General features: G+C 33.9%; 17 protein-coding genes across 21 annotated transcripts in view; 8 read left to right on the top strand and 9 right to left on the bottom strand.

The window, feature by feature from the left end:
- The window catches only part of LOC11411580 (GDSL esterase/lipase At5g33370), a 2498-nt gene extending 1698 nt beyond the window's left edge, over positions 1–800 (bottom strand). Inside the window, exons 1-2 of the mRNA XM_039829016.1 lie at positions 476–800; positions 193–320 (exon numbers count right to left, since the gene is read on the bottom strand). Of these exons, the coding sequence (XP_039684950.1) occupies positions 193–320; positions 476–725 (378 nt within the window). The 5' untranslated portion in view covers positions 726–800. The remainder of the gene's footprint in view (positions 1–192; positions 321–475) is intronic.
- A 7375-nt stretch (positions 801–8175) lies between these two features.
- Positions 8176–8892, bottom strand: LOC11435109 (dehydration-responsive element-binding protein 2D). The gene has a single exon (XM_039828155.1). The coding sequence runs from the start codon at positions 8788–8790 to the stop codon at positions 8296–8298; it is 495 nt and encodes a 164-aa protein (XP_039684089.1). The 5' UTR covers positions 8791–8892; the 3' UTR covers positions 8176–8295.
- A 25779-nt stretch (positions 8893–34671) lies between these two features.
- LOC11420825 (uncharacterized) lies at positions 34672–39184 on the top strand. The gene is made up of 7 exons (XM_003590872.4): positions 34672–35461; positions 35642–35728; positions 35915–36217; positions 37232–37402; positions 37641–37694; positions 38179–38325; positions 38580–39184. Exons 1-7 carry the CDS (start codon positions 35246–35248, stop codon positions 38955–38957), a joined length of 1356 nt encoding a protein of 451 aa, XP_003590920.1. The 5' UTR covers positions 34672–35245; the 3' UTR covers positions 38958–39184.
- Positions 39185–43604: 4420 nt separating this feature from the next.
- LOC11431735 (ammonium transporter 1 member 2) lies at positions 43605–45614 on the bottom strand. The gene has a single exon (XM_003590875.4). The coding sequence runs from the start codon at positions 45545–45547 to the stop codon at positions 43988–43990; it is 1560 nt and encodes a 519-aa protein (XP_003590923.2). The 5' UTR covers positions 45548–45614; the 3' UTR covers positions 43605–43987.
- Positions 45615–49403: 3789 nt separating this feature from the next.
- Positions 49404–52905, bottom strand: LOC25484619 (uncharacterized). Its single transcript, XM_013613483.3, has 9 exons — positions 52581–52905; positions 52439–52498; positions 52260–52307; positions 51492–51624; positions 51330–51406; positions 50212–50310; positions 50047–50117; positions 49870–49960; positions 49404–49775 (listed from the first exon to the last, which is right to left on the bottom strand). The coding sequence occupies exons 1-9, from the start codon at positions 52824–52826 to the stop codon at positions 49665–49667; spliced, it is 936 nt and encodes a 311-aa protein (XP_013468937.1). The 5' UTR covers positions 52827–52905; the 3' UTR covers positions 49404–49664.
- Positions 52906–54044: 1139 nt separating this feature from the next.
- Positions 54045–57297, bottom strand: LOC25484620 (exosome complex component CSL4). The gene is made up of 5 exons (XM_024781771.2): positions 57029–57297; positions 56765–56928; positions 56032–56116; positions 55837–55918; positions 54045–54434 (listed from the first exon to the last, which is right to left on the bottom strand). Exons 1-5 carry the CDS (start codon positions 57191–57193, stop codon positions 54343–54345), a joined length of 588 nt encoding a protein of 195 aa, XP_024637539.1. The 5' UTR covers positions 57194–57297; the 3' UTR covers positions 54045–54342.
- Positions 57298–60337: 3040 nt separating this feature from the next.
- LOC11431736 (vacuolar protein sorting-associated protein 52 A) lies at positions 60338–70942 on the top strand. Its single transcript, XM_003590877.4, has 20 exons — positions 60338–60599; positions 60708–60775; positions 60884–60941; positions 61677–61772; positions 61963–62064; positions 62502–62585; positions 62915–62995; positions 63788–63931; positions 64068–64159; positions 64707–64788; positions 65457–65642; positions 66301–66416; positions 66521–66579; positions 67293–67393; positions 68273–68323; positions 69281–69460; positions 69538–69672; positions 69855–69929; positions 70178–70235; positions 70354–70942. Exons 1-20 carry the CDS (start codon positions 60573–60575, stop codon positions 70656–70658), a joined length of 2100 nt encoding a protein of 699 aa, XP_003590925.1. The 5' UTR covers positions 60338–60572; the 3' UTR covers positions 70659–70942.
- A 1099-nt stretch (positions 70943–72041) lies between these two features.
- On the top strand, positions 72042–77560 carry LOC11431737 (AT-hook motif nuclear-localized protein 14). The gene is made up of 6 exons (XM_003590878.4): positions 72042–72504; positions 72633–72685; positions 74132–74266; positions 75375–75527; positions 76768–77056; positions 77240–77560. The coding sequence occupies exons 1-6, from the start codon at positions 72198–72200 to the stop codon at positions 77290–77292; spliced, it is 990 nt and encodes a 329-aa protein (XP_003590926.1). The 5' UTR covers positions 72042–72197; the 3' UTR covers positions 77293–77560.
- Positions 77561–78708: 1148 nt separating this feature from the next.
- LOC11431291 (protein EIN4) lies at positions 78709–83055 on the top strand. Its single transcript, XM_003590880.4, has 2 exons — positions 78709–80891; positions 82158–83055. The coding sequence occupies exons 1-2, from the start codon at positions 79134–79136 to the stop codon at positions 82686–82688; spliced, it is 2289 nt and encodes a 762-aa protein (XP_003590928.2). The 5' UTR covers positions 78709–79133; the 3' UTR covers positions 82689–83055.
- A 2465-nt stretch (positions 83056–85520) lies between these two features.
- Positions 85521–89281, top strand: LOC11420826 (tRNA N(3)-methylcytidine methyltransferase METTL6). 2 transcript variants are annotated; one of them, XM_003590881.4, is made up of 7 exons: positions 85523–85781; positions 85851–85972; positions 86285–86502; positions 86602–86693; positions 87914–88016; positions 88145–88287; positions 88865–89281. In XM_003590881.4, exons 1-7 carry the CDS (start codon positions 85581–85583, stop codon positions 88967–88969), a joined length of 984 nt encoding a protein of 327 aa, XP_003590929.2. In that variant the 5' UTR covers positions 85523–85580; the 3' UTR covers positions 88970–89281. The 2 variants fall into 2 exon arrangements, with proteins under 2 accessions (XP_013468942.1, XP_003590929.2); XM_013613488.3 differs by having other exon boundaries at positions 85521–85972.
- Positions 89282–93494: 4213 nt separating this feature from the next.
- Positions 93495–95180, bottom strand: LOC11425082 (AT-hook motif nuclear-localized protein 19). Its single transcript, XM_003590882.4, has one exon. It carries the CDS (start codon positions 94778–94780, stop codon positions 93863–93865), a length of 918 nt encoding a protein of 305 aa, XP_003590930.1. The 5' UTR covers positions 94781–95180; the 3' UTR covers positions 93495–93862.
- Positions 95181–99746: 4566 nt separating this feature from the next.
- LOC11425083 (uncharacterized) lies at positions 99747–102473 on the top strand. 2 transcript variants are annotated; one of them, XM_003590886.4, is made up of 5 exons: positions 99747–100022; positions 100234–100517; positions 100617–100706; positions 101600–101952; positions 102046–102473. In XM_003590886.4, exons 1-5 carry the CDS (start codon positions 99836–99838, stop codon positions 102308–102310), a joined length of 1179 nt encoding a protein of 392 aa, XP_003590934.1. In that variant the 5' UTR covers positions 99747–99835; the 3' UTR covers positions 102311–102473. The 2 variants fall into 2 exon arrangements, with proteins under 2 accessions (XP_003590934.1, XP_003590932.2); XM_003590884.4 differs by having other exon boundaries at positions 99748–100022; positions 100228–100517.
- A 2544-nt stretch (positions 102474–105017) lies between these two features.
- Positions 105018–106474, bottom strand: LOC11435112 (F-box protein PP2-B11). Its single transcript, XM_003590888.4, has 3 exons — positions 106084–106474; positions 105898–106016; positions 105018–105721 (listed from the first exon to the last, which is right to left on the bottom strand). Exons 1-3 carry the CDS (start codon positions 106354–106356, stop codon positions 105259–105261), a joined length of 855 nt encoding a protein of 284 aa, XP_003590936.1. The 5' UTR covers positions 106357–106474; the 3' UTR covers positions 105018–105258.
- A 3566-nt stretch (positions 106475–110040) lies between these two features.
- Positions 110041–111785, bottom strand: LOC11435114 (rubisco accumulation factor 1.1, chloroplastic). Its single transcript, XM_003590890.4, has one exon. It carries the CDS (start codon positions 111637–111639, stop codon positions 110290–110292), a length of 1350 nt encoding a protein of 449 aa, XP_003590938.1. The 5' UTR covers positions 111640–111785; the 3' UTR covers positions 110041–110289.
- Positions 111786–114667: 2882 nt separating this feature from the next.
- Positions 114668–119819, top strand: LOC11420828 (ER membrane protein complex subunit 3). Of its 2 annotated transcripts, none has more exons than XM_003590892.3 (9): positions 114668–114886; positions 115026–115188; positions 115287–115380; positions 115759–115878; positions 116000–116048; positions 118444–118543; positions 118622–118683; positions 118855–118916; positions 119395–119819. In XM_003590892.3, exons 2-9 carry the CDS (start codon positions 115037–115039, stop codon positions 119497–119499), a joined length of 744 nt encoding a protein of 247 aa, XP_003590940.1. In that variant the 5' UTR covers positions 114668–114886; positions 115026–115036; the 3' UTR covers positions 119500–119819. The 2 variants fall into 2 exon arrangements, with proteins under 2 accessions (XP_003590940.1, XP_024637565.1); XM_024781797.2 differs by having other exon boundaries at positions 114730–114886; positions 115018–115188.
- Positions 119820–133302: 13483 nt separating this feature from the next.
- On the bottom strand, positions 133303–137300 carry LOC25484621 (uncharacterized). The gene is made up of 8 exons (XM_024781806.2): positions 136958–137300; positions 136722–136865; positions 136567–136634; positions 135929–135979; positions 135763–135822; positions 134613–135677; positions 134323–134439; positions 133303–133648 (listed from the first exon to the last, which is right to left on the bottom strand). Exons 1-8 carry the CDS (start codon positions 137100–137102, stop codon positions 133613–133615), a joined length of 1686 nt encoding a protein of 561 aa, XP_024637574.2. The 5' UTR covers positions 137103–137300; the 3' UTR covers positions 133303–133612.
- Positions 137301–140541: 3241 nt separating this feature from the next.
- LOC11431740 (serine/threonine-protein phosphatase PP1) overlaps positions 140542–142471 on the top strand; it is a 7667-nt gene continuing 5737 nt past the window's right edge. For both annotated transcript variants that reach the window (XM_024781812.1, XM_013613497.2), the window contains exons 1-2: positions 140542–140777; positions 140911–141087. In XM_024781812.1, the coding sequence (XP_024637580.1) occupies positions 140913–141087 (175 nt within the window). In that variant the 5' untranslated portion in view covers positions 140542–140777; positions 140911–140912. The remainder of the gene's footprint in view (positions 140778–140910; positions 141088–142471) is intronic.

Raw genomic sequence — 142471 nt, forward strand, 5'->3', positions numbered from 1 at the left:
AGTTTAAAGGACTCAAAATACATTATAAAAATGTCCCCGAATTTGTAGGCGTATGAACATCGAGGGAGCATTAAAAAGGGTGTTTGGAGTCTTATTGATATCGCACAAACTAACCACTAACATTTAATAACATCAACAACTAATTAACTTACAAACTCCTTCAATAAATAAAAAAAAAACTAATTAACTTACAAATTGAAATCCAGTATCATTGAGAATTCCAATACCCGCGGATGCAAAATTGGCACCAACTAAAAGTTTTTCGCCAATTAGCAAGGGACTCAAATAAGGAAGAGTTGGTTCTAAACCAAGTCTCTCACCTGCAATTTAACAATTTCACAATATCAAAACCCTACTTTATGCAATGCATGCAAATGAGAACTAGAACCAAACGATTCAACATTGTTAAGCAAGTAAATTACATATACTATTTTCACTAGCTAGTAATTAAGCTAATAACAAATTAAACTCATACTGATTATATCAGGAATGTTTAGGCCATTAGAGAAACGTCCAGTAGGTTTGTGCGTAGGGAAATCAATGCCATATGGGGGAGTATCAGCACGAGCAGTGGTTAATAGGAAATGATTGTTGCCATTATCTGCTATTGAATCACCAAAAACGAAAAAAGCTCTTGTTGGTTGAGCATGAGCAAAATCAAAGGCCACAAACAAATTTGTTATCAACATTAAACAACTAAAACTAAACACTAAAGAACTTGTCATAGCTAAGTATGAATAAGTGAAGTGAAACTTGTGTGCTATATGTTATGGTGAGTAAGTGATAGTTTGGAAAATGTAATGTCTATATATATACATATATATAAATTGAAAGACCACTCACTACAAGTCTACAACATTTTACCGCATTCATAAATGTCATATTGATTCTTCTACCATCTTCCAAGTTTAAATCAATCGCCAAATCAAGTAACAAAGTAATTGCTCAAGTTCCTTGTTTCAGCAAATGTGTCACATTTTCCTTAGATTCCAAGATGATATAATCCTTCGTATTAAAGGAGCAGAACATTGGGGGTCTGTGCGCCAACCTCCATTGTAATATATATATATATATATATATGTGATAATCTTGAAATGAGGTAAAACAATTAATTTAAAGCTGAGTGGAACTTGAGTATACAACAACAGCAAGATACAACTGGTAAGTTGGTACAAGGTAAAAATTGTAATACTAATTACTAGCACTAGGCCTATATGTATAATACGGCAAATTTGTCAAAGAAAATATATAACATGGTAAAAACAAGGGTTTGGATCCTCTCATGCTGTCTATCCTACCTTAACCTAATCATTTACTAACTCTCTCTCTCTCTATCTCTCTCTCTCATGTTTCAATCAACAGTTGGATTGAAAAAGGAGAGATGGCCGAACTAAAAAGGCTAGAGAGGATCCACATCCGTAAAAACAATGATATGAGTTTTTTATTTTTTGGTCAAATAGTCGAGTGGCTAGAAATTCACGCTTATAAGATGAATAGGTGGAGAATCCGATGTTCAAATCTCGGTCCTTATATACTACAATGTCCCAACTAAACTATGTTCACAGGGACGAATAAAATACTAATGGAAATACACACGTTTTTTAACCCCAAAAATACTCACGTTTTTTAACCCGAAAATTTATGGATATAAAAGTTGGAGGTAAAACAAGCTAGAGGAGGCCCCTGATTGTTTGGGAGAATCAACTGTTTCGAGATCAACAGAACTAGTTAAAAAAAAGTTTTAAATTTGTTAATTATTGAAGAAAAATATATATCTAATTAATGATCAAGTGCCCACTCTTTTGAACTAGTAAATACTACTCCTCCGTCCCAAATTGTATGACGTTTTGGCCATTTCACACGTATTAAGAAATGTAATTAATATTGTGTGGGGAAGAGAAATTATGAGTTGTTTTACAAAATTATCCCTAATAAATGGTATGGAAAAGATAAATGAAATAATTGAAAGAAGAGAGAGTAATTAATAATTAAGGATATAATAGGAAAAGTAACATTAATATTTCATTGGTATTGTAAAGCGACATATAATTTGGGACAATTTTTTTTCTTCAAAGCGACATACAATTTGGGACGGAGGGAGTAGCTATCTACCCGACTACTACGCAATATGCATGATGGAGGGACCAATAGGGAAATGCATGGATGTGCATGTGATCAACATAAAGAAGGTGAAGGGTTGGTCAGAGGAGCCCCCCTCCATTTTTACTGAATTAATCTTTCACCTTCTGCTCTTTCTTTCTTTTAGTTAAAGTATGTTGTCACTTAAAAAGCAGAATCTTTCCAAAAAAGACCATGCAAAACCACCATCAACTAAAATGTTGATAGAATCTTAGCAAAATCAATTATCTGAAAAACCTTTCTTATTCTATTTTTTATTTTTTTCACCTAAATGTTCATATCTAACAGTTGGATGTTGGGGGATCATCAAATGGGCCACTGAACCCTGCTTGTAAGTACTCTAACATTTAAAAGTCTATGATTAATAGTTAATACAAAGCCTTATCATTAATATATATTATTGAAATTCGTAGCTCATGATTGAACTATTTATATCCATCTGTCTTGGCCGTAAGAAATCAGAGAAGTCCAGTGAAGATATATGCAGCATTTTGTGTCTACATTAATTATTACAATGCATAATCATTTTGTGGTCACTGTTTCATATAAACTGACAATTTAATACAATAATTAAACGTTGGGTTGATTCAAAATTTAGAGTATCCACCCCTTTGCAGGTTAATCTGTATCGTAATAAGTGTGACATTTCAAAAGAAAAGAGTGGTCACACCATCGTGTAAGTAAAGTCAAAGAGAATACTGAGTTGAGTTACATTTAGGCGCGCGGTTAACACAATGTGTCCAAATAAGTGTTATTTCTTTTTAACGATAAATTTATGAACAAACTCACAATACTCAGGTTAACAGCATATAACAATAAAATGCTTACAAGTATGACAAAACCTACTAATATAACAAAATTAAAGTGTTCGAAATACTTATGTTTCTGCATCTAAATTGTTGACGACGTCAAACTCAACGATTGAATTTACATTAGATCGAATGTGGTTTGTAGATTTGAACAAAACAATATCGCACTAAAACGACGACGAAATAACAAGAGAGAACTTAATATACATGAAAAACATTTATTTAAATAAAAAGGAAAAATAATAATTTAGAGATGCGATTTCATGTAAAAAAAAATAACCTAACAACAACCCCTCCTTAGTGTGGATGAAAAAGGAAAGAAATATTTTTATTATGAGTGTTGCTATTGATCGCGATAGATTTTATCAAGAATTTATCACAAACAGATTTTAGCCAATTAAAATTCTTTCGGCCGAAAATCAAGGAAGGTAATGGATATAATTTAGAAAAGGTATTTAGCAATTATACGGTCGGAAAATTTCCACGATACTATCTTTCACGAAAACTATCATTTCCCTAGCTTTTATTATAATATTAGCTTTTTGTTGAAAGATAAACGAAATGATAATAACCATTAAAAAATGAAACTCAACACACAAATGGATGAGTTGGATTCGAATCTCAATTATAGAATGAAAAATTTGAGTGGTTATAGTGGTAGCTAGGAAAGACTCTTTCTCTCTTCACTTTTTTTTGAGTCTCTCAACTTGAGTAGCTTCACTTGATAAATTGAATTAAATAAAGCTTAAATAAGTAAAAGGTACCTGTAAGTTGGCGCGTTTTTGGTTTTAGTCCATGCAAGTTTTTTCCTTGCGAAACAGCCCTCGTAATTACAAAACGTTTTGGAACTCGTCCTTGCCATCAAGTTCCGTGAAAAAAATGCAATGCTGGATAACGGACACCTACATGACATTTGCTGATATGGCAACTGGTTTAATTAGAGAGACTAAAAGCAAAAACGTATTTTTACATAGGGATGTAATTAAAAAATGTAATCATCAATTTTTGAATTTTAAAAACCACACTCTTTCCTTCTTCTTCCTCTCTGATCTTTCTTTCTTCTTCTTCAATCCTTCCATGCCCATCCTCAAATCTCTTTAACTCTCTCAAAACCGCTGCTATCTTCTCTAACAAGAGCACACCACCTCAAAAACCCCAAAATCAAATCACAACAAATCCAAATCCTCTTCCTCGAACATACAAATTTTCTCCAAAAGCTATGGTGGTTATTCAATAAACCTCAAGTTTGGAACACCACCACAAACCTTATCATTTGTCCTAGACACATGTAGCAGCCTTGTTTGGTCCCCAAGTTCCTCCCGCAACCTGTGCCCTAGACACAGGATTTGAAGAAGAAAGAAAGAGCAAAATGAGTCAAGGGAAAGACTAAAATCAATGAGTACAACTCACTCTTCAACTAGGAAGATGGAGGAGGAGATGAAGGTGGTGCAGTTGAAACCATGGAAGTGCCACCGTGGTTCCATAATGGGTGATGAGTGTATTGATGTGGATGTTCAAGACATCATCCAACATAATAATAGGAATCAAAATGAGGATTGTTACCATGAAGATTGTAATAGCAGAGGGGTCGAAGATCTTTCTTTCCATTTCGTTATTATAGGGTATAAAAAACTGCATTACTTCCTCTTGAGAATAGTGTTTAATAATACTATAATGTAAACTTGTAATATGAAGTGTTGTGGTAATTTGATTTTCATTCTTTTTTCTTTATGTTGCGTTCAAAATTTCCATTCCAGTTATGTCAGTAAGGAGTGACAGAAACGATATGAGGAAAATAAGAGGTATTGCTTTCATAGAGCTGATATGTGATACTGTCAAAAAATAAGAGGCGTTGCTTTTTGTCTATCAATTGATCATTACTTAAAATCACAAATGAAAGCAAATGATTACTTGCACACATGCAACTTTCATTCATGTTCAATTCATGGTCCCTCTGTTCTTACTTTGAGTGTCACTTGGGCCAAGGGATTTTGAAGGGGCAAGGAGTGAAGAAAGCAAAGCACAGAGGGACAAAGAGAATGAGAAGCCACTAGGAAATTATATGACAACAATAAGTGTGGTTTTACTTTCTTTTTTTCTTTTTTAAGCCAATTTGGTATGGTTTATGTTTTAACTCTGAGAGAGGAAGAAGAAAGAAAGATCATAGAGGAAAAAGAAGGAAATAGTGGTTTTTAAAAATTGATGTTTACGTTTTTTTTAATTACATCCCTATGTAAAAATATGTATTTGGTTTTAGTCCCTCTACTTAACCCAGTTGGCAACTGTTACCATATCAGCATGTGTCACGTAGGCGTCCGTTAGCCAGCAATGTATTTTTTTTTTTCACGGAACCTGACGGCATGGACGAGTTCCAAAACGTCTGGAAATTACAAGGTTGTTTCGCAAGAAAAAAACTTACAGGGACTAAAACCAAAAACGCGCCAACTTATCGGGACCTTTTACTTATTTAAGCCTTAAATAAATGATATTTGTTGAAATGTAACAATATAACGTTGTTGATAGACAACCAATTATTTTGGCTTAAATGTTTAATGAACTCCATTAATTACTAATTGCTCAAAAGAATCTTAGTTTGATTTTTGGATGGAACAATTTTTTATCAGACTTTACTTACCTTTTGGTCGAACTCTTGATTAAAATATATGAAAAATTACTAAAGTCAAAAAGTAATGTTATTTAAAAGTGAATTTTATACTCTAAATTATAAAATTAATAACAAAATAATATATAAATTTAATTATCCTTGACATTTAAATCATAAAGAAATGAATATTTTTTTTTAAATGGTGGTTCAAAAATAGTATATATCATAAAAATATTTATTTATGTTAAAATTGGTTAAAGTGTGGTGTATATTTAATTATTAAGGAAGAAGTTGTAATTCAAACATTTCATAGGGAAAGGGGAGTGTAAGTTTTACTTTTCAAAGAAGGAAAATGTATATTTTAAGATAAGAGGAGATATGAGTGTAATTCAAGCTTCTTTTAAAGGACGAGAGTGAAATTTACTCTATTAAATAAGCTTTGTTATATGGTGCGAAGAAAGTAATCATGACTGGTCATGGGGACTGTGTCGTCCTTAGATTTTTTGTGCCCTAGGAGAAACAATCAAATTGTGTCATTTTAATTATTCTAATATATTTCTACTTACATTTTTGTTGCAAAAGTTTCATTTATAATCAAAGTTCTCTAAAAATAGTTAGAGTTAGAGTTTCATGAATATAATTCGTTATTGCTAAGGATTACCAATTTGATCGACCATGCTCCTGATTTGGTCTTGCATCATATATTTCGAGAAGTTAATCTCAGTGCTGATTGGTTGGCAAAATACATAAATTCTTTCTGTTATGGATGTCACTACATGATCCTATCTGCCTTATGAGCTTTTAGATCAACTGTCTAGGGATGCCCTGACACTAAGTGTGTCTTTTCTGTTCTTTTTCTTTTGATTTATTTTAATTCACCAAAAAAAAAAAGTTCTCTAAAAATATATTTGCAATATAATTAATCAAAGATAATTAAAAAAATATATATATTATATAGTATTGCCTACTAAATAAAAAGGGTTAATGGTGCTTTACCCCCCTGTAATATAGGTCATTTTTTATTTTCCCCCCTGTAAAATATTTTTTTTGATTTACCCCCTGTAAAAAAAAAAAAATTTAATACCCCCTAATAGGTCATAAAAAAACGAATTTATTTTTTTTTTGCAGAATTTTTCGTTTTTTTATGACCTATTAGGGGGTATTCCAAAAATAAAAAATTTACAGGGGGTAAATCAAAAAAAATATTTTACAGGGAGGAAAACCAAAAATGACCTATATTACAGGGGGTAAAGCACCATTAACCCAAATAAAAATAGTAATTTTGATGCCACTAAAAAAATGGTGTCCTCAACTGCCACTTCTCTCCCGTCCACCTTTAGGGTCACCCCTGCATGGGGATATCGGTATTGCATTTTTTTAAAATAAATAAAAGTCAAACTAAATTACAATTTGAAGCACATCTTAATCTTAACAAGATTAATTCATCAATTTTCATCGTTCAATATGTCGTACTAACACGTTTTTCCCTTTTTTTTTAGGGGAACATGCTTTTACCTTATTGAATACTAATATTAAAAAATTATAAAAGAATAATCTGTATATACTGAACATATTTAAGCATCTAAAATGAGAAGTCCGTCAATAGATAATCCTTATGTCTCTTCATTGATCTCTCTATGATCATAATTTTATTGCTATAATTTTGAAATAGAGATAATCCTTATGTCTCTTCATTGATCTCTCTGACCATAATAGTGAGTGGCAGATCTGTTTGGAAGTCCATAAATGCCATGGCCTCCGCTTAAAAAAATTAAATAATATATATATAAGAAATTTACCAAAAAAAAAAAAACTTAAACTTTAGGTAGTTTATTTCTATGACATGAACCAAATATATAATAATGTAAGTGATAGATAGTTGCTCATAAACAATACACTTTATAGATCGTGTATAATGTCAAATGAACAACGGTTCTTCCATCTACGTAGATATATGCGGTTTAAGAAATCAGTTCATGAGAATATGAGATTCATTTCAAACATAAAATATATGCGCTTTCACTAAAAAAAATCCTATGGATTTATTAAAAAAAATCCTATGGAATTAGTGGAAATTAAGTGATTTATTTGTACATGACTTTTTTTTTCCAAGATTTGTATATGATTTTTACGAGTTTCAATTATAATATGTTAGTATTATCGCCTCTTCAAAAAAAAAAAAAAAGTTATTATTATCGCTCTCCAAATATTTTGGGTAAGATTTGCCACCGAAAATTAATGGTGTGATATTAATTACTAATTAGGCCAAAATATTCGTTCTGTAACCAAAAAAAAAAAAAAAATCGTTCCACACTCCATAACATTTTCAAAATATAGCTATATATATATAGAACAAGACATTTAGAGGATCCTTCATCCTCGCAAGATCTTTAATGGACGAAGGAAAGAAAAAAGTACGAATGGTTAAAAAATTAAGAGTGAGATTTATCTCATTTGAGACCTATTATCCCTAACAACATTATAACAACACATACTCAACATTATATTTTTGAAATGGCCATATTAATTAATGGTTAGTTGTTAGTGAACATTCCTGAGACAAATCAGCACAAACAAAATGAGACTTCATGAACTAAAAGCTTGACTATATAATATAAAATATAAAATATAGTAAATAATAATAAGTAACACATGCATTTATATAATACATCAAAGGTGTGAGTAGCAGCCAATTTTCAAAACTCTAATTTAAACATTGAAATTATTGTGCGAAAGGATGGATTAAATCTCTAGTAACGATGATGGATCCCAATCCTTAAGCCCTTGAGCCAGTAATGTATCATTAAGTTCCATAAAATCATCCATGACAAAGTCACTAGTATTCCATGGAAGACTTTGTAACTCAAGGTCCAAATTAGTCTCCACTAACACACCCTTATTATTATTATTATTATTAGAATTTTCTTCAATGCATTTAGGAGCTGTAGATTGTGTAGGATCAATCCCTATACTTGTTGTTGTAGAGGATTGTGATGGTGCCAAATTGAGCCTAGCAGATTCGCCATATAACCTTTTTGAAGCATTGTCATAGGCAAGTGCTGCTTCAATAGAGGTGTTGAATGTTCCTAGCCAAAGCCTAGTGCCACGTTTGGGTTCTCTTATTTCAGCAACCCATTTTCCCCAAGTCCTTTGCCTAACTCCTTTGTAATTGCATAATGCATTCTCTGGTCCTCCTTTTCTTCTTGATCGTAGCTTTTTTGATTCCTTTTTCATCATTGCTCACTCACTACTGAAGTTGTAGCTACCTTTGCTACTAGTAAATATAAATACTATATACTGTTTTCTTTTTTAATGATAATACTATAAGTATGTATTATTTGTGAGGTACCAACAAATATATATTGAGTGAATGAATGTATATAAGGTGTGAGTAAGTGAGCAAGAGACACTTGGAATGTTGGAGAATGGATACTGACTTAAGAGTACCAAGGAATGACTCGTGGCAATGAAGAAGGAACACTTGTCTCTACTAGTATAGACTCCTTCGATCATAAGAATTTTATTTTCCTATTTTTGGCAGAAATGTTTCTGCTAATGATAAATTAAAAAAAAAAAAAAAAAAGTTAAAAAATGTTTGGAGTCGATGTTGATCAGCATTTTCTTCGAGCTATCCCTATTGATAGATTAAGTTAACATATGTTATTACTGAAGTACCATACTATTCTTAGATATCGACTTATAATTTCACTATTTTTTATTGATGAGGCATGTCCTGTTTGTCGTAAGGTGTGCTTGGATATTTGTTAGGAGCATGCAGTTCGTTGTAAGGAGCTTCCTAACTTTAAGTACATAGATGACTTAGCTAGGGATGTCCTTTTTATATATTCAAGTGGGCTGAGTATCATCAGTGAAGAAGGAGACCCCTGTGAACTTCCTCACAGACTCACTAAATAGAAGATCTACAGTTAAGCATGCAGATGTTATGATGTACAGATGTGTAAGAGGTAAACATGCATGTGTGAACTTGATCTGGGTTTCGTCACTCGTGATATTAAAGGTGCGTTTGATTTGCTAAAAAATGAAGGACATGACAGAACAACTCTAGTTGTCCAGTGTTTGATTTGTAAAACTGTTTCAGGTACAGGACAAACTGGAGGTAAGGGACAGGACAAAAACTCATATTTTTGTCCCTCACCAAACCACAGCACAACTTTTTGTTCCACGTACAAGTTGTCTAAAATACCAAAATAGCATTTTATCCCTCAAAAATCGTATAAAACAAAAAATTACTCAATGCCATAAAAAATTTGTCATGTGCTGTTCTACCTTGTGTTGTACTGTTCTATCTTGTATTATTATGTCCAGTACTTGCTGTTTTGCAAACCAAACAGACCCTAAGGGTCGAGACTTGTACGGTTGAGCTGGCAACGCAAAAATTTGCATCAAGCAAAGTGGCCAAACATGAAAAAGTGTGTTCTGACGATCAACAAGCTTTTATACTTTCTTTTTTTACACTTTTGGCTTTTTAGCACTACATGTTGATCTTCTACATAGAGTTCAAAGGGACATGCATATCAATGTCATGTCTCCTAAGTTGATGTGTTTACAATGATTGGTTTTGTCATTCAAAAAAGTTTAACGGCGTAGCTTGTTGTCCACTTGTCTTCTATTCATGTGTAATTAGTCATTGATATATTAAATAAAATTATTACTTCACTTGATTTCTTATGCTGAATTTTGACAATCAATATTTTAAGCTAAATATATAATTGTACATATATAACGTAACTTTCCATGTTGAGTTTGAAGGATTAGTGTCACCACAAGTGCATAAGCCAAAAGGTGTGATAGCCACTTGGTACTCGTATGAACCTTCAACTAAATGGTGTACCTTTTTTTATTATTATTTCTTCTTAGTCAAGAGGCCGGAAGGCCAAAACGGCTGGGTACATTTTTATTTGAAACCATAAAAAATCACTTAAGGTTGACTTTATGAAACATACATTTTACAATTTTTGAATGCAATAAACATAACCATCTCCTCTAGATTTCATTTTTTATGGAAGAGTCATTTATCCCTCTTATATTTTATTTTCTATTTAAAACGAGATGGTTATGATTATTCCATTGAAATAAATATATTCATAAACATGAATTTAATTAAAGGTAGAAGATATAAATCCGACTATATATCCAACTTTAGATTCCATTACTCACTTTTATGGTATGGAACTTAATTAATGCATCCCAATCTAATTGTCAAAAAGCTAATAAGATTGTAACAAAAAAAAAAAGTTAATAAGATTAAACACTATATAGTTTTTTTGGTAGAATAACAAAGGAAAAAAAAAAACTACAAATAGGATTTAGTCTGGGGCATCAAGCCTCAACACTGACTTCAACTATGAATGAGAAGTCTGTCAAAATGTCACACTTAACCTTGAAAACGGCCGAGCTTGACCAAAAAATTTGTGCAACAACTTCCCTCTCTAAACACATGTTGGAAAGAAATGTTAGGAATATACACTTTTAAACTAAAGATCTTTACCAACAAAGAAGTGTATGCATGCATATGCGTGTGGTCCGGATGTTGAAGAAGGTGGAGGACTTCAAGAGAATCTATCTCACAAATAACATGTTGAATAGAGTTTCTTATTACCAACATCAAACCATGATAAACACCAAAAAGCTCAGCAAAAGTGCATCCCCTGTCCCTCATTAGAAGAGAAACCAGTTATCCAATCACCCTTGTTGTCACGAAGTAAACCGTCAGAACCAATGTCACCAGAGGCACCACAACTTCCATCAATATTCAACTTAACACACCCATCTTGAGGTAGGGTCTACTTAACATTGTTATGATTAATGTGGTGCACAGAAGAGAGAATATTAACAGAAGTTAGGTCAATACGCATGATGTCTATAAAATGAATGATATTTCAAGTTTTCCATTGTTAGTCACCAAGAGTATGGTTATTTCTGAAGCGACGTATCAACCAAATAGCTATTGAAAACATGTTACCAAAAGGTCCTTCACACATAGTTTGTAACCATGTTTTCAGGTTTGTGAAGCTAAAGAAATATGTATGATTAGCACAATAAATTTGCTACCAAACTTCCTTCAATGGAGCACAATCTCTAAGGCAATGAAACACATCTTCATCGTGGGTTCCACATCTTTGGTAAACATGAGAAGTTGCCAAGTGGCAGTGATGTCAAAGATTGTTAGTTGAGATTGCATTGTGCATGCAAAGCCAAAGGAAATGTTGCACCATAGCTGGTATCAACAATTTCCAAATCCAATCCCAATTTTCATTATCATTTCACTCTCTACAACGAGATAAAAGACAACTATATGTTGTAGAGTATGAATACCTTCCGGTTTTAGCAGCTCCCCAAACCCATCTATCTTGAATATTATCATCAAAGGTCAAAGGAGGGGGGATCGATCAACTATCATTTTAAGATCATTTGGAACCATTGTCATCAACTTATTCCAATCCCATGATCCAATAAAACTAACATCCTTAAGTTGTAACTGAGTATCCGAAATATGGACAAAATCAACCAAGTGACAAAGTGCTCCTAGCCCCGTCCAGTTATCATACCAGAATGAGGAGGATACGTCACTGATGCAAAATTGAAAGCCTTGTCTCAAAGCTTCCAATGCTTTTAAAATACTTCTCCAAATTAGATAAATGTTTCCTTTAACTTTGATGTTCCAAATATCGCCGCCTTTAATGTACTTGTGAGATAAAACCTTCACTCATAATTTATGAGGTTCATAAAGAAGGTTTCAAATTAACTTACATAGAAGAACAGATTAAACACTACATAGTGTTTGTACATCAAAGTTATCTCTTAATTGTTAAATTTTAATTTATAGATTTAAAATTAAAATACAATGCAAGAAGCTACTAGTAGTAAACCCTTTAGACTTTAAGCTATTCATATATTTGTTGACGAAACAAAAAAATTCAAATAAATATGAATCTATAGCAAAATATATATATATATATATATATATATATATATATTCTTATCATTGGTTTATTTAACAAAAAAAAAATACAATTATGTCGAGTTTTAAATTATATATGTTAAATGAAGTTAAAAAGTCAAGCTCTAACGGATGAAAGGGCATCCCTTGAACTATAACAATATATAGAGGGGTTATGTCAAAAAAGACAATTTAAAGGGGTTACACCCTTTTGTGATGGATTTTTCTTTTATTTTTACCTTTCGTTTAATCTATATTATCATTTTATAATATTATTTAAGTTATCAATTAAAAAATTAGTTAAGTTTCATTAAAATAAGAACAATCTACAAAAAATACATTGAACATTAAAAATAAATAAAAAATTAACTTTAAATAAAGAAAATACTTCCTTCAAAAAAAAAATAAAGAAAATACTGTATTTTGGTGTAAGATTTTTCTTTTATTTTTTTCTCTTCACTAATTGTTTCTTATCATTTTATTGTTCATTTAATTAGTCCCATGATGCTAGTTATCTAAAAAAAATAATCAATGGGGGGAGAAGAAACATCCAGATGGTTGTTTGATTTTCTTTAATCAAATTTTTTAAATTATTTTACTATTTGTCAAAATCGGGGGTGACAATATCAAGTGCGTGGTATAAAAAATATCACCTATTTTTAATCTTTCTTAAATAGGCCCTAAAACATGAGTCTTCAGCTAGAGCTTTGACGAGGAATTTTACTTCGTACACCTTCCAGTTTCGTATCTACTAAAAACTTATTTTCGAAATCTGACACTTGTTTTGAAAAACTTATTTTCAAAACAATCCATATGGATATTCATACTGAATCCTTTGAAATACAAAACATCTGAGAATTTTCACAAAGTTACTTTGCTTTTCTAAGATTTTTAGTCATTTGGGGAGTACCCGATTTTTGAAAGAAAAAAAATTACTGCTTCAATTTGTTAAAATGAAGTGCAGTTTAGATATAAAATGGGAGCATGGACTTCTTTCTTTAAAATTCATTCAAAAACATATGTCGCGCAACAAAAACTAAAACATCAAAACCGCATGCATGAAAATGTAGTAAGGATAAAAAAAAGTTCAATTTTTATTATATCGATGAAAAATAAAATTTATAATTTTGTAAGGACGGAAAAACTTATTTAACCTTTAGATACATTTCAATCTTGATTTTAGATCATATGGCCAAACTCATAAATCCATGACAAAGTGTATTTATGCTGCAATGTATTGTTGTACTAGGAGCAAACTGCTGGAATTATGCTTTTTACCTAAATGGTTTCGTTCATTCCCAAAGTAAATGTCCAAAATACTCATACGCATGTTAACTCACGTTACGTATGTTAACTCACGCTAATGCAAATGTCAACGTAAATTAACATACACTGCATGAGTTAACTCATGTCAAAAAAAATGTCAGCGTGAGTTAACTTGATCCGGTTTCTTTCACCCATATTCCACTTTTTAAGCATCATTTACCTGTGGTGATTTCTTCTTCTTTATCCATTTACACCAGTTGCTTCTTCTATCAGACAAATTCTGCTTCACTGTTTCTTTATATACGCCAGTTTCAAAATAATTGTGTGGTGATACTCTTTCATTATTACTTTTTCAATAACGCGTGTGGCTTCTTGTAGACAAAAAAACATACAGAAGTATAGACAGCACAATACATTTGTTTGTTCCACTTTTTATACATATCCACTTTTTATACATATCCATACTATGGACAACACATATCCTTATTATAAATCACCACACGTAAATGATGATTGAAAAGTGGATATGGGTGAAAGAAACCAGCGTAAGTTTTACGCTGGGATTTCAGTGTTGTATGAGTTAATTCACGTAGCGTATGTTAATTTACGTTGACATTTGTATTAGTGTGAGTTAACATGCGTAGAAGTATTTTGAACATTTACTTTGGGAATGAGCAAAACAATTTGGGTAAAGAGCAGAGTTCAAACTGCTCAATGGAGCTAGGCCTCATTAAGGTATGAGCCTAAACAAAAATTATAGCCCAATAATACTACCAAGTACTACCCCACTAAAAAAAGAAATAGAACATTTGGATGTACGGTAGTGATTTTCACCTTTGGATATACCGCATATATACGGCACCTTGTATTTATCCTTAAAAAATTTAAATAAAACATTATTCTTTTAAAAAAAAATATTTTTATTTTATTATGGACATTTTTTCACTTACAGAGTCGAGTCTCCGGATTCATAAGTGCTGACAGGGAGATTGTTAATTAGAGTAAATATTCAATTTCCCCCCTGAAATTGTAGGTTTTGTCAATTACCCCCCTGAAATTAACAAAACTTCAATTACCTCCCTGAAATTGCATAACGTTAATCAATTTACCCCCTCCGTCAAATTTTTCTGTTAACTGTTTACGATTATGATCAAATACCCCCCCCCCCCCCTTGAAATTTTGCACTTATGTGCAAAATGCCCCTAAACTTGAAAATTTATATATTTTTTTTATCCTTGACTCAAAAGATATTAAAGGCAAACAATTAACAATTATTGATCATATAAATCTTTATGGAATGTATGTTACTCTCATGTGTTTTAAATATATACATATATAGAAGATTTTTTTTTTTTTATACAAGTTGGTAATTATGTTTGAGTATGCAGTCATAAAGTACACAAGACTTTGTAAAAAATTTATCTTGCTCCTTGTTGATAAATATGAAATATGAATGAAAAGGCTGCACATGACAAAACCATGATTTCTTTGGCATATATTCATTCATTTTCTTGTGAATAGAATTTTTATGACAATAGGTACAATATACTACTTGAAGAACTAAATGTATGATTTTTTTGTAAGAAAAAAAATCTAAATTTTTAAATTTAGGGGGCATTTTGCACATAAGTGCAAAATTTCAAGGGGGTATTTGATCATAACCGTAAACAGATAACAGATAAATTTGACGGAGGGATAAATTGACTAACGTTATGCAATTTTAGGGGGTAATTGAAGTTTTGTTAATTTCAGAGGGGTAATTGACGAAACTTACAATTTCAGGGGGGAAATTGACTATTTAATTTGTTAATTATAATCCAAAACAGCATTGACAAGCTTCTTATCGAAGGCATGAGGCCAAGTTGGTAGCTGCCAATGCCTCACGGTTAACTTCGCTTCTCCGTTAATGTATATATATGTGTGGTGGTTGGTATGTTTAGATATATATATTGAACTTTCACAAATTGATGAGCATATCATTCTGAATTAAACACGTATAGTTAGGTGCTGTTGCAATTCACACATACTATTTTTGTACGAATGGCAAACAGAAACTCACATAATTAACCTACCAGTATTATTTCTACAACCACGTACCTTGCCTTTAAAGCGATCTCACTTAACACAAGAATTGTTCTCACCCAATATAAAAAAGCACCGAACATTAAATCTGATCTAAATCTAATCGATCGTTAACATTTTACTACTACTAAAAACGTTTTGACACCCCATTCCCATAATTACATATCACAAAGATTAATTAATTTTTGAACTTAATTCTGCTTCCTTTACTTTTATATACGTGTTAGATTAATGATTGATTGAATGCAATTTTTAGGATGATGTACAGATCTTGGACAATCATTTGGGAATTTTCCATGCAGATTGGGAATTTTAATAAGCATTCTTTCAAATATACACACTCGTACTCTTTTTTTTTTTTTTTTGTCTATTCTATCAGACTATCACTCTTGATTTTTGTCTAAATGTTCTTATTTGAAAGAAAGAAAGAAAAATCAAAATATCTCACTTTAGCAAATATAGTGTAATGAGTCAAAGAGATGAAATAATGGACAATACAGAAAATAGAAATGATTGGTAGTGATAATCAAATAGTTTCTTTGGTGCGACTAAAAATGATTGGCTCTGCCTTTTTATTAAAGTTCAAAACAAATTTAAACAATTTATCTCAAGCCAATAACTCGAATTTATTTAATTTCTGGTAAAATTTTCATGTTTAAATTAATAATCAATTAATACAGTATATGTTATACAACTTATAGTAATAAGTTCTAAATTCGTGTCACTATTGCACTATTCTCACAGCTCTCAAGTCTCAAGTAACTCCTACAATCCGGTGACAACTATAGTTGAGGAAGCCTCTCCACTCCGTTGAATTTGATTTCGTCATTTCGATATTAAAGATCAAGACCATACTCATGGATATTCAAACCTATCAATATATAGCAAGTTCCATTTGCATAGGTATATAGCGTGATGATGTGTCTTATCATGAATATTTTCTACCCTTTTTTGCCTTTAAGGTGAGAAAGAATGGTCAAATGTTATATTTGATAGAGATATAGACATATAGTAAGCAAAGATATATTTTGTACCCTTTTTATATTAATTACTTTAAGGAAATCTCCTTTTTTTTTTTTATACAAAAGATATATTAATTACTTTTTATCCAACAACCAACAACAATCGAAGGTGCATCTGTTACCTGTAAAACCATGTTTGATCAACACGCCATCGTAACAAGCCAACTCAAGGGCGAAAACCCATAATTGAACCACATACCTTACAGTTTTAGCAACAAACGTGGAACACTCGAGAAAAAATGACAAAACCACGAAAACCAAATTCTACCAGAGAAGACCCACATGGCCCGAATCAACCTAAATTGTGTCGATTTATATTTGGACCTTTTGAACCCACATAAAATTCAAAAATCATCTGCCGTGGAAGAAGCTGAAGTAAAAATAATAGTCACAAATAAAAATATATATCAAAATGAATTTGATACTTGAAGAAATTGGATGACAATGCTTGCATTTGAACTATCAAATAAAGGAGTTAAGGGGTAAAGAAGATGACACAATAAAGTTATCTTGGTTCACTTTACCCGTGCTAGTCCAATCCCCACAATACTACAAGATTATCCAATAATAGTGCATGAGATACCCTCTCAGATGGGAGGCACTTCAGTGACATTGAAGAAATAATGGTAGGTGACATTCACCAATCAGAGACTGCCACGTGGAACCTTGTTATTAAAAAATAAAAAAACAACAAAAGCCAATTTAAATGAAACAGAGCCAAACATAACTCACAAACACATTTCTCCTCCTTCTTTCTCCCTTGCCTCGTCTACCCAACAGAAAAATTAAAACGAGGCAAGGGAGAAAGAAGGAGGAGAACTGTGTTTGTGAGTTATGTTTGGCTCTGTTTCATTTAAATTGGCTTTTGTTGTTTTTTATTTTTTAATAACAAGGTGCCACATGGCAGTCTCTGATTGGTGAATGTCATCTACCATTATTTCTTCAATGTCACTGAAGTACCTCCCCTCTCGGATGGTGCACACTTTCTCTTCATTTTTGGTCTACTTGACCTTACGGCTTTGTTTGGATGCAAAAAGGAAAGAAAGTAAAAGGAAAGAATGTTTAAGGAATGAGAGAGGAAAGTAAGATGATTTTTTAGTTGTTTGGTATGAGTGATAGTGAAAAGAAAGTGAAAGAAAAGAATTATGTGTTTTTTATTGAATGTCATAAATACCCTTATATATATATATATATATATATATATATATATATATATATATATATATATATATATATATATATATATATATATATATATGAATGATGTAAGCAAGAACAAATTAGGAGGAGCCAAAAAAATTGGAGTTGTCGTCCCCCTTATATATAATATATAGGAAAGAATGAATTCTTTTTATTAGAAAAAAATAGAACAAAAAAAATGAGAAAAATAAACATTTTTTTATTCATTTTACACAAGTTGTTAAAAGGTGCATACATTTGGTAAAACAAAAGGAAATATGCCTCAAAAGTAAGGGTTGTATTGTCATTTCATGGAATTTGGTATTCCTCCCCCGTCTTTCTGTGCATTGAAGGTGGGAAAGTTTTTAGATGTGAGTCCCATCATAAAACTTTCTTTCCTTACCTTATTGCTGGCAAATCAAACAATGGAAAACAAAATATTCTTCAATCTTTCTCTCCTTCCTCTTTCTTTCCTTATAGTTTCTATGAAACCAAACATAGCCCACAAGTTTTGGACAAGTTCTTCAAACTTTAGCTACCACACAATCCACCTTTATAATCTAAAAATGATTAGTGAAACTTCTTACAATGACTTCTCTCTCTTTCTCTATAAGTTCAATTTGATCACACTACAATGAATATGAACTTTTCAAATACACTTTAAAGCATGTGGCATGGATATAGTGGAGGGTTGAGTGTCTTTGTGATTGTTATCCATAGTTTGATAATGAATCTCAAATTTTAAGATCATTATGATCTTTTACAAGCAATGTGATTTTTTGCTTCTGATCTTTTTGGGATTTGATTATGATGCAAAATGATTGTTGTTTGGTATGAGAGATATTGATATCTTCTTCATTTGAATGATGGTTCCCTTTATAAAAAATTTTCTTGGCGTACAAGTCAAAAGCTAGCCGTTTTACTTTGGTGCCCAAGTTACTCTTGAAACTAGCCGTTATTCCATAAGATTTGTTTTCCATCTTATGATCTTTGATTCTAATCTTATTGTGCACATTTGACTATGTTTCTTTCATCATTCCATTTCAATCTCTGCTTCTGAATTTCTGTTTCTGATGTCATTCTGATCTTGAGAATTTCAATCTTTTGTATCATTTGACTTGCAATCCTTATCTACCTGATATGCAACCTCAGGTGAAATTGATTTTCATTCCTTTCTACAAAAATGCTTAATTTTGACTTCTAAGATAACAATCATGAAGGTGAGAAAAAACACAAGAAAGGGGGTTGAATTGTGTTGGCTTTTTCTTCTTTTTCTCCTAAGCCGAAAACACTGATCAGAAGCAGATAGAGTTCTACTTCTGAAGTGATGTTCAGGACTAGATGCAGCGGATAAAACAGAGAGAGAGAGAGAGAGAGAGAGAGAGAGAGAGAGAGAGAGAGAGAAGAAACACACAAAGCAATTATACAGGTTCCTTCCACAAACCGAAAGTCAGTCATGTCCCCCTTGCACTTCCAAGGAGAGTTCACTATGTAATATCTGATTACAATTGCTCACTGCTAAAACTAGCAAGAGACTTCAAATGCTCAAGCACAACTGCAAGAGACTTCCTATGCTCCTGAACACAATCAAGAGACTTCTAATGCTCAAGCACAACTGCAAGAGACTTCTTAATTCAAACAGAATTACAAAGAAAAATGTTTGAGGTTGAACACTTGATATACAATCAGTGGTGTTCACAATACAAATCAGATACAGACTCTTAAGACTTTAGAATTTCTAAGATATGAAAGTTGATAAGAAATTCTAAGTGAACTTTTGAGTGCAGAACAATTTCAGCAGAGTTTTGGCACTTTTTAAATTGTTGTTGAGTCCTTGCCAATCTCTAAGTCTTCACTCCTTTATATAGAGGTGTGAAAGAGACGTTGTGAATTGCCAGCATATCAAAATAGAGTCGTTTGAAGCTTTGATCAATCACCAATGATCTTTTGCCTGATATGGTTATTGTCCTATGAAGGATCAATTTCAAATATATTCCCATTGTGAAGGAACATCGTTGTAGGCAGAGCTGTTTTTCTTGTCTTGTAGCAGAGACAAAAAACATAGTAGTGGAGGTAGTGGTTGTACACTTTGTACAATTGTACTTTGTCAACGCTCTTTGAAGAACAAGCATCCAATGCCTTCAAATCCTTTCAAAATAGTCGTTGCTTCACTTTTCCAGTCTTCTGTATTGTTTAAACGAGATTAAATCCATTGAACAGTCTTTGAAGCTTTAAGTCTTGCATCTTCTGATGAGACAGCTTCTGGTGATCTTCAGCTTCTGATGAGATGCTTCTGATGAACTTGCTTCTGATGAGGTCATCACTTCAGGAGCACTTGTGTCTTCAGGAGCGCTTCTCTTCATATGCTTCAAGCTTCCTTTTTGTTTTCTTTTTGTTGATTCCATTGCTCTCTTTTGTTCTTCCATAACCTTTTTAAGATGACAAATTTTTGTCTATGGTTTTGTACACTTGAACAAATATTAGCATATCCAATTAACAATTTTTAATACCTTGTTATCATCAAATCTCTCAAAGAGTAATGTTAAACACATTTTGTTCCAACAAATCAATGTTGAACACCAATTGCCAACTTATTGGTTTAGTCGTTCTGAAGTTCTTTTTATATGCAATCTAATCTCTAATTTGAAGTTCCTTTGTATAGAAGAATTCTATTCAGGAGATTGACATGAATATTTGCATCTCATATTTCCTTATTCAATCTTGTTCTTCAATTTTGTAGTACCTTTGAGACGATTCTAATCTCGTTTTGAAGTACTTCTGGTCATTATAAAGTCCTTCTTAGCACTTGATGTTGTTAAGATTTTCATATTTCTTTGAATATTTGTGCATTTGTAATATCATGTATTCATGTTTCAAAGAACACTTAAAGAAACTTGTTAAAAAAATATTACGTATCAGAATCAATTTGATCACTATGTTAAAGAAAAACCCTTTATATAATTACAAGGTAATTCTTGTGTTCACAGGTTATGGGGTTAGGCTCTATAATGGAACTTTTATGCGCGTATATTTGCTAAAAACAAACTAAAAAAAATGCAATTCCTTAATATTTTCCATTGTTTAAAATTTTTAATTTTGACAAATTTTCCGTTGTTTAATTGTGATTCTGGTAATTGAACGGAAAAAGAAATACAGAGGTAAATATTAGGAGAGGACTTGTTCATGGCTCGTGAGAGATAAGTCTAGTGGAATTAGCCTCACATTAAGAGGGTAGCATAGTGCATAGATCACCTATTTGCAAAATTTGGATATATATAAATTCTAGGTGATGAAACTCGTTAAGATCTCATATTCGATTCTCTGTGATGCCAATTTAAGGGAGTTAGTTTAGCTTCTTCAAAAAAAAAATTAGGTGATAAATAAAATTGAAAAGCAGGTCAGCCCCACATGGAAAACTCCACCAAATGAGTATCATTTAATTCGTCAGATTTTAAGAAAAAGGTTAAGCAAAAGGATGGAGAGACTGTGAAGGAAAGCAAGCTAGAGAGAGCAAGAGAAGATGTGCTGTTTCAAGGAAATATTAAAGAAAATTATATTTTTCATACCCATTTTGCATGTACTCATTTTTTATATTTTTATTGGAGGGAGGTAGAAATGGAAACAAAAGAGAAGTATAGGAAAAGGTTTAATTGTATTTTTATATTTTTCACACCCATTTTGCCTCTCTATGTTTTTCTTATTTGTAATTAAAATTTTCATTTAAAATTAAAAACAAACTTGTAAAAAATGTAAACGTGAGAGCGGATGAAGTCCATAATTTTTATTTTTATTTTGCTTTTTTGGTGATTCTAATGTTTAAAAAAAGTCACGCCAATTATTATAGTTATGCCACATCGATAAATGATAAAACATATAAGGGATCAAAACATACAAAAAAAATAATATGGAGGTTAAAATTAAACAATTGTTATACTTAAAAGGTAAAAAGTGTAATCATGCCAAAAAATAAAACGACTGATTTACAATACAACTCGTTAATTATAACATTCTTTGAAGAAGAAAGAACAAAGTCTAAATCACCTATCTTAAAATAACTTTTTTATTTTAAAATAAAAAAGGAGAAGTCATACCGCATACAAGTTAGGATACACATCTATACTCAAAAATAATTTTAGAAACTTTTTAAAAAGTAATTTAAAAACATCTATTCACAAGATAGACGACACATCAGGGGTGGCCCTTGTTGGAACAAAATGTGTTTCACAATGAACCTTATTAAGTTTTGATGATAACAAGGTATTAAAAATTGTCAATTGGTTATTACTAATAATTGTTCAAGTGTACAGGACCAAAGGCTACTCAAGTTATTTCAATAGGTCTTGGAAGAACAATGGAAAGAAAAAGAAATTCTGAGCATCTGAAGAAAACTGCTCCTGAAGCTAAACTGCTCCTGAAGCTAAACTGCTCCTGAAGAGATGACGTCATCAGAAGCAGAAAGTCATCAGAAGCAATATTTTCATCAGAAGCAAAAGTTTTCATCAGAAGCAATATTTTCACCAGAAGCTACATTTGATCCTTTAATCAAACTGAAGATTCAAAGTTGCTGATTCTCAATTCAGTCTTATCAAAGAAGAACGAAGAACTGAAAGGGAGGTATCAACGGATATATGGATAACACTGAGCACTTGTCTCTCATTAATAGAGTTGACAAAGTACAAGTGTACAACCACTACCTCCACTACTCTGTTTTCTGTCTACGCTACAAGACAAAACAACAGCCATGCCTGCAGAATTTGTACAACTCAAGATGGGAATGAATTTGAAGTTTATTCTTCAAAGGACTACACCCAAATCAGGCAAAGGATCACTGGTGGATAATCAAAGGATTTCAAACGACTCTTTAGACGTGCTGATTATCTCAACGTCTCTTTCACGCCTCTATATAAAGGAGTGAAGACTTGAAGATAAAACAGAGATATACATAAGTTCAAAAGCGCCAAAACTCTGTCAATTTGATACTAAAAAGCACACTGAATTTCTGCACTGATTTGATACATCTTAGAAATTCATAGTCTAGAGTCTTTTCTGTACTGTATTGTGAACACCACTGATTGTATATCAAGTGTTCAATTCAAACTCAATTCTCTGTATTTTTGTTTGATTAGAAGTCTCTTGCCTGCGTGCTTGAGCATTAGAAGTCTCTTGCTTAGTGCTTGAGCATTGGAAGACTCTTGCGTGTGTGCTTGAGCATAGTTTTGTGAAGTCTCATACTTAGAAAGTATTGAGCAGTTGTAATCTTTGTGATTATAGTGAAATCTCCTTGGAAGTGCAAGGGGGACTGGACTACTTCCGTGTTGTGGAAGGAACCAGGATAACTGCTTGTGTCTTTGTCTTTCTTTTCTCTGCTCTGTTCTTTCCGCTGCATATCTGACTCTGATCATTTCATCAGAAGCAATCAAACTGCTTCTGAAGTTTTATCAGAAGAAGTATTAATTAAGAGAAAAAGAAAACACAATTCAACCCCCCCCCCCCCTTCTTGTGTTTTTCACCTTCAATTGGTATCAGAGCCTGCTCTGTTATCACAGCACTTAACCGTGTTACAGTTCAAGATCTATTAGAAAAACATGTCTGGAGATGAGGAATCAGTTACTCCAAAATACACAAGCGTCAAGCATGACTATGATACTGCTGACAAGAAAACAGACTCTGGAAAAGCTCCAAGGTTTAATGGAGATCCAGAAGAGTTTTCTTGGTGGAAAACTAATATGTACAGCTTTATCATGGGATTAGATGAAGAGTTATGGGACATACTGGAAGATGGAGTTGATGACCTGGATTTAGATGAAGAAGGAGCTGCTATAGATAGAAAAATACATACTCCTGCTCAGAAGAAGCTTTATAAGAAACACCACAAGATAAGAGGAATCATTGTGGCTTCTATACCTCGCACCGAATACATGAAAATGAGTGACAAATCTACTGCGAAAGCTATGTTTGCTTCTCTTTGTGCAAACTTTGAAGGCAGCAAGAAAGTAAAAGAGGCTAAAGCTTTGATGCTAGTTCATCAGTATGAACTTTTCAGAATGAAGGATGATGAGAGTATAGAAGAAATGTACTCAAGATTTCAAACTTTAGTTTCTGGATTGCAAATACTGAAGAAAAGCTATGTTTCTTCTGATCATGTTAGTAAGATTTTGAGAAGCCTTCCTTCAAGATGGAGACCCAAAGTAACTGCTATTGAGGAAGCTAAGGATCTAAATACTTTAAGTGTTGAAGATCTTGTTAGCTCACTCAAAGTGCATGAAATGAGTCTAAATGAGCATGAAACCTCTAAGAAGAGTAAATCCATTGCTTTACCATCTAAAGGAAAGACCTCAAAGTCTTCCAAAGCCTACAAAGCCAGTGAATCTGAAGAAGAATCACCTGATGGAGATTCTGATGAAGATCAATCTGTAAAGATGGCTATGCTGTCCAACAAGCTTGAGTATCTGGCAAGGAAGCAGAAGAAATTTTTGAGCAAGAAAGGTAGCTACAAGAACTTCAAGAAAGAAGATCAGAAGGGATGCTTCAATTGTAAGAAGCCTGGTCATTTCATTGCTGATTGCCCTGATCTTCAGAAGGAGAAGTTTAAAGGCAAATCCAAGAAATCAAGCTTCAACTCCAGTAAATTCAGAAAGCAAATCAAAAAGAGTTTGATGGCAACCTGGGAAGATTTGGATAGTGAATCTGGTTCTGATAAAGAAGAAGCTGATGATGATGCTAAGGCAGCCGTTGGGTTGGTAGCAACAGTATCATCAGAAGCAGTATCAGAAGCTGAATCAGATTCAGAAGATGAAAATGAGGTATATTCTAAAATCCCTAGACAAGAACTTGTTGATTCTCTAAAAGAACTTTTATCACTGTTTGAACACAGAACCAATGAGTTGACAGATTTAAAAGAAAAATATGTTGATTTGATGAAACAACAAAAGTCAACTCTATTGGAACTAAAAGCTTCTGAAGAAGAACTCAAAGGGTTTAACCTCATATCAGCAACATATGAAGATAGACTCAAGAGTCTTTGTCAGAAGCTACAAGAAAAATGTGATAAAGGTTCAGGCAATAAACATGAGATTGCCTTGGATGATTTTATTATGGCTGGAATAGACAGAAGCAAAGTTGCTTCTATGATCTACAGCACATACAAGAACAAAGGCAAAGGGATTGGATATTCTGAGGAGAAATCCAAAGAATACAGTCTCAAGAGCTACTGTGATTGTATCAAGGATGGATTGAAATCCACCTTTGTGCCTGAAGGTACAAATGCTATAACTGCTGTTCAGTCAAAACCTGAAGCTTCAGGTTCACAGGCTAAGATCACATCAAAGCCAGAGAATCTTAAGATCAAGGTAATGACAAAATCTGATCCTAAAAGTCAAAAGATTAAAATTCTGAAAAGATCAGAACCTGTTCATCAGAATCTGATTAAACCAGAATCTAAAATTCCAAAACAAAAGGATCAGAAGAACAAAGCAGCTACTGCTTCTGAGAAAACAATACCAAAAGGTGTCAAACCTAAAGTATTGAATGATCAGAAGCCACTCAGCATTCACCCTAAGGTACAAGGGAGGAAAAGTAAAACCTCCAAAACTAACCCAAAAGGACCCATAAAGATATGGGTACCTAAATCTGAATTGGCCAAAAATGCAGGTGTGCTTAAGGGCAAGAGAGAAACAAAGGTCATGGTACCTAGACAGCGGATGTTCAAGGCACATGACTGGAGAGAAAGCTTTGTTCCTTACCCTTACAATGAAAGATGGAGGAGAAGTGAAGTTTGGTGGCAACCAAACTGGAAAGATCATTGGTACAGGTACTATTGGTAATTCCTCCATCTCAATTAATAATGTGTGGCTAGTAGATGGTCTGAAGCATAACCTATTGAGCATTAGTCAATTTTGTGACAATGGGTATGATGTAACGTTCAGTAAGACCAACTGCACACTAGTCAACAAGGATGACAAATCCATTACATTCAAGGGAAAGAGAGTTGAGAATGTCTATAAAATAAATTTCTCTGATCTGGCTGATCAGAAGGTAGTTTGCCTTCTGTCAATGAATGATAAAAAATGGGTGTGGCATAAAAGGTTGGGACATGCTAATTGGAGATTAATTTCTAAAATTAGCAAGTTACAACTGGTCAAAGGATTGCCTAACATTGATTATCATTCAGATGCACTTTGTGGTGCATGTCAGAAAGGGAAAATTGTGAAAAGTTCTTTCAAATCTAAAGACATTGTATCAACCTCCAGACCCTTAGAATTACTCCATATTGATCTTTTTGGTCCAGTTAACACTGCATCTTTATATGGAAGTAAATATGGATTAGTCATTGTTGATGATTACAGCAGATGGACTTGGGTAAAATTCATTAAAAGTAAAGACTATGCATGTGAAGTGTTTAGCAGCTTCTGCACTCAAATACAATCTGAAAAAGAATTGAAAATTTTGAAAGTCAGAAGTGATCATGGTGGAGAATTTGAAAATGAGCCATTTGAACTTTTTTGTGAAAAACATGGGATTCTCCATGAGTTTTCTTCTCCTAGAACTCCACAACAAAATGGGGTTGTAGAGAGAAAGAACAGAACCTTACAAGAAATGGCCAGAACCATGATCCATGAAAACAACTTAGCTAAACATTTTTGGGCAGAAGCAGTCAATACTTCATGTTATATTCAAAATAGGATCTATATCAGACCTATGTTGGAGAAAACAGCATATGAACTCTTTAAAGGAAGAAGACCCAATATCTCTTACTTTCATCAGTTTGGATGTACTTGTTACATCTTAAACACTAAAGACTATCTGAAGAAATTTGATGCCAAGGCTCAAAGAGGAATCTTTTTAGGTTACTCTGAAAGGTCAAAGGCATACAGAGTGTATAATTCAGAAACACAATGTGTTGAAGAATCTATGCATGTAAAATTTGATGATAGAGAGCCTGGAAGTAAAACTTCAGAGCAAAGTGAAAGTAATGCAGGTACAACTGATTCTGAAGATGCATCAGAATCTGATCAACCTTCTGATTCTGAAAAGTATACAGAAGTTGAATCTAGTCCAGAAACTGAAATCACTCCAGAAGCTGAGTCTAATTCAGAAGCAGAACCTAGCCCAAAAGCACAGAATAAAATTGCTTCTGAGGACTTTCAAGATAACACTCAGCAGGTTATTCAACCTAAATTCAAGCACAAATCTTCACATCCTGAGGAGTTAATCATTGGAAGCAAAGATAGTCCTAGAAGAACAAGATCACATTTTAGACAAGAAGAGTCTTTAATAGGACTGCTTTCAATAATTGAGCCCAAAACTGTTGAAGAAGCTCTCTCAGATGATGGATGGATATTAGCTATGCAAGAAGAGCTAAATCAATTCCAAAGGAATGATGTGTGGGATCTGGTACCCAAACCTTTTCAGAAGAACATTATTGGAACAAAATGGGTATTCAGAAACAAGCTGAATGAACAAGGAGAAGTAACCAGAAACAAAGCCAGACTTGTTGCTCAAGGCTACAGTCAACAAGAAGGCATTGATTACACTGAAACATTTGCTCCAGTTGCAAGATTGGAAGCAATCAGGTTACTTCTATCCTACGCAATTAATCATGGCATAATATTATATCAAATGGATGTCAAAAGTGCTTTTCTTAATGGTGTCATTGAAGAAGAAGTGTATGTTAAACAACCTCCTGGGTTTGAGGATCTTAAGCATCCTGACCATGTTTATAAACTTAAGAAATCACTATATGGCTTGAAACAAGCTCCCAGAGCTTGGTATGATAGACTAAGTAATTTCTTAATTAAAAATGATTTTGAAAGAGGACAAGTTGACACAACACTCTTCAGAAGGACTCTTAAGAAAGATATTTTGATTGTGCAAATATATGTTGATGATATAATATTTGGTTCTACTAATGCATCTCTTTGCAAAGAATTTTCTAAGTTAATGCAGGATGAATTTGAAATGAGTATGATGGGAGAATTGAAATTCTTTCTGGGAATTCAAATCAACCAAAGTAAAGAAGGAGTATATGTTCATCAAACAAAATATACAAAGGAGCTTCTGAAGAAGTTCAAGCTAGAAGACTGTAAAATGATGAACACTCCAATGCATCCAACCTGCACCTTAAGCAAAGAAGATACTGGAACAGTAGTAGACCAGAAGCTATACAGAGGTATGATTGGTTCTCTGTTATACCTCACTGCATCTAGACCTGATATTTTATTCAGTGTATGCTTGTGTGCAAGATTTCAATCAGATCCTAGAGAATCTCATTTAACTGCAGTTAAGAGAATCTTCAGGTATCTGAAAGGAACAACTAATCTTGGACTCCTGTATAGGAAATCCCTAGATTATAAGTTGATTGGATTCTGTGATGCTGATTATGCTGGTGATAGGATTGAAAGAAAATCAACCAGTGGAAATTGTCAATTCCTGGGAGAGAATCTGATATCCTGGGCAAGCAAAAGACAAGCAACTATTGCTATGTCTACAGCAGAAGCAGAGTACATTTCAGCTGCAAGTTGTTGCACACAACTACTTTGGATGAAACATCAGTTGGAAGACTATCAGATCAATGCTAACAGTATTCCCATTTATTGTGATAATACTGCTGCTATTTGTTTGTCAAAGAATCCAATTCTACATTCAAGAGCCAAGCATATTGAAATCAAACACCATTTTATCAGAGACTATGTTCAAAAAGGAATTTTAGATATACAATTCATTGATACTGAACATCAATGGGCTGACATATTTACAAAACCTTTGTCTGTTGAAAGATTTGATTTTATTAAGAAAAATTTGAACATGCATTTTGTGTCTGATTGAAAAATTGCTTGCCTCTGAATAAGAAGTTTGGTTCTGAAGTTTATTCAGAAGCATTTTGGTTCATCAGAAGCTCTTAATTGAGGTTCTGAGGAAAATGTGCTTCTGAAGATGACGTCAGCACTAAAACTTCAGAAGTGTTATTCTTTGCTTCTGAATAGCTTGGTTAGTGGGAACGGTGGAAGTTACTTTATGTAACAGCTGTCTCATTACCCAAAAGGTAGTTTTCTGAAGAGTCTCTGACGTGGTTTATTTGTATTGGAGTATAACAAAAAGGGCAATGATGTTTTTATTCGCTTTTTGACGTACTTACACGCGCCCCCAATTTGTCATTAATGCTGTGTTTGTTTGTCCCCTCTGAATTACAAACGTTTTAATAAAAAAAAAAAAAAAAAAAAAACACTAAGTCATTTCACACACTTCTCACTTCACAACAAACACTTTCTATTTTTCTTCTCAACCCTCTGTGTAAGTAAGCACATTCTCTCATCCTCTCAAAAACTCTTTAGAACCCTAAAACCACTTCATATCAATGGCATCTTCAAGTTCTGCCGGTGGTTCTTCATCGAATATGGATATAGATACTCCTGCTTATGAAATCAAAGGAAGAACTATGTCGATTGAGGAATGGGATCTAATCATTCAAGCGGAAAATCTAGTGGATTTCACTTCTCTAACTCATCATGGATGCGACTTGGTAAGATTCTACAAAAAGCAGAAGCTGATGAGTTACTTCAGTCTTCTCAACGGTCCTACTTATGAAGTGCTTGTCAGACAATTCTGGGTAAGAGCTTCAGTGTTTGACAAAGTTGCTGCTAAACAGGAAGAAGCTCAGATGATTCTGGTTGATCCTACTTTGGAGGGAAAAACCAGAGAAGAAATGGGTCTACTCGCCTTCACTGGGACTGAGATTAGATCAAACGTCATGGGGATTCCTGTAACAATCAATGAGCATGTGATTGCTCAAGCCATGAGAAGGGATGCTTCTGGGACATACGATGGAGAAGAGATTCCTAACCCCAGAACAAGCCCATGGAAGGAGATAGTAAACAACACTATCTACGGATCAAAGGATGCTAAGCCTTACAGCACCTTAAGCATGGAAAAGAAAATGCTGCTGAAGATCCAAAATGAAAACATTTTTCCCAAAGGTGGAGGAAATGATCAACCTTCACTTGGTCACAAAGTCTTTCTGCATCACACCATCTCTCAGGAAACAACAATGAACGTTCCCAAGTATATGTTTAAATACATGATCAAGGAACTCAAGAAGAGCCAGATGGAGAACAGGAAGTTTGTTCCCTATGGAAGGCTGCTCTCCATAATCTTTCAAGAAGGAGGACTCCTAAGTGCCCTGAAAGACGTGGGTATTTATGATAATCAGAAGCTGGGAGCAGTCACAGGAAAAATAATCAATGGGGCAACTCTAGTCAAGATGAGGCTGATTTCAACTTGCAAGAAACTAGATACAGATATGCATGAATCTGATGTCATATCTGATCTAGTCACTCATCACATCCCTATCTGCAAGAAAGATCCCCTGGATGTGCAGAGGGCCTACATCTTGGACTACTACAAGAGCTACAACAAGAAAATCAGCCTGAAAGATATCCCAGAAGAAATGTATGGTGGTGATCTGCCTGTGGCCAAAAGCAGAAAATCTAAAAAGAAGCAGATCACCAAGGAAGAATACCTTGCTGAAGATGCTACTGAGGTGGGTGCTCAGAAGCATAAGAAAGCTAAGAAGGAAAAATCTGCTATGTCCACCATTCTTGAGGAAGTGGAGGATTTGGATGATGTCCCTCTTATCAGAAAAAGGACAAGGAGTACTCAAGAAACAGCAGAACAGCCTGCTTCTGAACAAACTGGTTCTGAACAAGCTGCTTCTGATCAAGCTGCTTCTGAAAAGCCTCCAAGTCCCAAAAATAAAAGAGAAGCTGCTCTTCAGACCATCAAAAGGAAGAGGTCTAATTTAACAAGAAATCTGAAGACAGGTGAAGGAAGAAGGGCACAAATGTTGGAAGAACTGGAAGAGAACTGGGATGAAGACTCAAGCCCTAAGAAAGCAAAAAGGACTGCAACTTCTGAGCCCATAGTCATGCCCAGCTTCGAAATGACTGCAGAAATGGAGCAGTATACTAGGGAGGTTGCTGCATCCAAGATAGCAGAGAAGAAAAGGATGAAGATTTTGTATGAAGAAGAAAGGGATGAACGTCTCAAGGCTGCAGGGTATGTGCCTACTCCTGACATTGCTGCTTTAGCATCGAAGTTAGAAACTGTTAAGTATGGAGCAACTCTGCTTTCTCAAGCCTTGAAGAATAAGCAAGCTTCAGGAGCAACTTCATCAGAACCAGCTTCAGAAGCTCCAGAAGCAGTTCATCCAGAAGCTCAGTCTTCAGGTAATCCATCTAATGCTCCAACTAATACTCAGATTCCATCTCTACCCTCTTCACCCTCTTCATCATCAACAGAATCAGATGACAAACCCCTTAGCCAACACATAGACAAGCTTCTTAAAACCAAACCTACCAAACTAACAGATTTAGGAACACTTGACTGGGAGCAAACTCAAATAGAATTTTCTAAGAATAGAATTAAACTTTGTGAGAAATTCAATTTGCCTCCTACTCATCCACTCTATCCAGATAATCCTGAACCTGTTAGTGTACAACAACCTCAACCCAACCCAGAACCTACAACAAACTCACCACATAACTCAACCACACAAAAAGCCTCTGAAGTAGCTTCAGATGCAACTACTTCAGAAACTCCCCAACACCAAGAATCCTCAACCCTTCACAACTTAGAAAAACATCTAGGTGGTGAAATGCAACCAACACCCACTAAGGCCTCTAAGACAGTTCCTGAAAAGACTGTTTTGGAAACCCAAACAGAAACCCAAACCATCCCTGAGCAAACTGTTCAGGAGCAAACTGCCTCTGAACAAGTTGCTTCTGACCAAACAGCTCCTGACCATCAAACAATACCCTCTGACCATCAAACAACAGAACAACAACAACCAGACTCACCCACTATAATAGACTTAACCTCTGACCAACCAACCACATCAAATACAACTCAAACTGAACCTTCACCCATCCCTGACCATATCCTAGAGTCTGAGTATATAGAGGAACAGCTGATCAGACTTAGTGATGAGATTCAGGCACTGATTCTTCGCAGAACAGTTCCTGCACCTCCTATTCACTATTATGATCAGTGGATGGATCTTCAGAAGAGCTTTGATGAGTTGCTGGATCAACTCAGAACCAAATGTGTGTCATCTCACTCTGCAATGCTGAAGAAGCTTTTGGATGATATGCATGAAGCAGCTAAGGACAAAGAGCTGAATTATGTACCTCTTCTGGACATCACTCCTTTCTATCCTGAAGAAGAGTATATCACAAGAGCTGCAAGAATTCATGCTGGGCATGTAAGAAGAATGAGGGAAAAGGATGAGCTACTTAAGAAGAAAGATGAACAGATCAAGTATCTCTTAGAACAGCTGTATAAGCAAGCCCAACCTTAGTTGCACACCCAACTCTAGCTTGTTTTTACTTTTGTTCTGTGTAGTCTTATCTTTGTACCTTAACCTTCATTTATAAATATTATCATTGTTTCTGAAATATTATGTTCTATTTTTTTTAACTCTAATGATATTTATTGATTTTAATGTCATATGCTCTGATACTTCTTGCTCTGATACTTATTATGTTTTTATTTGGTTATATGCTCTGCTACTCTGTCTTTTGTTCTTATTCTTTTTGTTGATGACAAAAGTGGGAGTAAATGTATAGTATTTTTAAGGCACTGAGCCCCACTACAACCACTTCTAAATTTCTTTTAAATACTTCTGATTTGATTTTATGAGTATTTTATTGAAATTTAATTAATAAGAATAGAACTTAGGGGGAGCTTACAAACCTCACCTTAAGGATCTATTAGACTCAGGGGGAGCTTACAAACCTCTATCCCAGTGGTCAACTTATTAATTAGATCAACAACAATTGAACATTTTAAATACTATTGTTTGTCATCATCAAAAAGGGGGAGATTGTTGGAACAAAATGTGTTTCACAATGAACCTTATTAAGTTTTGATGATAACAAGGTATTAAAAATTGTCAATTGGTTATTACTAATAATTGTTCAAGTGTACAGGACCAAAGGCTACTCAAGTTATTTCAATAGGTCTTGGAAGAACAATGGAAAGAAAAAGAAATTCTGAGCATCTGAAGAAAACTGCTCCTGAAGCTAAACTGCTCCTGAAGCTAAACTGCTCCTGAAGAGATGACGTCATCAGAAGCAGAAAGTCATCAGAAGCAATATTTTCATCAGAAGCAAAAGTTTTCATCAGAAGCAATATTTTCACCAGAAGCTACATTTGATCCTTTAATCAAACTGAAGATTCAAAGTTGCTGATTCTCAATTCAGTCTTATCAAAGAAGAACGAAGAACTGAAAGGGAGGTATCAACGGATATATGGATAACACTGAGCACTTGTCTCTCATTAATAGAGTTGACAAAGTACAAGTGTACAACCACTACCTCCACTACTCTGTTTTCTGTCTACGCTACAAGACAAAACAACAGCCATGCCTGCAGAATTTGTACAACTCAAGATGGGAATGAATTTGAAGTTTATTCTTCAAAGGACTACACCCAAATCAGGCAAAGGATCACTGGTGGATAATCAAAGGATTTCAAACGACTCTTTAGACGTACTGATTATCTCAACGTCTCTTTCACGCCTCTATATAAAGGAGTGAAGACTTGAAGATAAAACAGAGATATACATAAGTTCAAAAGCGCCAAAACTCTGTCAATTTGATACTAAAAAGCACACTGAATTTCTGCACTGATTTGATACATCTTAGAAATTCATAGTCTAGAGTCTTTTCTGTACTGTATTGTGAACACCACTGATTGTATATCAAGTGTTCAATTCAAACTCAATTCTCTGTATTTTTGTTTGATTAGAAGTCTCTTGCCTGCGTGCTTGAGCATTAGAAGTCTCTTGCTTAGTGCTTGAGCATTGGAAGACTCTTGCGTGTGTGCTTGAGCATAGTTTTGTGAAGTCTCATACTTAGAAAGTATTGAGCAGTTGTAATCTTTGTGATTATAGTGAAATCTCCTTGGAAGTGCAAGGGGGACTGGACTACTTCCGTGTTGTGGAAGGAACCAGGATAACTGCTTGTGTCTTTGTCTTTCTTTTCTCTGCTCTGTTCTTTCCGCTGCATATCTGACTCTGATCATTTCATCAGAAGCAATCAAACTGCTTCTGAAGTTTTATCAGAAGAAGTATTAATTAAGAGAAAAAGAAAACACAATTCAACCCCCCCCTTCTTGTGTTTTTCACCTTCAGCCCTGAGGCGGGTTTGAGGGGCGGCAGCCCAGGGCACCATTTTTTAGGGGCACCAAAATTATTATTTTTACTTAGTAATATATATATATATATATATATATATATATATTTCTTTTTAATTCGCTTTGATTAATTATATTTAAAAAATATTTTTAGATAACTTTGATTAGAAATGAATATTTTGCAACAAAAAATGCAAGAAGAAAAATATTTGAATAATTAAAAGGGCGCAAATTATTGTTTCGCTCAGTGCAACAAAAATCTTAGGGCCGGTCCTGCGACACATACACATATATTAATATAGACACATTTACCTGTTTTTTTAATATATGTGAAATTTGCAAATGGTTTTATAAAAGGGAGGTAGTGTGCATGTGTGTATATTATATTATACTATAAGTATATAGTATAGGATGAAAAACAAAGAGAAAATAAATGGGACAAGTAAGTCTAAAAATTAGATTTATGAAGTATTAATGACGAAGTGTATGGTGGCAGATGCAACATTGAAGAAGTGCAATAAAAGGAGCATTGTTTCAGTTGGGTAGGTCTACCTTTTCATAATGGAATCCTTTCAATAAGTTTCAACTTACTCATTTGAACCCACCCTTCTTCTCTCTTATTATTCCTCACACAAATTTTCCCTTTGTTCAATCCCAAACAAAGCCAAAAATTAAATCGTTCAAACTGCATGCAGCAGCACTTCATCAATAATATCATGCACCATCATCAATACATGAATCAAATGCATATTCAGACAATGATGATTTGATGCTGAAAGTTCAAAAGAGTCTCTGAGCAACACCTTAATTAATTCATCTCACCAACCTTTCCCTTCTTTATCATTAATACTATTACCACAGAAGCCTTGGAACAAGTCATTTTCCATCTTTTTCTTTCATTTTCTTCTTTTGTGTTGGTGTTTTAGCATGGTAATGCACATGAAAATCACATTTTTCTAGTTTATTCTTGTCTTTCTTTCCTTGCATTGAAAGATATGGATATTGTTGGGAGAAAGAGAAGGTGTTTCTGTTCCACTCTACATCTTCTTCTTCTGACTTTCTTCATTGCCATACTTCTACAAAGAGGTACTGTGGCTGAATCATCCAGCATCCAAAACTACACAAGGTATAGACAAATTAGTAGCTTGAGGCTTGAAAGGATTAATAAGCACTTGGAAAAGATTAACAAGCCTCCTGTTCTCACCATTGAGGTAATGTTATTTATTGCCATTAATTAATGTTTCAAATAATGTGTGTTTGTTTGTGTATGTGATAGTGGTTGAGATTTTAATGATCATGCACACAAAATAAAATGTTCTACTTTTCCTTCATTTTTTTTGTTAATAAGGTTTTTTTAATTATCTTTTCTTGGTTGGTATTATTAATTTCAGAGCCCAGATGGAGATCTTATAGATTGTGTCCACAAAAGAAAACAACTAGCTTTGGATCACCCACTTTTAAAGAATCACAAGATCCAGGTACAACTATTGGAAAGTTGACTATTGAATATGATTTGATAATTAATGTAATATTACTAGTTTTTTTTTTTGTGTTTAACATGTCTTTATAAAATGGACTTGTTAAATAAAGAAGGTCAATGTTTATAAACTTTTTAAACTTTATATCTTCTAAATGTATGACTTGATTTTTTTTTTTCAACACAGAAAGTACCAAGTGAAATGCCAAGAGGTATGAAAATGGAGAGAGATGAGAATGTTGATAGTGATAATATTACTAAGACTAATGTGGAAGTGGGAAAAGGAAAAGAGGGGGTAAGAAACAACGCATGGCAAATGTGGCATCGAAATGGGACAAGGTGTCCAAAGGGAACGGTTCCTATGCGGAGGAGTACAGTACATGATGTGTTGAGAGCAAAATCTTTGTATGATTATGGTAAGAAACGAACACAAATTCCACTCTCTCGGAGCAGTGATGCACCTGATGTATTCTCTGGCAATGGTCATGAGGTATGTATATATGTGGTTACCTACAATGATCTTACTATTATTACATGGCTATATACTTTGATGATTTCAATCTAGATACGTGGTTTGGATAATGACTTCAATAGAATGAAAATAATGATATGTGGATTGAATAGTGACTTCTATAGGTTGATGTATAATTAGGAATCCAACTATATAGTCTTGGAAATATAACCATTAGTGTGATATTAGGTGTTTCTAAATTAGTCCTAAACTTTATTTAGAAATGAAGAGAAGAAATGTGGTTTGGAAGGGAAAACCTATGAAAGTTGGTCGGTTAGTTTATAAGGAATACTCCCAATAATATCATTACCAAATAAATGTCAAATAATTGAGTATTGATTCTTACATTTTTTTTCAAAAGAAATAAAGGATTAAATTACTATAAATTTTAGGTCATAACTAATATTTAGTTAATGTCATCAATTTAAAAAAAGTGTGTGATTACTTTACCATGACACTAAAAAAAATGTTTTTGGAGAAACAGAAGATTCAACCTCAACTGTTTGATACACTCATTATATTATTTTACCATATGACATTAAAGATTTAGATATAATGATAACTAAATCATGAATGCAAGGGTTAAAATAGTATAAAATTTGATGCAAAATGTAACTTTCACAGATAGATCTAGCTTGCAAATGATTCTGGTTGATCCTCAATTAAACTTCAAGTTGTTATCTTCCCATTATATTAAAATGTCAACAAGATCAATTTTTCTTTTCATCACTCTATAAAGTTGCAATTCAACTTGACACCGAATCGTTTTAATAAATTTTTAATTTGAGAATTGAATGTAATCAAGATTGCTTTATTTGTACTTCAAGTTATATTATCTTTTCTTACACTCTTAAACTTTGTTAAACATTGTTGTGATTTGACAAATGTTTTTTTAATCATAATAATATTAGTAATTTACTATTTCTGATGGAAGAAGACTTTGCACTAATTATATGTACTCAAATAATTAAAATAAAATTTGTTCGTGTGCAGCATGCGATCGCGTACACAGGATCATCACAAGAGATCTACGGTGCAAAAGCATCAATAAGTGTGTGGGATCCATCAATTGAAGTGATGAACGAGTTCAGTCTCTCTCAAATTTGGGTCCTCTCTGGTTCTTTCGATGGTCCTGATCTTAACAGCATCGAAGCTGGATGGCAGGTACTCCTTCTGACTTCTAGTATTTCAATTTTTTTAATGTAGTTACATTACATAGAATTAAGATTAATTTCCAACTATTTCAGTTGGTTCCTTGAAGCAACATTTCATGTATTAATTAGATTATATGTGATACTTCGGTAACACGGAACATATTATTATATTCAATGTATAGAAACAGAAATATACTAATTTTATTTAATGAAATGGTTTCTAAAGCTTTGATTATTCTATTAGTCAGGTCAGTCCGGAGCTTTATGGTGACAACAGACCCAGATTATTCACGTATTGGACGGTCAGGATTTCTTCTCTTCTGCACGCGTGTCTCTATATTTAAATTGCTAGTTTTAAAAGTAGTTTATTAGAGTGAGAAAAGTAATAGTCTTATTTATTTGACTAAAAAATTAGGCCCACAAAAAGTATTAGACCAAATGCTGCTCTGTTATTGTTCCTGTTAGCCCAAATCATACTTTGATTATCTTTTTTGATGAGGGGGTTTAAATAGAGAAAAGGGCATAGTAAGATCATGATAAAAGTTTCAGCTATTTTTTGTATTGGAAATTGTTAGCAATGTTAATAGTTATGTTAGTTTCTGGAGATGAAACTCGGAACCTCCTCCTTTAAACTCCTTCAACGACCCTTAGTTCACTAACCGAACTATCTATGCAGAATTAATTAGGTTTAAACTATAATTAGCTAAGTTATTCAGATGTAATTAATTTAGTTGTAAATTTTTTGTTCTTTATAAATCTTACATAGTTGTTTATTTGGTGATGCAGAGTGACTCTTATCAAGCAACCGGATGTTACAATCTTCTTTGTGCTGGTTTTATTCAAACAAATAGTAAAATAGCTATTGGAGCTGCCATATCTCCTGTCTCTTCTTATACTGGCAACCAATATGACATTTCAATCCTCATTTGGAAGGTCAATATTTCTTCCACATACAAATTCATTTTTTAACAAAATGGAAAAATAAAATTATTATTTATTAAAACGGCATAGATAGTTTACTTGGGAAATCTGAATATTGAGGTTATAAGATCAAATTTTTACTACAATTTTTGGACACGCGCAGATTCATAAAAACAAAAATGTCTCACTTTTTATCAAAAGAAAAAAAATGCATAAATTAAAGGATAATCTTTTCACATTTATTTGTTGTTGTGAATATGAAATAGGATCCAAGAGTCGGGAATTGGTGGATGAGTTTTGGCGACAACACATTGGTAGGGTATTGGCCAGCAGAGCTATTTACACACTTAGCCGATCACGCCACCATGGTAGAATGGGGTGGCGAGGTGGTGAACTCACGGACCGACGGCCGACACACCTCCACTCAGATGGGTTCCGGCCACTTTGCCGAGGATGGTTTCGGAAAAGCAAGCTACTTTCGGAACCTTGAGATTGTGGACATTGATAACACTCTTAGCTCAGTACAAAGCATCTCAACCTTGGCTGAAAATACAAATTGTTATGATATTCAAAACTCCTATAGCAACGAATGGGGCACATACTTCTATTATGGTGGGCCTGGGAATAATCCTAAGTGTCCATGATTTTTAGTTGACGTACATATAAATTCAATTGGACACGTATAGTTTGGTTTCAAATTTGTCCCACGTCTAAGTAATGTCTTCTAGTTCTTGTTACATTCTTTCCTTGTACGTAATTAAAGAATTATTTGTGCTGTTTCCATCCTTGTTCTGTCCACTTTGGAAGATATTGTGAATTCTGAAACCAAAAACATGATAGGGAATGGCAATTTTGAATATGTTTTATTTCACCGTTATTTTTCTTCTTAAATATATATTTACAACTTACTAGTATCATTCCTTTAAAAAAAAAAAAAAAAAAAATACTAGTATTATGGAGAGTTTATACATTCTTCCAATGGGTAGCAATGTTTGGCAAATTGCAGAAGGCCTCAACTATAGCTGCACGTAATATGCCTAATCCATTACTTGACGTTGTTGCTTTAAACATTGATGAGTGAATTTATCTTCCTCACCCCACCCCGTCCTCATAACTCATAATCCCCTTGAAATTACTAATGTCTGAGTTTCAGAATCCAGACTAGGGATGGGCAGTTACAAACAAACCGATTACAACTGACCAACCAAATCGAAAACAACACACACGGCGCAGGTTTCATTGGGTTAATGGGTGGAATAGGTAGTTCGGTTTGAGCGATTATTTTGAGGCCATCGGTGACCGAAGCGAACCATTATCATATTTTTCTCCTAAGCCCAATTCTCCCATGCCCAAACCCAAAGATGTTTCCTTTTCCACTATAAATTGTAATGCTTCAACTCAAATTGAAGAAAATCTTATTGATGGTCGGTTTAACAAGTGTACTAAATTGTTGTCAAGTAGTAAAATTTATAAAGTTCTTTTCCACATTGATTGTGAAATTATTATGTTACAACTACAAATATGATTAGAATTATGAGATTTGGGGGGTCGGAGTTGGCAATGGTTGTTTTGACATAAATGAAAGAAACTAGAGAAAACAATGATTACGCCGTGTTTGATTTCCCTCTCTTTCAATGCTTGGTAACTGGCTCCAATGTCTACAATTGCCTATATGGTTTCACGACGTTTGAACATAATATAGTTAGGTCAACGAATTGGTTACTACCACGCTTCTCCCGTAACAACCCCCTAATGTCTTAAGCGAGTTTGTACCCCTTTCAATGTTTGAATGAGGGTCAAACTATTGTCACAAAAGCATAAGAGAATACTTCTGAAGTTACCACAGATTGAACAATTATAATTAGTGCAGATGCCAAAGTCACAGTTAATAGTTAGGTAGATTGGATCATTTCAAGAACATTCATAAACGCACGAAAAGTATTAAGAACAAACTATAATTGAACAAAACCAAACAAAAAATTGCATTTAAAGGTAACTTAATAGGTTACATGGTTCAAGCAGTTATAGAGAGGGTCATCTACATGACCTAACCTAGAAAATCAGTTACTTATGTTATCTGAACATAAATAAAAGTATATGTAAAGAAATACATGAATGGGGAACACACTTGGTTGATCGCCTCTGGGATCCCTTTGAATGCTTCTTTAGAGATCATGATCAAGGGCATTGGGGAGTTCATAGCCCGACAAGTGGATCCCTCTCGAAGGTTTAGTGATAATAAAACTACGCGTCTTACTAGGAAACAAAAGCGAAGGAAACAAAGGAGACACTTTTTGTTAAAGATGCTACATGCACTACGATTAATTGCCAAAATCCAAAATGTGGATAGATGGGAAGTTTCATCGCCTTAAGTGTCTAAAGCTTTAGGTTAAATTTTTCCAGTCATTGCTGATAGCATTCCTAACAAAGAAGTTGTCCTCATTAATAAGTCAATCGAGGAAATCCTGCCAATCATAGATGAGGTTGCTAATACAACAGTCAACAGGGTTGGGCGGTCGTGAACCAGAGTCAGGACCAGCGAATGAAGGCGCTCTTCAATTACCAACTTCTCCAAAATAGTTGAGTATGAAAATATGATTGCATCAGATGGCTTTCTAAAGTGAGACGATGGATATTATGGTGATTATCCAAAATACAAGGAATATTTGATACTAGAAATTTTGTTCAATGATGATACTCATAGAATCATGGCAAAGATCGACATTATTGACATAATTCATTCTAAAATACGGGGAGATGATTTACAACCGAAGGGATCGATGTTCATATGCTAATTCAATATGTTGAATGGGCCACCTGGGCCGAGAAGTGCAAAATAGAAGGTATGTTGTTTAAAAAATCCACTCAATACATGCTTAAACATCTTAAGCCTTTGTTCATCAAAAGCTTCTATCAATGGAAAGATGTTTAGTTCGGCCTTTCTTGATAGGGGTTTAGTCATAAATTTTATGATGTTCGCCACTCTTAAATAGTTGGGTAAAAACATGGAAGACTCGGCCCTTACTAATATGAAAATATCTAGCTTCATAGGTGTAGCACCTAACGTGTTGGGAGTTGTAATATTCGATGTGGTGATGGGTCCAAAGAAAGTAAGATTTGCTGTCTTGTCATCGACGACAAGCCTTCATACTATGTCATCCTTGGCAAATATTGGATACACACAAGCGAGTATGTCTCCTATACGATTCACCTGAGACTCATGCTCTGAGTAAGAAACAAAGTAGAAATTATCGAGGATGATAGTAATCCCTTTTCGAAGATAGTAAAAAAAAATTGAAGTTTTCTTCTACTCACCTTATCTGAGCCCTATCAATGTTTCTAAGAAGTGTGAAGAAGGAGCATATGAATCATGTAATCCCACTAATTAAGATTTCCAACTTAAAGCACATGCTGATCTATATCCTTTTGACGAAGTCCTCTATAAATAAGTGTTCTTTGATAATTCCAAAGTATTTTGATCGTTTAATGGTTATAGGACATTCAAACCAGGGGAAACGGAGTTAAGTATCAGACGAGGAGATACAAAGCATACACCTAAGATCCTGACAACTTCGGATGACAACATATGTTGTGAGTCAACTGACTTGTTAGTTTATTTTGCATTCATTTTTTATGGTTGCCTTTTTTTATTAATGAGAGAATTGCTATTTATCTAGAGAGTTTTTATCAATAATTTATCAAGAAAAGGTCTCAACCAATTAAATTTGTTATTTGACGGAAATCAAGGGAGGTAATAGTGTGTAATTAAGGAAAGGTGTTAACAAATACACTCTCTTGAAATTTTCTTGATAAATTTTGTCATTATATCTATCATTTCCCTATTAATAAATGTGTACTTTTGTTTTCGGTATCAATACAAGAGACGGATATTTATTTATGTTTGTAGGATAAGCCGAGAATGTGTTAAATTTTGAAACCATTATATAAAGGCTATCATGTTATCGGCTCGCCTCTGTCACAAGTCATGCAATAAAACTATCGGCTATAACAAATGTCAAGAATGAATATATGGGAAATTAACATTACACAACATAAAAGGAAAATTACATTATTCAGAAGATAACGGGTAGTCACATATCCTATCGTAAGCCAAATAGGGTCATAACGGGCAATTTCCTACTTTACAGCTCAAGGATTACAATGTTCACGCTCACCTACATTAACAGTGTCACATATCATCTCATTTCTCAAGGGTGAACCGATGATACAATGCATGAGCCATTTATTTATACACAAAAAAAAAACTACCATGTTAGTCGTACTCAACAAATAGGTGATTCGACTATTATGCGATGAAGACTCTCCCTAGTTGAGTGAAGAAAAGGTGATGCTAGAGAAGCCGAGTGAGGAGATTGATTCTTTCTCAAGGCCACTAACTCAGAATGTGGCACGTCAAGGCTCAAAACTGAGTCAAAGCATATTGGAACTGACACGACAAACATGCAATCTTTACTCTCAGAACCACTATACTTTTGAGGAATGAGTGAGGAGACATGATCTTTAGTCGAGTTGCGCACCAAGGACATTGTTAATGGTTCATGTCGAGGAGAGGAAATTGAAGTCGAACGTGGGGTGTCATGATCCCACTAACAAGGGATCTATCACGCAACACCCACAATATTAGCTGAATGAGAGGTTTAATCATTGTAGGTCACGTCGTTTAGCTAGTAGGAAATAGTTACATTATAAACACTTTGTTTATACATTATAATTATCATATACAATCATTTAAATAAGCTTATTTCACACTTTTTTATCCTTTTATATTTCTGCTTTTATTTATGCAAAACTGAGGGACATAGTTACTCATTCAACATCAATCGCTTTCAAAAAAGGAAATCGTAATTGAGAAAAGCCAACCGACCTCGGCTAATTTCAACTTTCATCAAAAGAACATAAGTACATGAAAACACAACTAGATGCCATACACACGAGCATGAATATTAAGCTTAACTCACCTTATTAATACTCTAATTCCAATTCCATTTTACACTGTCGATTTGACAACCAAAATTTTCAGACATCGCTTATATATGTTGCATAATTTATCACATATGACACATGTACACTTGTTTTATCACAATTTCAATCACCAAATTATGTTTAGAGGAATGATATTTTGACATCCAATTTTAAATAACTTTGGATGACAACTTTTTTCCTCTATTCTTATTGGACAATAACAATAGAGAGAGAGAGAGAGAGAGAGAAAAAGGAAGAGAGAGAATAAAAGTACAATGTGAGTATGAGAGAGAGAGTTGTCACCAAAGTTGTTAAAAATGGTTGTCAAAATATCATTCCTCATGTTTAACATAAGAAAGGCACTACATTCTAGTTCCTATGACCAAGAACTGAGCGGTCACCACGCTTGTTTCTTCCATGATTCCTTCATGCTCAATTATAAATGGACCATGTCTACGAATATATACAAATTATCAAGCTATATACTAGTTGATTACATGAACAACCCAAAATCATTTGTGGCACCTAAAATCAATCTAAACATTGAGAGAGGGAGAGTGTGTGAATAGATGTGATAAGTTAATGGTGTGATAAGAAGAGAGATATAGATAAAATAAGATGTTGAAATTTTAAAAGTGTCTCGATAAAAGTCTTCAATTAATTATGATCATAGGAGTGAATAGTGATGATATCACACTGGAGGTGCACTTGTTGCCACCGGTGTATCGTGTCCGATGGCAGAGGGAGACACACTCGTGGCAGGCTCAATCCTACCCATCATAAACCCTAATTTCCTAATAGATTCGTCATCTTCCTCATCATGATACGCATAAGCAAACCCACCATGTCTAGTCAAGTCCATCCCCGCAGTCTCATCATCCCTCGATATCCTTAACAATTTCATCTTATTCAGCCCATAAAATAACGGCACCATTGTGACCGTAACCCACCCACAAATAACCAACACCTCAACCACCTGCGCTGCAAACAACCTCCCACCACCACCCATCAACAATCCATACGGCCTCCCAACTCCATAAATCTCATCAACATACTCCCCCTTTGCAAACAATCCCGTAAACAACACCCCCCATGCGCCACACCCTCCGTGTAATTGCGCAGCCTCTAATGGATCATCATACTTCACCTTAATCGCCAATTTATTAAGCCCAATCAAAACCCACGCAGCAACAAACCCACACACAATCGCGGCCCATGGTTCCACAACAGAACAACCCGCAGTTATAGCAGCAAAACCGCCAAGTAAACCGTTACACACGTCAGTCACATTCCAGTGTCCAACTAATAACCGTTTACTAAACAAAGTTGTTAAAGCTGCAGTGCATCCAGCCAATGTCGTTGTGACACCTGTTCTTCCAATAGCACTCCATTGACCATAATAATTCCTTTTGTTACTCATATTTCCATAGCTTTTTACAATTGTTAAAAATGAACCGGGGTTGAACCCGTACCAACCGAACCATAATAAAAAAGAACCCAACACCACCAACGACGCGCTATGTCCTTTTAATGCAACAGACCGGCCCGTCCGGTCGAACCTCCCTATTCTAGGACCTTCTATAAATGCTCCCCATAACCCTGCTATACCACCCACCATGTGAACCACACCTGAACCGGCAAAGTCGATTACACCAGACCCAAATAAAACATCACCGTCGGTTCGTGTTGGGCTGGCCCAACCATCAGCGGACCAAACCCAATGCGAAACGATGGGATAAACAAAACCGGTTAAGAAAGAAGAATATATGAGATAGGCGACAAATTGAGTTCTCTCTGCAATGGAGCCGCTGGTGATACCGGCAGCAGCGATGGCGAAGGCCCACTGGTAGAGGAAGAAGCTGTAGTCACCGGAAGGTGAAGGATAATCCCTTAGACCGAAAAAGTGGCGGCCAATGAAGCCGTTGGAGGGTGCTCCAAAGGCGAAAGCAAAGCCGAAGAGATAGTAGGAGAGGCCACCGGCTGCAGCGTCAAGGACATTGGTGAGCATGATGTTCATAGTGTTTTTGGCTCGAACGGAGCCAGCGCAGAGCATAGCGAAACCAAGCTGCATGGCAAAGACTAAATAAGCTGAGAAGAGAAGGTAGGTGTTGTCTATTGCATAAGTGGTGTCGCTGAGTTTATTTGAGATGGTGTTGAATTGGGTGCATAGGTAGTCAGCTACAGCGGTAGCGTTTGCAGCGGTGGTGAGGAGTGGAGCGAAGTCTGTGGCTGAGCAAGATAGAGAAGCCATATCTGTTGTACAGTGAGTGTAGAAATGGACACAAGTGATGAGTATAATGTAATATTTAAAGTGAATATTGAACAGATATGGAGTAGAAGCTAGCTATTCTATACCATCCATTTTATAATAATAGAGTAGGATCACACTGATGGTTTAAAGTTTTTATCTCTTTATAGCCTTAACTATATTTTGTGGTTATTTTTGTTTTGTTTTTTTGTGCCTATTTTTAGTGGTTTTCATGCCAACAGAAAGAATATAATTAAATTTTGGAATGAATCATCAATGATCGATAGTACTTTTGGGGTTAGAACTTGTTCTGTCCTCCTCATTACTTATCATTTCCTCATTTCTGTGTCCCACCTTTGTGTAGTTTTGTATAGTATACTTGTGTGCAATATTGCCACTAAAATGCATCCATATCATTGTTATTATATTATTTTAAATAAATATATGGGTTCAATATATTTTGCATGGGCAATGTTTCATAGACACCCTTTTTTCCATACTACTAATAATATACCATTCCTACTCTAGCATATAAGTGTTGCCTACAATTTTAAATAGTATAAAAAACTAAATCTTGTAAAAAAAAAGAACAGACTCTTTGTGAGTAACACTAACAGTAAGAAAAGTGTTTACCACACTTTGTGTAAGTTTAGTCTATACATGTACAAGTATTTATGAATGCTCAAGTTGTGGCAAACTGAAGACGCTAATTTTTATATAATATACAATGGCAGTATTTTAGAAAGTGATGCATTGAAGTAAGTAATACATCAAGTTTTATTGACCAAATTTTCTCTCAGCCGGATGTGGTATATATTTTATAAAGTCCCAATAACTCTATCATAAATCGGACTTATTATATATACAAGCCTTCTGCTTATGTCAATCTTCAGGCTCCTATATTACCATTTCTACTTGGGGTATTGTATTTCAGAGTAAAACATTTCACAGGCCATAGTAATATTATCAAAGGATGGATCTTTGAGATCTTCCACAGGTTAAAGAGGATTACTCTTCCGAAATACACTTATGGAGAACCTGCTTCAATCTGTTAACCAAAAGAAAACTTTATCTTTGAAATCAATTTAAAGTTATATGTAGAGAAATAACCTTGTTCCAACCACTTACAACAAACAGTAAAAATATGTTTTCTGCTTAAATATGTCAAAGATGATTTATCAGAAATTCGGAATGCATTTGTTGAACTTAAATAGCCATGGTAAACTCCTCAACCACTTACCCGCGGACCATCTATTAGTAATTTAGCAATATGATCCAATGAGAGAGTTAACCTTATGTGTCCAACAAATTCTGACAATGATTAATCACTACTAAACGGTGGTATATGGATACTCTATAAGTTGACAAAATAAAGAGAAGGATGTGAAAGGGAAATATGCAACCTTTGGTGATTATTAAATAACTTATTTACTACAGGATTGCCCTTTCTGTGATGCTATGGACACTGGAACCATTAAAATATCCAACTTACTGAAGAAGAGAGGTTGAACTCGAACCATCATTAGGTATTTCTTATTTATATTTCAAGAAGGAAAAAAAATCCAAATTTATGAATTGTGGAATTGTACATCAGCTTGACATTCTTTTTTTTTTTTTTGAGAGAAGCTTGACATTCTTATTTGTTTTGTAAATCTTGAAAAGCAAAGTGTTTTTTTAGACTCTCGTCATCAAATTCAAGATTCTTCGTTAAATTATATGTGTAGGAAACTATGAACTATGTCACTATTATTACATTATTTTGGTGTATTTGGCAGATTCCCTTAAAAAAACAAGAGTACGCCACTCTTGATGATTTCATACATTGATGTCTCCCTTTTCTTTCTTTTTTTATGCCTTTTTCAAGTTCCTATCTACCTCCCAAACCTAAAAATAATGCACATAGTACATACAGGTAGAGTAGACTTTCATATATTATAACATGGATCAATTTGTAAGCAAAATACTTAAACAAGGATCTTGAAAGTAGCTGCGTCGAGCTTGATCAATTTGTGACGTAATGACAACTACCATTACTAGTGAATTATATAACTTTGCAGAAAATTAAACTTAAGAGACTAGAATGAAAAATAAAATAAAGCAATTTGTGTGGTCCATTATTCGACAATATGCAGCAACAAGGAAAAGGAAAAATATTCATCAATTATTCAACTGTAAGGTGTAACATCTGGAAAAGTCTTCACCTAATGAATGCAGAAACTGCAGTAAGTTCCAAAAATATGGTGTCACCTTAACCTAACTGCTAATCACTATCATAGCTCCATACATGACAAGACAAAATTGGGGAAAATTTAACAGTATTAACAATTTTTTATCTAACTTAGAGCTATCATTAATTTACTTGTACATTTTATTACAGTATCGAACCTATTTACCTCATATAAGATCCACAAATTACCTGCTTCACGTCCATTTATTTATATATTTATTTTTACAGCACCCCATCCATTTATTTAGTCGGATATCTTTTGATACCAACATTGATCCTACTATAGTACTGTCATCATCTAAACAGAATATATTACACTTGAGACGACAGAGAAAAAATTCTGTGCGCAGTAGCTAATTTACTGTCATATTCTATGTTTACCTCAAAAAAAAGTTATAACTGATTATGAAAATGTTTTGTAAATTAAACATAACACCTATAGTTTTTTACATGTACTTCAATTAGATAAAGTTATAAATGTCTCAAACGTTTGACCTGTGAATGTTTGGTCGGCAAAATTGATTACTATATTCATTTAAAACAAAGTGCTGTACATGACAAGGGACAATGTGGAGAACAAAAATACTAACTATACCTATTTTCTGCTTTCTGGTGCGTCCTATTATACTATTGTTGGTTATTCAAATGTTGGATTAATTAAACCAACATGTGTCATAAAGAATTTAAAATTTCCTTTTACTTAAGAATGCTCCAATGAGATGGTTTGTATCTCTTTCAATTTAACCAGAGGTCAAGAATTTGATAAAAGCCTTAAGAAGGCAATACCATTAAAACTCTTGTCAAAGAAATTTCCCACTCATTGTGATTCTATCCCAATCGATGAATTAGTCTTTGCAGTTACTTGTGACATACCAGATTGACAATAAAAAAAAACAGTTGAATACATTATCCAACTGTATTGAGTTTGTTGTGTTTCCTCAAACTCGCAGACGCATTTGCAAGTTATATAGGACTTATCAACAGCATGCCGAAAGGTTCACTCGCAAGTCACAAAGGTTACTGCGAAGTCTCCCATGAATTTTAATACTTTCTAGGGTCAAAGTGTATGTTCATGTGTTCTAGCTAGAGGTAAAATGGCATTATGACTAATGACATGAAACAGAAAGCACGGACAATGTCTCAAGGTGTGGGGAAACATAGATGTCTTTCAATCTGTTAAGGATGTTCAAACCCAAGTTGAATCAGACAATCACATTAATCAACTAAGAAATCCACAAGTTTGAGTTCTATCAAACCGATCAATCTTTACTACAAATATTTCCCTATTAGAAACTGAAATGCATAGAAAGTCAAGGAAAGTGAAGGAAAGATATAGAATTCAAGAGAGTTGAATCTGAGAGAATTTTGTATATTCCATTCTGATTTACGTGAGTACAGTGCAGTGGTGTCTTTTTTTTTTGGTACAAATACAGTGGTGTCTTTATAGTACAGCTAGATGTAACTAACTTTTAACTGGATTTCTAACTGTGACTACTATATTATGAGTTGGGGAAATGAGAGGATTGAGCGAAAGCTCAACTCTAAATACAAGATTGTAGCTCACTATATACTCCTATTTTCTTGCCGATATTAAACAACATAACTACCCTTGCCTCAAAAAGAAAAACTCCCTTTGCAAAAAAACATAACTCGCGAGCTACACACATCACTCCATCCATAATAAATTTAAAACTTTGTCTATTTACATGACACAAAGTTTTGACATTAGAGTATTGACAGGAAACAAAAATATTGCTACTATGAGCATTGTTTGCCAATTATGTCATGAGGTTGGTACTTTATTATGGTTGTATACTAATACTCACAAACTTACACTGTGCAGCTACTTCATCATTTACAAGCAAAACCGAGCGAACGAAGCAGACATAAAGCTCAATTTTTCTCTGATTTGAGCTGTATACCAAGTAAAACAAGCCCCCCTGAAGTAAGTGCAGACAACAACGTGGAGCCGTAAAATACAACAAGCAATGTTCCCCTCAAAGACTGCAGCCAAATATTTAAACATTTAAGGCATCAGAAATCGGTAGTTAACAAAAGCAAGTTGAGGTGCTGTGAGTGAGAAATTATTTCAAAGCACCTTAGCAAGCATCAAAGCATTGTCATTTGCATACTGCAAAGAACTCTCCGGAGTGTTTTGAATTCCCTGAGCTATCTCCCATGTAAGAATCCTATTTCAAAGTTTAGCGAAAAACTAAGATTTCTCGGTCTCATTCCTCGTACTGAAAGGAAAAAAAAAATAACATGGAAAACATACCCAAAAACAAATGCAATTGCAGCCCCAATATTTGCTTTAGTGGGTGTAATTTCAACCTGCAATGCTCCAAACTGCAGTTGGCAACCAGGTTACTGATTTTGCTGAATCGCAGTAGTTTTGCACTACAAGAAACTTCCGCTAAACAGAGACAGATTAGTTACAAACCTTCAGAGTCTTATTTTTCTCTTTGGGTTGTTTATCTATTACTGCAGAAGTTGAACTAGCAGATAGAGCTCTCCCAGCCGCAATCATTGCTTTTGCGATCTATGAACATTTCCACGTGTCAATGTTGCTTAGATAAAAATCACCATTTCAAATATGGCAACATTGACTCTATGAATAACTTTAACTCTTTAGCCATGCTTTATTGTGCACATGGGTAATAGGTAATAGTAATTAAAAAACAGCTAACTTGGAAATTAGTCATAGCAGAAGATTGATTGCTCTGTGTTAGCAATTAGTCGTTGTAGAAGCATGTTATGTCTGTGCATTCATGGCCCAGTAATGTAAAATGTTTCTCATCAATTAAATAAAAGGCTGGTATGGGTGTTGAAACTGAGAGCCCTGTTTTTTTGCGTGCATTTTGGAAACCATTAACCAGGTTCTGAAATCGATGCGCTTCAATTAGAAGAAAAAAAAATTGTTGATGTTCTAAGATTGAGTAATCACACATTAAGCTACAAAGAAAAGATAACGAAAAAAAGCGATTATGCACAAATACTTGTACAGTTCATTAGTTTCCGTATTTGAACCAAATAACAACATGACAGCCTAAATTTGTTTCACTATAATACATGGTTTCAAAGAAGAAAAGAAGTTGTAACGGATGCTTAAATCTTACCAGAGGGTAAATGACCCTGTAACAAACAAGATTAGGACCTAGTTTGAATTAGTTTCTAACTTACAAGGGGTTCTCAACTAGGCTAAGTAAATTTCTTAGCTAATGAAAAAACAAAAATCATGTACAGAAAAGCTAAATGAGAGAGCTTCTGAAAAAGTTGATTCTAGATTATTTCAACTTCTGTAAAAAGCTACTATTTAGCAAACTTGTGGTCATTGAAAGATTATTTAAACTTTCCTTTTCCTCTCCGTACTTGTTGAAAAATTTGTTCAAACTGACTCTGGTTAAATGATTAAAATGAAATACAACAAAAGAACAGAACCCACCTTCACTCTATTTGGATATCAGTCAGGTATTTCCCCAAAAATGTCAATCATTTTCTCATTACAATAACTTTAGAGAAGCTAGAGAACCACCAAAACATGTTAAGTAGTGTAAATACCTTTTGTGTCTCACCTTGGCCATACTGTCCCATTGACTGAAACCTTTTTCCAGCAGATACCAAACGCCTTCCAAGTGCTAAGAAGCAAAAGCAACGAAGACATCTTCAAGCTAAATCCCGCATAATTTTCAAAGACGAGTTTTCTCATGGATTTAGATTTACCTGATTTGGCAGTGCCTGTTAAATTAGCCTCCATCAATGGAAGTTTCGCCACTAAAGAGCGGGAGGATGATGTATCGGCAATCTCCCATGCTCGAGATAGGTTTAACAATGTCTCTCCTAACTCTTTACCACACTAAAAAAGTATATCCATTCCCATTAAACAAATACACCCGTTCAATTTTAGAATTGGAAATACAGCATACAAACATAGCAGAGTCATTTTTAAGAGGCGATCAATGGATTAGCATAAAGTTACATCCATGTAAACAGATGCTTCAATTTAATTTTACATTAACATATTGATTGCAAATGAAGGAAAAACTATACACGAAAATGAAACCACCTTATTGGTGCATAACAACTAATAATTGAGTTAGTTAAGTTAGTTAAGGGTGCTAATTTGGTCAACACAGTTATTTTTTGATGCAAATAGCTGCTTGCCATATCAGAAATTGGATAGTTCTACAGGAAATCAAGGAGGGAAAACTATTATCATTGTAACAATTAATCCCAGGTGGAATCTAAATTTTGCTTGCATCGGAAGTAGCAAACTATGAAAGCATTAACAGTCACAGACACTGACACAGCCAATGAATATGACACTAACACGTAGACACCGATAATAATTTCAAATTAAAAATGAAAGTGGTTGAATATAACCACATGTATCGTGGTGATGTGTCTGTGTCCGATACACCAACACGTGTCTACCGGACACACCTTCAACATGAAGTATCGGTGCTAGATACGAAAGTGACAAGCACTAACCTCATCCAAGACAGGTCCATTTGAAAGGTCGAATGCAGCATCGTTCAGCTTTACAGATTACATACATGATTACAAAGCAGAAGAACATTGTTAATTAGCTATTTGTTACTATTGGAAACTTATTACATAAAAATGTTGAGTAGTAAGTTACAATGAGCGAAGGATTGCACTACACTTACGTCCAATCGAAGATCGTTGGGAAACTTTCCAAAGTAATCAGGAGGAAGATCAAAACTGTCCTGCAATGTAAAAACCAACATAAACTCGTGAATTAGGAAACTTCAAAAAAAAAAAATGAAACATGGGAAATGAATGGCTTACAGCAATTTGTTGGAGAAGTGTTTTGGGATCAGGCTCTGTAGAATTAGGCGAATTGGACTCTGTTAGAGCAAAACACAGAGAGAGAGGTTGTTTGTGAAGAAAAATGGTATTGAAATTGGTAGAAGTGGTAGTATGGGGGAATCTGAGTGAAGTTGTGGAAGGGAATGATTGGGTGTGATGTTGGGAAAGAGTGGGTGTTAAAGAGCAGAATTTGGAGAGAGAAGGTGAAGCCATTGTAGTCTTCATTCCAACCTTGATTGATTGAAGCTGTGTATGCAATGCAACACTCTGTGTCTGTCAGCCACTGAAACTCCCACAGAAAATGTTAAATTTGCATGTCACTTAAGTTATCCCAAACTAGATAACGTGTTTTTTTTTAAATTTTGTTCATAAACGTGTTTTTTTAATTGTTAAGAAAAAAACTCAAATTTATATTTTTATAATGCCTTTCTTTAACTATCATCATATTAATCAGGATATTGTCTTATATTTTTACTAAACTATATACTCTTTCACTCTTCAGATCAAACGTGAGCTTGATTCAGTTGCCAAAAACATGCATTGTTATATGCATGGGCTGAGATTCGAACCCCGGATACCCCATTTATTCACCTTGAAAAAGATGAATTCTAGCCACTAGACTACTTGACCCAAAAAAAAAAAGTTCATTATCGCGTAACTTCAATGTATTTGGTTCTTGTTTGTCAAAAAAAATATATATATTGATTCATGTTTGATTCTTTAATCGATGCTTGAGTAAAATAAATAAATTTCTTCTATGTGAAAACTGAAAAGTGATTTTGTTCTACATTGGAGCTTTATCGATGGAATTGAAAGGCTTGCTTTCCGATCTCAACATAGCCAAACATGAATGAAACTACAGACTTCCTTAGAGCAAACAGGTTCTAATGCAATGTGGTCTTGCAAAATCTCAGGCGCAGGGTATGAATCTTCCTCCGGTGTTTCACACCTTACCTTTACATTGTCATGAACTTCATCATTGTCCCCATCATTCTCGGCCATCGAGTTAGAAAAGGAAATATAAAATAAAACATTGCACCTCAAGTTTGATAAAACTGCCAGTGCAAATCGGTCTCCAATTGAAGACCACAAAGCAGACAAGTTGAGCTATATTACACAGCAGTCTCTGATTTGAATAATTTATATGAAATGATAGATTCAAATATCATTTTGTCATAGCATACCAAAAATTGATATGCTCATAAGCATTTGAACTTGTAATTGGGCTCTTCAAATCCCGATTGCCAACAGCATATTAGATCTATAATAAAATGCCACAAGCCACAATAGTAAACTACCGATCAAGGCACAGCATTTTGGGAAGTACACGTGTGACACATTGAACTCGGAGAACTACATTAGAACGAAAACAAAACTAATTCCATTCTAAGTTGGAAAAAAAAAAAAAAAAAAAAAAAAAAAAGCGTGTTTTGCAGTGCTATCAAACAATATTAGCGTGTGTGACATTAATGGAGAATTGAAAAATGAAATCATGATCACATGACTGAAATCAAATCATGCCCCGATGCTATTTCGTTTGTAGTTATTTCGTAACTTTGTAAAACAAATTGCAATTTAAAAAAAAAATAAAAATACAAGCATGTGTTCTTGTATGGCTACAAAATTGCTTAGATATAATTTCTCACTCTAACAAGGCATGTTAGTAGATTTCTACAACTACAAAGACCTTCTCAGCCGCCCAAGGGGATAACAGATTCCAGCTTGATCTTTAGTTATGTTGTCAGCTTGCAACCTTTGCAACCTTTCTTTGTTCAATTTGACCAGATAGTGGACACTGCATCTCAGTCCAACTTATTGGAACCAAAGTTGCACCTAAATACAGAAAGTACAACAGGTTGAGGCACAAATGAATTTGAACATATATACTTTGTAGGAAAAGAGAAAGGAAAAAAAAAAGATAAATAAAACTGCATTGCATTGAGTGTCACAGTCAGATAAGCTTAAAACTAAACAGTTTTGTTTCCGGATTGCCGGCCATGTACGAAAATCCCAGCCTGTCAGTGCTTGCTAAGTCCCCGTTAACATTTTCTATTAACATTTTTTAAAACTTGTGTTAATTTAACTTGCACAAAGAGATAACAAGACTATTAAAGTAAACAATTGTGTGCATTTTTTGGAAAGAATGAAATTGGCAAAAAAAAAAAAAGTTTCATTAGTTCCAAAAATGCATCATTCCTAGCTAGCGTTTCATTTTCTCTCCATCACAATGGTTCACTTAAGAGTCTCAACATCTTATTAGCAAGTTAAAACAAACACATATTTTAGAAAATGAAAATAAAAATTATTTTCACAAACGGGCCTAAAATACAAACCAGGTCCCTAGACCAAAGTACAAGTGTTACACTTCAACTGATGTAAACTAATCCACTCCCTCATTGATCTCAATAATGATACATGTTTATAAGCAGGGTGTGTCACAAACTTTAACAAACTCACTCTCCCTCGAACACAAGTAACTCTAATAACTAACTAACTCTGCAAAATTAGTTTACAGCAGTTTTAGCGTCTTAACAACAAATAAAACATAAAACAAACCGAAGCTTATCTCTCTAGTTACATTTTTTCATTCATGACTAATTGAGATTCCTATTTAAATTAGCACATCAGTTCAAAGCTATAATTAAAACAGCAATCCCCAAACTCCAAATCCTACCCCAATTTCACCAACCTATTCCCTCATACTAAATTATGAGAGTTATTGTGATAAATGCTAAACTAATATCTGATAAAGTGATGAAATTCAAATCGCATCAGAGATATATGATAAATAATATTTAGGGAATCGACTTGGGGGGTACTTCTTGTGTGCCCCTGCTCAAGAGAAACAAGCAGGAGGAAAAAAAAAAAAAAAAAAAAGGCATTGAATAGACCTGGGAGGGGGGGACAATGCCTCCTACAGTGTTGTCAATTGCGGAAAATAGTGGTTTGCTCAAATTCCTCTATGCAACAGTGTTACGCCGCTAATAGACAATATTTTGTACTAGAACTAAATAGTGTATCGCGAAACAATATTGATTCGTTCAAATTCTGCTATGCAATAGCACTGTAGCCGCTATTTAACAACATTGCTTCCTCACAACCAAGTATCAACTAGACAAGAGAATGCAAAAATCCATATAAACAAACAGTAACAAAAAATACAGGGAACTGGCGATAAAATAAAAAATATATTATATACGAGGGTGAAATTCCCGCAATATGAACACAATCTCACCAGCAGTGCTTTCTGCCGAAACAACGCCAAGCTCATTCTTTGCAGTTGTCAGAAAGTAAGCCCGTGCATTTCCAAGGGAAAGCTGATAAAAACAGATTGAGTCAAGTTAAAGTGTTACTCAAGTAGCAACCAATTGACTTGAGGGCAATTGGGTTTTGAAAACAACTTATTAAACTCTTAAAGCAGTAATAGTACCACAAGAGCTTTAACAATGTCACCAGGACGAAAAGACAAGTGCATGTCTACTTTATCAATCTCAGTTGCCCTAACATCTTGTTGCCTGCCAAAATAAGAATAATGAATACTCTAGTATTTTAAAACAGAAAACAGGAATAATTATTATAATTCCAAATGAAAAACACATGAAATTTGTGATATAAAGATAGTCATGCACAGATAGAGGAAAGTGAGCTCAAGTGTTTAACCAAACAGACAAGATTTAACTGACTGCATTCCTACAACCCCTTTCTTCCCTGTTTTCAATGTAATTGCTAAAGTCCCTCTAAAACAACAATTGATAACTTCAAATCTAGAGATTATCTATGAAAGAATAGCAACTCACTGTGCACCCATAGAGATTAACGTATCAGAAATTTTCTCTATTTCTTGTTCTTTACATAGGTGGTTTGCAAATTAAGGACGCAATGAATCATTATATGCACCTTTGTTTGATGTAATGCAGAGACAAAGCCACTCAAAACCAGGTACCACCCACCACTTTAAGTGAACTTTACCGGTGTTTATCAAATGCAGGCTAATGGTGGGTAAATTGTAAAGATACGCCATGCATAGTAGATCATAAAATTAGAACATAACAACATAACAGGTTTACATGCAACGGTTACTTCATTGAAGTCCCTTGAATTTAAACTTTATGATAACCAGAGACATCATTGTCTAGAATAATGATAGTAAAATTATAGCATACCTAATTACGCCAGTAAATTTTTCACGAACAGACTTCTGACCAACACACATAATATCAGCTTCAGCAATTTTAGTCATCACTTTAGTAACCCTAACAATAACGACAGATCCAGGTTCAGGAACAGGTCCATGAGCTTTATGACCAGTGACTTCAACAATGGGTCTCTGAACATCACAAACAACAACAAACTCAGTAAGAATTTCAATGAAATCATAATCAAGAAAACGAAACCCTATTGATGGGAGTCTGAAGCTATTGCCGAACCTGGTCAGGAGAGTCCGAAGCAGGAGGTATGGTGTGACGGAAACCAGTTAAAGAAGCGTAGACTGTGTTATTGTGAGTTGATGTGTAGGTTCCTCTTCCGGCTTTGACGTCGTGGGTTTTACCTATTACTTCTCCTGGTGTCACCATGTCTCGCTCTGCTTCCATTAACGCGAAGGAAGATTCTCTCGTTCGGCGCTATAAAATGAAACTTTGATTTTGGTTTGGGCTGACCAACTCACTCCACTCCTTGGTCAATTTCACTCATGAACCAGCCCTTTTAAATATCTTGTACTAATACTCTTCCGGTCCTTTTTATTAAAAACAAAAGTGAGAATTTTTTTTATCCTTTTTATAAGAAGATTGATTATGAGAGAGAAAATTAAAAGTAAGTAAGTTGATTGATGGAATAAAGAGTAATTAATTTAAGGGTATTCATAAAAATTTTTAAAATATAGAAGCGTGTTAAATGAAGATGACTATTTTCAATGTATTTTCTTGATGTTGATGTTTTATGTCTTTTGTTTCTTTTATAAATGACCGGAGATAGTAATAAAAAAATAAACACAGGGTAAACCATCAAATTCATCTCCTCTCCCTCTAATCCACTCTAAAATTAGTGAGTAAATTGATAAAGGCAAACACTGATTTAAAATATTAATAGAGTCTCTGGACTAAATTGAAAGTGGTTTACAAAGACCGTGGTTTACTCCAAATTATAATATTTGTGGATAACATTTAGGGTTAAATATGTTTTTGATCCCTATAAATATACCAACTTTTCATTTTAGTTCCTTTAAACTTTTCCTTCAATTTTTAATTCCTATAAAATTTTGAGTCACTACTTTTGGTCCCTATTTCAAAGTAAATTATAATATTTTTTTTAATGAAATTGTACATAAATGTGTAGAATATTGTAAAAACATTTCCAAAAAAAAATTAGAATTTTTTAAGTAAACATAAATTATATATGAATTTTTAACCATAAATAATATAAAAATTCATATTAAATTCATGTTTTGTTAAAAAAAAAACTATTTTTTTTCGGGAGAGATTCTTATAATATTATGAATTTTCTGGAAAATTTGATTCAAAAATATGAATTCTACATATGAGTTTACTTTAAAAGAGGGACCAAAAGTGAAGATGGAAAATTTTTTAGGGACTAAAACAAAAAGTTGGCATATTTATAGGGACCAATAACATATTTAACCCTAACATTTATGATAAAATAATGATATTTGTACAACTATTATATAGATAATACAGTTTTTTTTTCTTTTTTATTGATAAAAAATAATGAAGGATAAAAAGGAATAGATAGTAAGAAATAGTAAATACATAATTTATTAAAAAAAAAAAGTAAATACATAATGTGAGTATGAGAGAAAATGTTGTTCAAAATAGATAAAGTGTGTCTCTTGAAGAGGTGGTGTTCCTCCTATGCTGGTGAGTTAGGTTATTATCGGCTAATTGTATGTTCCTTCTCCAAGTACTAATTGGTGTTAGTAGGTTCATATATGATCATATATATGGGTGTTATCCTTGGTTGTTATATTCCCTCATACAATGTATAGTTCGTTATAGGGGTGTTTCAATCATTCTGGAACAACCGCATTCAAGATAGGTGAAAGACCTATACGATTCCAGCGAGCCTCATCTAAGTAGGAACGACTCAGTGCATATGTGATAGTCTGCTTATGATAACTGAGCTCGAGATAAGCAGCGGCACTTATCCGGTTCAAATGAGGTCCTTGTGAATAGAAAAATATTGATAGCTATCCAAGAGTTGGTTATGCTCATTTATACGCGATATTCTCTGACCCCTTAAACTTGTAGCTCAAAGACGGGGTGGAAGTCCAAAGGGATTATGGGACGACTACTCGAGGGTTACATCACTTTGTTTCATGAGTGTGTTTGATGCACGTGTCTATTGTGACGTTTGACCAACGTAACGACATGGTTGTTACTCTGAGGGGTAGAATTTGAATTATTTGATCTGATTGTGTAACATCGTAGTTTTTCTTCTTAACGAGTACTTCCAAATCATTAGCTTTCGTTAATGAATGGGGAATAATACTATTCCATATAACCATGCTATGTTAAAATCCATCTTTTTGTGGATATTTTGAGTTGATTTTTTCTTTTTCTTTTTTGAAAAATGTTCCATTTCAAGTCTTATTGTTATTTCAACTTGAGGGAAACCTCAACTGGTTCAAAATTATTTCAAGAAAAATTTATTTTCTTTCAATTTTTTGGAAGTCTTTTGAATATTTGATACCAGTATTATTGCTATAAGATGCAAGTATATGTGTGATTTTCATTTTCCAGACCTTATGCCCATCAAAATTTTATAGAAATTTATCCTTATGATATATCTTATCCTTGGTAGTCTATAAGTGTGTGTATGTTTTGTTGTAAGTGTTAAGATTTACAATGATTGATTTAAGTCTCATACTCTAACTCAGCTAAAATTTGAATGATGTTGCATGATTTTTTTTTTTTTGGGTGTGTTTGAAGGTTCAACAATATATATCCTAATCAGAGTTTTGATCGTTGTTTTATTTTGATGATTGATCCTGGTTATGTGAAATGAATTCTAAAATTATGTTAATTTCAACTATATCAGGTATTCTTACTTTCATGCGTGTTTCTTAAATGTCAAAGTCTTGCGTAAACTAGATATTATTTTGAAATTGTAACCTTAAATTTATGTTCATAAGTAATGGATAAATTGAGTCGTCGTTGTGGGGAATACCTTTCTTGGAAGACACATAAATCTAATTTAATTTTTAAATAAGGTGAATTAATTCTTTCCATTTTCTTCAAGCAAAAATTTAAGATGATCATTTAACTAAGAATAGTTTTGTTCAGACCATTGTTAGGCATCCTTCTCAGTTTTCTCTGCTTGTGACAACCCACCAACATGAGGCGTCGTTTGTGCCTAAACCAACTTCCCTAGACGTATTGAGGACTTTTGAGCTAATGTTTTGCATAATATTGAGACAACATACATATATAAGAGATTGTTTTAAAAAAATATATACACATATATAAGATATGATATTTCAGGATTTGACACATGTACGTATTCTCTGGACTTTCGGGAGATCATCCTAAGCCACATGGGCAAACGACTCTTAATGAAATATGTTTGCAGGTGTTTTATAAGTTTTTAAAGGGTTTATATTATATAATCCAAAATATCATATAAATTATTTCAAATTATACAATTCGAACCGGACAAATTTGCAATCTGGAGGCGTGCGAGAGAGACGACCAGGGTGGAAAAAGTAATTATCTTTTTCAAACTCTAATATATCTAAATCCAAGAGGCCCAAGCCCAACCACCGTCGGGATCATTTCCAGTCAGGTAGATCTCATCTCCGACGTGTCTCCCAAATCTCATCACGTACGTCAATGGCGATGATCACTGCAACACTCTTTCATTGATCTTCCTCGCACTTTTTCTTCTTCAAATCACATGTCAACCTTTTCAAATCGATCGTAATCAAAGAAAACGCTGAACAATTTCTACACAAACACGATGGCTGATGTCGCCTCAAACACAATGGTACATATATCATAGCATCACCGTGTTCTGTTACACTAAATTCCTACTATTATCAACAAATTGCTGAATTCACATTTCGAATTTCATTGAATATTTGTTTTTGTCCAGAGTCCTTCTAGTCAATTTGATCTAGGAGCATTCGTTGGTGATTTAACTATTGAAGAAGATCTAAACGGGTTAATATACTCTCTTTTACTATTAACGTTCCAATTATCATATGTTTTTAGTTAATTTTATGAATACAAATTTTAGTTTTAGTTGTTTTTGTTAATTTGATTTTGCAGTGATGATATATCGTTGGATGGACTTCAACAGGAGCTAGAGGAATGTAAGAATGATGAAGTGAGTTATTTAATTCAACTTAGTTCTTGTGTTGCAACACTGCTATTTTAGATTATGATGAAATTACATAGTTGATCTTAGCATAAGTCTCATACGTGTTGTGCACGATTTTAAGAATATGACTAGTTGTGTTGATTTCAATCCTAGAATGAGTTCTATTTACCAAAACATCCTTATTAATTGTAATTAATAGAGTAGTGGTTATGTGAGTTGAAATACAATAAATAAGGGTATATTAGTGGAAACAAGTAATCAATGTTTCATTGGTATTCTAAAGTGACAGTTAACTTGAGACAGAGAAATATTGCTAATGAGACACTTATATTGAGACGACGGAGTATCTATTTACCAAAATGATTATCAACTTCGTATTTGAGAACAATTCAATATAATTAAATAATCAATAGGAGACCTTGCTTGTCGGTTTTGTTTCTCAATTGAAGAGTTTGGTGTACTCGGCAATGATTTCAATACAAGTTATAAACACTCTAAATAATTCTTCAATCGGAGGCAATTGCACCAATTAATTTCACTTTAAGCATGTTTGCTTTTTTTATATTCTTCTTATTGGCTTCATTTAAGCTTACATTTTATGAACAATTGTATGTTCTTTATGTGCATAGTCAAAGGTCACAAATCACATTCTCTATCTTTTTGTTGTCCTTGCCTTTCAATTATACTTCTAGCTAGAAATACACAGACATGTAAGTTGTTAAGTTGTTGTTCTTTGTGTAGGTTGTTGCAAATATACTATCTAAAGGTCCAAAACTTAGAGATTATACTAAGGGAGTTGAGAATGATTTGCGCAAAGTGGAGTTGGATTCAATTCAGGTTTGTTTATAATATTGTGAGCATTAAATAGCCACGTCATTTTGTTTCTTCTTTGCTAGATTTGATGACCAGTAAGCTTTTGTCTTTACTGTCTGCTTGTAGTGATGGTCTTACATGTAGGCTTGCTTTTGTCAATTGTTTCTGACAATACGCTAATCAATTGATTTTACAACTATGCCATTTATTGCAGGATTACATTAAAGAGAGTGATAATCTAGTCTCTCTTCATGACCAAATTCATGATTGTGATAATATCTTGTCACATATGGAAACTCTGCTAAGTGGATTTCAGGTATGTTGTTCCTTTGAGCAAATTTAAAAAGCTTGCATTTATGAGCATCTGTACTGAACAACCACACAACCAGTTCTTAGTTAGTCAATAATATCATTTAAAAATGGTGGTAAACGCGTTTTCCTGATTTTCTGACAAGACAGATAATGAAAGTATTTTACATTTGGAGTGGAACCACAAGCTCGACAATTTTTGTTTATTCTAAAGCTTGAATGTGACATTTCTACTTTGTTTAGCTTTTAGAAGTATTATTTTCCCCTTACAACAATGAAGTGTCTGTTTACCACCTTTGAGGATCTGTTAATAGTATATGTCAAACAAATGCTACAATTATATTCCTTTATTCGATCATTTGAAGGACTTCTCAAGCTATTTGAATTTCAGTTTCTATGTTGATTTTGAACATTAAATCGCGAAATCTTAATTTTATTTATCAGGCTGAGATTGGTTCTATAAGTTCAGACATTAAAATTCTGCAAGAGAAGTCTATGGATATGGGTTTGAGGCTTAAGAATCGCAAGGTATGGCCATTTTATATAAACAATCTAAGAGTTCAAAGACATTCATAATTGTAGCACCTTTTGGCGTAATATTAATTGATTATCAGTTTGTTCTGGAAAGCAAATTGCATCAAAAGGCTGTTTACATTTTGACAATTAGCTTAGTTCATTAATATTTCTTTCATGGTTGGACTTCTATTCATGTTTGGATGAGGGATATATTAGTTTCACTGTCACCACTCTTGTACTTCTTTCCCCTGCTACCCAGCGAATTAAGTTTTTCTGTCTTTTGCCTGCATGTGTTATATATAGTATGTCGTATAATTGGTCTTGTTTTTTTCTCCCAACAGGTGGCTGAATCCAAGCTGGCTAAGTTTGTGGAAGACATTATTATCCCTCCGAGGATGGTGGACATCCTTGTTGATGGAGAGGTATTATGCTTTTTCTGTAATCTACTTCTCTCCTCTCCAATAATTTTATATTAATTTCTTTTTGTGGTAGTGTGGAAAACACATTTAATATTTCTAGTATTTGTTGTGACTTGAGAGTCCGGCATTGACTAAAGATAGGGCCTAGGTAGTATTTACAAGGTTTGGTCAATTTTCACCTTATAAGTCAGTTTTGTGGGTTGAGCTAGTCCCTAAGTCCTGAATTTAAGGTATTGTTTGCTTCTTATTTTCTACATTTTTATCAGCTGTCCAGGCTTTGCAACATGTGTCTGATCCGCTATCTCTAATATATGTTTTCTAATACTTTGGTTTTTTAGCTAATATTTGAAAATAGACATACATAACAAATATTGCAGTGTTGGTGTTGAGAAGGTCTGCAGCCTGCACAAAACATTATAAACACTGGTCATTTATTATCTAAGATCATGGCACTTGTAAACAAGTGTCTTTGCTTGGGTCCTTAGAGAATCAACTAATAAGGAGTCTAGCTCTTCTGGTTTTGATCATGTTTTTTCAGAAGTCTCTTGTTTGATTTTGTTTAGGCATAATAATAGTATAATACTTGGATTGACAGTTTTATTGTTGCTGGTTTGATGTCTCTTCTTGGTCTTTGGCATTTTAGACTACTGTTAATATGCTTTTACATCTAGGTGTACTTTTTCTACTTCATGTACAGCACCCAATACTTGACATGCATGCTGCTCTGCATTACTTCTCTCCTACGAGTATATTCCCTTCTAGTTAGATTTCTTTCTCACTTTGGATGCTTTTCAGGTCAATGAGGAATACATGAGAACTCTTGAGATTCTAAGTAAGAAGCTGAAGTTTGTAGAAGTGGACACAATGGTTAAAGCTTCAAAAGCTCTAAAAGATGTTCAACCTGAACTTGAAAAACTCAGGCAGAAAGCAGTCTCAAAGGTTGTCTACATCAATAACAATATTAGTATGGAATTTTGTTTTCATTTATAATTAAATGCAGAAATTTTCTTCTATTCTGTGAGCTATTTATCAAAGAAACAAATATCCATATCATCTGTTATCCATCCATCTGCAGGTATTTGACTTCATTGTTCAGAAACTCTATGCATTGAGAAAACCCAAAACAAATATCCAAATACTTCAACAAAGTGTCCTTTTAAAGTACAAGTGAGTTTCTTAATTAATTTTTAGAATGCTATAGCTTGATGGATTGATATGCTATGAATTCTGAATTCCTATTGATAAGGTTCCTCTAGCACTTAGTTTTATCTACTAGACAACATGCCCATGTTTGCTTGTGTTGAGTTTTTTTAATATACACTGTTTTATAAATGTATTTCTCTTGAGTATTAAATTGTTTCATGCACAAATCTATTCATGGCTATTTTGTTGACTGGATATTACTTTTTAAATATATTTTTAACAACATTGTATTGAGCCTTGAATTTTATCTAAATCATCACAAATTGTGCTTATAAACAGATCAATCTGTAGAATTTTGTTATTGAACTACTATTGAAGGATTTCTTATTTTAAATGTTTTATTTTCCATCATTTGCATTTGAGCTGCTAACAAGAGAACTAGTGAAGGATCTGACATGCACCATTGTATACCTCCTTGCGTTAACCACCTTTAAATTGTGAAAATGTTTTCGTTATTTTTATTAACTTTGGGTGCTTTATGAATCTAACAAATAGAAATGTAAAAGTGTAGGTATGTTGTTAACTTTCTCAAGGAACATGGCAAAGAAGTATATAATGAAGTTCGTGCAGCTTATATTGATACAATGAACAAGGTAAATGCCAAAAATCAGAACTTTCCATTAATATTTTTATTGACCAAAAGGTTATCCTAAATAATGCTATGAGGATGGAAAATGTTTGTTTGTTTTCACATTTTGTTTAAATTTCTTGCTCGAAAGCATCTTTCTAGAAAATAAACTTCACATTAGCATCTCAGCCCATATGCCAGCAAAGTTGTTTTAAAAAAAAACTATACGTTTACAATTTCAAAGATTCTTAAGCTTACTATAAAAGACTTGGAGCCTGTTGACAAAATTCTAGTTTTATATGATTATGTATTCAATCAAAGTGTAGGTTCAATATAGAAAAAAAACCCACTAAAAATGCATTTCCCCCAAGTGAAGTTTAAAGTGAGGTGTGAATGGTAGCATCTAAAAATCTTTGGTAGCTTTGAGTTGGCCTGACATACTTTCATTCTATGTTAATTTGCTGGATTTCATGGTTAACAATGAACTGCATGGAAGACTACTATTTTGGTTGTAATATGTATGAGCTGAGTGGGCCGGGCCAATCACCGATCCATGTTACAATTAACAATTTTTAGCAACTATTCCAATATTTAGACATGTAGATGTTGAGTGAAATGAGTATAATGATTTTGCAGGGAAATGAAGTTGAAAATTATTTGATGAAGTATCCTTATGCTCCTCTATATGTGCAGGTTCTTAGTGCTCATTTCCGTGCTTACATACAAGCATTGGAGAAACTGCAATTGGATATAGCAACATCCTATGATTTAATTGGTGTAGAGACAAGAAGCAACAGCGGTCTTTTTGCAACAGCATGGCAACCGCTAAAGAATCGATCTGCTGTTTTTGCTCTTGGGGATAGGATTAATATATTGAAGGTATGACTCAACCTAGAAAAAAGGGAAAAACTATGCATATTATCCTTTTGTTTTATAATACTATATGAATTGACTGAGGAGTGCATGTATTTCTTACCATTGGTGTCAGTAGTTCATTTTGAGCAGTGAAGGTTAGTCAAGACTAGGATAATAATTGTGTGAAGAGAAACAAAACTTTTTTTTCTTCAGCAGAATTATATTTCATGCCCCTAGGGATCTGTTGCTTGTTTAAAAATTTATTTTATTCATGATACTTTGAATTATTTGCTTTAGAAAATAATTGAAATTTCTTAGAGAGCCTTTGCTATATACTTTTTATTTTTGAAAGTTATATTTCTCGGTCCTTGGTATTATTAATGTGACTGGATTTGACTCCTCTAAAGAAAGAGATGCGCTTTAGAGGATAAAAGTTAAATTATAAATGATGATTAATAAGTTAACAATTAAGATATCAACAATTTCATAATTTGTTATATATGTATGTATTTTATATTTTATCACAATTTCAACTGTTGATTCTTCAATGGAAGGTTATTTTTATACTCTTCGCTTGAGAGGAGCCAAACTCAATCAAAATTTACACAATCATTAGATGACTCTGATCTGCAGAGATTGTGTAGTCATTGGGTTATGGCCTTAAGATTTGACATCATTTCAGGAAATTGATGAACCAGCATTGATTCCTCATATAGCTGAAGCCAGCTCTATGAAATATCCATATGAAGTTCTGTTCAGGAGCTTGCAGAAGCTGCTTATGGATACTGCTACTTCAGAGTACACTCCAGCTTGCTATGCCACTTAATATTGTCTTACAAAATCCTTCTGTGCATAAAAACCCTAGTTAAATACATGTTGACATTATTTCCTTGCATCTGCAGATATAATTTCTGTGAGGATTTTTATGGGGAACAACATATGTTCTATGAAATTTTTTCAGGTATTGTGATGGAGTTTTAAAATTTTGTGGAGTGTTTGCAGTCACTGTCCAATAGATGAAAGAATTTCTTTAGCTTACTGATATTTAAAATGAACTTTGTTAGATTCGGTTTTACATTGCTACTCTGTAGATTGCAAAATTTAAAATATGCCAACATGGGAACAAAAGTATCATGATGTCACAGAACATTTGGAAACACTATTGATGTAGGTGCTTGGTAAAACAAAAAATGGTAGAGTTGATTTGTTATAGATCATAGCGTTTGTATGAAATTTGTAATTTTTGCACATATTTTGTTTTTTTGCTGAAATAAATAAACATTAGCATTTAATATAATCAATAATGGCATGGTAACTAACAAATGCCATTTTCAGCAATTTTTTATTGGGAAATGCTAATGAGTTCCCTAAGGGCACTCTTTAAGAGTTTAAAGTAGTGAGTTTTTATGAAAATATGTATATTCAATGCATTGGAAATCGAAATGTTTAACTTTTTAAATAAATGCATTGGAATAACTTCTTTATTTAGTATCCTTAAAGAGTGCCCTTAAGTGCCCTAAGGGCACTCGTTAGCAAGACCCTTTTTTATTTTATTTTTACCTTTTTGGTATATAAACAGACACCACTGTATCATTTTGTCTTTAATTTTATCATTTTCAGATATGGGTTTAGGTTTTGTATAGGTCAATTGATATGCCTTTTTGGTTTATACAGGTCCTTTTGGTGTCATGGATGAGCATTTCAATACAATACTTCCAAATTGCTATGATGCTATAGGTCTAATGCTTATGATTCGCATAATACACCAGCATCAGGTAACATTCTGACTTGAAAGACCGGTTTCAGTCTTCAGTAAGAAGGACAACATATCTAAGTAAAATCACATTGATGCTATTGTGGCCTAAAGAAGTTGTAATGCAGACAGGGGCGGATGCATTTGAGAGCTACATGGTGCTAAAGCTCCACATGAAATTTCCTTTTTTTTTTAATAAATAAAACATCTTTTGAATGCTTTGTCACTTGTTAATGATACCAAAAAATAATTATAAGATATGAGGAATGAGGGATGAGAAGAACTTATATCTAAAGTTATTAAAATTTGCAATAAGCATGATATTGATGTGCCTAATATGGATGCACCGTATGCCCAAAGGAAGTAACTTTTAATTGAAAAACACCAATTGTTTATTAAAAAGTTATATATTTAATATAAAATACACAAATTATAAGATAAACTTACCATTTTAAATTTCTTAACATGTGCAAATTTGCACATGATAGAAAAAACTCATCTTATTTTTAATATAATTTGCATTATTGTTTCTTCAAATTTTTAGCCCCGCGTATACTAAATGTCTGGATCCGCCCCTGAATGCAGACAAGTGATTTTCAACATTCCCATCATCTTGTTCCAAGAATTTGATTCATAGCCACCCTCTTGAAATTCCAATGAAAACTGACCCGTTGGTTTTGGAATACAAACCATTTCTTGAGAAGCAATTACCAAATAATTGAATAATATAACACAAACGGATTTCATTGCACAGTTAAAATTTAATTAAGTTCCAATCTGCATTTCATGTTTCAGTTAAAATTTAAAACCAAACAGTAATGTGAATGTTGGCAAAAATTTGTGCATTTACAAATGTTTCACCCTTTAAACAATTTGAAACTGATATACTTATTTATTTCAGCTCATTATGTCTCGGAGGAGGATTCCATGCTTGGATTCTTATTTAGACAAGGTCAGCTTCCTGAGCAATGCATTCTGCTTAAACAAGATTAGTTTTTTCTTGACAGTGTGTTTACTGCTGGTAGATTCCATCTAGTCACAAGTAGCCCTACAATTCTTGTAGGGTTCTGAGTCTAGACAGTTATAACATTGAAATTTCTGGGGTATCGGTTAGAGAACTATTTGACTGCTTAGCTGGAACTTAAATCGATTTGAAATAATTGAATAATCTGAATGATTGTCTATGTCATGCGAAGAATCTGTACAACCACATTACATGGGAAACATAGTTAGAATCCCTCAAGATTGGGAGCAGCTAGCAGATAATTAGTGATGTCTCGGCCCTGCAACCAGCTAGCAGCTAGGTGAAGAAAAAATAGATTTTAGTACTTCATCACCATGAACTAGTGAATAAGCATCTGCTACTCGGCTCTCTTCATGATTAGCTCCGTATAGCTGCAGGACCCCAAAAATCTCTCCTCATTTTGGTCATCAAATTCTGAAGCTGTTCCCTCTCCTTCCTCATTACGGGTTTCATTTTTCACCAAATATGACTAACCTCAACTTTTTATGAGAACATTGGTGAGGGGATTAATTTTTTTTCACACTTAAAACATTGCCCTCGAGTCCTTCTTGCCATCAACACCTGACATGTTAAATGTCTCGTCAATTTTTGCTCCGTGGAAATTCAACGTTTTCCCTCCGTTCTACCCATAGAAGTCATAGATGACTAGGCTCTTACATTTCCTAGACAAGACTTTCTAGATGGCGGGACTCTCTTGGCCTGGGTGTCTGAAGTTTTGTCATATACACTCTCAATTCTCTTACATTTCCCTTGGTCTAATATATTTTATTTACTGTGATATATGAAATCCTTCTATTGTTCAATGACGATAATGGATAAAACTAACAGATAATATGAGTCAATGGGCCTTGAGTCATATTTAAAGCAAATTCATAACTTTGGCAGGTCAATATTTCCCTATGGCCTCGGTTTAAGATGGTATTCGACATGCACCTCAACAGTTTGCGAAATGCAAATGTGAAGACATTGTGGGAAGATGATGTTCATCCTCATTATGTCATGAGGCGTTATGCGGAGTTTACTGCTTCACTTATCCACTTAAACTCTGAGTTTGGGGATGGTCAGGTCAGTATAATAAACCTATCAATCATCAACTCCTTTTTGAAAATTTCTAATGCAATCCATTTGTTTACTAATTGCAGCTTGAACTGAATCTGGAACGACTTAGAATGGCCATTGATGATTTACTTATCAAGCTTGCCAAGAACTTCACAAAGCCAAAACTACAAACGGTGTTTCTTATAAACAATTATGATATGACAATCGCTGTTTTGAAGGTAAGAATCTGCTCTTTATTTTTATTTTGTAGAGCTATATATCTGCACCTAGAAAGAACTTGAACAAAACTCCATTTCAAATTGCTGGTGTGGTTCATGTCAAAATTGATTATCATAGCTTGCTCTATCAATTTTGGAATATCCAGGGTAACTTCAATTTTTTCTCGCATGGTTGATTCCAGGAAGCAGGTCCTGAAGCTGGCAAAATTCAAATGCACTTTGAGGAACTACTGAAGAGCAATACAGCATTATTTGTGGTAATTGCCTTCAATCCTTTCATACCTGGTTTTGTTGCAAACTAAAGTTCGTGTTTTAATCGTGCATGCAAAGAGTATACGAGAACAAGTAAATGTGAACTTATGCAATTTTCAAAAAGAAGATGGGTCGTCAGTGTATCGATTGATTAATCCGTGGTGTAACAGATAACTAATTTACCCTCTTGCTCTCATTTGCAATTGCAAATGTCTTAACTTTTTTTTCTTATATTTTCTTTCAATCCTTGCAGGAAGAACTGCTCCAAGAGCATTTTAATGATTTAATCAAGTTTGTCAAGGCCAAAGCCTGTAAGTATAAAGTGATGACACCACTTGTTCAAAAAAAATAAAACGACGACACCAGTGTCGCATTTTATTTACATTCAATATTTGCTAAACTATGGCTTGATTGCATGAAATTTATCAGCTGAGGACCCAACATCGAGTCCTGATAAACCTATAACTGTTGCGGAAGTGGAGCCACTAGTGAAGGATTTTGCAAGTAGGTGGAAGGCGGCAATAGAGTTGATGCACAAAGATGTCATCACGTCTTTCAGCAATTTCTTGTGCGGTATGGAGATCTTAAGAGCTGCATTGACCCAATTGCTACTTTACTATACGAGACTCTCCGATTCCATCAAGAGGATCCCTGGTGGGTCTGCATTGAACAAGGATCTTGTTTCCATATCTTCAATCATGTATGAGATTAGGAAATATTCGAGGACTTTCTAATTTATTGAAGAAGTCATAGTTATCTGTTGGATCTAATTCCAAATCCATAATATCCGATGTATGTTTTGTAAAAAAAACATTTTTGGACGAAGATTTTTTGCTCCTTTTGGGTACATCTATAGTTACCGAATTGGCATTGTTGAAGAATGGTGAATGATTCAGTTGTAGTTAGATAGAGATGCAACAAATTATACAGAATGCAAATACGGGATGATACTGCACTGTTTTTGTAATATGTAATTTTTAATTTGGGTAGAGATTTTATTTTACTTTTTTCCTGTTGAGCATGGCATTCCAGCAATTAAGATCTCAGCGATGATATTCATGTTTGTTTGCTTTGCTTATCTTAACAGCAACGCCGGTTCAAGAAATTGATTTGGACTGGCTTACTCGAATTAGTGAATCAAATGAGTATTTGGTTCATTTAAATTGCTAGTCATTTTCAGCCAACCAAACCTCATAATCATGGTATAATACACCCCTAAAAAAGAGAGTTCTAATGAATAATAATCGTGACATCGTATCAATGGGCGTATAAAGGAACAAAATTATCCAGATAAAACATACAATGGGTTAAACTCATGATAAGATTGTCATATCAACCAACTGGGAAGAAATAGCTCAACACTGTAGGACGATGATCGAAGCCACCACAAGGAAGTGTCCATTGACTAGCAAGCCCCCGAAGATAAATGATATTTCTATGCACCGACCATATAAAATATTTTTACACATGCAATCAATCAAATCACACCACGAAGATTTTTGTTGAGATATTTTATGAATTAACCTTTTTTATTCGAGGGAATTTATGAATTAACCTATAAAGAATCATTTTTCAACACATTCTGGTTGATTGATTAAAATTCACAGATGTTCCACAAAATTTACGTGACCCACATAAAATTATAGGACCCATGTAAATTTTAATCAATCAACGGTCTATTAAAAAATATGTGCCAAAAAATGTGCTCCTAACACTCTTCAACCTATCAAAGTGATGATATAATGAAATTTGATTGAATACATATGTAAAAATAAGTTTTACAATTGCCTTTTTATTATATACTTATAACTAACGGTAAGATGTATCAATTATTATTTTTTTTCTATTAAAAAAATATTATTATTTTTTATTATTGCATTAATTATTATTAATTTTGTTTTCGTGAGCTAAACTCAGTTGGTATGAACAATGCATAATATATTCAAGGTCCGAGGTTCGAACCTTACCACCACAAAAAAAAAAATTATTATTATTTTTGGACTAATATTGCATTAATTTATTTATGAAACGTATCAAATCAAATATAATAATATATTTTCGGAGAAAAAAAAAAGTTAATTGTTGCCGTAAACCTAATTTGAGTTTCGGACAACATCCCTTAAAACCCTAAAACCTGCCGATTACCAAATCGTCCAATATAAAATACTCCCCCGTCAAATTGTTTCCTTCTCTACCTAAAAAAAATTAATATTTTTAAAAAACATCAGCCCTTACAGAGAGAGATTCTTCATCTTCGTTACCCTCCGTACTAAATGGAAGACACCAACAACCACAACAATCAAGTGACCTCATTGTTCGAGCAACAAAGCACCGTTAACGTCACTCCTGAACTTAACGGAACAACCACTGATGGGTCCCACCACTCCGTTACGGAGAACAAGAAGAAGCGTGGTAGGCCCAGAAAGTACGAGTCTCCCGAGGAAGCTATCGCCGGAAGGAAAGCTATCGCCGCTAGAAAAGCCGCCGCCGCCGCCGCAGCTGCTGCTAACGCTACCGCTACGACATCGTTTTCGTCTCCTAACTTTACCAAGCCTAAAAAGTTTCATTCCTCTTCTCTAGGTCCGTTTTTTTTAACCTAATTTTTTATTTTTAGAACATTTTGTTTTCTGATTGATTAGTAACTTAAACTAAGTGCATGCATGTTGATTTAATTATTGAATTTGAATTTAATGTTTTTGCTGATGCAGGGAATTCAAGAGAGGGTTTCAATATCCACTTTGTTACTGTTGCTCCTGGTGAGGTATGCATTGTTCCTGATCCTTTTTTGATTGTAAATATATGTATTTGCTTGCTCGATTGGGTAAATTTTTGAAAAAAATTTAATGGACATACACTAACACACCGTAGATTAGTTTTATACCCGACATTCAATAGAAACCCTAATTTTTTTTTTCCATGTTATATTGATTTTATAATGTACTCCCTCCGACCTTAAATATAAGTAAAAGAAAGTGTGCATGTACTTGGTCGTCGACCGAGTAGATGTACTTTTTTTTGATTATATTTGAGTTCACAGGGAGTAGTTACAAAAGCTCATGTATACAGAAAAGTACATGTATTTGGTGCGTGGACCAAGTACATGTACTTTATTGCTTGTATAGTTTAAGGACAGAGGGAGTAGTTATATAAGTGAGGTGATGTGGTAGAATAATTGATTTTCATTGGATGTTGGTGTAAAACTATTTGATACTGATTTTTTTTTTTTTTTGTAAAACTAATCAATACTGATAGTGCGTATCATTTAAATCCATTTTCAAAATAGGAAGTTTTTGTTGACCTGAGCTCATTCGTTTACCATCATAATTGCAATCCCAAATGTTTTAATTAATATATGTATATCTACTAGAAGAGAGTACGAATGAACGAGCTTTCATCAGAATCTCAATTAAGTTTAATGTGTGACCATATTACTTATGATAAAGATTCAGGTGAGACACAACACGGGGGTGTGCATCATAGCTCTATAACTAACATCTGTGTTAGAAGATATGGCAATATCTTATAATAATTTCATATTGTTTGAGTCTTTTGGATCATCTCATAGAGTTAATTTAATATTTTAATGTATTAAGATCACCTCTTAAGATTAGTAGTTTTCATATATGTATTGGTGTAAATAAATGTCATTGTTTAGTCTTTTTGTATCATCAAATTACAAATAATCATATCAAACCATAAGCATAATTTTATTTATTTAATTTTACTCTTCCCCTTTTCTAAAACTCTACAACTTCAACAACTTGAATGAGTAATGAGATATGAACTGACAGTCAGAGTAATATGTCTTGATTTATATCTTTTTCATCTTACCATTGTGATCTGCACTTCTTTAGAAAGCTTGAACTTTCCCTTCATCTGTTATTTTGACATTTTTTTATTTGGATCCTCTCCTTCCCCTCATTCTCTCCTTCTCCCTCCTTCATAAGTTGTATCTCTCTCTCTCTCTCTCTATATATATATATATATATATATATATATATATATATATATATATATATATATACATATATATATATATATATTAGGATCAAGAGAGAGATAGACACAAATTTGAGTAGGAGGGAGAATGAGGAGGAGAGGATCCAAATTGGTTTTCTTTAGCTGATGAATTTGAATGTCTTTTTTTAGCTTTCTTTTTCTATCTTTAGTACTTCCCTAATTAATTGTTTCTGCACCCGTTCAATAGGATATTGGCCAAAATATTATGATGCTCATGCAAAAAAATAGTAGGTGTGAGATGTGCATTCTGTCTGCATCTGGTTCCATCTCTAGTGCCACCCTTCGTCAGCCAGCAACCTCCGGAGGCAATATTACTTACGAGGTAAAAAATTACTCTTCCTCATGTGATTTATGTTTTATTTTGATCTCTATACTTCCAGCAACCTTCTAAAGGAAATGGGATTTCGCTGCAACCTTAGGTAAAAATATGATCTTAGAGTATCAGAATAAAACAGTGGCAATATCTTGCCCTCTTTACTTTAATTATTGTGTTTATTTAAGATTTTTCTCTTATTTTTGGATCTCACGTGATTAAAACTTACAAATTTGAAGTCATCTTTAGTAGTATTATTGGAGGGACAGAAGCTCTATAATTACTTTCACCCAATTATCTTCCAAAACTGTCTTCCATTTATTTACTTGTTTCTCAAATAAAGTTGCAAGAAAACATAGGATTTGTTTCTCAAGTAAAGTTGTAAGAAAACATAGGATTTTAAATGTAAGGATACAAATTAGAATGAATATTTCTAAAGAAATGCTAGCAATACAAATTATTGTGTACATATCTCGCTTATCGAAAAAAGAAAAAGAAATCTCTTGCACAGTTGCACTTCCCTACTTTTCAAGTTTTAGCCTTCAGTCTTCAATCACCACCAAGAGCGCAAACACAGAAGTTCCTTTTTAAAAAATGTGTCCCTATTTAGATTATTACGACTACTTTATTCAGTGTTAATTTGTGTCCTTTGACTTGTGAGGAACCTTCAACGATGGTTGAAATTGTTACAGTGTTACTGTTAGGCAGTATTGTCGATGGCAGAAAGCCAAAATTCCGACATATTGGCCGATAAATGGCGCCGTGGCGCCGCCATCCTTCACAAATTGGCCATGGTGCTGCCGTGGCCGATATTTGACAGCACTGTTGGTAGGTCAGTAATTTTGGTTTGAGTCGTGAAATTAGCTTCATGTAAGTGTAAGGTAAGACCTCCCAAAATAGCCTACTATGGGTTTGACCATTTTCTAGACCATGCCACAATGTGAGCTTTGGTTACAGGTTATCTTTTCTTTTCTTTATTTTCCACTTCTGAACGAGTCTAATGAATTTACATTAACCTTCATGGTAAAGCTCTTTTCATGTTAAATGTTAAGAGTTGGCTTTTTCATACGCTTTTATATTGTTGTCAATGTTGAACTATTTTTATTTTTGATATCAGGGTCGCTTTGACATAATTTCACTTACTGGATCATATGTCCGTAATGAACTTGATGGTCGTTCTGGTGGTCTCAGTGTATGCTTATCCCATTCTGATGGGCAGCTTGTAGGTGGAAGCATTGCTGGACCCCTTAAGGCCGCTAGTCCAGTTCAGGTAATTTCTAGCAAATTATGAGTTTTGGTTGAACTTGTGAGAAATCTGACTTGTGTCTTGCTTCCTTCTTTTGTCTCTATCAACTCTTAATATAAAGTAGAAACTTACTTTTGATAAGAACATTTTACAAAACTGATCAAGTATACAAATCTTAATTATATTTAATCAAAATTAAAGAAAACTGTAGTCTATAAGTCGATTTCAAAATTAAATGTGGCTAAAACTAAGAAGACACAATGTCATTATCAGTTAGTATTTAGAGTATTTTGATTTCAGTCGAACCAATCCTATTTATGTTGATAGTGTTCAAATTCAGTCATTTCCATGAATGGGGTGGAAAATCCTGAAGCATTTAAATTTCTCACCTTAATCATACTAGACATATTGATCAATGCCTGTTTACTAATAATACTTCTTTTCAAACATCAAATATTCTTTTTTGACTGAAATGTCCTCGTCGTGGTAGAAATTAGGTAGAAGGGCTAATTATTTGGAAGAAAAAAATTAAGACTTTGTTGATATTCTTAAGGGACGAATAATTTGAGACAATTTTAATTGATTAATTTAATGCATTTCCCTGCCTGGTGAATCTTTACTTCCATTACAATTATATAAGCATGTTTATTGCTTATTTCAACAGATACAACATTCCGTAAAAAAAAAAAAGCATTTTCCCAGTTACCCGAATCAACTATGAATAAAAATTAATTACAATATTAAACTCTTGCATAAGTTAGTAATTTGATTAAATTTAAATAGTCATAATTGTTATTTTGATAAGGATCAGGGCAGCTTGGTCATTTCTTTGATTTTGGGACATGGATAAGATTTATTTTGTTTAGATTGAACCTCTCTAAATTTCTACTTTCAATGTATCTCCAAATTGAATCTAAAAGTTCTTTACAATGCACTCGGCCATTTATAAATTAGACACAGCAGTGTGTTAGTTTGAGTGTAAGAGACTTGAATCCCCTAAACATGCGGTCTGTTCAATCTTAGGATAAAAAATATTAATTTATTCAGTCGTAACTCGTAAGTGAGATTAATTAATACCAAAAAAATTAAAGAAAAATCCTAATAAGTAGAACCCAAATATATGTATTACTTGCAATGCATCAATTTTTTTAATAAATTTTTGAATTTCATTATTCTGTTTTTCATGTATTTATTTTTTCGCTTATATAAATCAATGCCTGCTATAATTTACAATATGAAATCACTTTGGGTTTAATTCACACAGGTCATTGCTGGCACATTTTCTATTCCCTCCAAGGACCCTGGTGCTGGTATAAAAGGCGATGTTTCTACCAGCAAGTTACCATCGCCAGTTGGTGAGCCAACATCAAATTTAGGTTTCCGCCCAGCAATTAACTCTTCCAATGGGAATGCAATCCCAGGAAACAAGGAACATCAAGTTATTGGGGGAAGTCATTTCATGCCTCAGCAATATGGTGTAAATGTGGTACCTTTCCATCCCTCGGATTGGGGAAGTCGTCCAGATTCAAGAAATGCTGGCTTTGAACTGATAGGTATGAACTTTGGTGGTTTTTGAAATCCCTCTCCCCTTCATATCCCAAACCAGACATCTCTTTTTTTTTTTTTTTTTTTTGAGGAGACCCTCTCCCCTTCATATCCCAAACCAGACATTTCTTTTTATTTTTTGTTTGAAGAGAGATGAACAAGAGACTGAGAATGATGTTTTCTGTATGCAGGAAGAACAGGTCACGGAGCAAACCACTCTCCTGAGAATGGAAACTATTCCTGATTAAGATGGCTTATGGGTTGTGAAAAGATTAATCCTCGGTAGTTAGGTTTATTGTATTGCTTTGTAGTAGTTAGTATTTTCTGATTTTGCCTTTTGTAGTATGAGAAATGTTAAAGCATCCTTAAATATCAGCTCAAGAGCTCTCCTTCCTATTACTTATGATGGAAAGAGAAGACTAAAGACATGCATATTTAATATTTTTGAAGTTCTCAAGAGTTCTAATGTATTCTTTTCCCTTTAGAAATTAAATAGTTGTTTTGTGATGAAATTTTGGGAGAAATTCTGCATTTCTCTAGTTTGTTATGCATCAACCATGTGTGAATGAATGCCTTCCTTTTCACCAAAAGTTGGAACACTTCTGGTGGAAGCATTTTTTGTGCAGTAGTTGTTCACTTCCAAGTTGCAAAATTGAGAAAGCATCCACTAATTTAACAGAGCATGAAAGCATCCATTAACATTTAATGATGATTGCAAATTTTGAATAACTTACACTTCCTTCTGTATCCATTTTTCATCCTTTGTTCTCTCTAGAAATCTCCCATTGTTGCAAATCGTTTACTCATCCTTCAAAATCTAGATAACATATAAACCTACAGCAATATCAAATTGTGGAAAAAGCTTTTGATTTCAATTTTTGGAAAGCAAGTAAAAAACCGATTGCATTGACAAAAAAAAGTGAGACTAATGTCAGTAGTAGCAAGGAGATGAGCTAGGCTTGATTGTAAGTAGAAAATCAAAGCAATAACTGGAAGTAAATATGGTTAGTGTCGTTAATATCTGATGTGCAATAGCAACAAGAGAATGATGGAAAGATGTCACTCAAACATGAAATCTAGAGAAGCTCAGATATCATTCACAATGGTTAAAACCCTCACTTTAATACTCTTTTTATCCTTTAATATAATGTTCATTTATCTAATTCATTGTATTAAGAAAAAAAAAGTATACCCTTCTTAAAAATAAAAATAAAGTATACCAAAATTTTGTATTCCCACTATTATATATTTATGATTGTGATTATATTATATATATAGAATAAGATAGAAGATATACATGAAATCATTCAGAAAAATATCCTTCATATAATAGTATAATTTTAATTTCCAATTTACTTTTTTCTTCCACAAGATAAGTTTCTATAAAAAAAAAAAAAAAAACACTTTTAATAATTTTACTATGTTTCCTTCAAAAAAAAAAAAATTTTACTATGTTAGTACTTGCTACAAAGATTAAAGATTAACTGCATCTACCATGTTTGAAAAAATTAGTACACTTAACTAAGAATTTCCATAAAAAAAAAAAAAAAAAAAGTTTGGATAAGAATTCCAACCGTAAACCAACCATACAAAGTAAATAGTAAAAACACTGTTAAAGGAATTATCACTGAACTTTAAGAATTAAAATTAAATTAAAATAAAAAAACACGTTAACGATGATAGGTTCTTCCTTCGTAGTCATACGCAGTTGAAGTAGAAAGAACATGAACATAGTACTTTGACAAGGTCGAGGTCCAAGGAGGATGCACAGTACGAGGTGAATCTGCAACTCCGTGGGACCTACTTTCCTTCTTAATCTTTTTCCCTTTTCCTATTGTCTTATTCGGTCCTTCCCCTCTTTCTCTCTCTATATGTTAACTGCATCATCAATTGTTAGAGAGAGAGAGTTGTATTGAAAAAGTTGAAAACTTTAGCTCAAACCCATAAATAATTCAAGATTCTAAGAACTGGGTCTGTCTTTGTTTGCGATCTGCTTCATTGATTTGGGTCATTTTCTAATCAGGTTCTGTTTTTCTTTGATGCTTTGAAACAAGAAGAAGAAAAATAATCATTGACTTTAGTGTAATGAAAACTCTTATTCTGTTGTTACTGCTTTTTAATCTTACTCTTTATGCTTCTGCTACTGATTCTGATGAATATGATCATTGTAACTGTGATGATGAAGAAGCACTTTTCAGCATACATACAATCCTTGTTGGTCAAAAAGTCAGTGATTTTTTCATTGCAATTGCATATTTTTCAATACCAATTGAGCTTCTTTACTTTGTTAGTCGTTCAAATGTTCCTTTCAAATTGTTGTTTCTTCAATTCATAGCCTTCATAGTTCTATGTGGTATGACTCATTTACTCAATGCTTATTCTTATCATAGTCATCCTTCTTTTCAACTCTTGCTTTCCCTTACCGTTGCTAAATTCCTCACTGCTCTTGTGTCGTGTGCAACGGCATTGACCCTTCCGCCGTTGATCCCTCTCCTTCTTAGAATTAAGGTGAGGGAGATTTTCTTGAGGCAGAATGTGATGGAATTGGGGCAAGAAGTTGGGATTATGAAGAAACAAAAGGAAGCTAGTTGGCATGTTAGGATGCTTACTAGGGAAATTAGGAAGTCTCTTGATAAACATACAATTTTGTATACTACTCTTGTTGAGCTTTCTAAGGCTTTGGATTTGCATAATTGTGCTGTTTGGATGCCGAATGATGATAGGAGAGAGATGTATTTGACTCATGAATTGAAATCGGATTCTGTTAAGAGTTTTCATCATAATTCTATTCCTGTGATTGACCCTGATGTGTTGGAGATAAGGAAAACTAAAGGGGTTAGGATTTTGAGGCCCGAATCTAAACTAGGAGCTGCTAGTAGTGGTGGTGGTAGTACTGAGGAGTTGGGCGCTGTCGCGGCTATTCGTATGCCGATGCTTCATGTTTCGAATTTCAAAGGAGGGACGCCGGAGTTGGTTGATACATGTTATGCTATACTGGTTTTGGTTCTTCCAGGTTCGAACTCTAGGGTTTGGACCGCTCCAGAGATGGAGATAGTTGAGGTGGTGGCTGATCAGGTGGCCGTAGCCCTTTCTCATGCATCGGTTCTCGAAGAGTCTCATTTAATGAGAGAGAAACTCGAAGAGCAAAACCGAGCATTGCAACAGTCTCAAAAGAACGCGATGATGGCCAGCCAGGCTAGGAAGTCATTCCAAACAGTGATGAGCCATGGACTGAGGAGGCCAATGCATTCAGTTGTGGGGATGCTTTCATTGTTTCAAGAGGGTAATATGAGGCCTGAACAAAAGATTATTGGTGACACAATGTTGAAAGTCGGCAACGTGCTCTCGAGTTTAGTAAACGATGTAATGGATATTTCTGAAAATAAAAAGGGTGGCCTTCAGTTAGAGATGAAACCTTTCCTTCTACATTCCATGTTGAGGGAAGCCGCTTGCATTGCTAAGTGCTTGTGTGTGTATCAAGGGTTTGGTTTTCAGATTGATGTTGAAAAGTCTTTGCCTGAAAAAGTTTTAGGCGACGAAGCAAGGACTTTTCAAGTAATTATGCATATTGTTGGCTACTTGTTGAACACGCGTGACCGAGGGAATCTTGTTTTTCGGGTTTTTGTTACAAGTGAGAGTGGTGATAAGGACGACAAAAAATTTGGTGTTTGGAGATCGAGCAGCCCAGTTGAGTATGTAGACATAAAATTTGATTTTCAGATTACTGGTAGTTCTCAGTCAGATGAACCGATTTCAACAAAACAACAGATTGGTAGGAGGCTGAATCACAACAGTGAATCTAAGGAGGGCTTGAGCTTCAATATGTGCAGGAGGTTGGTACAGGTAGGTGCATCACTGTCTACCAAAATTGAGGTCAAGATTGTCTTTTTTTTTTTTTTTTGACAAATCCTTGATTGTCTATGTTATGTCTGAGTATCAAATATGTCATTTATTGTTCACATTTGATGTTTAAAGAATGCTGTTTGGTTTGACGAATTTAATGTTGACTGGCATCTTCATTTGGGATCAAAATGAATGCTAGCACGCTTGCTACTAAACTTTAGTGAAAGCGTTTGTTTCTTCAAACCATTCATTAAGGATGTAAAATTATGTGTGATCACTTATCTGTTCATTCAAAGTCACTGATTACTTATATTTAAAAAGGGCAATAACTGATCTCATATGAGGTGCATGTGAGGGTCCGACCAATAACTGATCTGCTGTAGGCAATCTTACCTTGCAATTGCAAGAAACTGATTCCACGAATCGGATCCTTGATGTTCTAATCAGATGGCAACCACTCCAACCGTTGTGTCGAGACTCTTTTTTTCACTGATAACATATATTTGACAATTTTTCGTAGATTCCTCTCCATGTTAATTTCAGCTAAGAGCTAACAAGCCTCTTCTGTTATAACCTAAATCTTTTAACATAAAAATAAAATAAAATAATTAGTAAGAACATAATCGTAATCCTTTTATCTTAACAGTATCACAGAGAAGCTATTTTTCCCCATGTTGGAAGGATCCTTTTGAGTTTACATCACACAAGCATGCATCAGCATAATTTTGCTTTCCTCTTTTAGGAGCATATCCTGGCTAATCGAAAAAGCAGATTCTGACATGACAGGCATCATTAGAGAAACATGAGGATCGTAATAACACAGAAACTACATGATTGTGGTGTCTTTTCTTGAATTGTAAGGTCATTCAGTTAATTTTAGAATTCCAATATGAACAAGACTACAGAAAATCTCACTTCCTTTTCACCAATGGGAATAGGTGACCAATAAGAAAGCTTAAGCTTTTTGGGGTTAGGTGGGTGCATTATTTTATTATATAGAAAAGTAATAGTAAAGTAGCATCTTTTGTGCCTTAAAATCTGATAAAGTAGGACCTTACTTCTTTACACTCATAATTGTATCCATTTATTTTATTAAAGCACTAATATGATTTCTCTCTTTTTTGCCACAAATCAGTACTTGTTATTCCCTTGCCTATTGGGCCGGGGGTGGCCTGTACGAAATGGGCCCTGCGTAATTATTTAATTAATCATGGCATGCTTGTTTTTGTAATTCCGACTTTATTTACATTGTGGAATATTATGCAGATAATGCAAGGTAATATATGGATATTACCAAACTCTCAGGGTTTGGTGCAAGGCGTGTCACTTCTTCTAAAGTTTCAGATAGGACCCTCGCTTGAAAGATACATGTTTGCACCTAAAGATTATTCAAATTCACAGTTTGGAGGCCTCAAGATTTTGTTAGCAGATGATGATGGTTTAAACAGGATCGTGACAAAGAAGCTACTCGAGAGGCTGGGGTGTCTAGTAACAGCAGTTTCATCAGGGTTTGAGTGCCTGGGTGCTATAAGTGGTTCTGGTAGCAACTCATTCAAAATTATCATGTTAGACATTCACATGCCTGAAATGGACGGTTTTGAAGTGGCGGCAAGGATCAGGAAGTTCAATGGCCCTAATTGGCCTTTGATCATAGCTCTTATAGCTAATGCAGAAGAGCAAGTTAAAGATAGATGCATGCTGGCGGGAATGAATGGTGTGATCCGGAAACCAATACTCCTTCATCAGATAGCGGATGAACTTAGATCGGTCCTACTTCGTGCAGGTGAAAAACTGTGACTACAATTTCTAAGTCTCAAATGTATTGAATTCCTCAAAATAGCTTATAGAGAACTTGGAATTTTTAACAATACCAATTGTTTAAAAATAGTCGGTTTATTTTGTAGTTGTAGCTGCGATTGAGTCTTTTGTCACAACTTAGTGTGGCCTTGGATAGTGCAGGTTTTGAATTGTGATTGTGCTGTGGCCATGATTGTGGTTGCATTATGGTTGTGATACTGATACGGTTTAATTTTGTTCGGTGTCCGTAGTTCCAATCCAATGTGATTGCAACCATAACCATTATTATCCCAGTCACAGTCAAAATGTTACAGTTTCTGTGACGCGGTTCATAATAGAATTGTAAAACGGTGCTTTTTTAAGGAAATAATACGGTGCTAATAGATCAACAAGACCCTTCAAAGTTGAGGTTGAATTCTTTGAATAGTATCTAGCTTCGATCTCCAGTTATAATAATTCATAACAACGCTTTACTTAGAAAAATATTATATTAGTGTGGTGATACATAACTTGTTGATATTCACATTGCTGGTTGTAACTTGTTTATACTCGATAACAATGAAAAAACTAATCGATTCAATTTCCAGAAAGTAGAACTAGTGAACATTAAACAACTTATAAAAGAACATTAACTCATGATCCAATCTACAATCTTCACACAATTTAACGTCATCATTCAATAATAACCATCGACCTTTCTTCACTCTCCATCCCTTGCATGTGCTCTTGGAGTTGCATAGAAGAGTTTTATTCAGCACCAAAACCCCATTATTTTGCCACAAAGAAATTTTTAAACATTGTTCCTTCTTTCTTGAACTTATAATACATGTGGACAACGTCAAAGAACGCTATAGTCCTTGTTTTCTTGACTCAATCTACGGAACACAACAGATCATATTGGGGCTGAGAAGAAATGAGTTAAATGCGGCTTAAGTTGGACGTAATTGGTTTAGTAAATGGAATCAAGAGGTGTCTAAGCTTGTTCTACGTGCAAAAGTATTCACGTTCTGTAGTAGTTATCGGAAGAGAGAAAGCAAGTGAAGTGGAACATATCATCATTTTCAAAGTTTATAATTCAAGGAACATACTAAATTTTCAAGCAAAATCTATCCGTTGTTTATGATAAAAATTTAAATGTGTCACTTTTTACATTTACATGAGGATATGTTTCCCTTTCAAGCAGACTGGGATCAAAGGTGAGGTTATGTAAACACAATCAAGTTTAGGAATTTTTGACATGTTAGAGATAATAAGATGGCACAAAAAGGTCATTTATCATTCCAAGTCTTTATTTCATATTAAGAAGTCATCAAACCTTTGCTTGCTACTATTTCTTTAAACATTTATTTTAGACTAACCAAAAGAAACAAGAGAGTCGATAGAAGATACATTCTACCAAAATAACCCGCTTGCTTCTGCTTATCATTCTGTCTCACTCACTCCCACCACAACAGATTCACAGATAAATACTGCATAACATGCAGCCTCAATGCATAAAAGGCTACCTCCACCAATTTGTAGTCCTTATAGTCATAGTCACTAGTATAACTTTTATTAATAACACTAGTGAAACTTGAATTAAACCACCCGCCTAACCCATCATTCGCCCAACCTACCAATCATCCAAATCGTTGGTACAAACAGTCGAAAGTGGGTGAAGTTTCAGATTTTTTTTTTTGTTTGGATGGCCAGTGTTCAGGCCGAACCTGTCTGATGCTCAACCTTATAAGTTATCATGTTTCCACTGGTTGTTTGTGTACAAAGACCGGTCACTGATCGAGTACAACGTAATTGAGGCCTAATCATATGCAGTTCAACCTTACAAGCAACAAAATCTTATATTATAACTTTAAGGTCAACTTTACGGCAAGAAACTGTAACACCGAAACAAATAAATATAAATGTTGGAGTATAATAATCAGTTCTATATTTATTTGTTTCACTGTTGGAGTTACTTGCTGTAAATTTGACCTTAAATTATAATATAAGATGTTGTCGCTTGTGAGGTTGAATTGCATGATTGAGGCCTCAATCATGTTGTACTTGATCCCTGACCAATGTTTGTACTCCAATTGAAGAACAAACAACGAGAGGCGTTTGGAGGAAGCTTGATGCAACATAAAATTTACTGTTGATAACTGTGATTGTAAGCGTGGGCGGGATGCACAATTACAACTGATGTATTCCGGCCTTGTATGATGCTCGAGCTTAATTTGAACGTGGTCTGATGTAAATACTAGCAATGTGTGCAACCTGGACTCTATTTTATTTTAGCTGCCTTTGAAGACTCTCATGCATCTGTAATCACAAAGCTACCATATTCTGCTAGCTAAGGTTATCTCCTTATGCAAGTTTTTGGTATGTTATGAAGACTGGTTTTCGTTCGATTTGTTTTGATTGAATTTTTGTTATTTTTTTAGTTGTGATTTGAATTTTATTGACAGTTGGTTGTGTGAATTGAATGTAAATTGTGCAGGTTTTGAATCATGTGTTAGAAATAAGCATGCAATCAAAATCAAGAATGCAAATGAATGAGAATACTCTGGGACTTTTGTGTTGGAACTGGAGAGGATCATGAAATGGCAATAGAGCAGTCCCAAACTTAAATCTGAATGAAGATGTTCAACCTAATAATATTGATATTGTCAATTGAATTGAACTAGTGTTAGAAAATGAAACAACAAAATTTAATCATAATAATTTGTTAGTATTGTTTGAGTTTAAATAAATAAGTACATGTTAACAATGTCTTCCAACCTAATTAAAAAATCTATAAATATTTATAAAAAAAAATACATAATTTTTATTTATTAAAATACAAATTCATTAATCAACACCCTAAGAACAAACATTTATTTAGTTTAGTGTGAAAAAGAGAAGCGTGATTGGAGAATGAAGAAGAGTGAAAGCGAAGCAGCAGAGTATTTCAGTAAGGATTTCGAATGGGAAGAACTTAGATCAGAGGTTGAATCAAACCCTTCTCTTCGCCACCACTTCCAATCATTTTCTCATTCTTCAACACAATCACCTGAATCAGACGTTCAAGCATGGAAGCAATTTCATACCCGTCACTCCTCCGGCAAATTCTTCAAGGTCCCTTTTCTACTCTTTACACCTCTCCCATTCACTTCACTCACCCCTCCTCCCTCATTTCATTTTCAGGAGAGACGCTATTTGTTAAAGGAGTTCCCTCAATTACTTTCCTCCTCTCACCCAAACTCCATACCTCAGAAGCTCTTGGAAGTTGGTTGCGGCAACGGAAGCACCATTCTTCCTATTCTCAGGTATGCTATTTACTCAAACAGACTCTGTTTGGTAAAAAAAAATAAATAGCAGATAGCTGATAAACTTAGTTGATAGCTAGCAAATTGAGTTTGTAGTGTTTATTAAAATAGCGAACTACCCGATAGATGATATTTACTTGAAGTAGCTTGTAAAAGTTATTACCAAACAGGTTCATTTTGATTGTATGAGTTTATAAGTTATAAGCTATCCGCTATAAGCTCTGGAAGATTTGTCTTGCCTAGCAAAGTTTGTTCTTTCTTCTCTTAGCTATTCATTGGTTTTTGTTATTCTTATCAATTTTTCTTCTGTAGGGCCAACAAGGATATTGTTGTTTATGCATGCGATTGTAGTGATGAGACTCTTGCGAAAGCTAAGGAAATTATCAATGAAAATTCCAATGCAGTTGACTCCTTTAACATTCGTTTTCATCCATTTTGCTGTGATTTTTCAACTACTGGATTCCCAAATTGGTTGGCATGCAACCCTTGCAGAGATAATTTTTTGCAGAAGCAATCATATTATTTTTCAGGTTGTTACTTTGCTTTACCGTGAATGCTGTTTATTTTGAGTGTTTATGTTAATGCTTGATGAAATGTTAAAAGATTTTATTCTCTCTGTTTCCCTTCAGACGTTAAAGATGATAAAGGAATGCATCTTAGGGATTCATGTTCATCGGAAGAAATTGACTGTTGTATTGGAGGAGTAGATTTTATAACATTGGTATGAGCTTTTCTCTTTTTGAATCATCATAAGTTTGATGATTTGGTGCTCTACTACTTTTATACTTTGTGCATATGTTAGCTAGAACCAATTAATTTGTTTTAGTATTATTATTTGTATTTGATATGTTTCTCTTTGCAATCAAATAACAATGTCTCTTGTCAACATATTTGTAATCCTAACAATATATATTAACAGATATACTCCAATCCGTTTCAAAATATTCAGCCTTTTAGAAAAGTTTGTTTTTGTTTCAATTTATTTGTTTTTTTAAAATCAAAGTATTTTTCCCCTCAACTATATCTATGTCTCTTGGTCCAACAGTAAGGTTACTGGTGCCTTCAGATTTTGAAAACAGTCTCTCTCTGCTTTCGGAATATGAATATTACATCTACCATCCGTAGAGACCTCACGTAGTGGGAGCCTCGTGGATTGGGCCGTTCTTTTTAACTATATCCTTGTCTCTTAATACTTGTACGAAGTATAATGAGAGGGAGTATTATTGAATGAAAATACTGAGTCTTTCAGTAAAGAGTACTTTTTCTTTTTCGACAGAAGTAACTAAGTTAAATGTGGTTACATTTTTCGAGCAAAAAATAAAATGTAATGAGATTTTACTAAAATGGAGGCTATTTAAACCTTTTTTAATATTTTGGAACTTTTCTTGAACTGGCATATTTCGAGATGCATCAGTTGCTATGAAAGTGGTTGAATTTCCGATTGCTCATTATGCTGCATAAAGTTCCTTTACATACAAGTCATGCTTTAACCTCAATGTGTTTTGTTCCTGTTTTAATTTACTTGTCACTCTTATTTGTCAGCTGCTTGAATGTTTACTACAAATTTGCATGTACTTGCACGGTTTATGTTTGTCTTGCCTTAGTGTTGCATAATCTCTCTACACCATCACTCGGAATTCTTCCTTGTCTCAATATGGAGCATATGTTCCTTGTACTTCATAGCTTTAGTTTGGAAGATATATTCATTCATGCTTTAATCTTGGTAGCTTTCACTATTGGTTTTTAATATACTTGCCAGGTTCTTTAGTGTTCACTACAATTTTCTCAAGTGATTGTACTGCCTTTGAGATGTTTAATCTTCTTACACATACAAAAGAATTTTGTCTCTAATCTATAAAACAAATTGCAGTCTCAGCTGAATGTTGTAAATTTAGACGATCTCTCCTTGTATATGCTGCTTAATTTTATGTGCAATATCAGATATTTACTTTATCAGCAGTACCGTTGGAAAGGATGCCGAGGTCCATCGAGGAATGTTTTACTGTGTTGAAGCCCGGAGGCATGGTTTTATTTAGGGACTATGGTAATAAACCTGACATCTTATTCTTTTCAGAGCTTTTTCGGAAATAAATGTTTTGGTTTAGTAAATTTTGTTGTAACGGTTATTTTGAAATTTAAACTGGTGACAATGGTTGAACCCTCCGTAATCAGGCCTCTATGATATGACTATGCTTCGATTTGAACCAGACAAGAGAGTAGGATTCAGGGAATACATGCGGTCAGATGGAACACGATCATATTTCTTTTGTTTGAATACTGTCCGAAGCCTATTTTTGGGTGCAGGCTTCATTGAGGTACTTTATTGTTTGATTGCAAAAGAAGAGCTTTGGGTTTAATATGAATACTTCTATTTAATTTCAATAGTAATTGGCTCGTGATCCTGCATAAAGTCCAATACTAGTTTGTTTTCATATAAGTGAATTGAGCTTAGTATATGTCCATTGGGTTAGTGTATGTTTGGATTCACTTTTGAGAGAGTCTAAAGTGATTCTAAAAACTTAAAATTGATTTTGTTATGTTTGGAGAGGTTCTCAATTATAATTGATTGTCTCTAGAATTGATTTCAACTTAAAAGTTAAGATTTGTAGTTTTTGCCTGCAAACGTGATTTAAACTCTCAAATTATTGTCCAATTCACTTTCATGTCCAACATAAATTAGTTTATTTACATTACACTTAATTGTCATCTAAAAGCAATATTTGCTAATGTACGGTCAAACGCACACTTATTATTTGTGTAACGCAGAGAGCCTTCCATCTACCAACCTTCCTATAACTCTTGTGGTGTCCAGAGTTGCAAATGTCTCTGAGGTGTTTCTGATAAATTGTTTGTATTGCTACCACTAATGTTAACATTCTATGAACTCTGCAGCTTGAGCTTGATTATTGCTGTGTTAAGTCCGTGAATCGACGGAAAGGGAAGAGCATGCAAAGAGTGTGGGTTCATGCGAAGTTCCAGAAGCCTGTGCTGAGTTAGTTGTCAATGATTTCTCTCGTTGTGCTATATGATATCTGATTTGCGTTTACCTTGATCATTGTTTAGTCACACTGAAGCTTAGAAAAGAGAGACAGGTAGTAAACAAACAAGTAAAGATTGTTGTTTCTGCATTGCTTCCTAAATTTTGATGTGATCTAAAATGTTTATTATTGGAAAAGATAGGGGCATCAGACACCTGTGTGGCTGCAAATTGACTGGACTGGCTACATAGGTCATAATACTGACCGGATATCTTTTAAATACTTTACTAAATGCTCCTCCGTTTTATTAACGAGACCGTTTCTTTTTTAAGACCAATTTCTTCTGATTTAGCAAGGATTAACCTCCAAGAAGATTGGTTAAGCTGATTAAGCAGATTCATGAAATCACAATCACTGCTATAAAAGGACCTAATGAGTAAGAATCCTCTCCATTTCTCAAAAGTCCCTTCAAACTTCTGGATGTCTTTATCTTTTCAAATGGACTAAATGGAGAGGATCTTAATTCCTATAAAAGATAATTTTATTCTCGTCTCTGATGGACGAGTAAGGATCCATGTCATTTACTAAAAATAAATGGAGAATCTCATTTAGTGAGAGATAGATACAAAAAAGTATATAATGGGTCCTATCACTAAGGGAGTCATACCACTGTTAATTATTTATATATTTTTTTAAACTTCATTGTGTTTTTGTCTCTCCAAATGAAAGAAAAAGAGAAGTTACTAAATGGAGAAGATATTAACCGCTGATGGACCATTCACCATGTCACATCATTAATCAATGAAATTTTGTTTTTATCCCTATAACTGTTTTCCAGTCAACAAAACTGCAAGTATGTTTTCTTTAAATCTTGTGGAATAGAAACAGAAAAGCATGCTTACCACCACAATCCTTGAGGGATCATGCCTTGAAGAATTTGCTGGGAGAAAGCAATCACTTTAGTAGGAGTCAAAACCATCAACAAATTGTTAAGCATTTTCTCTTGAAAAAAGAGTTCCAATTGGAAACAAATTCTAAGAAATTAAGTTATCATAAGTTGACTGAACCACATAAGAACCAGATTATGGAAGCTCCAGCTCCACTGATCTTTATATCTGAAACTAAGCACAACTATAAACTACACTGCACACAATTATAAGAGCTCACCAAGGCATCCAAAATGGTGGATTCTTAAAATGTGTTGCAAACTTGCATATACACACCACTCATTTATAACTATTTAATATTAATACGAATTAAGTAAAGTTTAGTGTGAAAAATGACAAATAGTGAGAACATGCAATACTAGCAAGTCTTAGCGTAAATTATGAATTATATCATAGTGATAGTGATAGGAGCTGATAGTTAATTAATGATTTGACCATATATATATAGTGCATTACAAATAAATAATTTAAGTCACGCAGTTCAATAACATAGCCCAGGTAAATTAATTAAGCCGCGTCAAATTCATAACAAAATCAACTTTTCAACCCAAAATACTTAATCAATTTCAACTTGTTTGTTGAATAAGTCCAAATTTTAATCTTTACATGTAATGTTCGTATAGTGGATGCATGTGTGTCATAGCTGGATTTGACAGCCTTCAACTAGAGCCGTGTACTCCACTGCTTTGTTCAGAAATAAAAATAGATTAAGCATCAAGTACTTTGACAATGAGTTACAAACATGTACTCAGTTGTCAACTGCTGAGTGCTGACTAAAGATACCAATTAATTATTGATGTTTTTTGGCAAAACAAATTATTGATGTTTACTCAGCAGTAGCACTATCAATACTTTTTTTTTTTTTTTTTTTTCAAATATTTTAATGTCTGTTCTATGCATTATTTTTTCTGAAAAAAACAAAACGATATTCATCAGGTTCAAATTGATAAAGTACATCAAATACAAAACATCACTAAAAATGTAAAGGGTGAATCTGCGAATAAACTCACAGCACCCAAGTTAATAGACGGACAAAATACCTATTAATAATATGATAAAACTTAAGTCACCGAAATACACATGCTTCCGGATCTGCAACGTTGACGTCCGAATCATTGGTTTAATTTGTAATTGACTGATATAGATCTCTCAAGAGGAAATGAACAAACACCGCGACAAAACGCTGCACAAGACGACGAACAACACAACGCCGCACTTACACGACGAAATCACAAAAAACACAAAAGGAAAAACTTGATAGATGTGAAAACCACTTATTTAAATTGAAAGAAAAGGGGAAAAAAGATGTAGAGGGATGATTCTATGTAAAAAAAATGACCTAAAACCACCCATTCTCAATAAACGAAGGAGAAAGAAAGTTTAGAGATAAGTTAGAGTTTCTCCCACTAAAAAACTAAGGCCGGCTAACACACAAAAATTATTCCTGTTCTATGCATTATTTTCTGTTTAAATGTTGATAATTTATTTAAAAGCCTATTGGCTTATTATATTTAGTTTAGACTTTTAACATCACTACATTACGAGAGTACAATAGACAAAATTCCACCTGAAAAGATCAAGGGCCAACTCCAAGTACAACTTTTTTATTATAAGTACAGTTAGGATAAAGCATACAGCAGTAAGAATTTCTTTGCAATATATTTTTTAAATTTTTTTGGAAAAGTTAAATATTATATTTTTCAGCACCGTAAGACTTTATAATTATTTGGATAAAGCATACAGCAGTAAGACTTTAAAATTATTTTTTATCCAATACCCTAACATTTTTTTAAAGTTTTAAATTAGAGGAGATGCACTTTATATAGAGAAAACCATCAAATTTGCGATAAGAATGGAATGAAATGAAATGTTGAAGCAATTGTGAATATGGAGTATGGACCATACTTACTGAACGACCTAATGGTAATGTAAGGTAAGTGGGTCAATGAGGTTCACTCAAAAGTCCTATCACACAGAATCAAAATTCGGACTTTATGGAGTACACAGTACGGGATTAGTCCAATTTTTTCACACAACTAGACATAAATGTGATTTGACAAATGAAAAGACATAAATATCTTTGTAATTTAAAAACAAAATCCCAGTAATACATACATATATTTTCATATTATATTATGTGAGTGTGAAAATATATAGTCTTTTCCCGTACTCCTAGTAATGATTATCGATACAAATAAATTCTTTCCATAAGTAGCTAGTTCAAGGTTGAGACCTTTGTCCAAAATATGAAAAGAAAAACCACCACCTGCCAATTTTTAGAAAAAAGATAACCATGTGACTTGCCACACAAATAAGCCAATTTCAACGGTGGTTAGGGTCCCTCTCAAGAAAAAGAAAACGGTGGTTATGGTTGATTAGACTAGGTCGATCAATGTCAAAGGTTTAATCTACGTTAAATCAAGATCAGACCAAATTTTATTTTTTAAATAAAGAAAACTAATATTATTTTGGTGTGTCTAATATGATTTCTTTTTTTCAATGTCTTAAGTGAATTAATATCATTTATAGTCAAAAAAATGGAGAACAAACTTGACCCCAAAAAAAATAGAGAACAAATATTATAGTTAATAAAATTTTACTAAAAATAGTAATGTCAACATTTTTTTAAGGATCCTTCTAAAAAAACATTTTTTTTAAGGAGTAATGGCAACATTTGAATAGTTTAAATGGTTAGAATAATTAATAATTTTTTTGTTATCATTATGATAATTATGTTTATTTTTTCTATATTACTTTTAAAGAATTGAAAGTAATCTACCAAAAATACCAATGAAAATTATTTCACGAGTAAATTCACAGGTGGTACTCTATGGCTGATTTTTATTAAACGTTAGATAAAATATCTACGATGTTCAAAGACAAGCATGAGTCTAAACTTTATAATTAGGAGAGGTGAAATTTGAACTTACGATCTTATCACTCAAACTTCTATATGTGTCCCCAAAAAGATCAAGTCATGTTATTACTCAGTAATTTTATAGCAACTACTATTTTTTTTTTCTTCTTTTCTTTAGATGAATTGATAAACTACTTGAAATTTAAACATATAACTATAAAATTTCGAGTTCAAATTAGTATGAAAACATTTAGCTTAATAATATCGATATTGTCGTTTAACAATTTTATTTTATGAAATGATGTCAGCGAATGACCAGCATCTTATATTCTGATAATGGATCAACATTCATCTAGCAAAAACTCCGGACTAATTAGATTTAGGAATTAATGAAGGGATGTTGTCCATTATTGAGACCGAGGGCAGTAATATTTTTTAACTTCAAAAGAAAAAAGATAGTCAACATTTTACTATCTAATGGATTTGAAATGCTCATAGAATAGCTAGGTCACATTGTTTTTTAAGGGAGCTAGGTCAAAATTTATAAAAACATTGAGCCAAGCTTCTTTTTTATTTTTGACTAAAAGATCCAAAGCTTCTTGTACATATTTTATAATTCCATGTGCTTCAATTGTCTTAAACAATTTTTCTATTTCATGTAGATAGAAAGAAAAGAAAAAAAATAATAATAATGTATCGCAACATCTCCGACATTAGGAGCTAGCACATAAATGCAAATATTAAAAAAGAAACATTGGTGTAAAGTAGATTAAATTGAAGAAAAATGATAAAAACACAACACCACAATCTCTGGAATTGCTAGCTTATTAATTTGATGAGATCAGAAGTAGTAGCTATGGACTCAAATACTCTACCGATTGCCTACTATCAATCTATAGTCAATTGCACCATAAAACCGACTATAGATAATTTGATTTGGCAGCTAAAGTAGTAAATTAAATATACATTGATGATCGATCATAAACATAATGCAATTCAATTTAGTCTCTAAGATCATCTAATCAACATTAACAACAAAAACTCTCAATACATAAGTGAAATTAACTAAGCTTCATAATAATATATAAGATTCACCTTGTTAGTATACTTAGTATGGTGGTCTACCATGACTAGCATGACCCCAAGGAGAATTATTATAAGCTTCATGATTATTCAACAATTGTTGTTGTCCTCCATTTGAAACACCCAAATTACCACCAACATTGTTATAGCCTGGTGGAATTGAAGAACCTTCTCCAACAGATCCAATCGCTAACTGTCCCATCCCCGCTGCACGCGTCGGAGACTCATCATCACCACCACCACCCTGATGCCCTTCTTGATCATCACCATCCTCAACCGGCAGCCTCTCATACGTAGCATTCGAAAATGTCGCCGCCATCAACATAACTGGTCCTGCCGCCACAAGGGGACCAACAACTCCGCCGCCAACCACCTGTCCTTGTCCTCCAGAAAGATAAATAGTCAAACCAGTAGCTCCCGGCGGTGAAGGTCCAGGAAGCACAGAACCAGTCAAAGAGAGTATATCAAATCTCCCTGGAAGCGCTACCACAGCTCCGGGACCTGTAGGTTGCCGGAGAGAAACGTTAACGACGGTTCCACTTGCGCTTAGAATGCAAATACCTCTCTGTCTTTTTCTTGCAAACTGAACGATGCTATCTGATATATCTGTTCCTGTTGCTACTTCCATGACATGGCTTCGTAGCGCGTTAGGGCTATCTCTTGTTATGAATATTGGTGGTTTTGGTTTGTTTTTTGAACCTGATGGACGGCCTCTTGGGCGGCGCGTGGAGGTGTTTGTTTCTATTGCACCTCCTTTGTGTTCGTCGCTGTTTTCTTTCTCATCTTCTTCTTCTTCATTGTTGTTGTTGTTCATGTTGTTCACTCCTGTTACAGCACTTTGATTCATGGAGAAACCCAGATCCGGTTTTCCTAGTGGAGAGGAGGTTACTGAGTTGTCCATCCCTCCTAGACCAACCGGTCCGGTCCACCACCTGTTCGCCATCAAAGTTGAGTTGAACCGGCCACAACAAATTTCCTCAAACCTAATTTATCTATATGTGGATAGCTAATTGTTTTTAACTTACAATCGAAGCAACAAAAGCTGAATCTAAGTAGATCGTGGTAGCAAAATATGGATCAACTAACTTGATCACTAGATCTAGCAATAAAATCTTTGCAACAAGTTACTAGATATGAAGATGAGAGATTGGATTTTTGAGCTAGAAAGTGAGTGATGAGGTAAAGGATTATTGTAAGGTGTGAGTGAGTGAGGGAACAAATGAAGAAGAAAAAGATAGAATAAAAATAGAAAGAAGGTAGCTAAGGTAAGGAGAAGGTGATTGATAATATTGGTTGATTGGTTTTGTCAAAAAAAGATAATGTTTATTGAATGGGAATATGCTTATTAGGGTTTTGATAATGTGTATTTTGTTTGTTAGTGTTTGTGGGGTAGGATTATGTGCGGGAAAGAAGGTGGGTTGCACGCCGTTGCTCGCACCCCAACAATAGTGACATGCGAGTTGAGAAAAAGACAGATATATAAAACTATAAACTATACACTAATCACTATATATCTGTTGGAGAAAACTGTTTCCCAGTTTCACATTACAATTGTCAATTATTATGTATTATGTACCTTGAGTTTGATGTTTGACCATTTTTTTCAGGATTTTGTTTAGGATATAATTTTTTAAGAATTTTAAAATGACAATTATTGAACAAATCACAATTTTGAAATTTTATAGTAGGTTCAACTTTTATTTGTTTTTATAATTTAACGTATGTTCTGAGTAGTTATCAATAATAAATCCTTAATATAGATCATAGACAATTGTTTCACTCCATGTATGTTTGCTTTCAACATCCAATGACCTAATATTTTATTCTAGGCATCTTTGCTTTTGTTTTAGGCGACAAAAATCTGTCGATCAACTCAAAGATGATATAACTCTTGCTATTTTGAAGGAATAATCTTGATTGGATGCTCATGTAAAGCCCTAATTTATTTTTTATTAAATTTTAATATTTTTCATTGTTACTATCTCGAATTCTTGATTGAATTACTGTTAACTGTAATTCTTTTCTTTAAAGCAAAAAAAAAAAAAAAAGATAGTCATTTTTTTATAATTTTAGATAAGATCATAATAGTTTCATAAATTTTTTAATTAAATATATAAAGTCACCCACGTACCATCTTTTAGATTTGTTGGCTAGCTGAGCTGAATATGATTCTTTGCTTGTGACTCTTCTGTCATGTTAATGTAAATTAATGCGATGATTAATAATTAATTAAGTCTGCCATCTTTTTCTTTTGCGGTGGATTATTCTCTGCGTTTGATCTACACTCCTAATTTTCCGCTAACTTTCTGACGTCAACAGGCTAACCCGGAAATAACATGAAGTAAAGTGGTAGACGTATAGGTATTTGATTCTGTGTGTAAAACAATTTCCAGGATTTTTGGTCATTGCACTACTCTGTTAGTAAACCAATTTCCAATGTACTAGACTACCAGTAATTTCAAGGTTTTTCATTCTTCTAGGTAAAAAATGCTTATGATATTTGTTATCATATAGTTTGTAATATTATAAATTTTTAGTTGTCTCTTTGGTACATCATGTGTTTCTTATTAGAGGAATTACTATTTTGATATTAATATATATCTCATTTTAACTTTTCTAAATATCTATGATCTTGATATGATTGATTTTTTATAGACAAATTAAATATATCACTTACTATTAATTTATTGAGGTTTGATTTTTGAACACCCTCTAAAAATATAGAACTTGGATTATCGATCTTCCGTCCGCTCTCTTCTTCTTTCCTCCTTTCTACAATTTGTCTCTATCTCTCTAAATTTTAGAGAAAAGATCAAGAGAGAAAAAAAATTAAGGAATAAACATAAGATAACTATATACACATATTTAAAATAGAAGGAGAAAGAGACGTGAACGAAAGGAGATAATCTATTTTTAAAATATAAATGCAACATCCTTCATTCTCTCTATCCCTCATTTTATGTGGAAGAAATCAAATTGTCGATGTCCTTTACAAACAATTATTCAGCGTGGAGGAGTTTGGAGTAATCATTCATATTAGATCAAACTTTAATCAAATTTTTTTTTTTTTGAAGAAATCAAAACCTTTATGTATTTAATTTATAAGTCTTCTTATTTTTAAAATGTTTATCTCCGCTTTTTAAAAGAATGTGAAACTTCTAACTAACGGTTACTATACAACAAACTTCGACTAATGACACTGGGTTATACATTCGGGGTGATTTTGATAATTCAAATCTAAAGAAATTTGGTCTCATGCTCAATGACAAGAGATCACATCAATATAGACAAGGTAGCCAGATCAATAGATAAGGACTAGGGTGGTTGAACCTGCTTGCCTTGTTTTGATTTGCTTCTTTTGTTTTATTTAATTTAATTCATTTTCTTTTTTGACAATCTTTATTTAATTCATTTTAAGCCGTTTAACTCTTTCAATTGAATCCGAAGTTATCAAACCATTGTACCAAAAAAAGGAGTGATCAACCAATATGAAGAATTATCTGTGTGCATATATAATTTCATTTTAATTATTATCTGATAAACCTTGGGCAAAGTTATACTTCCGGTTTTTTTTTTGGTCAAGACCTTCAATAAAACTTTGGTATAGTTTTTTGTGCAATTTTTTATTCTCTTCTATTAGAAAATTAACAGAGATAAATTTTGTACTCTAACGATAATTTTTTGTTTTATTTTAATTTTTTTTCTATTACATAACTTATATCTTGGATGTGCGTGCGGTTTTGGGCAGAGACAAATACTTCGGGCTTCAATGTTACCAATTACAATGTCATTCAAATGCTATCCACAAGTAATAAGGCAACATTCAGCTACATAAAGGACGAAATTTGATAAAAAAATTAATTTTTAGAGAAACAAATGTTTGTCAAAAGTTATGTGAGAGGTAATGATTAAGTATGCACTCCAAAGCATATCTTCCTATGTGATGAGTATTTTTCTCCTTCTAAATTCTCAAGTAGATGAAATTGAAAAGATTATGAATACTTTTTCATGGGTTCATGTTGGAGAAAATCGCAAAGGAATGCATTGGATGTCTTAGGAGAAATTGTTTGTACATAAAAATTATGGAGGCATGGGTTTTACAGACTTCACGACGTTCAATATTCCAATGCTTGGTAAACAAGGTTAAAGTTTCTTACTGAATCGAACAACCTTGTTTCTAGAAAAAATTTCATAACACAATATTTGCTCACAGTTTCTTATCTTAATTCGAAGATCGGTCATAACCCAAGTTTTGTATGGCAAAGCATTTTTGTGTCAAGATTGTTGTTAAAAGATGATGTACTAGCATTTTTGGGCAGCTTCAACATGCCAAGGTTAGTCATCTTCTTGATTATGGTGCAAAGGCCTTGAACAAACATACTTTGCAATACTTGTTCGAACTTGAAGTGGTGGAGCTCATTTTACAGACCTTATTTTCCCTCAGGTAATTGAAGACCGTTTGATTTGGAAACCTGATTAAAGGTGCTTACCTCTCATGTGTTGATAATATTGCAGTCAACTTCCATCTTAGAAAGTCAGGTTTTTGGAGCAGGATTTGGAAACTTAAGGCCCCCGTAAGGTCAAAACCTTGCGTATTTAATAATGTTCAGCGCGGGAGTGGACTGTGGAATGACATCAACATGGTCTGGAGGCAATTTAATAATCTTGGTGAGATTGTGTTTGTTCTTTTCCAGTAGTTGTCCTATTCTTAAACATAACTACTAGCTACCATCCTTTGGAGTATTTGGAAGAGCCTTGATCTGAGATTGTAGCAACAATAGGTTGAACATGCAACCAAATTATTGAAAGAGTGATACATGAGTTGCATGACTAGAGGTTGACGAGTCGCATGCAAGGACTAAGTATTGTGAGTGCTAGTCGCACAAGCAACACAAGTTTGAGGATGCAACAACAACATCATCATCCATCGACTTTGTCTCAAGGGTGACAGAGGCCGACTTTGAGGAGGCATAAATGTAATATTGATGTTTCAGTTTCACACGACATAGTAGGTACCAATATGTGCATTTGCTAAAAATTTATGGCTTCCACCCGTTTGTTCAGTGAATACGGGGAACACATTGTGGCTTTATCATGCTATTATGTGGATCAATGAATTACAATTGGAAAATGCTGACTTTGAGATGGACTCAAATAAAGTTGTCGATTACTTTACAACAGGTAACACAAACATAAAGTCTTAGAATTCGTGGTTGGACCTAACACAATCCCACAAAATTGACTTGTAGATGAGGGCAACCCCCACTATAAATATTTGTAGACCATCTCTCATTCAAAGTGAGACTCTTTAACACACCCTTTCATGCACAACACAATCGGACTTGGTGTGTGGATATAAATGATAGGTGTAGCGAAAACATTATAATAGGTAGCCAAACAGATCTTGGAGGAGGCCTCAATACCATCTTTAAATTTGTAGTTGAGCCTAACACAACCTTATAAAATCGGCTTTTAAGTCGAGGACAACCCTCAATTATAAATATTTTCAAACCATCTATTATGCAATGTAAGACTCTTTAATATAACAAAGTTTAAAACTATTACAAAGACTTGTAAACACTATGGTAATTTATTATTTCAAAACTCTCATGTCGAGTTTATTTAGAGGAAAGTGAATAATGTCGCATCTCAAACCAATCCTCATGTCCTTATTGACGTATCTCGTATTTAAATATATTTCCTCCATCCTAAATTATAAGCAAAAAAATTTCATTTACTTTCAATAAAAAAACTTTTTTTCAAAATGAAAAATTAAATATAAATTACATTCAATTCATTCTTCTTTTTATTTTATTTTCTCCGTAATCATTAACCAATAGAATTATTTTTCCATCTTTTTACCAAATTTATTCCAAATATATCTTTGGTGGTTTGGTGCCATATAAAATATCACACTTTATACTTCCCTCTCCCTCTTCTCAAAAGTTTTTTTTTTCCCCCTTTCCCAATCGAAGAATCAACGAGTTGAGAACATACGATGGCAGACGATTTGTTTGAAGGATTGCCTCCACCTTCCTCCATCACTCAATCACAACCACAACTTCCAATTCTTTCTGTTTCTACCAACAACAACACCGAATCCTCTTCACTTCTCTCCGCACCTAAACCCATTCTCAAAAGTTCCCTCAAACGATCCAACCCTACTCAATCCGACAACTCCCAAGGTACTTACACACATCACTTCTAATCGATCATTTTCTTCTTTCTTTTCTAACAATTTACTCTTCATCTTTATTCATGGTATATTATAAACCCTAAGTTAGATGATTTTTCATTCTTTTAATTATGCGGTTATTGGTTATGTATTTGCTTCTAATGGAGTTTATATTGGTTTGAAATATGATTATATATTTTGTATTTTAATTTTAGCTGCAGCTCCTAAAAAGAGTTTGAAGTTTAAAACCTCAACCGATGCTTCTGAAACGCAAGTTATTGACGCTATGGAGAAGATATCTTCGCACATCAAAAACCCTGCGAAATTCAGCAAGGCTGCAAAGCTTGCCATTCAGTTGATTGAGGCAGGAAGTGTCAAGTCTGGGGTTAGTGATTATTTTTTCGCAATATTAGAAGCTGCAATGTTGTCTCCCGTATCTTGTACAGATCCTTCGGTTCGGGCAGATTATCATTCTCTGTTCACAGCTGCACAAAACGCAAAAGAAGTAAGATTAACATTAGTTGATAGATTTCGCGATTTTATTTTCAAATTTTAAAGAGTACAATAAAAATTTCTTGACCCTCTTATGTTTTTTTACTTGTAGCATCTCAATAAGAAGCAGAAGAATCAACTGGCAACGTGGACGATTAGTGCTGTGGTTGCAAATGATTTATATACAGATGATAGCTTTGTGGTATGGTTCTCACTGAAAATTTATTTCAAACTTGCTCATTTAAACTTCTGTAAACCTGTTCTTTCCTTTTATTATTCAAGACAATTAATTGAGAAGCACATTTGAATGATTGCAACAGGTTTTGACATGTAATGCTGTTGCATACATAAAAATTGAATTTCCACTGTCATAGATGTACTGTCCTTTTCTTTGCATATAATTCATAATATTCATGCATTGCTGTTATTGCTTTTATATAGCTATCTTCCAAAGTGTCGTTTCTCATATCAATTTATTATATATGTGAAGTTTGACCAAAGATGGATCTAAGTGTGTCAATCTAGTCTTTAAAGATTTAATTTTACTAGCAGAACTTGCAGAATTAAGATAGATGGGAAAGAGAAATTATTCGGAAGGGACTCTGAGATAAGTTGTTGAGTGGGTGAAATATTGATAAGCTTCATTAGTTTCGATACGGTCATCCACCATGTTCGTCCATGACATGCTTTTTGTTACAGATGTATGTATAGTGAGGGATGGGAGGTTACGGTGCATGACATATGCTTGATGCCTGGACTGACTGCAACGGCAAGTCGGCAAGTTTTGGGGTAGCAGAAGTTTGGCCTAGTTGCAAGGTGCAACATTCTTCTTTTGAGTTGTGATAAAATTTTACAGTTAGCTTTATAAAAAACTTGCAATTAGATCAATGAATTCTCAGCTTGATAAAGAGACTGTAATGCATCATATCAATAGCTGTGAAAACTGTCTGTATTTTTCATATGTAATGTGTTTATCCTTTGCTTAGTCATTGGATTTTTGGGAAATTGTTGTCTATTTTGACCTCATTTACCTTGAATGGCCCATAAGGATTGTATATTTGTTGCTCATTATTTTCTGTCCCAATATTTATGCAGTTCTCGAAAGCAGCTGGGCAAATCAAGGAAGCTATATCTAACCTTCCTGTTGCGACAGAGGAGGATGACACAGAAGAAGCAATTTCTCTTAATGACGGCACAGTAATGGCAGATGAAGGTGGTCAAACATCTCCGAATGAGGAGAATAATGCCTTGGAGGAAGCTGACCCATTTGGACTGGATTCACTGATTCCTGGATCCACAAAGAAAGGTGAAAAATTTAAGGGAAAGAATGACGCAGCTATGAAGATAAGGAAGGAAGAAGAGGAAGAAACCAAGCGATTCCTTCAGTTACAAAGAAAAGCCCTGATAACTTGTCTAGAGATTGCTGCTCGGCGGTATAAAACACCTTGGTAAATGCTGTTACTATGTTCTGATGTATTTGTCTTTAATTCATGTTTTTCCATTTTACATTATGTGCCCTTATTTGAATTTTCTCTTTATAGGTGCCAGACAGTAATTGATATTTTAGTGAAGCATGCCGTTGATAATGTGGCAAGATTTACAGCTCATCAGAGGGATGCTGTAAGGAAATTGTGGGCTTCAATACTGGAGCAGCAAACTCGTAGGAAGCAAGGAAAGTCGGTTAATGGAAAGCTTGATGTGAATGGTTTTGAATGGCTTCAACAAAAATATTCTACTGAGAAGATTAGCATTCGGCATTCTGTTGGAGGTAGTGGAGACCGGCGTGCCACACAATGGCTTGGTTAAGTTTTTTCTTGTGAAATTTTCTGTAACAAAAATGAGGCGAGTAAACATTCTCGTCACTTCATTGCTAGTGTTGTAACTTATAATAGGTCTCGGACATCTCTCCTGACTTTGTTTCCCCAAAAACATTGGTAGAAACTTTATAAAATGTGATTTTTTCCCCTTCCTTTGCAAATTTTAGTTATAAGTTTATCCTCAAGTTTTTTTTTTGTCCTCAGGTTGATCAATTACAATTTAGAATTTCAATTTCAGAAGTTATCAATAGAGGACTTGAACTTTATTTTAGGCTTAAATATGTATTTAATCCTTGCAATTAGGGGTCGTTTAAAAATTGGTCCCTGTAATCGCTAATCCTGGCAAACTAGCCTTGTAATCATTAAACATTTAAAATTTTGTCCTTTGACCAACTTAATCACTGTCACACATGAAATTTCAATTTTACCCGTGGCGTTTGATATATTTTCATAAGGATTAAAAAAATACCTCAAATATAAGAAAAACTAATTTATAAACTTCTGTAAAAAAAAAAAGTAACTAATTAAATGCTTTAATTAAAGTATTTCCTAACTTATATTCCTTCAACAAAGAAACCACTCTTTCGTCATCGTGAGCTTAGCTCAATTGGTAAGGATAATGCATAATATATGCAAGGTTCAGGGTTCGAACCCCGGACACCACCAAAAAAGAAACCACTCTTCCAATGACCATCCTTTATCGCAATAACACTCAGCTGAACTTCTCCATCTTCTAGGCCTAAATTGAAGATATCTCTCATCTCAATGTCCAACCATCCTTCGTTTTCACACTAGGAGTTGCAATCTTAATACTTTGCACCAACAGATAACTCCACAAGATAGTTCTCAAATCGAGAGGCATTAATCATCTTGAACACAAGATAAGTTCCATATAGTGTATGTGGGGACAAGGCAAGGGTGTTTATCTTCCCACGAATCTCAAGCCAACCACATTAAGAAGCTCAACAAATTCAGGGACCTGTCCAAAAATTGTTCACAAAAGTTGCAAAGCTAAGAATACATGAACAATGCAGACTCATCACTCAAATTTGGAAAATGTAAACCAAGCATTACTAAATTATTTCAAACCGTAATTGATTATGATAAACTTCTAAGTCAATAAGTTATATTGGTTGTAATAAATAATATCCCGCCCCCTATCAACATCGGAGGAAAATAAAGCGGAATTCGATATTAAAGAACAATAGATGAAACTGAGATGTAGGAAGAGCATTTGTAGATAACTGAACCATCAGCCGGATGACAATGGTTGAAAACCAACTTGAGAACCACAACATTCATCTTCTCCCTCAAAAAAGGACATCAAATTTTCTACGTTCGTCATCCGCTCGTGATAATTATGGATAGAAGCAATATATAGGCAACTGCTTGCTTGGTTGTTGCAGTGTAAGGGTTGGAGTTGGAGACATGATAGCCGAGTTAAATTACCCAACCTTGACAAATGACCGGCTGACAGTAGATTTATAACATGGTAACCTGCAGCAGGTCTGCAGGTGTGCGAACACATGTGGCCTATTCAGCTTGCGTAGGCTTGCAAGTGTTGCTGTAAGGATGAAGTTTCAGAAAATATGAGATCCTACCTAGTCAGGTGTGCCTTTCAAATATCAAGAGGATTACAAGGTCTGCATACATACAGACATATTTTGTTGACAGCATAACTAATGTCAGCTCTAAAATATGTCAAGTATAATAATATTCTAACAATTTATCAACTGTCTATAAAGAGAATAATCAGACGGTGGATCATCATTGCTGTTATTGACGTTCAGATTCAGGTTTATAGTTAACTTTGAGACTGAATACTATAACAAGAAATATTCAATTAAACAGAAAAAATAAGGAAAAAGTGAGAGAAGCTGAAAACAGAAAACAGTTTCATTCAACATTACATCCCTTAAAATGAAAAATGATCTTTCAGTCATATCATACAGCATGTAGCCTTTTTACCTTTTTGATAGCCAAAAATAATGCAGGAATATCGCTTACAGATATCGTATCTCACTGTTATGAAAAACCATAGGCACAGAGCAAAATATTCATAGTTATAGTTGGGTTGGTAGAATTAAGATGCAGAGGCTAATTTGGTGATTTGTTCATATATGGGAGAGGGAACTGTGTTCATAAGAAGCGCAGTAGATAATCGATCATTTAAGAACAAAATTAGTAACCAAGAGCCAAGACTGAAACGGTAAAGATCTGTCATATTCAGGAGACGGTGTTTATTCTCAACATATTTATATTGCAGTTTTACACTTGATAATTGATGTGAAGATCCCTTGGTTGCAAGGAAATCAGATAAAGCCAATTCGTTGTCATTGTAACATAACAGGCAATAAGAATATTAATAAATATACAATCAAAGGAACCGGAAAATGAGTAGAATTGTAAGAGAGTGACATAACAAATATCTAAAGTGTTAAGTGTGACAAATTGATTCACAGATTTTGCATTCATAGAGGTGCAGATAACTGTCAGTTAAGAGTTAATTAAGCTTATGATGGTATATTGACCGGTTATTATAAGTATATTATCAGTGTTAATGAACACAAGAAAAATAAAACAAATATAAAACTTAAGAGCTAACCTAGACTCAGGCATTGCATTCCAGGGTGAAAGAGAACTAATGTTGTCAATCAAAGGTTAAGTACCTAGCATTCATAGTTGAGAGTTCCAAATAAATAAAACATGGCAGCAAATAAATATTGTATCAAGTATATAGTTGAACATCCAAAACACAACTATCCCAGTATGTACTGAACTACCGTACTATAATTATAATAAGAAATATAATTTACAAATAGACCGTTTGGAACATGAATATACATCACAATATGTTGAAAAGTTGAGACTTCAAATCTTCAAGCAGTATTCTGTCATCCAAGACGCAAGACCCCTACATAATTCAGTGAATGTTGCTTAATTGTCTTCCTTAGGTCTAACTTCTATTCCTTCAAGAAAGAAATTTCCCTTCGGCAAATCACCATCTATCTCAATAACACTAATGTGGACTTCTACACCTCCGAGGCATAAATTAAAGAACTCTCCCATCTCAATCTCCAACCACCCATCACGTCTCACACTAGGACGTCGTAGTCCTACTACTTTGCTGTGCGACATACTAGCCCCAGAAAGACGGAGACATATTAGTTCTTTGTTCCTACGTACCAAGGTTGTATCCAAACATACAATTTTAGTGCTTCTATGACTACCTTCTACACGAACTAACAAGTCCAGAGGATGATTCTCAAATCCAAATGCAGCAATCATCTTGAACACAAGATAAGCCGCATACTGAGTATTTGGGGACAAGGCATTGGTGTTTATCTTTCCATGAATTTCAAGCCAACGCACATGAAGAAGCTTAGCAACTTTGGGGAACCTATCCAACACAAATGGAGTATTTATAGAGGTGTAGATACACCAACAATGCATGGTCATTGACTAAAATTTGAAAGTTGTAAACCAAGGGTAACAAAATTGTTTCAAGTGTAATTGATTATGATAAGATTCTCAGTTAATAAGTTATTTTGATTGTTTCAAGCATAACCACCAAACCTGGAATCAGGTACAGCAATCCAGTTGCAATATCGATCATCATCACCCCAAGCAATGGCGAGAGATCTAGCAGCAAGCATGTAACACTTTTTCCCACTCTTTCTATCCAATTGAAGGCTCTGCATTTTTATACTGATGATGGTAAGCCCTAATATTCAAAAAATTGGAGGTTATAAAGAAGAATACCTTTTGAGCATTGTCGATGATGATAGGGCGGTCAGATAGAGTGAGAAAGAGAGCCTTCTTGGTTGGAGTGTTGGCAATGGAAGGAGGAGAGTGTGAGATGATGAAGTCGATGAATTGGGAATCATAACGGAGAAAGTGATTCCATACGGCGTCCGAATCAGCGGCACAACGGAATGTCTTGGAAACGACGGAGAATCTGCCGGCGTCAGCTGGAGTGGTACAAGATAGTATGGCGGCAATGCACCCTTCCGGTAATTCTTCAAACGCTACCATTCTGTTTTGCTTTTTACCGGCGAAGAATAAAGATGGAAGTAGATCGAGTCATTTGTAATGTAATATACTCCCTCTCTAAATTAGAGTCTTTGTGCAGAAAATGATTACTCTTGATTTCAATGCTAAAATTAATATGACTAAAATACACTTTTGACCTCCTATATTTGGTTTTGTAGCAATTTTGACTCCCTATTAAAAAAAATCAATTTCCAGCCCCTAACTTCCCCCCCTTTTGCAACCCATAGGCCCTCTTTAATTTTGATCCGGTCAAAGGCCACTTGTAATTTAAAATAAATAAAAAAACAAAAAAAAATAGAAATAATTAATAGCCTTAGGATGAAAAATTAATGGTCAAGATTAAAAGTATTCACATGCTCCCTCTCTTAGCTAATTTTCCCTCCTCCATTCATTTTCTCTTACGTTCTCCGGAAGAACAACACCAGCGGCAGCAACTCTCTCACACCCTCCTTCATTCGTTGTTTCATGAGACCACTGCAAGTAGAAGGAGTTGGATATTTAGAGGCAACAACAACAAGATTAAGAGATTTTTAACTATCAATCAAGCTTACAGTTTTTACAGTTGATCAAACCAAAACCTGCAATATCTTTCCATAACCTTTTCGCTTCATGTGTATTCCCTAAACACCAACCATTAGGAATCACGTTCCACTTCTTTATATCACGACAAAACCGAGTGAATCATCAACTTCATCCCTGAATTTTCACGGGTCGGCCAAATTAGTCCCTCAATTATGCAAAATATCAATTTAATCCCTGAATTTATTAAATGTCAATCAAGTTAGCCCTTCTGTTCAAACAGAGCGTTAACGGGGCTAACGTGACCGTTAACCTCTCACATGTCAGACACCACGTACGTAGGGACTAATTTGGCCGATAATAACAAACATTTCGAAGGACTAAATTGATTGATTTGCAGAATTTTTTTTGGTTTCTTCCCAAACTGTTCTCTTCTTCCCCCAACGGCTCTTTCTTCCTCAATTGTTTAAAATTGAAACCCTAATTACACAATCTATCTACACTCTAAAATCACCTAAATTTCCTCCAATAATAAGTGGTTTAGTTTTTCCCCAATTCAAAAAACTTCAAACCCTAATTTTTTCGTATTGAATCTTAAAACCAAAATCCTCAAAACTTCTTGAAGCAAAACTATTGAAATAAAATCCAAAATGATGGGGGGTGGGAATATGGGAAAAAATTGTTATGAAAGTCGAGCTTCATCTTGAAGCTTCAAGTTTAATGGTGATGAAAAGTGGTTGAAGATGATTCAGAAATGTAACATTTCTTTAATAATATTTCCATCAAATTAGTCCCTGAATTATTTTTCTATCTATCAAATAGATTCATACGTTATATTAAAAACCCATCAAATAAGTCCCTGAATTGTTTAATCAGATATCAAATTGATCCTCGAAGCATATATGTATAAAATGAAGTAAAAAAAGCCAGAACACACAGATTGAAAATGAAATATTACTTAGGCAAAAGTCTGAAACATTACACATGCAAAAGAAACCCAACTATGAGACATTAAGAAATCATGAGTCTTAAATAAAGATAAGCAAAAGGAAACCCAACTATGGGGCGTAATTCAAATAAAGCCTAAATATTACAAATTCAAAATCATATTTTAAACTTCATGAAGCTTCACTTCTTTGGAAATCTGGGGGTTGTATAAACTCCATGAATTGAGGTTGATTTGAACCGGGTGGACCATAGGTTGGATATGGAACTCTAATTATGCCAGGAGGAGTTGGATGACCTGGTGCAGGACCCCTCATTGGTGTTTGCTTAGGCCTATCATCTGAAAAAATCGGTCTTCTAAGGTCATACCTCCTTGGTGCAACACCCTGAAATTGCAAATTCAATCAAATTAGTCCCTAGACTATGACATAATCAGTCATATAAGTCCTTCAATTAATTAAATAACTGTTAAATCGATCCTTAAAATGCAAGTGTTATATCTGTCCTGCATTTGCAACAACATTTCATGCACTTTCTGCATTTTCAAGCACAACATTTTTAAGTTTTAACCCAAAACCCTAAAAGGAATAATCAAAACAATTGTTTCAAAAACGCAACAAACACAAACAATGAACAAGGCAAGCATCAACGATCACATAGATGTGGTAAACAAAATGATCAAAACTTAAAACGAAAATACAAAAAAAATGGACAAAAACAGGGTGAATACGAACACATAAACTTGATAAACAACAGGAAAGGCGTTACCTTTTTGAAACAACCGAATACAGAAACTTCAAAAACATCAGAATCGTCGAAGATGATGATGATTTTGGAGAGGCGAGAATGAATAAAGTTTTAGTGGGAAGGAGAAGGGTCAAGGACGTTTTTTATTTTTCTGACTGAAATATGAAGAAGGATGTATGGGTAATGTAGGGGCAAAATGGAAAAAGCAGAAAGAAAAAAAAAAAACTGAAAAGTGAAAATTGAACTTTTTCAAATTCAATCAAATTAGTCCCTGAACACGTGGCTTCTTTCTTGCCACGCGTACAAGACAACAAAGCATGCATGGCGACAGATCAGCATGCTAACAGAGCACTTGGACGGAAGGACCTTTTTGATGGACGTCTGACAAATTCATAGATTAAGTTGATATTTCGCATAATTGAGGGATGAATTTGGCTGATCCGTGAAAATTCAAGGACGAAGTTGATGGTTCACTCCAACAAAACCCAAACTTATTCAAATTCCTATGAAACAAAGTTTCAGCTTATTCAATATGCTTGTACCTACACATCCACATCAAAAGAGTCCGAAAAGCTTCTGAATCAAGCTCATTATCCAATCCAAACTCTTCCCTTCTGTAGAAAATGTTAATAGCTTCCTCCACTTTATGTGCAGCCACAAACCTACGAATTAAAATGGAAAATGTTTCTTCATTGATAAATTCTTTTCTTTGCGACATTTCGTCGAGCACTTGGTGTAACTCTTCAAAATGCTTCATTTTACCAACAATTTTAATAATCTCAGTGTACACTTCGCAACGGGGTGTGTAGTTGTTTGTTTTGGTGACCCTTTTCAAGAATATAAACGCTGGTTTTCAATTGGATCGATGTCGTTGCAAAACTTCGAGGACGAGGTTGCTGTCGGGGTGGATTCCAGTGAGATTAAAAGCTCGTTCAATTGTTCTTTGGGTTTGTCTCTGCAGAATTATTTTGTGGGGTGAAGAGAAGAGAAGAAGAAATGATGTTTATTAGATTGAAGGAACACAATAACACTTGAATTGAGTCTTTTAATCTTGACCAATCCTAAGGCTATTAATTATTCCTATCATTTTTTTCATTTAAATTTAATTCAATAATAGCCATTGATTATTTATTGTATCAGAACATAACATAAGCATAAGCTACACTTAATGTTGGCATCTTGTTTTTATGGTATCTGATCTTCTCTTTGGCCATAAGCTCTAAGATTACACAAGTCCACGAAAGAGCTTCTACACTACAGAATGCAACTCAAACTTACAAATCATAATCCCAAAAAAAAAACTTACAATTCATCATGCATCCTTCTCGTTCTCAACATATAAAATTAACTCCTATTAGTCCAGAATCAGGATAAATTTGGCATAAACTGTGCCATACAGTCGACACACTACTGAACCAAAGGCAAACAAAGATGACTAAACTGAACAGATAGATGTTTCAATGCAATAATTGGCTATATTATTCACCTTTAACCATGTAAAGATAACGTACAAGCTATAGAGAAAACAAAAATGATCAAGTCCTTCTATTAAGTAGGCAAAGCAAAAGAATATTGCAACTAAACCCAAATTAATAAAGAGCCATATTCCGCAGGACCCAAAAAAACAAAGGTAAGGAAGAAAGGGAAAAGAGATTGAAACTCACTTGACTACAATTCCTAATCCAATCCTTTAACCCCTTCATTTCAATCCCAATCTTCTTCACTCAACATATCACCATCATTTTCAGTAGGTGGTCTAACAACAATAACTACATTCCCTAAACACTCATTAACCCCCATTTCCTTCAAAATCGAACCCCTTTGAACCTTTAAACCAACATCATTACCATCATCTTTTACCAAATAAAACCCATCATCATTCTCCACCTCCCTCTTACTCCTATCAGCAACCACCAAAATAGGCTCTTCCTTACACCACCTATTATTAGCCTTCCATGGCAAAACTCTCGCATCCAAAAACGACACAACAACGCCTTTCCCTAAATTAACCACCGGTCCCCAAGCCGGTAACACCACCCATTTCTCCCACCCTTTCTCCGCCACCACAATACCAAACTCCCCTTCCTTTCTTATCTCAGAAGGTGCTTCCATAATCACCCTTTCTCCTTCCTCAGCTTTACACACGGGCAAAACAACCACCGAGGTCGCCTCAGCTACTTCACCAATCTTCAATCTCACCACATTAACAGGTACTTTTAATACAACATCTTCAACCTTCTCCTCTTCAGCCTTTCCATTCAACTCCTCCAAAATCACGTTTCTAGCTTTATCAGACTCTACAGCACTCAACGCTTGTTGAAGAAATGCAGTTCTTGGATCAGAAGGATTCTTATTCTCCTTACTTTGTCTGTAATACAAATAAGCAAGACAATCTCCTGGGAGATGATAATCAAAACTTTCCCAGTGCTTTTCGCCGCGTCTGCTAGGGAAATCCTTTATCGAACGAGCTAGATCTTGAGCACCTTTACCATCATATCTCTTCTCCACAATGAAACGCGCTGCAGCAGCACGTTGGGAAGTGGAGAGGAGACGAATTTCATATAAAACTTCAGCACCACCGCTATCAAAGTAAGATAGAATCTCTTCATCAGTGTTGGCCTGTACAAGAGTGTCACGAACTTGAGTTGCGACTATGATACGATTCTGTTCGACACCGGTGATGCCGGTGGTTTCTTCAAGGGTGGGAGGTGAAAAGCCTTCACGGAGGAGGGAAGTGATGAGAGGAGCGTATTCGTGCCAGGCACCGAGACGGTTGGCGAGGATGTCGATGCGACCTGGGATGTCGAGGTTGTCGTATTTTGATGGGAGAGGTGTTGGTGGTGGTCGGAAAGGTTGGTATAGTTGTTTCTGTGGTTGTTGCTGTTGTTGTTGTTGTACTTGTCTTTGTTTTTTGCTGTGTGATGATGGGTTGTTGAGGACGGCTGAGATTGATTTAAAGCGGTAAAAAGAACGGTTGAGATTGGAGGAAGAGGGTGGGATATTAAGAAATTTTAGATTTAGAGTGTTTACAGAACTGATACATGGTGAAAGCATCTTGGGAAGTAGATTGAAGAATTGGTTATGGTGTAGTATTTGTGTTGAGTGCCTTATCTGATAGATATAGATAGATAGATGTTTATCAGTTTCTTTAGATTTTACACTGAAAGAGGAGTGTTCACTTCTTTAGATTTTTTTGTTTCCCTCCAGAGATAACTGAAACAACTAAAAATATCTTATGTGGACTATATTCAACCTCATCCACACAAACTACTGCCTAATTATTATTCGTGTGAAAAAATTTCAAAAATAGATACCAACTCATGTAATGTCCTCTAGGTCCCTCAACAAAAAAACTCATGTAATATTGGAAGTGTGGATGTGGTTGATATGCTAAAAATTAAGCACAACATAATACGGAAGACTAAACTTTTATGGTATTGAACATTTTTTTTGCTCTTATACGATATTTTTTATGGACAAAAAACTATAATATTTTAGATAATTTGTACTTCAAGTAAAAATGTGTGCTCTAGTTTAATGAAAGATAAAAATTTCAATTTTTATTGTGTCACTTGTTGTCTCCAATTTGTTCTGAAAACAATTTTATCGAAGTGATCTCCGACTTTCAAAAACCGAGAGAGGTTGCAAAGAAAGAACTGGAGTGGTTATAAGGTGGAAAGGAAGAGGACATGGTTATTGGTTCTAGATTCTAAACTCTCCTATATCTTTGTGTTCAAAGAAACAAGACATAGTGACATTATCATCTCTTGAGGTTAAATATGTTGCATGTTAAGTTCTTTGGTTAGGCTCATTGCTTACTGAGTTGAAGAATGAGGAGCCCTTTGCACCTTAAGGTAGATAATAAATCAGCAATCAATTTTATATGTTAGAAGTAGCACATTGGAATAAGATATCATTTTTTATAAGATCAAGCAGGAAAATAAATGTTTGAAGTGATCTATTGCAACACAAAATTTCATGTTTCAAGGTGAAAGGTTTAGAGAACTAAGAACCTTACATTATATTTTATTAGTAAATAGTAGAAGCCTGAATTAGGAAAAGTGTTAGATGATGTTCATTGTTCAATCTTAAGCGGTGTAATATTTTGTGTTGGGTGTATTAAAAATTGTAGCGAGTTACTACCTCCGTTCTTTTTTAATTGTCATATTTTGACATTTTACACAAACCAAAACAATCAACAATTGATATTATTTTTGATGCAATAAGCTATACTTTTACTATAATGACCTTATTCATTTAATATCTCATTTCATATATTTCTCTCTGCAATAAATAACTAAGGATAATATTGGTAAAACAACATTTAATATTACATTGAACTTTGAAAGTGACAGTTAAATAGGAACAAAAATTTTCTCCAAAAATGACACTTAAAAATGAACGGATGAAGTAAACAGTAAAGACCATGCCTTCGGTGTACGTGATGAGTGATGGTGATTTCTGAATCTTTCCTCTTGTGAATGCCTCCCCTCATTTTATAGAGATGGTTTTCAAAATATTGTCGGGAGTTATTTGGAGTTATTGATTTTTTTTTTTTTACAACAATAAAACGATATTCATTCATTCAAATCGATAGAGTACATCAGATACAAACATCGCTAAAAATGTAAAGGGCGAATCTGCGAACAAACTCACAACACCCAAGTTAATAGCATACAACGGCAAAATGCTTACAAATAATATGATAAAACCGAAATCACCGAAATACCCATGCTTTCGGATCTGCAACGTTGACGTCCAAATCATTGCTTGAATTTGTAATTGATTGATGTAGATCTTTCAATAGGAATTGAACAAACACCGCGACAAGACGCGAAAGCAAATGACGCACAAGACGACGAACAACACAACGCCGCACTTAGACGACGAAACCACAAAAAACACAATTGAAAAAACTTGATAGATGTGAAAACCACTTATTTAGATTGAAAGAAAAGGGAAAAAAAGATGTTAGGTCAAAAAATGACCTACAACCACCCCTCCTCGATGAACGAAGGAGAAAGAAAGTTTAGAGAGAAGTTGGAGTTTCTCTCACTAGAAAACTAGGGCCGGCTTTTTAGATTAATCATTAGATGACTCACATTTATTATTTGAAGTTATAGATGGTGGGTGGGGTTGGAGAGCATAATGAGCGAGCTGGAATCCGACTTGTATAAGGTGATACCTCCGACTCAATATTATTATACCGGTTCAAAGCCCCTAAGGCCAGCCCTCAATAATTCTGATGACTGACGAGCCCCCAAAACAAGGTGAGCCCCGAGATTTTGGTTTGCACATGCGAGTTATAGCTTTAGTTGTATTTGTTTCTCTCACGTATAGATTTTTTTTTAGTATTTTGAGGTGACGTGATTTCTACAATCATGCTCCAATTATCTCGTGTCAATTTGAAGCTCCCAAGCATGAGATTTGAAAGGGCGAATTCACACCTTTTAGCCAACATTTGCTTTTCGGTTTCTGATTGACGGCTAGATGTTATCGTATCTCGTTTAAGCACGTGCTTTCTTTTCAGCAAGGTATCCTAGATGATGCTCCTAACATATTTGTTTTAGTTTTTCTAAAAAAAATCTTCAAACTTTTAGTCTCACAAAAGTTTTTCGTACACTACACGCTTTCAGTCTTACCTTCTAAGTCAAGCTATAAGTACTCATCAAATTTTATCATGAACGTTGATAATATTATAAGAACGCTATAAAAATCTGATTTTTTTTTAACAAAATACGAATTAAATATAAATTTTTAAACGTTAAATATAAAAATTCATATTTAATTCATTATTTATTAAAAAATCAAACTTTTTTCAAAAATAATTCTAGATATACTAAACATGATTAAGAAAAAAAAATCAAATTTTTGAATAATACTCCTGAATTGACTTAAAAATAAAATAAAAATGATGTACTACGTAAGATACATCTTAGTTGAATGAATATAAAAAATTAAATTTACTTATAATTAGGAACGGAGATAGTAAAAGTTTAGTTTATTTCGTTAACATCAAATAAAAGATAAGAGGTTTATATATAGGTTTATAGTTCCTCTTAAAAAAAGGAAAGGAGGTTTTAAGTTTTTCAGTAAAACAAAAGATTTTTGCTATAAAAAATAAAATAAAGACACACGGAGTGAAAGTGTTGTTGTTAACTATCGAAAGACGAGGTTGCCGGCTGTGTGACACAATCGATCACCAGTTCTCGATCTTGTTCCTCTCTACTCAGATTTAGGGTTTTCCACTAATTCCTGTTTGCTACGTATCGCGCAATTCCTCATCAGATACTACATCGCGGTAAAATACTATACTCCTTGTTTCTAATTTCAATTTCAATTCCCAAATCTAAACAATGCATAATTGTAATCGATTCATAAGCTACTTTAATTACATTTACATACTTCTCTTCTGAATTCATATTTCTTTAGTTTGTTAGGTTTTAGAATAATGGCGGAAGATCTGGTTTTGGATACTGCAATCAGAGATTGGGTGTTAATCCCTTTATCTGTTGTTATGGTTCTTATTGGTGTGCTTCGTCATATTGTTTCCAAGCTTTTGCGTTCTTCTCAAACTCCTGATATCAAAATTGTCAGAGAAGGGTAATTTTGACATTTATTCTTCAGTTGATTATTTTGATTTTTAGTATTCTTGATTTGTAATTTGATGTTATATTGATGATTTGGTGATCTTAATACAGGCAAGTTATGCTTAGAGCTCGGAATTTACGTGCTGCTGCTAATTTTATTCCTTCTAAGGCTTTTCGTGCCCGCAAGCTTTATTATTGTAACGAGGTTTGTTTTCTCAGTGTGTATTCTAGTTTGTTAGAAGGTTTATATTTATGTTTCTTATTTGGGAGAAAAATGTAGTATTATGTAATGGCTTTTGTTATGGGTGAAATTAACAACTATTGTTTGAGGCAATTAATTCAGATAAAAAATTTATGAGAATTCTCAGCTTCTGTGATTTGTTGTACTCAGAAGTCAAAATTTGTTTCCTAGATCCCATTAGAGGTTAATTGATCAATAAATTTTAAAATTTGACATTTCTAGAATGCCTCTGAAACTCATCAGAAGTTAATAACTCTGTTACAAGCTTTGTGTAGTAATTTACAGAATAATTTGTCTAACCAATTCAACAGTGAACTAATTGTTTGTCAATTTTTGTTAAAGGAAAATGGTCTATTGTTCGTTCCGAAGGGCCAAGCCACGAATCCACAAGCACAGATGTTCTCTGATCCGAACATGGCCATGGATATGATGAAGAAAAATCTTTCAATGATCATTCCTCAGGTGTCGAGATTAGATTAGAGTTTGACACTGCTTTCTTGGATCATATGCCTTGCTTGTTGTTCTACTTTTTGCCAATTATGAATTGCCATACTAACTTGTATTGTTTACTCTTGTTGGCCAGACTCTTACTTTTGCTTGGGTGAACTTTTTCTTTTCTGGATTTGTAGCAGGTAATTTTCACACTTGCTTTTGTCCCTCATAGTGTCATAATGTTAGATTGGTATTTGGTAGTTTTCTTTACATGAATTCATATTCTTCAAAATCTGTTTATGTCTGTCATATTACGGTGTCACGATGCCAGTTTTAATTTTTGTATATATATGGTTGCCATCCTGAATAAGCACGTATATATCTTGACTTATTGTCCATGGAAGCCATGTACTTGCTACAAAGGTTGAGGGAAAAATATCAACTAATCAAACTGATGGTTTGTATTGGTATTGAAAAGACATCTAATAGAATACCTAGTGGATTACTTTCATTTAGCTATCAAAGAAATGTACCAAGGGGTCACAACTAGTTTGAGATTACAAGGGGTCACAACTAGTTTGAGATTACGAGGTGGAAATATAGAAAATTTCCCAACAACCATTAGTGTGTACCAAGGGTCAACTTTGATTCTTAGTTTTTTTCTCTTGGTTCAAGACATACTTGCTTAACATATCCAAAATATGTTATCTCGACACATGCCTTTTGCAGATGATATATAGTCATAAATGGGAGATAAAATAAAAGGGGAGTTGCTGATTTAATGATAATTCTCAAAAACAAACAATTTCCAACTATATAGAACTAAAACTTAGTATACAAAATGCAAGTTTAGCGAGACATACACAATGTTGAAGTTGTGGGATTTTAGATAAAAGGAGGATGGAAAATAATAAATACTTTCAATATCATTCATCATTGCTTGATACTAACTTGTAGCCAAAGACTAAACACTGATCCCTATTAATAGGGATACACGGTCTCAATCATAAATCAAAAACAAATCATAATAAAAATAGGTAATATGAAATCTAATCCTAAGAGATGCTTTAAGATTACAAGATAATCCTAGGAAATAACTTAAGACACTCTTTTCTTTTTTATGGATAATAACTTAAGATACTCAAATATGATATATCAAAGATTTAAGATATTATAAGATATTTTCTAATATTCCAACACCTAAGTACTACAAGTCTCAATTTTTAAGTATGATTACTATCATAGATCACTGCTATAGGTGGTCCATGATGGACCACGTTTGGTTGCCTTTGGATTTTGAAGTTTCACCAGATTTAACAATAGACCTCCCATACTAGATTTTTCCTCTTTCTCCTAGTGTTGTCAAACAGAGGTTATAGCGCTATAGCACAGAGAAATTTGAACAAACTGCTATTGTTCCGGGATACGCTATTTAGTACGAAGTTTTGTCAAGTAGAGGCTATATCAGCAGCACTATAGCCTCTATAGCATAGCGGAATTCGAACAAACGGTATTCTTTTCTAATCCACAATTGACAACATTGCTTTCTCCCCTCTTCCTTCTTCCCTTCCTGCCCCCCTACCCCTTTCCCTGACCGCCGCCAGTCTCTTTCCAGCAATCTTTGCATCTCCAATGTGTGTTTAGACGTTGGAACCCAGCCACCCTAACAAACAGTTCCTCTGGCAGTCGACCAGGAAGACTCCTTCGTTAAAGACGGTGCATAGCCCAAGGCTGCACCTGCACCACTTCCCTCTTCCCATCCCCCCTCCTCTGTGCCCCCCATTTTTACGACCATGAAATGGCAGAGCATACATATTTATAACATTTACCGAAGTTGGAACAAACTTAACAATGTGTGTGGCCTGACCAACTCTGTTCTTCCATGGCCACAAAAGGGTTGGCCATGATAGCTAGTAGCTACCAGAATTAGGCTAGAACGGAGGTTGTTATTGGCTATTGCTGAAGGACTTAGTCTAAGCTTGAGATGAAGTAGCAGATTGAGGAATCTAAGCCATGATCGAAGCTTATTCAAGCCCTGATACCATGAAGAAATCTGAGAGTTGAGATTATTTGTGAGAGAATGAGATCAAGGGCATTTCTCAAGTTTGATATTCTTATTTCTTAGATGAGAAAGATTTACATCAGTCTTGTATATGTAAAATGTGAGTGTGCAGTGCAAACTAATTGAAAAATCTGTTGCTGAGTAACAGCTACCGCCAGTTATTGAACTAAAACTTAATTAACAGAACAGACAAGAAAACTATTAGAGTTACATGCAAGCTATAAGCTACAAGTAAATAGTACATATTCCCTCCGGTCACATTTATAATCAAAAAACAACTTTTTAGATACATTGAATAATTAATGTATCTAACCTATAAATATCACCAGATTCATTAATTATTCAATGTACATAAAAAGTCATTTTTTGCTTATAAATGTGACCGGAGGGAGTACTACTATCAGACTGAACATAATTCAATATCATTGCCTTGTAGGAAAAAGGCTTTAGTTGTTGTTTTATTATGCAGTCATCTACCCTTGTATTCCCTGCCCCTGTTATCTGCTTCTAAAATATTTACAATTTTTTTGCAGCCAAGATACCCTTTCCATTGACACAAAGGTTTAGGTCTATGTTACAGAATGGAATAGACCTCAGCACAGTTGATGTTAGCTACGTCAGCAGTCGCTCCTGGTAATTTTCTTTTTCATAGATTTCTGCCTTTTCACTCTTGCTTGCGTTTAATTGTCATGAATCATGATTGCATTTCAGGTACTTCCTCAATCTGTTTGGCTTAAGAGGATTGTTTAGTCTCATCTTGGGGGAAGAAAATGGTTTGTATTTAACGACTTAAACATCAACCATTTTTATATGTATATTTTTAGTTATCTCATCAATTTCATTATATGAATTTTTACTATTCATAATTTGTTGATTTTTGCATTATAACTGGAATTTGGATACACACTAGTTACAAATTATGATGGTTGCTGTTTTTCATGCAGCTGTAGATGATACACAAAGAATGATGCAAATGGGTGGTGGATTCGGATTTGATCCTTCAAAGGTACAAATATGAATGATTTACTGTAGAATTTTCATAATTTTAAAGATCCAACTTCGAAATTATAGTTTTATTCCGTGAATGGTTCCTCCCTCCCTTTCTCCATGTCACCAGGGGAAATATCCATATAGAGGTTCTATAGCATGACTACTTTTTCATTGAGGATGACACTCAAGTTTTTTTGAGCAAATGATGACACTCAAGTTAAAATTTAACACTTGTACAAAGAAGCAAAATGTAGGTGCATTCTGATAAGTTTATAAGAAAAGGTTAAAAAAAGAATAGCCCTTGGCTCCTTGCTGAGAAATTGGCCAATTGCCTTGGGATGATATACAAGCTAGGGGTTCAGGGATAGATACACTTCTCCTTATCTTCGCAGTTTCAAACACAGTAAATGTCGAACTGTGGCAAAGGGATCCTACCCAGTGTAGTTTCTAACTAAGCAATTCGCAAATCTTACTTTTTTTAATCTTGTTTTCAGGGTCTGAGTGTTGAGAAAGACAATCTTGACATAACCCAACATGACTGGGCCTTGCCAAATTTCGAGCATCATGCTGAAGATGTTTTGAAGAGAGTTATTAGCTGAACAATACCTATATGACATCGGAAGTTTAATTGCTTACCTTAGGGGAAACCCTTACATTCTATTGTTGCGGTTGGACCTTTGCCATCCTTGGCAAAAGATATTGAAGATCTTGTCGAGACAATGAATGAGTGTAATGTTGAAACAAAAAAATTGTGTATTTATTGTCAAAAAATTGTCACGATTTTGTTTAAACCAGAACTGATGTTATTTAAGAATGCCAGTAGCCATAAGAAAGAAGGTTAGAGAATTTTCCTATGAAATATTGAACCGTGTATACGTGTTTAAACTTTGAAGTCATATATGTGATATGTATTTCTGTACTGCGAAGCCTTACACTACATATCTCCCTCCTATAACTTAACCAAAAATACTAATTACACGATATTTGCATATTCTCACTCTTATTATCAATCAAATCATGCTTGCAGAAAGAAAGAAAATTTAGGTGAGCATGGGTGCACTTGTTAAGTTGAACGTATTTGTAGTTGATTTCTAGTGTAAACTATAAACGCACGAGTTAATGCTCATGTTTTCACGTTGTTGTATATGCATAATTGATTCCTCTGAACACGATTTCAGTGGTAGTCCACCATCTATATAATGTAATCAAAAACTATATTTCGTTTTTTTTTAGAGTGTGTTTTGATGAGGGAATGCAACGTTTTGAGAGAATTTAAATATTTTGATATGAATTTCATTGTTTGGATAATAATTTGAAGAATTTTCAAAATGATGGAAATTTATGAAGTATTTTGCTCAAGTTAAATTTAGAGAATTTCAAATGACACTTAAAAGTTAAGAATTTCAAAATTCTTCATTGTTATAATTTTCCAAATTTTGCATTTTGATCCAAAACAAAATTCAAAAATTTCAATTTGACCCTAATAAAATTCCAAAAAAATTGTAAATTTACCCCTCAATTTTTTTGGAATGACGGAAACTGAAGTGTGAGAACTGCCACACTCCAATGTTCCCAGCTTAATTTGCATCACATTGGTGTAGGCAAGCAACAAAATAAACTCTCAGGTAGCTAAGACGGCGAACAGCACCATGAAGGCGCGGAGGATACGACTCCGAGCGACAGCAACAAACACTAAGTGAAGGATAAGCCATTGTAGACAATAAGGTTTTTTTGTTATGTTTGTGTCGGAAAAACACTTGCAGTCAGAAGTAATGTTGATAGTTGGATAGATTTGGGTTCAACCCGCGCCTAAGAATGTAACCCCGGCAAAGATAGTGCTTAGTGTAAAGATGGTGTCCACAGTCGCGGTGTGTCGTGATTGTAATTGGGCCATGAAGAATTTGATAACTAATGGAAAAGGGATTTTTTTTTTTTTTTTTTTTAAAGAAAGAACTAAGGGAATAGGGATTACGATTGTTAGTGATCATTAATCAAATGAATCGGTTGATATTTAAATATTGGAAAATGCTAACTTGTGACCTTAGGGCACATGTTAAGAATCTAAAGTGGAAATTTTATCTAAGAAATTGTGTCAATTTATTCTTTTAAAGATTAAAAATCATTGTTTTGTAATAAATATTTACCATTTATGGAGTCCTTAACATGTGCTCTCAGTGCACAACTTAGCAAGACCCTTAAATATTATTGTAAAAGTATAGATGAAAACCTATTTTAAAAATGATTTTTGCTATGCGTAATGATCATGAAGAAATGTGTATGTATGTGTGTGTCTATATATATATATATATATATATATATATATATATATATATCTGTGTGTGTGTGTACGGGCGCGTGCATTCGTGTGTTTATTATCGTCTACACGAGTTTAAAATATACTCCCTCGGTTCAATATATTCTTTGACTTTCCAACGGACGTGTGTGGAACAAATTTAATTAGATATAAGTGAGAGATGGTCACGTGAAAAGCAAAGGCTCAACTATTAACAAAGGAAGTTGGTTTAAGAATAAAATATGAGGGGAATTCAATGTTAAAAACACATTAAAAATTGGTTCAAGGATAAAATTTGAGGGGATTCACTTGAATCCTTTGGGTTGGAGCCACATCCTCTCTAAGCTAGGTAAATTGATAGGTATGCATATCAACCTATCTTTAGAGAAATCAACTCTAATAAAACTAGGATATATATAGACCATCATTCAAAATATACAATAGTTTCACCAAATATCAACAAAACAAAAACAAAAAAAAACTTCTCTTTTCCCGTGAAGTCAGAAACAGTTTTTTCGAACTTTTTGCCCCCTCACATCATTAATATTAAGATTAAGAGCCTTTAAAACAATTAGTAATTCATTTGCAAGTCCTAAGCAAGTTTATGTATGTTTGAAAATATAAGAAACATGGGCAAGAAAATAAATAAATATATTATTCTTGTGCTGAATAACTAACTATGCCGAAGGAAAAGACTAAGTCGAAGCAAAATATTGGTGTAGATTGAGTAGGTTAAAGGAAAATATTGGTGTTGATTGAATGGTAGGGTTGGCAGTGCATACAGGTCAAGGTCACTGGTTCCTGCATAATTCCAGTACATGGGTCTATTATTTCTAACTGGCAACCCCTTATGCAAAGTGTTGTCTAACAAACATGTCACAACAGACGCAACAAATGCTCTTGACCCAAATGGCACATTGATTAATTCATTGAACCAACATAACAAAAAAATGAGTATAAGTATAATGTGTATAAAAATTAAATCTTATTATTATAATATAATAGTGTATATATATTATCAATACCCATTCTTTGCCCAAGTGGACTGGTCCAAAACCATGGACCGCTTTATATTCCATGAAGTAATGAGGCACATAAAAGCTCAATATCATGGAGATGCCTATTATGACAACCGCTCGAAGCCTGTTAGCTTGGAAAGCTGGAGAAAAGTAAGACCTTTGGCACCTGCAAATGATGTACAGGGCACCAAAATAAATAAAGAAGAGGTACATTATATTCAGGTATATATACTGAATAGAATAGGTACATGGCACCAAAATAAATAAAGAATGTCATAATAAAAAAAATTCAGGTATGAGACTTTTCTCGTTTTAAATCTGAAACTGATGTGATATTTGACAACTTTGAAAACAAGTTTAAAACAGTTAAATACAGAATTAAATACATAAATTCATATAATAGTAAATCAGTTCAAATTTATACATGGTTTGGTTTGTTCAATATTAAAGAATTTTCTGCAAATATAAGCTATCATGATTGTTTCAATTCAATAAAATTGGGATTAACAATAAGATTTTTGGTTATGTTGGTGTCGGGAAAATACTTGGGGTCGGAAGTAATGTTGTTAGTTGGACAAATTTGGGTCCAACCTGCGCCCAAGAATGTAACCCCAGCAAAGATAGTGCTTAGTGCAAAGACGGCGTTCACAGCCGCGGTGTGTCCTGATTGTGATTGGGCCATGAAGAATTTGATAACTAAGGAAAGAGGGATTATGATTGTTGGTGGTAATTAATCAAATTAATTGGTTGATATCTAAATATTATTGTAAAAGTAGAGATGAAAACCTATTTTGAAAATTATTTTTGTTATACTATGTGTGTGATCATCATGAAGAAATGTGTGTGTGTGTGTGTATGTATATATATATATTTGTGTGCGCGCGCTCGCACCTACTTGCGTTCGTGTATGTAATATGTATCATTATCGTCTAAGTCTTCTTATGAAAATATTTTCATTTTTAATTAGCATGATGCTAATTAATGGCTTAAGACATTTGTTAGTGAAAAAAAAATGTATTTAAATTAATATTTTTTAGAATTTTGAAATGTCGACTACACGAGTTTAAAATATACTCCCTCGGATCAATATATTCTTTGACTTTCGAACGGACGTGTGTGGAACAAATTTAATTAGAGATAAGTGAGAGATGGTCACGTGAAAAGGAAAGGCTCAACTTTTAAAAAAGGAAGTTGGTTTAAGAATAAAATATGAGGGGAATTCAATGTTAAAAACACATTAAAAATTGGTTCAAGGATAAAATTTGAGGGGATTCACTTGAATCCTTTGGGTTGGAGCCACATCCTCTCTCAGCTAGATAAATTGATTGGTATGCATATCAACCTATCTTTAGAGAAATCAACTATAATAAAACTAGGATATATATAGACCATCATTGAAAATATACAACAGTTTCACCAAATATCAACAAAACAAAAACAAAAAAACTTTTCTTTTTCCGTGAAGTCAGAAACGGTTTTATAAGCTTTTTGCCCCCTCACATCATCAATATTAAGATTAAGAGCCTTTAAAACATTTAGTAATTCATTTGCAAGTCCTAAACAAGTTTATGTATATGTTTGAAAATATAAGAAACATGGGCAAGAAAATAAATAAAAATATTATTCTTGTGCTGAATAACTAACTATATATGCCGAAGGAAAAGACTAAGCTTAAGCAAAATATTGGTGTAGATTGAATAGACTAAAGGAAAATATTGGTGTAGATTGAATGGTACGGTTGGCAGTGCATACAGGTCAAGGTCACTGGTTCCTGCATCATCCCAGTACATGGGTGTCTAATTTCTAACTGGCAACCGCTTATGCAAAGTGTTGTCTAACAAACATACCACAACAGTCGCAACAAATGCTCTTGACCCAAATGGCACATTGATTAATTCATTGAACCGTCATAACAAAAAAATGAGTATAAGTATAAAGTGTATATAAATTAAATCTTATTATTATAATATAATAGTGTATATATATTATCAATACCCATTCTTTGCCCAAGTGGACTGGTCCAAAACCATGGACTGCTTTATATTCCATGAAGTAATGAGGCGCAGAAAAGCTCAATATCATGGAGATGCCTATTATGACAACCATTCGAAGCCTGTTAGCTTGGAAAGCTGGAGAAAAGTAAGACCTTCGGCACCTGCAAATGATGTACAGGGCACTAAAATAAATAAAGAAGAGGTACATTATATTCAGGTATATATACTGAATAGAATAGGTACATGGCACCAAAATAAATAAATAATATCATAATAAAAAAATTCAGGCATGAGACTTTTCTCGTTTTAAATCTGAAACTGATGTGATATTTGACAACTTTGAAAACAAGTTTAAAACAGTTAAATACAGAATTAAATACATAAATTCATATAATAGTAAATCAGTTCAAATTTATACATGGTTTGGTTTGTTCAATATTAAAGAATTTTCTGCAAATATAAGCTATCATGATTGTTTCAATTCAATAAAATTGGGATTAACGATAAGGTTTTTGGTTATGTTGGTGTCAGGAAAACACTTGGGGTCGGAAGTAATGTTGTTAGTTGGACAAATTTGGGTCCAACCTGCGCCCAAGAATGTAACCCCAGCAAAGATAGTGTTTAGTGCAAAGATGGCGTCCACAGCTGCGGTGTGTCCTGATTGTGATTGGGCCATGAAGAATTTAATAACTAAGGGAAGAGGAATTATGATTGTTGGTAGTAATTAATCAAATGAATCGGTTGATATTTAAATATTATTGTAAAAGTAGAGATGAAAACCTATTTTGAAAATTATTTTTGTTATATTATGTGTGTGATCATCATGAAGAAATGTGTGTGTGTGTGTGTGTGTATATTTGTGTACGCACGCTCGCAACCCCTTATGCAAAGTGTTGTCTAACAAACATGCCACAACAGCCGCAACAAATGCTCTTGACCCAAATGGCACATTGATTAATTCATTGAACCGCCATAACAAAAAAATGAGTATAAGTATAAAGTGTATATAAATTAAATCTTATTATTATAATATAATAGTGTATACATGTTATCAATACCCATTCTTTGTCCGTGTCGACTGTTCCAAAACCATGGACTGCTTTATATTCCATGAAGTAATGAGGCACAGAAAAGCTCAATATCATGAAGATGCCTATTATGACAACCGTTCGAAGCCTGTTAGCTTGCAGAGCTGGAGAAAAGTAAGACCTTCGGCACCTGCAAATGATGTACAGGGCACCAAAATAAATAAAGAAGAGGTACACTATATTCAGGTATATATAATGAATAGAATAGGTACATGGCACCAAAATAAATAAAGAATATCATAATAAAAAAATTCAGGTATGAGACTTTTCTCGTTTTAAATCTGAAACTGATGTGATATTTGACAACTCTGAAAACAAGTTTGAAACAGTTAAATACAGAATTAAATACATAAATTCATATAATAGTAAATCAGTTCAAACTTAAACATGGTTTGGTTTGTTCAATATTAAAGAATTTTCTGTAAATATAAGCTATCATGATTGTCTCAATTCAATAAAATCAGGATTAACAATAAGGTTTTTGGTTATGTTGGTGTCGAGAAAACACTTGGGGTCGGAAGTAATGTTGTTAGTTGGACAAGTTTGGGTCCAACCTGCGCCAAAGAATGTAACCCCAGCAAAGATAGTACTTTGTGCAAAGATGGCGTCCACAGCCGCGGTGTTTTCTGATTGTGATTGGGCCATGAAGAATTTGATAACTAACGGAAGAGGGATTATGATTGTTGGTGGTAATTAATCAAATGAATCGGTTGATATTTAAATATTATTGTTAAAGTAAAGATGAAAACCTATTTTGAAAATGATTTTTGTTATACTATGTGTGTGATCATCATGAAGAAGTGTGTGTGTGTGTGTGTGTGTGTGTGTATGTATATATATTTGTGTACGCGCGCTCGCACCTGCGTGCGTTCGTGTATGTAATATGTATCATTATCGTCTAAGTCTTCTTATGAAAATATTTTCATTTTTAATTAGCATGATGCTAATTAATGGCTTAAGACATTTGTTAGTGAAAAAAAAATGTATTTAAATTAATATTTTTTAGAATTTTGAAATGTCGACTACACGAGTTTAAAATATACTCCCTCGGATCAATATATTCTTTGACTTTCCAACGGATGTGTGTGGAACAAATTTAATTAGAGATAAGTGAGAGATGGTCACGTGAAAAGCAAAGGCTCAACTTTTAACAAAGGAAGTTGGTTTAAGAATAAAATTTGAGGGAAATTCAATGTTAAAAACACATTAAAAATTGGTTCAAGGATAAAATTTGAGAGGATTCAGTAAGGGTGGAAACCGGTTGGAATTCGGGCTCAAAATTCCAAACCGAGTAGGCCGACGGGTGAGAAAATCTAGCACATCTTCGTTTGTTTGATGTTGTCGCTTAGATCGGTTTTGGTTTATGCGGTTTCTCAGACGAGTTGAATCAGTTAGTTGAAAACCCATACAAACATAAGAAGGAAGGAACAATTTGGTACTGGAAATTTGATGAGAGGATCGCGTTCTTGTCTTTACCCTTATCACATTCAGGATTATAAAATTGTGTATTTGGGTTGAAACTCGTTTTAGCTTGATGAGAGGAGAAAGAATGGAGAAAAATGGTGATTTCGGATGAGAAGACAATAATAAGATCATAAGGATTCAATCATCTAGATTCATTTTGAAGATTGAAACACAAATGAAAGAGGAAAGGAACCAGGTCATATTTGGCCCAATCTGTTGGGTAATAATTCAGCCCAATAATATTTATATACCAGTACTAGTTCGGTCGGTTTTCGGGCTTCGCTGGATTTGATTTCTCCAACTGAAACCGCCCAACAGTAACCTCCCAAACTATGTTTCATTGACCCACATGACCTGATCCACCTTTACCTTTGGGTTGGAGCCAAAACCTCTCTGAGCTAGGTAAATTGATAGGTATGCATATCAACATATTTTTAGAGAAATCAACTCTAATAAAACTAGGACATATAATATAGACCATTATTTAAATCTACAATAGTTTCACCAAATATAAAAGATAAAAAAACTTCTCTTTTCTCGTGAAGTCAGAAACGGTTTTGTCGAGCTTTTTGAGATGCAAAATCATTTATAATGACCTCAACTTCAATGTTCTTCAACATATCTTTCTAAATTAGAAAAGTAGCCAAGTCGTTCAATATTGTGACATTGATTCACTTCAAGTAAGTTTTAATCAACTTCAATTTTGAAAAATTTCTTTTTGTCGATTCTACGGTCACGGGCACCGTCAATAAAACTTTGTAAGCAATTGCTACTTTCTGAGAACAATCTACAAGTTTTACAAATTTAAGAATATCCATGGGAGACATTGTTTCAGTTGGCAAAGTGAATAATAACACTTTTAATTCTGATAAAAGATCATGAACATCAACATCTTATATTGTGCCACGAGATAAGGTTTAGTGAAATTTAACATAACATTTATTCAACTTGCTATCATCCAAAAACTTTAACTTGTGTGAATCATACAAGAAAACAAAGATACTTTCAAATGTCTTCAATCCTCAAATCTGGTTTTCAAAGATACCAACAACAATAAGAAAATAGTCGACTTTAAATGATTCTTTTGGTGATTGATTTTTCATGTTCCTCATTATTCTCTCCAAATTGTTTTTTTTCTTCTAATTAAACAAAGTTTTGTTGGAAAAATTGGCTCAACATTCATTTCAAGTGCAACACTTTTTGCAATATCAACTTTTTGTAAAACCTTCCTTACAATGTTTTTCAAAATATGACAACACATTTTCCAACTGTTTTCTTATAGCGTTGATGCATAAAGACTTAGATTGCAACTTTTTGCTAACCTTATTAATAGAAAATAAAATATATCATACCAAACAACCATACGAAGAGAAAAAAATTCTAGTGCATTAATTAAACTCTCCGCTTCACTCTTTGTCTTTGCATCATTATCACAACATTTATAAAATTCGACAAAGCCAATCTTATTTTAGGGGTGTTAAAATCTAATGACTTTGACACTCTTAATTCGACTTTCTCAGCAAGTGTTAGATAAATATTTCATAGTTAAATCAAGATAAATTATAATTTGACCCCTCAAAATTTTTGAAATTTACAAATTGACCCCTAATTTCAATTTTCAAATTTGACCCAAAAAAATTGAAATTTATAACAATTGCCCAAAAATGATGACAATGAATTTTTTATTACTCCATCCAAATAAAAGTATTGAGAAATGAATGTAATTTAATTGAATCATTTAAATTATCTAGAATTCTAAATTCTTTAAAATTTTCAAATTACTTCATCCAAACACACTCTTAGGGAAAAAATAATAATTAGTAAAAAATTATTTATAATTTATATACGTTAACGTAATAAAAAGAATAGATATAGACGAACACGAAGTACATAATTGAGAAAAAGGCACATGCTATCAAATAAACAGTGCCACCTAATCCTCCCAAATTAATGTTAGGAGTTAAGATCACGAGGAGAGTTTAACCCAAAAAGATCATTCCATTTTATGGAAGAGTTTCATAACTTAAATATCACATACAATACTTTTATTTATTCGATGTAGAGCTCATAACAGTATCCAAGTGGTTAGCTAATTTTTTTATTTTATTTTTGGAAAAATGCACATACATTTGAGAGATTGAGATTATCAAATAGACTTTAGATTATTACATTTGTTTATTTCAATATCAAGTAGATTTTAGATTACATTTGTTCATTTCAATAAAGCGAAACTAAACTTTAAATAAGATAAATATCTTATTTTATCACATATTAATCACTCTTCCACCACATAAAAAAATAAACAGAAACGGTAGTGCAAATAAAAAAGTAATAAAATAAAATAAAAAAACTAAAATAGGGACACCTATCAAAAGTGGAACATTATCAATAAAAAAAAAATCATCTTTTTATTGATCCTGAAAACAATGAATATAAGTGCTGAAAAACTCAAAAGAAAGAAATAGTCTTAACACAAGAATGTGTCATATCACCAAAGGGTAAGATCAAGACTATGACAAGCACATGACATGTATAATTCTCTAGGATTAATCTCAAGAAATCTCTTTTGAACACCTTTGTGCTTTTCTTTTATATTGGAACCATTATCACAACCTTGCCCCCTCACATCATCAACATTAAGATTAAGAGCCTTTAAAATATTTAGTAATTCATTTACAAGTCCTAACCAGAATGTATCATCAACTTTTAGTAACACTTTGCAACAAAAGAAAAATAAATTCATTTTGATTTTTATGTCCAAGATAATGATGATGAATTTCATGGTCTTGAACGCGTCTCACATAATCTTGCATTATCATTTCAAATTCCGCAATCATTTCAATTAATCTAAGAAAATTACCATTATTATTTAATACTCCATCTTGATTTAATTTTTCTTTGGATCTCGAATTGTAAGATTATTCTTAGCAAGACATTTCACAACATAAATATTCTATGTAAAACTTGTCTACAACGCTCTTTCTCTTTCACAATTTCTTCTTGCAAGTGTTTATCAATTGTCTGATTTTTATCAAATTTTATTCTCAATTCATTCCAAGTATTAGTTATATGTTCGACACCATTTTCATGTTGTCTGAGTCTTCGACTATATGCTTCCAGTCATTTAAGCTCTCACTTGCTAGCAAACTCAAGTTACTCGAAGTAGAAGATTTAAATAATTTACAACAAAAAAATATACTTTGTCAATATATTTTCAATAAACTAGCCATTTTCGATCACTATCTCACAATTGTTTAATTTTCTCGAATAATTCGCATATGAAAAATGCCTAATATATATGTCATTTGAAAAATTAGGATTAATTTTTCTAGTAGGCCTATTTTTAACTAGAATATCACTTGACGTGTTGTCAAGATTCTTCCAATTTATTGGATCATGAATATCAATAGAAACCAAAACAAATAGCCGTAAAAGTAGGAAACATTAACACGAGGAAAGTAGACTGAAATTTTGACACACGGAAAGTAGAGACTTAAAATTTAGCACTTGACAATTATAGCCCCAAGAAAGAAAAAAAAGTATATCAACTCTTAGTTAATTAAATTTTAGGCTTTTGTATACATCATTCTCCAATGTTAAACCCATAACAATTATAATACTTGATAAAAAAATGTGTTAGACTTTTTCGAGAAATCAAAGATATAAAAACCACTTTAAAACGATGAAGAATGCCAATTTACATATTCGGCAGTCCACCTATTCAAAAAATTGAGTTGGCCATACTTTTCATCCTATATCGGTTTTTTTTTTTTTTTTTATAAATTTCATCTTATTTTATAAGTTCCATTTAATTCCTTAAAAAAAAGTTATCCATTTAATAATTTTTTCTAGGGAAATCCATTTAATCATATTGTTAATGTTAATTGTTGTAAGAGAGAGATTATGGTTGGTACAAATATAAGATATATCGAAGGTACAAGGAGGTTGCTGCAGCCCAAACATATGATTTACCAAGATGTTTAAATGATTGTCGATCAATCAATATTTAATTAGTTTGATACTTAAATCACTAAAAATAAACTCTAAGATAACATTTTCTCTTCAAATTATTTATAGTAATTGAAATGGTTTTGTGCATGTTGACTCATGATGAAAGATTGGAAACGCTTCATCGTAAAAATTGATTTCTAGCCACCGTATCATCGGCAAATTTTACATAAAATTATAGTGCATCATAAATAATTTACCGTGGTAGGAACAAATCAAATTTTAGGATGAACTGTTTTTAATCTCTCATTCCTAAGACAACAAGCAAAGAACCAAACCAATTACTTTTATCTTAGAATTTACTATTAGTAATTTAAGTATCAAATTAATTCAATATTGATGCAAAATCATCATATAAATAAATCTTGGTAAATCATATGTTTGGACTTTAAAAAATGTAGCAACCTCCTTGTTCCTTCAATATACCTTGTATATGTATGTATTAACCATGATCTCACTAGTACAACAGTAAAAATTTACAATATGATTAAATGTACAACTTAAAATTTAGATCGTCCTATCAATATCAAACGGTTCAGATATGCTCACTGCATGCAATCAAACTGCAGATAATCCAAATCCATACTAGACAAGTTAACATAGACGTAAACCTAATCTCCAACACACATACACAAAGTCACAAACACAACCAGATGGGGATTCATGATGTTAACAGCGATGAATATGGAAGAAAAATAAAATATACGTACCTTTCTGCATGGAATTGAACTAAGAAATATTTTCCATGTCCTTTCCTCTTGAATTGCTACTGCAACGTTTGATCGCTCTAGATGTCTTCCTTTTCTCTCGATTTTTTATTACAAGATTTAACTAGTACTCCAATGTAGAGCCACTAAATTCCTTGGGTGGTGCATGTGAATATGGAATATAAAATTGATTATGAAATTAATCACAATTACATTGATTGATATTGTTATTGATTATGAAATCAATCACAATAAAACTAATTGATATTATTCGATCTCCTCTCTTTTGAGTTGATTGTTTGCTTATTCTAGTTAAACTAGTTTAGCCAAGTTTTCTATGTTTTCATTTGTAAAGATGGACGCAACTTTCTATCCTTCATTTGTTGTTAAGTGTTAGATTCACACATTTGAGCATGGAAAAGCGCAAATAATGTCTTTGATAACTAGCAATTACGCTTCATCTTTCTGCCCCATTTTATTTAGTTTGTAATTTTGAAACAAAGTTGGATCAAAAATAAATTGAAACTGTAAAATTAAAAATCGGTGCAACAAACACCACTTATTACATCTAAGAAAAACACCATTCATTGATCTATTTTATTTAAAAAGAAAAATTGCACTAACAGAATTTGGTTACAACAAGAGCTTGAAAATGAGGGTTCTTTTTAGAGTAAACTACATTCTCTCATCTTTTGTGTTAAAATATACATTTTCTTATCTATATATTGCAAATTATTACACTATTTCCTTGAGAGAAGCTTGAATTAACGTTCTCCTCGTCTCTTATGTTAAAATCTACATTTTCCCCCTTAATAATCTTTGTTTTTATTTCTAATAATCTAGAAAGAAAATATGACACTCAAAGTGCAAAGAAAAGGAGTATATACTAAAGCCGCAAATTCAAATATTTGATCAATATAAATCTTTAAAATTAAAATAAAGTTCTTGTTCCCTCAAAAAAAAAGTTCTTGTTCAAAAAAATATTAAAGTTTACATTCTAAATCATTAAATTAATAGTAAATATTTAAATTTAATCATCATTATTGACATTGAAATTAAGAAATGAATTATTTGTTTTCTTAAGTAGATATGGAAAAAAAATTATTTTAAAATGGATTAAAGTGTAATAGAAGCATCGTTTTACATAAGAGAGGAATTATTTGTTTTCTTAAATGGTAACTCAAGCATCTCTTAATAGGAGCATAATATACTCTAGTTTTTACTTCTCAAAGGAAATGAGTATATCTTTTAATATAAGAGATGAGAGAAGTGTAATTTAAATTTTAACTTCTCTTAGCGGAGAGAGTAATTCACTCACTATTTTTAACATTTTGACAACTAACATAAAACGGTTATGCTATAATCTTTAACATTTTGACAATTCACATAAAACGGTTATACTATAATCAGAATTAAATCCAGTAATGCAAACACAATATTTTTCATGCTCCCAGTAGTATGTGCCATTATTTGGAAAACAATGATAGCGCAGAATGCAGAGCTTATAACACCAGAGTTTCTAGAGTCTTTGTTTTACTAGTGGAAGTATCGTCTACATACGTCCATCCAAAAGCTACAGATTGTAGCTTCCAAAAGGTTGCGGTGAAACCACTTTGGGACGCCAAACATGACTTTGGGACGCAGATCCAAACATAGCCTTAGTCACACTAAGGCAAGTTGCAACCTGAAAATCAATGACGTGTATTTGAATACTATATTCTGGAAACACTCTTCAGCTAAAATCCAGTTTAGATAAAATTCCCAATAAATATGTAAAGAAAAATAATTTAAAAGAATCATACGGTGAGAATATGGATATGGATTCCAGATAGATGCCATGAAAGATTCACTTCTAACATTATGTGAGACGGGTTTATTGTTTACATGAATGAATACAATTATTCACATGTTACAAACTCACAATTTTCCACTACTATATACAAGAACCTGAGCTCTACCACTCAAACACTGAGAACCAACATAAAATCAATCAATATAGTTTACAGACTCAAGCATCAAAACAAATTCAAGTGAGGATCCATTTCCAAGCTTTTTTTCAATTCAACCTAAAACTAAATAATCCATTCACTGCGTTACAAATTCACAATCGGACTCTGAGAAGTTAGACTCCTTCCACGATCATTGCTTCAGGCTTTTCAACGCTGCGGCAAAAATCTAATAAGGATGAGAACAAGCATGATAAATTATCCATTGGTGTTATTATCAAGCAGTATATTGTCAAAATTGCTGCTCTATTTCAAAAGTAAGCAGGGTGACTGATATCAGAACAGTCTTGCGGTGCCAATGTAGAACTTCAGAGAGCGAAACAAAACAGATCATGTGTTGCAATTATCCAAATAATTAAAGCCTCATTCATGAGTAGTATGTCCTACCATATATGAATGAGTTGTATGTCCAACCATATATGAATAAACACCAATCATAATTCTAGGTTTTTAGTGAAGAATGGTCCCTAAAGTGCCATATAAGTTTTGTCCTTCAACAATCTATTCAAGGATCAAAAACAAGTATCCACGATGTTGAGTGAACTCTAGATCTAATTGGTCATAACTAATCGAATATCTCAATATTGACTAAAGCAATATCCTACTGATATAGTCCATAAATCTGTAATAATGTCAACATTAGGCATGCTTTATGTATTGTCCCTTTGAGAAAAGAAGGGGTAATAAAATTGCAGTTGGTGTAAAAATGAAAGATTCTTTCCTGTCTTACTTTTTCATTATTCCCAGAGCGATTTTTTAACCATATAACTACAAAATGAGACTGAAACTTCTAACACAGAAAGACAGAAGATAGACGGTGACACCAATTACAGAAAGACATACCTTGGATGGTGGGTGAGGATGCTGTCTCAAATCTGCTTCTGCACATGAAGACTGACCGTGCATACTGCTTCTCTCATACTTGTCAGAACTGATCTTTGGTCTATATACCAGAATCCCCTGATCAAATTCCACATGAAGAAGCAGAAATTTAGACAAAAAGGATAACAACATTTGTATTGTAACAACAGCAATTACATAACTGGGAGTGGGCTAATAGTGGAGGATTTGGATTGTTTCGCGCCAGTTATAAAAGGAACAACAGAAATTACGTAGCATACGCAACTGCTTACCTTGGTAGAGGGTTGAAAATGTTGTCTCCTGTCAGTAGCGGGTTGAAAATACTGCCTCCTGTCAGTAACGGGTTGAAAATGCTGCCTCTTGTCAGTGGCGAGTTGAAAATGCTGTCTCCTGTCAGTAGCGGGTTGAAAATGCTGTCTCCTGTCAGTAGCGGGTTGAAAATGCTGTCTCCTGTCAGTAGCGAGTTGAAAATGCTGTCTACTGTCAGTAGCGGGTTGAAAATGGTGTCTCTTGTCGGTTGCGGGTTGAAAATGGTGTCTACTGTCAGTAGCGGGTTGAAAATGGTGTCTACTGTCAGTAGCGGGTTGAAAATGTTGTCTCCTGTCAGCACGAGGAAACTGATGGAGCGAGCTACTTCCCTCGTTCATTTTACTACTGCTTTTCACTTCATGATCAGATGAGACGTCATCATCATCAAATTGACTGCTGACCTTGGTAGAGGGCATAAAATGTTGTCTCCTGTCAGAACGAGGGGACTGATGGAGCGAGCTACTTCCCTCGTTCATTTTACTACTGCTTTTCACTTCATGATCGGATGAGACATCACCATCATCTTGACTGCTGACCTTAGTAGAGGGCATAAAATGTTGTCTCCTGTCAGAACGAGGAGACTGATGGTGCGAGCTACTTTCGTCATTCATTTTACTACTGTTTTTCACTTCATGATCAGTTGAGACATCACCATCATCAAATTTCTCATTTAATTCATCTGATGGTATATTTCCCTTTTCCATAGATCTGGGATGTGGTCGTAAATTATAGGATCTAGCAGCTTGTATCTCGTCATGATTAGCATCTGTTTTGGCAGGTTTATTGTTTCGGTCAGCGCTTTGGGAATTATGATCCTTCTTTGAGAACTGAGTAGCTGCGGCGCATGCCCCTGCTATGGCCAGACTTAAGCTTGACGATTTGTCCACTTCAGTTGCTTTCAAATTACGAGTAAGCGCAGAGACACGACCCGGCTTCAGAGAAAACGGATCTGATGGATCTGGAAGCGGAAATTTGACTGGCAATGGGCTATCAACAGGGGCCAACCCTCTAACTGCAGCTTCATAAATCTTTGAAGAAGTAGAAAAATCAGAAATGAGCATATTACTCCAAACCAAACCAGAAAGGAAAATGTAGATTTAAAACAATGATTACCTTTCTTTCCAAGTTATAAACACCTTGGTAACCTCGCATCTCAAATGGAATCAACAATTTCTAGAATAAGAGAGGAAAAGGTATTGATTCAGTATACACGGACACGCGTATAGACATAGTTCTTAGTCTTACAATGATAGGAAATGCAATGTAAAAAGGCACAAACCTGTGGCTGCTCACACAACCAACAATAATCAGTCAGCGCTTCCAGCCTTACCTGAAGGGAGGAAAATGGGGTTAATTTAGTTAAAAGAATATGGATAACCAGGAATCAATATTCAACAGACTTAATTGCGTGGTTGTTCTCTCAGATATCACAGTCGTGCAATTTTAGTTTCCTCGGGTTTCAATTGCACAAATTACATCCCGGATGTTTATCTTATTACAATAAGGTCCTTTTAACATTAGGCCGTCCAATTTTTAATGCAGGTAAACACGGACACAGTTGGAAAACGACTAAATGAGGAACAAAACTGCACGTGATCTCGGGAGATCATAAGTGCAATTAAGTTCATAAAAAAACAAAAGCTTGATAAATGGAATTGTCGGTCTCTCGGATAACATGATTGTGCAATATTAGTTTCCCCGTGTTTCAATTCACAAATTAAATCCCAAACTATTTATCTTAATACAATCAAGTCCTTTTGTCACTAGGCCATCAAACTTTTAACGAAAGTAGCCTACGTGTCACAATTGGAACAGGAGGACTAAATCCGCACGTGATATCATATCAAAGAGATCAAAAGTGCAATTAAGCATGTTTATTTAAAAACAAAAGCTTGATAAATGGTATTGATATGATACCGATTCAGGAACCATCTCCCAGCACGATATCTCCTCACGATTCAAGCAACCAACAACTTCAACACAACCTAAATCCAGCATTCAAGTTAGTGAATTAAAGCAAAATAAAAAACTCTACAAAAGCTGAGTATGCAGTGTAATGTAGTAATTTATACCTAAAAGCCTAGAAACAGGGTAGTGTTGAGGAAAATTGATATCAGTAATTCCATTGAGTGCATAAATTTCTTTGTAGAAGCATTCCATTGCTTTGATAGTTGACTCATCTGGTACTTTACCAGCAGCATGAATCCAAAGACGACCTTAACAAATTAAAATAATTTCAAAACTTAGGGAACAATGTTCATGTTTCAAAAATTCAAAAACAAAAAAAGAGAGGAAGAAGAAGAAGAACCTTTGATGGGAGAAGGCCATGATCTGCCTTCGATGCGTTTGATGCCATAAACGAGAAGAGAAGCCCAAGGTTGGTGCATAGTAATACATGGATTCCGATAATTTCCAGAATTTGAAGAAGAAGAAGAATTGTTGTATCTTCTCATCGTGTTTCTGAATTTCTGATTCTGATTATTCTGGTTATAACCAAACACGGCGCTATTACTTCCACTTCCTTGCTCACCACTCTAAACTAGGTATTATAGTATAAACTTAATTAACTTCCCAGCCAGAATCACGATAAAAATAATTGGATTTTTTATTTATATAGTACGATTTTAGATTTTACCTAATTAAGGAATAATTTTTTTTATGAATTTCTGAGCCTTTCTCTCTAGTAGGGGTTTTTAACCTAGTGGGCCTTCGCTAAAAACATAAAAACAGACGCCCTACCTCTTAGGGCTTTGTTTGGATGAAAAAGAAATGTGGAAGAAAAGAAAGTTTTATTTTAAAAAATGATCTTGTTAACGAGTGCCCTGATGACACTCTTTATGGTTTCTCAATTAAGAAATTATTCTTTGAAAAAATTTAACACTTCAATTTCCAATGCATTTAAATGTACAATTTCTCATAAAAATTTATTATTTAAAGTCTTTAAAGAATGCATAAAAGGCACTCGTTATCATTTTCCTTTAAAAAATAACGTTGAAGAATGAAAATTGATATAATGTGGCTGGAAATTAAGGTGATTGTTTGGTATGAATAAAGTGAGAGGAGGAAAATCTATATTTTGTAAATGACGTAACTATCCTTATATAACAAAGAGATATGGTTAAAATATGATAGAGAGATGATATGATTTAGAGATGGATAGAGACATGATATGATAAACATTAATCATATCATGTGTTTGATGCACATATGACAACAAACATGATATATATCATTATTTTAAAAATAACAACATTTAAAAAAAAAAATTAAGATAATAAATAAGAGATGAATTTTTAATCTTATCAAGATAGTTTGTAACTCAATCCATACCCAGGATAAAAATTACAAAGGCAAGTCGTAATAGGATAAGAAAATGGTTTATTTTATCCTATCTATTTAGTGGATCAAACATGAGATTTAAGTATAATATGATAAATATATCATATACTGTCTCCCTATCGTGACCATTGAATGGTCCTTTAATATAGATATTTATTTTGGTATATAACCTCTAAAAAAAATATTGGTATATGTGTATATATTTATATAATATTTTTACAAAAGAAGAACAAATAAAAAAAGACACTGGACTACGGAATTTCATTCAATGTAAAACAAGTGATGGTATATAGACCAGAAAAGAAGACAACAAAAACGACGTCGTAAAAAGAAGTTTTCAAAGGCATTAAAAATATGGTGGTTAATGAGTTACCGTCAGAGATTAAATGAACTCTCGAAAGACGACGTTGTATATCTGATGGATTGAAGTGACTTCCCTTATACAATTCAAACTTATTATATTATAGATGATCCCAATGAATATAGTCAAGTCACTCTAGATCCTCAAATATGTATCCTCTTTCCACACAAAAAGTTGTCTATGCTAGGAATTTGAAGCACTTAATTTGAAGCTCAAGACAAAACGTCGATGGAAACCTCTGCTAGGATTTTCAAAGAAATTTCATTTGAGGAAATGGATAAACTTGGTCAAAAAAAGAAAAAGGCCAAAATGAATGGCAATTTGCAATACACGATTATAGGGACCAATAATCAAATTGACTAGCAAATCATGGCAACATGCAAGCTTATGGATGTAATAAAATATCATACAAAGATACTTTCATGGGTTCACTGGAGGATCCTCATATAAACAGCCTCGTGAGGATGGTTGGTGGTATATAGAGGATTCTAACGAGGGGGTGAAGAGATAATGGGTGAGGACAAAAAGAATAAGCATGAAAATAGATTTAGGAGTTTATCTTTTTTTCAATTGTGAAGGTCAACAAAAAAATATATCAAGGATGCATGCACCCCTTAAAAGAGTTCAGACATCGTCAAAAAAATTGGATATCAGGTTGGTTTAAAATTTCTGTTACAAGTCTATTAAAATTTTGGGCGCTAGTGAGCGAGATTGAAATGATATATTTGGAGAATGGTTACCTCCTTATACGTTTTGAGGATTTGTCATATGTGTTAAGAGTCTTTGAGGGCCGTCCATTGATGATATTAGGGCATTACGAAGGGTTTCAAATATGGCCTCCATAGTTATTTTCAAATGAAGATGTTTTGGAAAAGGTTGCAGTATGGAGTAGAGTACCTAATTTTCCTATTGAATATTATGATAAACACGTTCTATGGAGGATTTGTAATTGCATTGGTAGAACACTCAAAATTGGTTTTAACACTATGAGATACAATAAAGGGGTGGAGACCGATTACTACATTCCATAACTTGTGAAGTTTGCATGAATTTGTATTAAAATAGACATGATGAAGATTCTTAGATTGAAGTTTATCCTAAACAAAAGAGTGTACAACATTGAACATGAATGTCTAAATTTAGTGTGCTTATTGTGTGGGAAATATGATCATTAAAAGGAATCATGTCTAGATGAGTTATCAATGGTAAAGGGTTAAATTTTCCAGAATAATGAAGCACCTAGTACAAAAGGAATACACATCACGAAAAGAAAATGAAGCTTTTTGGCCCTTAAAGATTGTCCAACTGAGTGGTGGTAAGTGTCGCCAACAATCCCGACATGGAGAGGAGATTCAAGAGGTACAACAATTATCATGGGCCTCGATGCACAATAACGGTTCTAGCTTGATGTTACCAACAATTACGAGACATAAGAAAATAACGATGATGAAATGATTGGTAAGAACTGGTTTTCACTGTTACATAAAATATTTATTTTGTTGTTCAAACTCAAATCACTAGTTCTAAAAATGAGGAAACAAGAAACATCAAATACCATAAAAGTAACGAAGAAAAGTGTAAATACAACGGGGTCCACACTTATATCAAAGGCATGAAAACGATCAAGCCTAATCTAACAAGTCAATGTTAGGGGTCATTCAAATCACTTCTGATGTATAATATGGCAAAAAAAAAAAAGTAACATCAAATGTTTTGCATTTTAAAAACAAAACACATGGCAAACTTGAAAATGGACCTAAAATTGGGCGACTGGTGGGTTAAAATAATGGAGTCTAGAAAATACATGGTTTAAAGCCTTACATGATTAGCAAAAATCCCATGATTTAAGTCCACCTAGCAACTCTTTATACCCCAATATCGGGAAAAGACCACATGGTGAAAGGGGTGGAGGGAGCTAAGACTAAAACCATCAATGATGGTTAAGATTTTGCAAGTTATAGCCCATATGTGCCTCTGACGGGAAAAGACCACCCAATGTTTCTGTAACAGAAATTAACGGTAAAGACTAAATTCAAAAAGTTAACAACTTACGGGGTTTATTTTAGGAAAAAAAAATCTTTTACATATTAAAAAAAAAAACGGAAAAAACACACCAACTTGCATAAACGATTTTTTTGAACAAAAACAAAAATCTTATATTTCCTGAAGATAAAAAAAAATAAAAATAATCGAAGTGAAATATTGAGACGTGCGTTCCTTCCTTCCGTGACCTAATTAAATCAATCAAATCCCCTTTTCATTCCACTGAAACAAAATCCCCTTCATCAACAAATGAAACCCAAAACAAACAACGAATGTCCAAAATTCTGACTCCGTAAACCTCTAAACGACACCGTTCCGCTTTCAAAACGACGGTGTTTTCCTCCTTGTCTTCATCGTCACAATCATCGTCGTCTTCATTCCGCATGTAATTCTTCACCCACTTCTTCCACTCTTCTTCGATTTCATACCCTTAATTTCAGTTATTATCATAATCATCTTCATAATCGTGATTTTCACATCGAAAAACAACAACGTTGACTTTTGTTTGTGTTTTGCAGAGATGGAACAAGCAGTTTTGGATGACATAATCAATCGACTCCTTGAAGTTCGTAGCCGTCCGGGGAAGCAGGTTCAGCTGTCGGAGACGGAGATCCGTCAGCTATGTTCTACTGCTAGAGAGATTTTCTTGCAGCAACCTAATTTATTGGAGCTTGAAGCACCTATTAAGATTTGTGGTAATTTTTTCAACTCGGTATTCTTGTTTTATTACTGTTTCATGATTTCGTGTTTCAGCATGGGTTTCCATGATCTGTTTTTTAATATGACATTTTGCTTGGTGTTTTTCTTGTTGTCTGGTGTCCATGATTCATTGGCTGTGTATGAGTGTCTTCGTGAAGTTTGTTGGAGATGAATTTGAATTGAGTTTGTTTGTTGTCTTTCCTTTTCTCTGTATCAGGAGAATAACAGTTGTTAATAGTAGTTGCTTTGATAAGTTGCTAGTTGGTTGTTAATTGTAGTGTTATATAAACCTTTGTTGTCAATAGTGGCTTGAGTGGTGGTAGTCCGCCCCAAGACGCGTTGGAGTGTACTGGATGGGTGTAGGGTCTGTAGCAGCCGCCATCATGGGGAGAAACGTGGTGGAGACAGAGTGAAGCAGCCGCAAACCCTAAAACAGAGCTGATACACCAGTTTTTTTTTTTTTCTTCTTCCAGAGATAACCAAAAGAGTTATCACATTTTTATCAGCACAAATTAGCATCAGATTGTTATCATATTCTTCAATGAGTTTTGATTGTGTGATTAAGATCTCGCTCTCTCTCTCTCTCTCCCTCCCTGTCTGTCTCACAAACAAACACACACACAAACGCTTTTTCCCAATTGTGTTTGGATGGAGGGTTTAGGAGGGGAGGGGGAGGGCTCACTTTTATTTTTTAAAAAAAATAAATTAAGTGATTTTAAAGTATGGGTTTGTCTAACATGTGCAACATTGCAAATGTTAAAACAACTAATAGTAGTAACTTTTTCTTGGAAAACAACATTTATATATTCAAAAGTTTTATATTTAATATTAAATGTGCAAGTTCCAATATAAAATTTCTATTTTAAACTTCTTAACATGTGCAAATTTGCACATGATAGAAAAACCCTTAAAGTATTATATGATCATTTATCATGTTGTTAATTCAATTTTCTAAAAATCATTTTATAATGTCCATAATTTAAAAAATAAAAGTAAGCCCTCCCCTCCCTTCCCCTCCTAAACCCTCCATCCAAACACATTAGGGTATCAAAGCTCCACCTATGGGACTCACAAATTTCATGCAGCACTCTGCCTTTATCAATGAGTTTCCGTATGACAACACAAGTGTTTATCCGGCCAGGACAATATCTTCCCGCCTAAACCTAATTTTCATGGTTGGAAAGCCTAACTCTTACTTCCTACCTCAAGTGGGTGGCTTCTACAATGAACAAGCTAGGACAGGCCGAATGAATCCACTCTGACATCCTCCTCCCTCAGCTATTTCACTTCAGAAGTACCTTCGCCTCAGTCTCCCTCACTAATCTCCGTCTCTAGAGCTTCCTCCTTTCCAAGAATATGGAGATGAGAGAAATGGAGGAA

The sequence above is a fragment of the Medicago truncatula genome, chromosome 1 (genome assembly GCF_003473485.1).
Source record: "Medicago truncatula cultivar Jemalong A17 chromosome 1, MtrunA17r5.0-ANR, whole genome shotgun sequence".
NCBI classification, from domain to species: domain Eukaryota; kingdom Viridiplantae; phylum Streptophyta; class Magnoliopsida; order Fabales; family Fabaceae; genus Medicago; species Medicago truncatula.

Excerpts from the sequence above, each read along its gene's own strand:
- LOC11435109 (XM_039828155.1), bottom strand. The coding sequence starts at position 8,790 with ATGATGAAAAAGGAATCAAAAAAGCTACGATCAAGAAGAAAAGGAGGA.
- LOC11420825 (XM_003590872.4), top strand. The coding sequence starts at position 35,246 with ATGGATATTGTTGGGAGAAAGAGAAGGTGTTTCTGTTCCACTCTACAT. Across the intron at positions 37,403-37,640 it reads GCATCGAAGCTGGATGGCAG|GTCAGTCCGGAGCTTTATGG; the intron begins GTACTCCTTCTG and ends TCTATTAGTCAG. Across the intron at positions 38,326-38,579 it reads TTTCAATCCTCATTTGGAAG|GATCCAAGAGTCGGGAATTG; the intron begins GTCAATATTTCT and ends AATATGAAATAG.
- LOC11431735 (XM_003590875.4), bottom strand. The coding sequence starts at position 45,547 with ATGGCTTCTCTATCTTGCTCAGCCACAGACTTCGCTCCACTCCTCACC.
- LOC25484619 (XM_013613483.3), bottom strand. The coding sequence starts at position 52,826 with ATGAAGACTACAATGGCTTCACCTTCTCTCTCCAAATTCTGCTCTTTA. Across the intron at positions 50,118-50,211 it reads AGAAAAATAAGACTCTGAAG|TTTGGAGCATTGCAGGTTGA; the intron begins GTTTGTAACTAA and ends TGCCAACTGCAG. Across the intron at positions 49,776-49,869 it reads ATGCTTTGATGCTTGCTAAG|TCTTTGAGGGGAACATTGCT; the intron begins GTGCTTTGAAAT and ends ATTTGGCTGCAG.
- LOC25484620 (XM_024781771.2), bottom strand. The coding sequence starts at position 57,193 with ATGGAAGCAGAGCGAGACATGGTGACACCAGGAGAAGTAATAGGTAAA. Across the intron at positions 56,929-57,028 it reads CTTCGGACTCTCCTGACCAG|AGACCCATTGTTGAAGTCAC; the intron begins GTTCGGCAATAG and ends TGTGATGTTCAG. Across the intron at positions 54,435-55,836 it reads TTCGGCAGAAAGCACTGCTG|GTGCAACTTTGGTTCCAATA; the intron begins GTGAGATTGTGT and ends TTCTGTATTTAG.
- LOC11431736 (XM_003590877.4), top strand. The coding sequence starts at position 60,573 with ATGGCTGATGTCGCCTCAAACACAATG. Across the intron at positions 62,996-63,787 it reads ACATCCTTGTTGATGGAGAG|GTCAATGAGGAATACATGAG; the intron begins GTATTATGCTTT and ends GATGCTTTTCAG. Across the intron at positions 63,932-64,067 it reads GGCAGAAAGCAGTCTCAAAG|GTATTTGACTTCATTGTTCA; the intron begins GTTGTCTACATC and ends ATCCATCTGCAG.
- LOC11431737 (XM_003590878.4), top strand. The coding sequence starts at position 72,198 with ATGGAAGACACCAACAACCACAACAATCAAGTGACCTCATTGTTCGAG. Across the intron at positions 72,686-74,131 it reads TTACTGTTGCTCCTGGTGAG|GATATTGGCCAAAATATTAT; the intron begins GTATGCATTGTT and ends CCCGTTCAATAG. Across the intron at positions 74,267-75,374 it reads GAGGCAATATTACTTACGAG|GGTCGCTTTGACATAATTTC; the intron begins GTAAAAAATTAC and ends TTTTGATATCAG.
- LOC11431291 (XM_003590880.4), top strand. The coding sequence starts at position 79,134 with ATGAAAACTCTTATTCTGTTGTTACTGCTTTTTAATCTTACTCTTTAT. Across the intron at positions 80,892-82,157 it reads TGTGCAGGAGGTTGGTACAG|ATAATGCAAGGTAATATATG; the intron begins GTAGGTGCATCA and ends AATATTATGCAG.
- LOC11420826 (XM_013613488.3), top strand. The coding sequence starts at position 85,581 with ATGAAGAAGAGTGAAAGCGAAGCAGCAGAGTATTTCAGTAAGGATTTC. Across the intron at positions 85,973-86,284 it reads ACCATTCTTCCTATTCTCAG|GGCCAACAAGGATATTGTTG; the intron begins GTATGCTATTTA and ends TTTCTTCTGTAG. Across the intron at positions 86,503-86,601 it reads GCAATCATATTATTTTTCAG|ACGTTAAAGATGATAAAGGA; the intron begins GTTGTTACTTTG and ends GTTTCCCTTCAG.
- LOC11425082 (XM_003590882.4), bottom strand. The coding sequence starts at position 94,780 with ATGGCGAACAGGTGGTGGACCGGACCGGTTGGTCTAGGAGGGATGGAC.
- LOC11425083 (XM_003590884.4), top strand. The coding sequence starts at position 99,836 with ATGGCAGACGATTTGTTTGAAGGATTGCCTCCACCTTCCTCCATCACT. Across the intron at positions 100,023-100,227 it reads TCAATCCGACAACTCCCAAG|CTGCAGCTCCTAAAAAGAGT; the intron begins GTACTTACACAC and ends TTTTAATTTTAG. Across the intron at positions 101,953-102,045 it reads CGGCGGTATAAAACACCTTG|GTGCCAGACAGTAATTGATA; the intron begins GTAAATGCTGTT and ends TTCTCTTTATAG.
- LOC11435112 (XM_003590888.4), bottom strand. The coding sequence starts at position 106,356 with ATGGTAGCGTTTGAAGAATTACCGGAAGGGTGCATTGCCGCCATACTA. Across the intron at positions 106,017-106,083 it reads TCATCGACAATGCTCAAAAG|AGCCTTCAATTGGATAGAAA; the intron begins GTATTCTTCTTT and ends ATAAAAATGCAG. Across the intron at positions 105,722-105,897 it reads ATTGCTGTACCTGATTCCAG|GTTCCCCAAAGTTGCTAAGC; the intron begins GTTTGGTGGTTA and ends TGTGTTGGATAG.
- LOC11435114 (XM_003590890.4), bottom strand. The coding sequence starts at position 111,639 with ATGCTTTCACCATGTATCAGTTCTGTAAACACTCTAAATCTAAAATTT.
- LOC11420828 (XM_003590892.3), top strand. The coding sequence starts at position 115,037 with ATGGCGGAAGATCTGGTTTTGGATACTGCAATCAGAGATTGGGTGTTA. Across the intron at positions 115,381-115,758 it reads AGCTTTATTATTGTAACGAG|GAAAATGGTCTATTGTTCGT; the intron begins GTTTGTTTTCTC and ends TTTTTGTTAAAG. Across the intron at positions 118,544-118,621 it reads TACGTCAGCAGTCGCTCCTG|GTACTTCCTCAATCTGTTTG; the intron begins GTAATTTTCTTT and ends ATTGCATTTCAG.
- LOC25484621 (XM_024781806.2), bottom strand. The coding sequence starts at position 137,102 with ATGAGAAGATACAACAATTCTTCTTCTTCTTCAAATTCTGGAAATTAT. Across the intron at positions 135,980-136,566 it reads GGGAGATGGTTCCTGAATCG|GTAAGGCTGGAAGCGCTGAC; the intron begins GTATCATATCAA and ends TCCTCCCTTCAG. Across the intron at positions 134,440-134,612 it reads ATTTTCAACCCTCTACCAAG|GGGATTCTGGTATATAGACC; the intron begins GTAAGCAGTTGC and ends GAATTTGATCAG.